At 41.6% G+C, this 144,179-nt stretch overlaps 1 protein-coding gene and 1 pseudogene across 3 annotated transcripts; one reads left to right on the top strand and one right to left on the bottom strand.

Moving 5' to 3' along the window:
- Positions 1-30,485: 30,485 nt before the first annotated feature.
- On the top strand, positions 30,486-32,104 carry LOC307113700 (E3 SUMO-protein ligase PIAS2-like; annotated as a pseudogene). The gene has a single exon. The product of its transcript is annotated as an E3 SUMO-protein ligase PIAS2-like (transcript).
- A 30,343-nt stretch (positions 32,105-62,447) lies between these two features.
- On the bottom strand, positions 62,448-143,970 carry RAD18 (RAD18 E3 ubiquitin protein ligase). 2 transcript variants are annotated; one of them, XM_079795551.1, is made up of 13 exons: positions 143,848-143,970; positions 139,460-139,541; positions 136,754-136,815; positions 135,494-135,564; positions 127,190-127,515; positions 125,605-125,704; positions 120,878-121,062; positions 112,726-112,802; positions 111,414-111,474; positions 98,605-98,754; positions 93,107-93,281; positions 72,788-72,850; positions 62,448-65,255 (listed from the first exon to the last, which is right to left on the bottom strand). In XM_079795551.1, exons 1-13 carry the CDS (start codon positions 143,896-143,898, stop codon positions 65,156-65,158), a joined length of 1,503 nt encoding a protein of 500 aa, XP_079651677.1. In that variant the 5' UTR covers positions 143,899-143,970; the 3' UTR covers positions 62,448-65,155. The 2 variants fall into 2 exon arrangements, with proteins under 2 accessions (XP_079651677.1, XP_079651678.1); XM_079795552.1 differs by lacking the exons at positions 139,460-139,541; positions 143,848-143,970 and having other exon boundaries at positions 135,517-135,564.
- Between the last annotated feature and the right edge of the window lie 209 nt (positions 143,971-144,179).

Raw genomic sequence — 144,179 nt, 5'->3', positions numbered from 1 at the left:
AGAGAAAGGACGATGCCTGGACTAGGGTACCACTGAAGAGAGAGGTCAAAAGCAGTTAGACCCGGGTATGAACTTCAACAAGTCAGTTCTTCCCTCCCAACCTTCACTTCCTTAACTATAAAATGGTGTTCTTAAGACAATTAAATGAGATAATGTACATAGAGTTTAACTCTAGTAAGCATTTGATCTATGAAGTCTGTTACTGGTATCTCTAAAGTGGGAATGATTTGGGGGAAAAAATTCATAGATTTCTAGTCAGGATCAAAGCAGCGGAGCAGAGGCTGGCACATGAAATATATTCCAGTTGTTCATCACTTACATTCTGTCAGCTTCCTAAAAGGCTCCAAGATTTACAGTAAAAGATGCATTTATATAAACACTATTAAAAGTAGGGTGAAAGATTAAGAGACTTATCTCTTTGACTTAGTCTTTGACTGATAAAGCCACTTGCAGAAAAGAATTTTAATCACTTTGTTCGATTACAGAAAGTGTTTTTGTTATTTCTAATGGAGCTAACCACTTCCCAGAGATCATTCTTGTTCTGCTACTGTTTGGCTGAATTGGAGGGAGGAGGGAGGAGGGAAGATGGAGTTGGAGGGGGTGCTTCTATATTAATTCAATTTAGATACTGTTTCATAGGTATTTACTTTGTTTGATTTTTTTCCTGCAGATTAAAAGTTGTCAGCTTTTAATCTGCAGGAAGAGATCGTAATCTAGCCAGATGATCTAAGGCAAGTTCTTAACCTCTATCTACCTCAGTTTCTTCATCTGTAAAATAGGTATATTAATAATACTATTACTTCCTTTGAGGATTAATTGAGTTCATAATATGCACTGGCACAGTTAGTGCTATGTAGTCTTTCATATTATTATTATTATTATTATTATTATTATTTAATACAAACTCACATGTTATTACTCAGAAAAGTTGAACACAACTTCACAAAGTCAGTTTGAGACAATCTTACTACTCGGGAAAGTCAAGATCTACATGTCTTCAGTAAACCTATGCTCTGCTCCAACCTCTAGAACAAGATACAGAATCTACATTTTTCTCTCTGATTGCTCTTCCTGATTTGACAACCATGGGTAATCCAGAAGGAAGCCAAGTCCTGCAACTTGCAAAACCCAGACTGGACATTTTCCTGCCCTCCCCCAGACCGTTCAGCTTGGCCAGGTTCAGTGCTCCTACAGCTGTCACTGGGAGACCATAAAGAACAGACATAAAGTCAGATCTGCAATGCTCAAACAAGGGTTAGCCTGACAAGTCACATTTCAAAGTACCTTCTTATAAAGCTAAGGAAATTGTGACTCAGAACATGAGTAACTTGCCCAAGGTCAAGCTGTGAGTGGAAGTACATTCTACCTGATCCCAACACTTGACTACAATGCCTTTACATCCTCTGCAACAAAGCTCCCTCCTTCAGGCTACATAGCTTCACTGTACTCCATCCACCCTCAGGACAGACCCTTCTCTTCCCAAATCATTCTGCCTTGCCCCTCAGAAAGCATAGACTAGAGATAAGGACATTACTCCACCTGATGTCTGCCCAGCCCAGAGGCTGGTGAACAGTCCTCTCCTTCACCCTAAATACCATACTTCCATTAAAGTAGCTGGGGAATAAACTGGCTTCCTTGAAAGTTCCCGTCATGGTGACTCACATGCCACTCACTAAACACTGAAACCCTCTGGCCCAATGCAGATGCGTTTGTTAAGCAACACCTCCCTCAACTCCATCTCACCTTTAGAACACCAGCATCTAGCTCATGGCCCACCCTGGGGGCTCAGAGCACCCTGGCATCTGGCTGCATTGACTTCTGAGAGGAAGGTATTTGGGTGTGGCAACCTAGAAAGAGGACTCCAAGGTGACCCAGCACCTACCAGGCAAAACCACTGTCAAATGCAGGATGGTCAGGCACTCTCCTGGGTAGACAAAAACCAGTCTTGGTGCCCCTGTTCTGCTTCCTTGGCACTTTCCTTATCTGTTCCAGGGACCCTCAAACAGCCCACCCCACCCATCCCCACCTGAGTCTGGCCACCTTGCAGCGTCAGATAGCTGCAGACTATCTTGCTCTGCAGTAAGGCAGAAAAGCAGACTGAAGAACGACATGGAGATAATGATGTGGCTTTTCTGCAAAAACAAAAAATATTTTGTGAATTATATTCATTCATGATCATAGAAAAGATAGCAAATTGTTAACAGTGCTTGGTCACCCCTGAGAGCTAGACTGGTGTTAGGTGGGGAACTACAGCTTTTTGCTTTATACATTTCAGCACTGTGGACATGTAGGTTAATGTTAAACATGTTCATGTTGAACATGTTAGTTAATGAAAGGATGTATGACTGGACAGATAGAAGGAAGGGAGGGCAGGAGGGAAATAGGGATGAGTGACCACAGCCAAAGCCACAGTGCCCAACCCCGGAGGCAAAAGAAGGCATGATACACTGGATCTGCTGGGCATCACTCCTGCGTCTCAAGGAAGGAGACAAACAAATGTTGGTGCAAAGGACAGAGGCCAGACAGCAAGGCTGCCCAAGGAAACTCACTGGACACCAATGGGCTCTGAATCACCAGGCACTGGTGACTCAAAGTCTCAGAGACATTAGCTAATTGCTAAAGTGATTACAGGCAAGCAGGGACCAGGATCTCCCAGGCCAGGCTGACATGGCACTCAGGACATCTCCACATGCCCAGGTGGGCACAGCCCTTTCCCTGTGCCACGGCTTAGTGGACAGTGCTGCAGTATGGAAAGCAGTAGGAAACTGAATTTGAGAAGTAGCTTTAGCTTTAAAACACAACTCACATGAAAAGCGAGACCCAAAAGACAGCCCTGAACAAGGTAACGCTATCAACTGAAAATACCTAGGAAGATACCTGAACAATGGATAAAACTTCTGAGTGTGCATTTTGCTTCCTGACAAAACAATTATGTTTATATGATCATTAAATATACCAGCGGGTAGAAACGTCTACATGCTTAAACCTGTGTTCTGTGGACCAGCTACATCAGCATCATCTGGGAGCTTGCTAGTAATGCGCAATCTCAGACCTCACCCCAGAATTCCCAGAATTATGGAATCAGAATCTGTACTTAACAAGATCCTTGGGTGATGTGTATGCACACTGAAGCATAAGAAGCACTGGCCTAATATGCACAATAATTTGCCTATTATTAAATATCAGAGTTATTTCTAATCAACATTCATCTATGAAACATCTACTAAAGGCCTATACACTTCAGTCTGTCAAGTCCCAAGAATGCAGCTGCAGATGAGAGACAAAAAATTCTGCAGTCACAGAAATTAACATCCTACTGAGGGTTGTCAGATAATAAACTCCATGGATAAGAAGTGCTAATAAGAAAAGAGACAGGGTGGTGATGTTTCAGAGTGATGAGCGTGTTCAGAGATTAAATAGCAAACCCAGGTGGGGCAAAATTAAAACCATTAGAACATAGGTAACAGAGGCAACATCAAACACCAAAGTTTACAATGGAGCTGGTATAATGTGGAATATATCAAACCCAGAACTTGATATAATATTATGTATCAATAAAAACTACTATGAAGTGTATATAACATCATAGAAAAAAGGTCTATGATGTGTCAAGTTAAAAAAAAATCACACTTCAAAATGAGATTTGCACTAAACAACTATACATAACTTAAGTACATGGGTACAAGAATTGCAAAGGACACATTAAACTGGAAAAACCAGATTTGTTGGGGAGCAGGATTCTGGATATACTTTTCCTTTAACATTACTCTTCACAGCAAATAATTCTAAAGGTAAGAAGTTCTCAGCTGCCAGCCACGTGAGTGAGCCATCTTGGCCATTCCAGCCCATTGATAACTGCAGCCAACACAACATGGAGTGGCTGACCCACTCAGCTGAGCCCAGTCAACCCAGAGAATTCTGAGAGACATTATATGGGTGCTGTTGTTGTTTTGGGTGGTTTGTGATGTGGTAATAAATAACAAAACACAGGGGGTGGAGCTTGGAGTGTGGAGTAAAGAAGGCCAGTGTAAGTGGAACAGAGTGTGTGTGGAGGGGAGGAGTGATGGGCAGCACCAGATCATGCAGGGTGTCATAGGCACGAAAGTTTTAGTTCATAGTGTAAATGTTTCATTTGCCTTCATTTTCTTCTTTCTGCTCCTACTTGTCTTTTTATCTTTAGCTTCAGGTTTATTGTCAAAGTGCTGTTTAGAATCAAGCTGAAGGAATTCAGCACTGCCAATACACAAGTATGAGCTACCTACCTCACCATCACTTCTACAGGTTGGATTTTTTAGTTCCAAGAGTCCAAGAAACATATGAGTGTAAAAATGTAAATTCCTTTCTCAAAAACTACAAGGTCTCCATCTATCATTTCCATGGATGCAGAAAAACTGAAGCTTTCCAACTTCGAGTATCCAAATCATTTCTGATCTCAAACTCAGTCTCTTCCAGAGAAATGCTCAGTTAACTTAGGATCATCCCCTTCTCCTTCTCCCTAGGGATTGTGCCAAGTTCCCAAATTCACGCCTAGGGATTGTGCCAAATTCCCAAATTCACGCCTAGGGATTGTGTCAAGTTCCCAAATTCACACCTAGGGATTGTGCCAAGTTCCCAAATTCATGCCTAGGGATTGTGCCAAGTTCCCAAGTTCACCCCTAGGGATTGTGCCAAATTCCCAAATTCACACCCTAGAGGAAGGGGATTGAGTCCCAGGCTCTCCTCTGTTCCTGCTTAGAGATTCTCTTCTCCTGAGTCTTAGAAAGTGGAATCCACTGTCCTGGGACATGACCATGTCCTTCTTGTCCAGAGCCCAAGTTCCTTGGTTCCACCTGCCCATCTGTCCTCCCATGACCCTCTTTGAAATGTTGTCTGGTTGTGACAATAACCTACAACTTATGGATGCCCAGTGACATAGATCTTTTCTTGGAGGAATCCTAAGTGACCCTCTTGGAGCCATGGATGTCTTGTCTGCTTGCTACACACCATACGGAGATATGGAGGATTCTGTGAAATGCTCCCGCGGCCACTTCATCACTCCATTGCTCAGGTAATCTGTTGGACAATGAAGCTTCTATACAAGCAATACAAGCTTCTGGGCTGTACCTGAGGAAGCCAGACAATGTGTCTTTCTGCTCTGATATATCCTTCAAATATATCTGGGAGTGTGGGGGGAGGGTCAGGCTTTCTGTCATCCCAGCCTTATCTTGAGGTTTGGCTTGTGAAAGGGATACTGGGAACTTAAAGGTATCTAAATCCTGAACACCTCCCCTTGATACCTTCCTTCTGGCCAGCTGGTCAAACTCTCATTTCCTTCAGAAAACTTCAGAGTCCTTCCAATCCTTGGTACTTAAAAAAAACAGGCTTTTAGAAGAAAACGTAATCCCTTTTCTGAAAAATTTGATTCTTACCATTGAAAAGCGTGGCTTTCAAGACTACCCTCTCTGCTATAGATTTTTAAGAATTTGACTCTACTCTCTATAGGGAAGTGCATATGGAAAACCACACTGTTGTCTGAATGGTATAAAGAACAGTCATTAGCCGAAACCGGTTTGGCTCAGAGGATAGAGCGTCGGCCTGCGGACTGAAAGGTCCGAGGTTCGATTCTGGTCAAGGGCATGTACCTTGGTTGCGGGCACATCCCCAGTAGGGGTTGTGCAAGAGGCAGCTAATCGATGTTTCTCTATCATTGATGTTTCTAACTCTCTATCCCTCTCTCTTCCTCTCTGTAAAAAAAAAAAATCAATAAAATACATTTAAAAAAATAAAAGAACAGTCATTAAAGGAGTGGTATAAAATAAAGTTTAGCAACATCATTCTATTCTAGTTCTCTCCATATTTGATGCAAGTATTAGGAGGGACCTAGAGATTATGTAGTATAATCCATCTCACCGATCCCATTCCCACCCACCAATTTAGAAGATGATTATGCTAAAACCCAGGGAGGTCAAGGTTGGGTTTGTACCCTCCATCTCTGAATGTGCATTTCAGGATACTAACACAAACTCTTCTCAGGTCATTTTACACAGTGTCTTCCAATTCATTCTCATTCTGCTTTGAAACAGATCTGTATCCATTGATCCTCTTTGAAATGTTGTCTGGTTGTGACAATAACCTATAACTTATGGATGCCCAGTGACACAAATCTTTTCTTGGAGGAATCCTAAGTGCTCAGTCAGGAAAAAAACAAAAACAACATCTTTGAGGTAAGCCCAGGAAAGCAAATATATTTAATCCTTTTGACCAAATCTAATTGATTTCCTGGTACATTGTGTTGAGAAGGATTGGAAGAACTCATTCAGCCTGTGCAGGAAAGAAAGCTGGGAGATTGATTAGCAATTTCTGTGTGGGTGTGTTGGGAAATGGGAGTAGAGAGGTGGAGTGCTAGAATGCATGCCTGATATTGATACTGCTGAGATCAAATGTGCGGTATTTATAGGAGATTCAGAGAAGGGAGTCATTAAAGGGTCTCTGAGGGGTTAAGAGCAGTAGCTCAAAAGAGGCCTTATCATGTACTGAAGAGGAGAATAAAATGAAGTTAAAATAAACACAACTCCACCCCCACCCAAAAATATCCCTTAACTGCTCCTACTTTATTCCTTGCAAAAATAAACAGACTAGCCCTAGCTGGTTTGGCTCAATGGATAGAGCATCGGCCTGTGGACTGAAGGGTCCCAGGTTCGATTTCAGCCAAGGGCACATGCCTGGGTTGCAGGCTTGATCCCCAGTAGAGGGCATGCAGGAGGCAGCCAATCAATGATTCTCTCTCATCACTGATGTTTCTCTCTCTCTCTCCCTCTTCCTTCCTCTATAAAATCAATCCTATCTAATAATAGAGTAACATGTAAATTACCATCACTCCGCTACGCCCGATTGGGTGGCGGGAGGCTGGGGGGCGGGACTCGGGGTGGCCTATCCGGCCATTGAGAGGCACGGATCCGCTGCCACTGAGGGGTGCTACCCTGCTGTTGAGAGGCGCAGGGGGCGGGACTCCCGCCCCCTGTGCCTCTCAACAGCCAGATCCGCGGCCGCTGAGGGGGCCTGCCGAGGACACCCAGCTGCGCCTCTCAACAGCAGGGTAGCCAGGTGTCCGCGGCAGCCCCCCTCAGCGGCCGTTGAGAGGCGCAGGGGGCGGGAGTCCCGCCCCCTGCGCCTCTCAACAGCAGGGTAGCCCCCCTCAGCGGCCGCGGACCATCAAAAGTGGGGGAGCTGGGTGCCTGTCTGCTCCGGCACCAGCGGACAGGCACCCAGCTCCACTGCGAAAAGCAAAAGCGTGTAGGGGACCCTACATGTGCATGATTCAATCATGCACTGGGCCTCTAGTAAAATATATTAAAAAACAAAACAAAAACAACAGGCTGGCCCAGCTGGTGTGACTCAGCAGTTGAGCATCGACTCAGGAACCAAGAGGTCACCAGTTCGAATCCTGGTAAGGGCACATGCCAGGGTTGTGGGCTCGATCCCCAGCAGGGGGAATGCAGGAGGCAGCCAATCGATGATGTTCCTCTCTCATAGATGTTTCTCTCTAACCCTCTCTCTTCCTTTCTCTTTAAAAATTGGTAAAAAAAAAATATATATATATATATACATATATATATATATATATATACACACACACATATACATACATATATATACACATATACATACATGTGTGTATATGTGTGTATATACATACATGTGTATGTATATGTGTGTGTATACATACCCCTCGGAGACCCTTTAATGACTCCCTTCTCTGAATCTCCTATAAATATATATATATATGTGTATATACATACATGTGTATGTATATGTGTGTGTATACATACCCCTCAGAGACCCTTTAATGACTCCCTTCTCTGAATCTCCTATAAATATATATATATATTTTGTAAATGAACAGGCTGGGTTCAGATGTAGAAAGACAGACACACACCCCCAAAATCATCACTTACCCTGGTTGGTGTGCTCAGTGGTTAGAACATTGGCCTGCATACCAAAGAGTTGAGGGTTTGATTCCCAGTCAAGGGCATGTACCTGGGTTTTGGGTTTGATCCCCAGCCCTGGTCGGAGCTCGTGCAGGAGGCAACCAATCAATGAGTCTCTCTCACATCGATGTTTTTCTCTCTCTTCCTCTCTCCCTCTCCCTCCCTTCCTTCCACTCTCTCTAAAATCAATGAAAAAAATATCCTTGGATGAGGATTAACAAATAAACAAAAATCACTAACAACCTTCCCTCCTCCAAAAAAAAACACAAACCCCCAGCTTTATAAGTTTTATAAACTCATCAGAGAACACAGACACAAAGAAATATAAATGAACTAAACTCCTGGAAGTAATGTGCCCTTCATAGAAGGAAATAAACTGTCCCGTACTTGGTGGGACTGTGGGAGAAAGGGTAATCCTCCATAGAGATGGGTAAAGAGAAACTAGCCGAATTTATATCAAACTTTTAACCATGGTATTGGGGCTGGCATGACTGATTAGAATCCTGAAGAGCCCAACCTACAGAGTGAGTCTGTCCCCACTCACCATGTCTTACTCTATGAGTCTTTGAAAAGCATGGGGAGGGGGGTACTACATTCAAAGCAGTGGAAGGGGCAAGCAAAGGAGAGCAGAGGGAAATCTGTGCTGAGGTGTATCAGCCTGGGACCTCTCCAAGTACAAGGTCCCCTCAGAAGGGCAGGAGAGGGAGGAGAAACCCTGTGGCATAATGGAGACTATATCTGGTCTTTGTCCCTGATTCCTGGCACAGGGCTTCAAAAACTCTTAGAATTCCCTAATAGGATATTTTCTTATGCTAAATAGGTGAATCATGGTGGGCCCTTGAGAGCTTCATGATGGGAACTAGTCATCAAAAAGACCAACCACATGATAATATGATTGGAACTTTGGGCCAGCCTGACCTTTGAAGAGGTGAGGGGGCTGAAGACTGAGTTCAATCACATAGCCAATAATTTAATTCCTGATGAAGGAAAGTACTGATCTTGCCTTAAAATAATTTGAAGCCAATGGTGAACTGAATCAAAGGAAATCTATAACAAAGTCCAAACATTGCTCAATTTCAGATCCATTTAAGTCAGCCTCCACTTTAGCAGCCTGACAGAAATAGTATTTATTTTTATTTCTATCATCTCTAATATAAAATGTTTAGCATAACCAAAGATAATACATCATATGAAAAAGCAAGAAATATGATCCATGGTCAACAGAGGAATTTGTCAATAGAAGAAAACCTAAACATGGCCCAGAAGTTGGAAAGATCAAACAAGAACACTAAAATCAAATAGATATGCTAGAAATAATATATACAAAATTAGAAATGAAGAATTCATTACATGGACTTAACAAAGTATTGGACACAGCACAGGGAATAATCAACAAACTTGAAGACAGATCAGTAGAACATATCCAACTGAAACAAACAAAAAACAAAGAAAGAAAAGAGTAGAGCAAATGGGATCTGAGGGAGAATATAAAAGTGTATAACATAATTATAATTGGAATGCAGAAGAGAGAAAGAATAGAGCATAAGAAATATGTGAAGAAATAATGGCCCTAAACTTTCTAAAATGATTAAAACATTAAAGGTCCTAGTTATCAATTGCAGGTTGTGTATGGTAGGGAGCTGGGGGGTGGGGGGGAGGCATTGCCACACACCAACTTGGTATCTTACAATTCAATACAATTCTGATACCATCAATTCTGACATTGTATCAGATAACATCAGATCCCACAGGTTAAGGGTTCAGTCCTATCTGCCCCTCCCCCACTCCAGACACCAATTGCAAACCAAGGTATCTGTACTTCTGACTGACTGACTATAGATTGGCGGTTCCAACAACCCCCTCCTTAGGATTACTTAATTTGCTAGAGTGGCTCACAGAAATCAGAGAAACGTACTTATTAGATCACTGGTTTATTATCCTACCTAATAAAAGAGTAATATGCAAATTAACCATCACTCTGCTATACCCACAAGCCACGCCCACCAGCCAATCAAAGTGAGTATGCAAATAAACCCAACCAAGATGGCTATAGCCACAGAGAGCAGGAGGGAGGCTTGGGTTTCCCAGGCAACGGAGGAAGACAAGCTTTCCGCCTGCCCTTGCCAGCCTAGGCCTCCACTCAAGGCTACAAAGTTTCAATTATAGAAGGTAAACAAATCCAAACAGAAATAGCGCAGCCACGGAGCTGGAAAGAGCGGGAGGCTAGGGTTGCCCCCGGCAATGGAGGAAGCAAAGCTTTTCTCACACCCTGGCCGGCCCAGGCCTCCGCTTAAGGCTACAAAGTTTCAATTATAGAAGGTACATAAACCCCTAAAGAAATGGCTGCCAGCCACGGAGCGAGCAGGAGGCTTGGCTCCGCTCCAGGCTACAAATTGTAGAAGGTAAATAAATTCCAGATACCAGGGCCTCCACTTGGGTCACCAGGGGGCGTGGCTGGCCTGCAAACCATCACAGGCCCCTCGCTCAGGCCGCCCCACACCCCAAGGGAACCCTCACCCTGATCCAGGACACCCTTCAGGGCAAACCAGCTGGCCCTCACCCATGCACCAGGCCTCTATCCTATCTAATAAAAGAGTAATATGCAGATTGACCATCACTCCAACACACAATATGGCTGGCCCCATGTGGTCAAAGATCCTGCCCCTATATGGACACAAGATGGCCACCACAAGATGGCCAGCAAGGGAGGGCAGTTGGGAGGCACCAGGCCTGCAAGGGAGGGCAGTTGAGAGGGACCAGGCCTGCAAGGGAGGGCAGTTGGAGGCGATCAACCCTGCAGGGGAGGGCAGTTAGGGGTGACCAGGCCGGCAGAGGAGGGAAGTTGGGGACAAACAGGCTGGCAGGGGATCAGTTAGACATCAATCAGACTGACATGGGAGTGGTTAGGGGGTGATCAGGCTGGCAGGCAGAAGCGGTTAGAGACAATCAGGAAGGCAGGCAGGCGAGCATTTGGGAGCCAGCAGTCCTGGATTGTGTGAGGGATGTCCGACTGCCCGTTTAGACCCGATCCGGGATCGGGTCTAAACGGGCAGTCGGACATCCCTCGAGGGGTCCCAGATTGGAGAGGGTGCAGGCTGGGCTGAGGGACACCCCCCCACATGCCCCCATGCACAAATTTCGTGCACTGGGCCTCTAGTTCTATATAATAAAAGGCCAATATGCAAATTGACTGAACGGCAGAACGACAGGTTGCTATGACATGCACTGACCACCAGGGGGCAGATGCTCAATGCAAGAGCTGCCCCCCTGGTGGTCAGTGTGCTCCCACATGGGGAGCGCCACTCAGCCAGAAGTCCCTGAGGGCTCCCAGACTGCAAGAGGGTGCAGGCCAGGCTGAGGGACCCCCCAAGTGCATGAATTTCATGCACTGGGTCTCTAGTAAAAGGATAAAACTCAGAAACAGCCAAATGGAAGAGATACTTAGGGCAAGTTATGGGGTAAGGGAGCTTCCGTGCCCTATCCAGGCATGCCACTCTCCCAGCACCTCCATGTGTTCACCATTCTGGAAGCTCTCTAAACCCTCTCCTTTGGGGTTTTTATGGAGGCTCCATTACATAGGCATGGCTCATTAAATCTTTGGCCATTGGTGATTAGCTCAACCTCCAGTCCCCTTTTCCTCCTCAGAAGTCAAGTTGTTGGCAGGTTCTGTGTCTTAACTCTTGACTGGGCTTGGAGGATCTGCTTCCAAGGTGGCTCATTCACAGGCCTGGCAAGTGAGTATTAATGATTGGAAGCATGACCTCATTCCTCATCATGTGGATCTCTTCTTAGAGCTCCTTGAGTATACTTACAACATGGCATCTACCTTCTCCCAGAGTGAGTGATCCTACAGAGAAAGAGCAAGGAGGATACCACAATACCTTTTATGCTAGTTTTTGAAACATCACAGTTATTTCCACCATCCTATATAATAAAAGGCTAATATGCAAATCGACTGAACAGTGAACGACCGGTCACTATGACGTGCACTGACCACCAGGGGGCAGATGCTCAATGCAGGAGCTGCCCCCCTGGTGGTCAGTGCACTCGGACAGGGTGAGCGCTGCTCAGCCAGAAGCCAGGCTCACGGCTGGTGAGTGCAGCAGTGGTGGCGGGAGCCTCTTCCACCTCTGAGGCAGCGCTAAGGAGCAGGGAGCGGGGCCTAAGCCGGCAGGCAGACATCCCCCGAGGGGTCCCAGATTGCGAGAGGGCGCAGGCTGGGCTGAGGAACCCCCCATCCCAGTGCACCAATGTCATGCACCAGGCCTCTAGTATTCTATGAATTAGAAGTAGTCACTAAGTCTAGTCCACACTCAAGGAGAGGGAACTTAAGTTCGAAATCTTAGGCTTTAACTAGAATTAAATAAAATGTGTTGCATCTGTACAGTAAAGTATTATTCAGCCATAAAAATGAATGATGCATACCATAACATTATGAACTTTAAAAAATATATACAGGGGTTGGCAAAAGTAGGTTTATATTTGTTCGTATGGAAAATATAATAATACAAGAATAAACTGTGTTTCATGTACTCACAACTGTAAATGAAAGAAGCCAGTCACAAAAGACCACATACTGCATCATTCCATGTATGTGAAATATTCAGAATAGGAAAATTCATATAGACAAAAAGTAGATTGATGGTTGTCTAGGCTTAGAGATGCAGTGGGAAGAGGATAAGGAGTTGACTGCCAATGGAGATGGTGTTTCTTTTGGGGGTGGTGAAAATGTTCTAAAACGGAATTGTGGGGATGGCTACACAGCTCTGTGAATATAATAAGACTTTACTTTATATGGGTGAACTGAGTGGATTATCTCAATAAAGCTGTTTTTAAAAACTCTATAGAGTCTATTTGAAAATTACTAGAGAGGAGAAGGCCGTGTGAAGGCGGATGAAGAGACTGGAGTGATGCAGCCACAAGCCAAGAACACCTGCAGCCACAGAAGCCAGAAGAGCAATGGGTTTTCCTCTAGAGCCTTCCCAGGGCATGCAGCTCTTCGGACACCTTGGTTCTGCTCCAGTGAAACAGATTTGGACTTCTGGCCTCCAGAACTGTGAGAGAACAATTTTTAGTTGTTTTAACCCATCAAGCCTGTAGCCATTGTTACTGCAGCCACAGGAAACTCATACAGGAAGCTAAAAAGTGGAGTCATTGGGTTTTAAACATAGTCAGTGCTCAGTAAATGTTACCTGGTATTATATTACTACTAGAGGCCCGGTGCATGAAATTCGTGCACTGGGGTGTGGGGGGGGGGTCCCTCAGCCCAGCCTGCACCCTCTCACAGTCTGGGAGCCCTCAGGGAATGTCCTACTGACGGCTTAGGCCTCCCTCTGTGGGAGGTGACAGGGCTGAGCAGGGGAAGGCGTCACCCCATCACCCCGCTGCTGCTGCCACTGCTGGCCACCACAGCCACCAAGGTGTTTTCATCAACACAGACTCCAGAGTCCCTTCACCACGAAAAAATGACAACTTTCTTTAAGCATTTTCAAAATGTGTCTTTCATAGGATATGACATTTCTTTCTTTTTTATCCTCACCTGAGGATATGTTTCCATTGATTTTTAGAGAGTGTGGAAGAGAGAGGGAAAGGCAGAGAAAAACATCAATGTGAGAGGGACACTTCGATCAGTTGCTTCCTGCATGAGCCCTGACCTGGGCCCCAGCCAGGAAGGAGCCTGCAAACTAGGTACATACCCTTGATCAGAATCGAATCTGGACCCTGCGGTCCGCAGGCCAAGGCTCTATCCACTGAGCCAAACTGGCTAGGGCAGGATATGACATTTCTTAGCCCCTCCAGCAGACCTTCATTTTTTCTTCCAGGAGTGAGGTGGAAAAACCCTAGATCACCTTCTTGGATTCTTATTTCCCAAGTTACCAAGAACACTGCGAGTGTTGGCGTACAGGGAGCTTAGCCAATGAGCAGCCAGAAAAGGTGTTTCCTCTGCAGCTGACGCACAGAGGCCCCCCTGTGTGTGTCCACTGGGGTGGGGGCATGCTCCAAGCCATGCCACGGCTGCTGGGAGCAGGCCCCCACCCCTATGTGTGTGCACTGGGGTGGCGCTGAGGTGGGGGCATGCTCCAAGCTGAGCCACACCACCACCACTGGGAGCAGAACCCCACTCCTGTGTGTCCCCGCTGGGGTGGGGGCGTGCTCCGAGCCGCATTCGTCATGACTATTAAGGCTTGGAGCCGGTTGTGACTGTAAAGGCATCCCGGACAAATTTGCATATTACCTCTTTATATATGTAGATTATATATATAAATGTTGCATATGGGGAGGCTCATGTAGAGGATGGTATGTCAAAAGGATCATGATCCTGGCCTTCTTTGTCCATTTCAGCAGACACTGCTGGGGAGATGCGGTCTGTGTAACAGGATTTGATGATTCAGTTTGGGAAGAAGCTATTAATAGTGGGAGGAGTTGGTTCAGAAAAATGACACAACTTTGTAGGGTAAACCCCTCACCCCACAGTGAGTCAGGTCCTGCAAATTTGAGAGGGGGCCTTGTAACTGATGGAGCAAGTGTGATGGCCCAACAATCCAAAAAAAAGAGATTGATTTTTTGCCGGGCAGTATTTTCCCCACAACATTTTATTTGTTTAATCCTTTGTCCTCTTTGGTCCAGAGTAAACACTCAATAAATATTAGTTGAGCCCTAGTTGATTTGGCTCAGTGTCAGCCTGGGTTCAATTCCAGTTAAGGGCACATGCCAGGGTGGCAGGCTTGATCCCCAGTAGGGGGCATGCAGGAGGTAGCCGATCGATGATTCTCTCTCATCACTGATGTTTCTATCTCTCCCTCTCCCTGCCTCTCTGAAATCAATAAAAATAATTTTAAAAAATAAAATAAAATTACTAGAACTAATAAGTGAATTTAGCAGTTTCAAGACACAAGGTCAATATATATAAATCAACTATATTTCAATATACTAGCAATAAGCAACTGGAAAGTAAAATTCCAAAAACAAATACCATTAACAACAGCATCAAAATACTAGCCAAAATAAAATACCCAATAATAAATCTAATGAAAGGTGCTTAAGAGCTATAAACTGAAAATTATAAAATACTGCTTTTCAAAGTTAAAGTACTCCTAGGCAAATATTTAGATATACAATGTTCATAAATTGGAACACTCAATTTTGTTTAAGATTTCCACCTTCCCTAAATTAATCTGCAGATCTGACATAATATATATCAAATGTAAGCAGTCTCTTTTGAAGAAATAGACTGATTCTAAAATTAATATTGGCCCACAAATTATCAAAAATAGCCAAAACAATTTTGAAAATTAAGAACAAAGTTGTAAGACTTTTGACTACCTGATTTCAAGACTCACTATAAAATTTCAGTAATCAAGATAGTGTGATGCTGGTGTAAGGACAGGCAAATAAATAAATAAATGGAACAGAATACCAAGTCAAAAAATAGACCCTTCACATATATGATTTTTTACAAGGTATCAAGTAAGTCCAATGAGGAAGTTAAAATTTTTTTGTTGTTGTTGTTTCTTTTTGAGAAAACAATTTTAATGAATCTTTTTATAAAGAATAGAATATATACCATATATTCTATATGTATATAGAATATATGTTGTCTTTGGTATATTTCATTGCTGTATAGTACTTAAAAGCTCTTAACTTACATATTTAGAAAAATAAGTCTTTGAAAACCTGGTATAACATGGTGATACATTCATAGCATGTCAACTTAATTACTTTATTATGATTGATCATTTTTAATTACTGAAAAATTATTTGATGCTCAGTATAAACAACCCTATATATTTCCTGAAGTAAAACATGCATGAATATCATACACTCACATTTTACAAACTGAAGAATTTGACTCAAGACAAATATGGGGTAGTCAAAATTTTATATTCCCCAAAATCATGAGTTTGTACTTTAAGAGCAGGTTATAAGATAAAAGTTTTTAAATTAAAGAGCTAGATAAGTCAGATGGAAAAAATTGAACCTTAACCCTCTTTTAAAAAAATATTTTTTTATTGATTTCAGAGAGGAAGGGAGAGGGAGAAAGAGATAGAAACATCAATGATGACAGAGAATCATTGATTGGCTGCCTCCTGCATGCCCCCTACTGGGGATCAAGCCCACAACCCAGGCATGTGCCCTTGACCAGAATCAAACCCGAGACCCTTCAGTCTACAGGCCGACGCTCTATCCACTGAGCCAAACCAGCTAGGGCCATAACCCCTTTCTTATCCTTACATAAAAGTTATCTTTTTTAAAAAGAAAATTTTAATTTTGGTAGAGTCCAATTTAACAATTTTTCTTTTATGGCCAGTGCTTTTTGTGTCAAATAAATCTTGGCTACTTCAAGGTTTTAAAGATATTCTATGTTTCTTCTAGAAGTTTGATGGTGCTAGGTTTTCAAACTAATGTTTTTAATCTTACATGTGATCTTATTTTCCAAAGTTTATTTTTAAAAGTTTCAAACAGTGAGCACACAGTGAGAAGGCAGATGTCCACAGACAGGGAAGTGGAGCCTCACCAGACACCAAATCTCTGGGCACCTTGATCTTGGCCTTCCCAGCTCCAGAACTGTGAGAAGCATCTGTTGTTTGAGCCACCCAGTCAGTGGCATTTTTGTTATAGCAGCCTAAGCTAACAGATAAAATAGTATAAAATAATAGTAATAGTAAATAAATAGTATAAAAATTTTCTTAAATGGAATTTACAAGTAGTAGAATTTATTCTTTTATAATTATTTTGTAAGCTGCAAATCTGAATTAGGGAAGGAAGTAGTATCTTTGACTTGCCAGACTTTTTTTTTTTTTTTAAGTTTCATCCTGGCAGGTGGCTTCAGTTAGTTGGAGCACTGTCCTGTGCACCAAAAGGCGATCTCCGGTTGGGGCATATATGGGAGGTGCCAATTGGTGTTCCTCTCTCCCATCAATGTTTTTCTCTCTCCTCTCTCTCTCTCTCTCTCTCTCTCTCTCTCTCTCTCTCTCTCTCTCTCTCTCCCCCTCCTTCCTGCCACCCCCTTCTCCCTCTTCCTCTCCCTCCCCCCACCTCATTCTCACTTCCCTCTCCTCTTCCTTCTCTCTAAAAATCAATGAAAACAATACCCTTGGGTGAGGATTTTAAAAAAAAAAAGTTTCAAGCATATACCAAACTGGAAAGAATTTACAATGAAAACCCCAATACTGCCCCCCTAGGGAGGAACCGTTTTATATAAACTAAAGCAGGTTGAGGAGAGAGATTTTGTGCAGTTTCTAAGGGGGATGTCTGGGACCTTTCAAGAAGGATCTTATTTCACTTGGAAATCACCACCTTCCTTTCCTTGATGAGTGTGTGTGCCCTGGAGATGCCTGACCATGATAACAACTGCTTTTAGGTCCAGAGTGAAGGAAAAATGAAGGATTTCCCTGTGGAAATCTGATGGCAGTTGGCAGAGTAAAAGGAAGGACAAGAGGGGTCAGCAGTAGGGGTCACCAGACCTTCCCTTTCTGTGTGGTGCTAAGGTGACGGACATACTCACTTCCTGGGCCCTGGGCCCTCCCTATAGGGCTCTGAGTACAAGAGATGTGAGAATGATGTAATGTCTACACACACACAGCTGGAAGAAAAAACATCATCTTAATCCAACTGACCAGTTAGAACTGCTTACCAACTAGTAGTATAATATATTCCACTATTTTTTCAATAGTTCACTGTTTAATAAACTGACTCTTATTTTGATCCCCCAGATGTTTTTGTGTTTTTTGTTGTTGTTAGTCCTCACCAAAGAGTATTTTTTCCATTGAATTTTAGAGAGAGTAGAAGGAAGGGAGAGAGAGGGAAAAAAAAATCATCGGTATGAGAAGCACATTGATTGGTTGCCTCCTGCACGTGCAGGGGGAGGGCACAGGATCAAACTTACAACCCAGGTATCTATAGGCCCGTGATGGAGAATCAAACCTTTGGTGCTCAGGCTGACACTCTAACCACATTGGCCAGGGCTGTGGGGCTTTTTTAGGCAAAGATACCATCTTAAAGCTCTTTAGCTGGGAGAATGAGGAGTCTCCCTCAATCTTTTTTTTACAAGAGGAGGAATGAAGTCCACTATGAGGTGATGACCACCTGTCAGGAGCGAGAGGTTGTAAAGGTTCAGGAAATTCAAGTGACATCATCTGAGTGGTGAGGACATTTGTCTTCTGCAGATGGAGCCACTCATCTCCCAGCCTAAAACAAGCAGGCTTCAGAGAGACTGAGTACCCTGTGTCATGGAACAGGCATCTCAGAGGTTCTAAAAGATCACCTGGACGACTTCATTCATGCTAGTTTGTCTTACCATATGTCAAGGACTGACTCACAGACAAGGTCACAGGAGAATGAAAAAGACCTAGTGTGACAAATACCAAATGGTCTATGGGGAAGCAGACAACCTATGACCCGACTTGAGCATCTTCAAATGGTGTTTCCAAAGCCCTGGGTTTTGCTTCATTATCAGTATAAGCCAGCTTCTTCCAGGGCCCGAGCTATTCCCAAGGCCCATATTAGGAAGCAGTAGCCGTTGCATTGATTCTTCCTAGTGTGAAGTTCCAGCTTTGCCTTGTACTAGTTCTATGACACTGTGCAAGTGGCTAAACTCACTGAACCACAGTTTCCTTGTTTTTAACATTGTAATGACAATAACACCTAGCTCAAATTGTATGAATTGAATCAGATTAGCATACAAAAATTAATGCATAAGAGAGATAAATGACCTTTCATGGGATAGATTACCTTTGACACTGTGAAAGTGACAAACATCTAGGAGATTTGGGCACCACCTTCTTGGACATAGAACTCAAAAAAAAAAAAAAGCTCAGACTAAAAATTCCATTGTTTCTGACTTATAGAGAAGAGATAACTATGGCAGATAAGATCACAGAATCATGGTCTATGCACTCAGAAAGGAACCTCGGAAAACCTAGCCTGACTCACTCTTTTATGGATGCATTCTCATCCACGAGAGAAAGGAAGTTACTCATCCATCAATGTTAAAATTAAAGACAGAGACCAACCTTTTTCTTAGTATTTGCACTCCCTGCCCTGCTCCCCTCCCCTTAGCACATGGCCTGGCCAAAGTTTATACTCAATAAACAGTCACTGAATTTTAACTTGTCCAAGGACACAGAACTCAAAAAAAAAGAAAAAGCTCAGACTAAAAATTCCACTTTTTTTCTGACTTATAGAGAAGGATCCCGTGCTGGATAAGAGTAATCTAGATGTTGGTTCAAAGCTCAGCTCTGCCTTAAAGTTATAAACCTCAGGCAATTTATTTAACTTCTCATTAGCAGAACAAGGATAATAGCATCCACACCTCAGTGCTATTATGAGAATTAAACAAGATACTGATCATGCACCTGGCTCTCTGTTACAAAAGACCAAATATTAACAACGACCCAGAGGAAAAACAAGTCGGTTAAAAATTTGGATATTCTATTGACACCACATGAAGCCTCTAGATGTAAGAACTAGCTAAGGGAACTGAATTTCCAAGTTTGCACTCATGTCTGTGTGTCATAAAAGGCGTCCTGGATAATACCATTATCACCTCTCCAGGGAAGTCACACCTGACACTTCACTCAGGCCTTCCTAGGCCTCCATGCCCTACCTGGGTGATCCACGCCATGGTGTGATGGCAATTGTGCTGGTCAGGGCTCAGGAAATGGGGGGTTCAGAAAGCCTCCATCATCTGGACCAATCACTTAAGCCCCCAAACCTCCATTTCCTCATTTGTGAGATGCCAACAATAATGCCTTCCGCACAGGGATATTAAAAAAGCTGGATAGGATGATGGTTTCAGAAAGTGCGCAACCCTTTAAAAACAAGAGGGAGGGGGTTTTCACGTGCCAACTGAAGTCAAGCTGTGGTCTAACTATAACACTGGCTGAAAATTCTTGGGAGATTCTGCAAATTAAAAGTCTATTTTGAGATTGAAGCCAAAAAAAAATCTCATTTAAAAAAATACTTAACTGTCTCCTCCCCCCCCCCCCCCTCCCAATCCATTGTGGGAGCCACTCTCAAAGAAAGATGCTCGGGTTATTGCAGGCAAGTGGAGATGAGAGTGGTTGACCCACCCAGTGGGGCTGCCAAGGGTGATTACAGCACACCTGGCAGGCTAGACTCCTTTCATCCTCCAGGGAGCCGAAGTGCTTTGGAAAGTCAATCACTCGGCAAGGCACGGAGAAGACAAACCAATGAGCAATTGGAATGACAGAGAAGCCTGAGTTCTAATGATCAGCACCAATCTGTAAAAGAAACCTTTCTCGTTGGCTGAAAAGATGGATGGCTCGTGCCTGCATTTCCCACATCAGAGGTGGCTCATCCACCACATCATTATATGAAGTAATGGCTGCACTCCCGTGGCTGCTCAGCTCACTGATTGCAACATTTAACTCCCTCCTTCTATTCTGGATGCAAAGGCAGTGCTGCAGGTCCTCTTCTACACGATGCCTTCCAGCCAGGCCTCAGCTGTGCTCAGGGTCACTTTAAAGCAGCCAATCTGACTCTGTGGACAAACTGACAGCCACACTTGTTTTGTTAGCCTAAAAAATAACCCATTAACCGTTGAGCACTTTTGAAATTTCCCAGTGATGTGTGTAAGAGGACCTTTGCCCCAAGCCTTGAGGCTCAATGAAATGAAGGATACAGTGGGGTCAGTTGGGTAACATTTGGTATTTGGGTTTGAATAAGGGAAGGATTGTTGTTTTTGCAGCTGGTGATAGATTTGGAGATGGGGTGAGGGATGAGATGTGGTCTGAAATGGGATGAGATTCAGTATTTGGGTGATGGATAGAGTTAGTATTAAGGCTAGGATAAGGCTCAGGAATTGGGTGAGAGACAGACCTGAAGTCAGGTGAAGGACGGGAGATGACACCAGACAGTGAGTTTCAGTCTTTGGCTGGGGGTAAGGAAAGAGTGCGTGTAAGCATCAGGCAGAGACTCGGGGTTTAGGTGAGGAATGGTCAGGCCCCAGCGAGGCTCAGAGATAGATGGTCTTGATAGAGGAGACTTATAATCTAATAGATAGAGCACCTGAATTAATCTGAAAAGCAATCATATTATTTTAAATATTAGAACATATATAGTTATGTAAATAGGGGGTTACGCTTCTTATGTATAAATAGGGGGTTAAGTTTTTCTTAAAGTTTCCTTTTCAAGGCTTGTGCAAAGCGACTGGGGAGGTGACTCAGCTGTGAATCCAGCAAGCAGAACCAATAAGCCACCAAGAGTCAAAACATCATCTCATCATCATCTCATCATCATCTCATCACCTGATCACTAAAGGACAGTAGCGGACATCTGCGGACCCCCAAGGCTGCACGTAGCCGCATCCTGTTCCCCAGTCCCACGCCCCTTTACTAGTATAATCCTGCCCCCTGCACCTTGCTGGAAGGTAGGCTTTGATGCTTGTAAGCGCCCTGTCTTCTTGGTTAGCTAGCCTTCTCAAAAAACGCTTCTCAATAATAAGATTCAACCCTGCCTTCGTTATTAGACACAGAGACAGGCAGCCCGAGCCCAACGGGGGTTTCCCAGTAACAGTCTGAGGCTCAGGGATGGACAGGACAGACCTCAGTGATGGGATGATGTCTGTTGTATGCATTACTTGATTTTTTTTTTAAGCTGAAAGCTTGAGAACTTATTCCTTAAGGTCAAGAAATGTGTCCTCAGCTGCATCAAAACACTCCATCAGAGGGCCCGGAGTCAGCCCCGAGAAAATGGGAAGTCATCTGTGCTGGTGTCTCCCCCTTCCTTCTGGGAGGCTTGTTTCTCTTTCTGAAAGGGCACCTGACAAGCACCCAGCAGATCTCAGCGACCTGTGGCTCGGGTACCACCAGATCAGCAAGCCCTGCCACCCTGAGATGGGAACAGCACTGGGAGGGGGAAGGACATGGGGTTTGAAAGCAAGGAGACCTGGGTTCTGCTCCTAAATCTTGGGCAAATCCCTGATCCTCTCCGACCCTGATTTCTCAATGATTAACAGGATTTTTCTTACTTCTATTACGGGTTTGGGAATTGAGCAAATAACAAATGTGAAGAGAACTTCCTAAGATGTAAATGGTATCTTATTACTGACAGTTGTGATCATCATCTTGGCACTGGAGCATGGACCCAGGGAAGACAGTGATGGCCAGGGGGACGGGCAGGGGTGGGGAGGGCTCTAATGGGGGATCTGCCCCTGCCCTTCTGAGAGGAAGAACTTCCACCCTCTGGGCCTCAGACTCCTCACCTAGGTATCGGCTCTAACAATCTGAGTCTCAGAATTTCTCAGGACGTGTGTGTGTGTGTGTGTGTGTGTGTGTGTGTGTGTGTGTGTGTGTAGGGAGAAGAAGGACAGAAGCAGGAAGTGGCTATGGGGGGACATTCACTTTACCAGGCCAAAAATACCAGCTCATTGAGAAGCACAGACGGCTCTCTCCTTGTCCGCGCTGCATCCCTGATTTCTACTCCAGCCATGCTGCTGGCACACAATGTATTTTAAGAATCAACGACAAAGGCAGCTGGCAGCTGGTTTCCTGGTGCTACCTAGGGCTTCCCAGGCTCCCAAACAGGAGCTCAGGTTATCACAGAGGCTGCAAACAGGCAGCAGCCAGGGGTGGGCCAGCAAAGAAGCATAGAGAGTATTTGTCTATGTGCACCCCAAATGTCCTCCCACAGAGTCCCCAAATTTCCCCATTAGAAAGCTATTCCTTTGGTGTTAGCACTATCCCATTCCCACTCACTCTTAAAATACAAAGATCCCAACCAAACACAGCATATTAAGCCCAAAGTCCTGGGACTTTTCCCACTTCTATAGCTGTACCTTTCAGTCTCCCATGAGAAGGCCTCTTTCTCGGTCCATCCCTTTGCACTCCCTGTCTCCTGGGGTGAACACATTCAGACCCGTCACTTCACCTGCTATCTACATGCTCAGGCATCTCAAACCTACATCTCCAGCCAAGATTCCTCTCCTTGCTTCCAGGCCCTTATAACCCACGGCTTCCCAGACACCTGAGTGACCCATAACCACTTCAAATCAAGGAGTCCATAAACAAATCTTCACCTGTCCCCGCCTTCCTCAGATGGTCCCTTTATCAATGACGCCAGAAACCTGGCGGTCTTGTTTTTCTCTCCAGTTGCTCTCATTCCCCCCATCCAATCATGCAGTCCTGTCACTTCTACCTTGTAAACAGCCTGCAGCACCATCCACTGTCATGATTCACTTGCCTAGTTCAGGTCTAATCATTTTCCCCCGGCACCACTGCAAAATCCTCCTAAATGGTTCCCGCGTCTCTAGCGGTCCCCCTGAAATCCATCTCCACAGTGCAGCCAGTACAACCCTGATGGCGTCACTCATGTGCTCAAACGCCTTTGAGGGCTCCCCATTAGCCATGGAATCTGGCCCACAGCTAAGGATCCTCATGATCTGGCCCTCGCCACCGCCCTCCAGCCTCTTCTCCCACCTCAGCTCCCTCCCCATGCTGGGAGCCTCAGTCCCTAAAACCCATTTGCAGTGCCCAGTGCTGTTTATGTACATGCTGTGTTTCTTTTTCTAATGTTCATCTGTATCTGCTTCATTTGGCTGACTCCTACTTCTCCTTATGGACTCTCATCAAGTGTCTCCTTTTCTCTTCACTCCTATGGTAGGCTAAATAATGACCCCAAAAATATATATATAGGTATTGATCCCTACAACATGTAAATATTATCTTAAAAGCCCAAAAGGACTGAGCAAGTGTGATTAAGTTAGGGATCTTATGATGGGGAGATAACTGGATTATCCAGGTGAACCTAAGTGCTATCACATGTGTCCCTATAATGAGGGAGACAGATGGAGAGTTGACCCAGACAGAGGAGGAGGAGGCAAGTGATCACAGAGGCAGAGACTGGAGTGATGTTGCCACAGCCAAGGAATGCAGGCAGCCATTCCAAAGCTGGAAGAGACACGGGATGGATCCTCCCCTAGAGCCTCTGGAGGGAACATGGTCCTGCTGACACCCTGGTTTTGGCCCAGTGAAACTGCTTTCAGATGCTGGCCTCCAGAATGGTAAGAGAATAAACTTGTTGCTTTATGCCACCAGGTTTGTGGTGATTTGGTCCAGCAGCTCCAGGAAACTAATCCACCCCAGGCCAAATGAGGTTCACTAGGACACCTGTTATGTCTTGTAATTTCTGTCCTCACGTCTGTTTCCCCAACATGCTATATTGTGACTCTGAGGATGGGCATTATTTTATCTGTATCTTTAGGGGTTATCACACATGAGGCTTTAATAAATGTTTGATGAGGAAAAGGAACAAATGAATGTCATTACCCACTGCCTGGCCTGACCCATGAGAATCCAAAATATTTGAGCTGTCATCATACTGGGCCCACCTCCCTCACCTCAGACCTCCAAATGCCAACCATTTGCTGAACTGTGATGCAGACTCTGCACCCTTGGACTTGGCCTGGTTATGTTTCTAGAGCCACTGTCTCCAGCAGCCATAGCTTCAGGCCAGTGTGCATGAGAATCATCTGAGGGCTTGTTGAACTTGCAGTTTCCTGGGCCCTAACCAAAGTTTCTCAGCCCAAGGGCTTATGAATCTGTAATTGGGAAGGCTCTCCTACTCAGCCCACCCCCAGCCAGGGTATTCCAATTCAGACGAGATAAATAAAGACTAAGCTTCGAGCAAAGTATGTCCCAGTGCTACCTCACCAATCTCGTCCCAAGCCCGGGCTCTCTGCTTCTCCCCTTCTGCCTGGGCTACGGAGAACTGACCTTCATGTCTTGCATCTGAATCTCAAAGCAAGTCACTACTCCTCAGAGTCAAAGATTAATTAAGAAGTTCCTCTGCAAGTCCGAAGAGGTCTAAGTTCAGGAATCTGGAGAGTTTCTATAGCTACAGCAACATGACATTGAACAGTGGACACTTCTGGTTCATCTGGCCACCGTTTTCCTCCATCCTCACAGAAGGCCAAATTTGTTCAGCTCTCTACCCACCCTCAACACCACTCCTGAATGACTAGAAGGAAAAGGGATTAATCTAAGCTCATGGTGAGAACCCTATTTCTCTTCTAGCCAGTGGAGTTCAAGGAAATGTTTCCTGTGGGGTTTCTGGGAGAGATTTCTTTCTCTTTAGAAGAGTCTTGGAAAGCAGTGTCCCTCTCCACAGGGTGCAGCCCCTGCTGCTACTGGCAGCTTCCTACAACCAGGAGTGAACCAGCCTTGGATGAAGCTGACTTTGGGATAATGGAAGGAATCAGGGTCTTGAAGATGTGGTTATGCTGCTAGAAGAGCCAATCCCAAAGCCTCACTGCCCCTCAACTTCCTCACATGTGGTTGCATGTCACTGAGGCATCCTGATGACCAACGACTCAGCTGGAAAGAGCCTCATCTTGGAGACCTGCTCCATGACTTAGACATTTGACCAGCCAAAGGACTAGACTCACAACTGAATAAAATCATGTGGCTTGACCTCTGCAAAATCAGAGATAGGGCTCACATCCCTGGCCCAGCCTCACTGCTCCTGGGATGTTTATTTCTAGAAGGACCTGGCGCAAACACACCTGTAATGGTGGGTGCCATCTATGCCCAGCTGGGTCTGCATGTCAGATCAGGATGGAGCAACAGCCTCTGCTTTTTGTCACTGTTAACAAATAAAGTAGAGAATGAGGTCTGTCATCACTTCTGGGCAGATATGGGACCAACAGAGCGTCTATTTACAATTTTAAGGGAATGGAAAGGAGACTCAGATTCAAGACTGTGATTGGAGCTATGGCTGGGCTGTACTTTCTCAGGACCATCTTGCTGGAGTAGCTTAAGCAAGTCACTTCAAAATAGCATCAATCCTTTGCTGGTGGAGCCTGGCAATGGGGTGGGGAGGGGTAGAAGCAGGCTTCATCTTTGCCTCGCCCACCTGCTGCCCCTCTGCAAAAAGAACTGCAAAGCAGCCGGTGACAAAGTGACTGGTCTTCTAGAGTCCGATGTGATGGATCAGATCACACCTGCACTGCAGGCAAGCTTCACCTCTTTGAGCTTTAGTTTCCTGGTCTAGGAGATAGTGGTGACAGTACCCATTTCAAGGCCGGATGTAAGGATTAAATGCCATGACCCCTGTCACTGAGGACACACAGGTACTAAATAAATGATGGCTCTTATTGTGATATTTTCTTATTATTATCTCCTCTTAATTTTAGAGGGGACGTTTTAAAAGCACAGAACATGGCAGGCACTTCCCAAGCATGTGGATGGAACCAAGAATGAGCCATGATTTTCTGGAACATCCAGGCCAACAGGTCACTGTACTAGGGGCTCAGTGATTTGCCAACTGTCAGGACTATGACTAAACACTTAAAAGAAAAGATGGCCTAGAGGTGGAACCCAATGAACTGAGGCAGGAACTGCACGGCTAGGCAGACAAGAAGGAATTCTAAGAGCTAGAAACTGGGCAGAGTCAGCCATCTGCCTTTCTGGGGCTGACAGACTCCCATGGAAAGCGTTGGTCATTTCATGAAGTCATTGAGTGGTCAGACAACTCTGCTCCCCACCCCCTCATTTTAGACCCCAGGAACCAGGGGTCCAGGAGAGGAGGGGACACACCAAAGACAGACAGGGGTTGAGGGTTATGCTGGGATTACAACCGAGGGCTCCTGATACCAAAGTCCATTGTTCTTATCCTTGAGGGAATTGTGACTAATGGTGTTGAGTTTGCTATGACAGGTCATATTTCTCCAGATTTATTTGTTTATTTGAACCAGAGTGTCCTTTATGCACTCACTGGGCAAAATTGTGGAGGAGGCACAGGACTGTCCTCCGCCTCCCTGCCCTCCTCCCCATTCTCTTCTCTCAGCAGACAACAGGGCTCCCCAGCTGCCTCAGCTCACCCCACTCACCTGTTTCCATCATGGGGTTATCACAATGTGTCATTATTTGATGGGTTATTTACTTATTTTCCATGTATCTGCCCCCACTGGGTTGTACACTCAAAAAAAGGCTATGTTCCCATGCCTAAAACAGTATTTGGTACACAGTATGTGCTCAATAAATATTTGTGCAAGGAACCAACTCACTTACACTGAGGCAGTAGAGCCTTGCCATGTTCCCTCCCATGGTGTAATATAAATTGTAAGAGAGGATCCTTAGGGAAAGCAGGCGTGGACTGGGAGGAGGGGACTAAGATGTGCTGAGCACTTTCTGAGGGCCAGGCCCTGAGCCAGGTTGATGCACATTATCCATGACAATGGCCATACATGGCTGATCCTCTTGACAGGCTAATGCTTAACCCACAGCAACAAGTCTCTGTGGAAGGAATTAAGGCATGGTAGAAATCAAAACATTTTTTTTAGTCTGAGAATGGAATCTTCCCGGTGCCTCTTTTAGCACACTTTATTGGCAATACTTACATTGTCTATCCGTAGAAGGAGCCTACTTTGAACACCATGACCATAGCAACTGTCGCTGTCATCTAGACAAAAGGAATCCTAGGAATTTTAAGGACATTGTCCCATGGCTGCCTGACAAGCCCCAAGTAGCTGCGAATAAATCTAAAAGAGTCATATCTCAAAAACAACTGTGGGTATGACTTTTGTCAAATGGATTGAGCAAAATCCTCCTATTCATAGGAAGCCCACACAGTTTTTAAGAGAACTCAATATGAGAAAGTGCTGCCTGCCTGGATTAAACGGAACTGGAATCTGAAATTGTTTAAATTTAGGTCCCCAATTTTCTATAGACAGGAAGCAGACTGAGAAAGCTACCTAGCTGCAAATGCAGGCCATTTCCTAGGAGTCTGAGAAGGTAGACCCAAGAGCCACATAAACAATAAACTGGGGAACTACTACTTCCAGGGAGCAGGACCTACACCTAATCAAGGAACAGTCCCTACTTTCCTGGTGGAGGACCTGTTAACAACAGACCAGCTGGATTTCAGCACTGCCATGAACCAGTGACTGGTATTTGCTCCCCATTCTTTCCCCTTTTGAATAAGCATGTCCATTACATTTATCTTTGCCTGTCTCACCAATGCATTTTATGTAGCTCCTCTGTTGCACTAGTCACATTGTAAGTGCTTCAACAGCCACATGTTGCTAGTAGCTACTGTATTGGACAGTGCAGATATAGAGCATTTTTATCATCATAGCAAGTTCTACTGCTTGGGCATGATCTAGAATATAGAAAGACTCCTAGGAATCAATAAGAAAAAAACTAGCCCAAACAAAACAAAGAGCAAGACACAGGAACAGGTATTTCAGAGAAAAGTAAAGGTATCTATAATAATAAAAGCATAATATGCAAATCGACTGAATGGCTGTCCAGACGTCCTTCTGGACGACCTTCTGGATGAAGCCGGGGCTGCAGCCGTGGGATCGAGGCAGCCACTGCAGCTGCGAGGACGGGATCAAGGCAGCCGCTGCAGCTGCGAAGATCTACTCTTGCACGAATTTCATGCATCAGGCCTCTAGTATGGTCCCATATGAAAAAATGTGGAAAAATACACTGTGTAACAATGGGAAACAATAGAGCAGAGAAAATAATCTTGGATAAATTTCTTTTTTTTAAATATATTTTTATTGATTTCAGAGAGGAAGGGAGAGGGAGAGACAGATAGAAATATCAATGATGAGAGAGAATCACTGACCAGCTGCCTCCTGCACGCCCCCACAGGGGATTGAGCCAGCAACCTGGGCATGTGCCTTTGACTAGAATCGAACCCAGGACCCTTTAGTCCACAGGCTGACGCTCTATACACTGAGCCAAGCCAGCTAGGGCTTGGATAATTTCAAAAACATAACCTTGAGCAAAAAAAGTGAGCAAACTAGCCGGTTGCTCAGTGGTTAGTGCGTCTACCCACAAACTGAAGGGTTGCAGGTGCGATTCCGGTCAACAACACGTGCCTTGGTTGCAGGCTCAATCTCCAGCCCCAGTAGGGGCACATGCAGGAGGCAACCAATTGATGTGTCTCTCTCGCATCAATGTTTCTCTATCTCTCTCCTTCCCTTCCACTCTCTCTAAAAATAAATGGGGGAGAAATATCCTTAGGTGAGAATTAATAACAACAACAAAAGTGAGACACCAAAAAATATCCTATATAATAAAGATGTAATATGCAAATGGTCGTTACGCCGAGAAGCGTAATGACCGACCCCTTAACAACCGGATCATGGATCGGCAGGAGGGTGGGGCAGCAAGCTACAAGCAGGCGGCAGAGAGCTACAGGAGGGGGCAGGGCAGTAAGCTATGAGGGGGGAACGGGGGGGGGGGGCAGAGGGAGCTACAGGAGGGCAGCAGCGAGCTAATGGCGAATGGATTCATGCACAGGGCTACTAGTATTTAATAAGATTCCATGTATATAATATTCAAACAGGCAACACTAAGCATTAAAATTGGGAATGCATACATAGATGCTAATACTAAAGAAAAGCAAGTAAAGGTTAACACAAAAATCAAGGTAGGGGTTAGTTATCACAGAGGGATAAAAGGATGTGATTGAGGGGGGACACACTGATAGTTTTATTTCTTTACCAACGTGGTGACCCATGGGTTGTTTTAACATAAATATGTTTTATCTTTCTATACTTAATATTTATTTTTCTCATTGAGCACATACAAACTTCTACTTCTGGTAATGACAGATTAGGTAATTCATATCAACCCTCCCAGTGTGAATAGCTACAAAAGCTGAATAAAATAATGATAACAATAATAAGTTTCTTTCGGGGATTAATAAAGCAGGAAAGAATGACCAGGTCATAATTTGGAAGAAAATATAATGCAGAAAGCTGAGTGTTTGGGGCTACTTTCTCCAGGGGAATTTTGCTAGTTCTGAAAGAGAGAGAGCTAAGAGGCTGAGAGTGTTAATAATACTCCAGAGCCCTAACTGGTTTGGCTCAGTGGATAGAGTGTCGGCCTGCAGACTCAAGGGTCCCAGGTTTGATTCCGGTAAAGGGCATGTACCTTGGTTGCGGGCACATAACCAGTAAGGAGTGTGCAGGAGGCAGCTGATCAATGTTTCTCTCTCATCAATGTTTCTAACTCTCTATCACTCTCCCTTTCTCTCTTTAAAAAAAAAATCAATAAAATATATTTTAAAAATAATAATAATACTCCAGACATTTTTGCCAGGGGAGTGGACCAAGGTTAAAGTTCAGGGACCACCACAGAGGAGCCCTGGTCACTCTCCTTGCCATGTGGACCTGGAAACCTGAATGGCTGCCTTAGGAGTAAGAATGAATAGAAAGTAGAGCAGCCCTGGAAGGCTCTGCAAACCAACTTTCAATCATCTCAGTGCCTAAAACTGGCTCAAGTTCATCCTGAACTTCTAAAGCCCCTGATGCCTTCCAAGAGCATACATAAAGGCTCCCTGGAAGAGGAAGGTAACATAATCCAAGGCCTATGTCATTGGGTTTATTCTAAGAATGCAAAGCTTGGACTGGGCCTGGCAGTGGTGTCTTCAGCAGCACCCAGTGCTAGATGTGCTGGAGGTGGCTGCCCTAGTGGTGGCAGAGTCATTGGTGGTTGTGGGATGGGGTGCTGTAGTGGCTGTGGTGCCCACGGGTGGTATGAAATGGCGGATTTCAAGGAGTTGAGGAATATGGTTTATGGGCTACAAGTGTTACTAGGCTTTGCTGGATGAAATAAAAGTAGGCGCAAGCATGACCTCCTGATGAGGGTGCTGCATTTATTGAAGGGCGGCTGCAGCCCTGCGGCTCAGACTGAAATCTGAGAATTGTACAGACACGGACACGCACGGACTTTTGAAGGACTTTCTAATGTATCCACAATCAAAGCATCAGTTTTCCATTTGGATGGTAGCCCATCACCTGTAGAGCCTGAGTAGGCTGTGGCTGGAATTCACACATTGCCTTCCACTTCAGTTACACCTCACTCACCATGCCCCTGTTTGTTCTGTGTTGTATCCAGATACCTACTAAGTGCACATTTGAGATGCAGCAGCCATCCCCCCAATGCCTCTTGTCCAGACTGTTGTGCAGTTAAAAACCTTGCCCTTTTATGAAGTTCTTGATGTTCTCATCAAGCCCATGAGTTCAAAGCAGTATTCAACAATTTCAAGAGAAGTTTTTATTTTTGGTCTGACATTTCAACTAGTTAGAGAGATAGCATATCCAGAGATATATATATATTTTTTTTTTTTTTGGCTAGGTGGTAGGAGAGATTATACAGTCCAAGTTCAGCAGAGACTTTGCTTGGCAGAAATAAGTTGTCCTCAGAAGGTAACTATCTCAACAGTCTATGTATAAAAGTAAATGGGAAGCTTTTTACTTTACCTGGCTACGCACCACCACCTAAAAATGAGATCGAACAGAGGCACCCTGGACGCCCTATGAACATTACATGTTTAGTTAGGTTATTTTCACCTGTGCCAAACCAGAGTTCCATTTCTTGGGCATCAGAAATTGGAAAGTTAAAGAAAAACTTACTGCAGATCCTAATAGTGAAACCGCCACAGCTAGCCTTCAGGTATTCTTGATGTGCCCTTTAGGGAACATGAAGCTGACAATCCCACACTGAGCAGTGGTTTGTACACACCTATAGTGTTTTGATGCTGCTCTTTATCTGCAAATGCATGAGAAGGAGCCCACCTGGATTTGTCTTGTGTGTGACAAAAAAAAAACAACTGCCTATGAACGTCTAATTTTAGATGGGCTTTTTATGGAAATTCTCAGTGACTGTTCTGATGTGGATGAGATCAAATTCCAAGAAGATGGCTCTTGGTGTCCAATGAGACAAAGAAAGAAACTATGAAAGTATCCAGCCAGCCGTGTACAAAAATAGAAAGTTCAAGTGTCCTCAGTAAGCTTGATCAGTGACTAGACAATGAGGCAGCAAGAAGAAAGCGGATGTTATTGACTGAACAACAGAAAGCTCTTCTGATGAAGAGGAAGACCCTCCTGCCAAAAGGAAGTGCATCTCTATGTCAGAAACACAAGGCAGCCCAACCAAAGGGGTTCTCATGTATGAGGGTGCCCAGTGTGACCGATTGATCCTGCTGCTATCCCACTTCCATGAACAGACTACACAGTACCATTCCACCACATGCAAATATCAAGCATGTCATCAGATTTGCCGGATTTGGATTTTCTTTCCCTTATTCCAGTTGATCCCCGGTCTCACCTCACCCTTCGCAGCAGGCAGTACGTCTGTCACCACCACCAGCCCCCATGAAAGCAGTCCTCGTGTAGTTCATGCAGCAGCAGGAGTGAGACAGGGTCATAGCCAGCAGTGGAAGGAACATTCCTGACATCGACTCACTCGATGGTGGGAATCATTCATCAAAACTGCTCTTTCTTAAATCTCTGGCCCGGGGAAGCTATTTTTTTTTTTTAACAATTACTTTGATATGGATTGAAATATCAAGTGGATACTTTTGCTTTCTGAGAGATGAACACAAACTGCAGCAAGGACCAAATGACACACAGGATTTGTCTTATTCATGCTGTATTCTGAGCATCGGATGTGTTCAGCCATAACTGTATCTTCTTGGGGGATGGATTTCAATTTCATGTTACTAGATGGATTCTACAAATCAGTTCAATAATTTTTGTTGTAATAAACAGCAATAAAATTATGTAAATATTCAATAAATGTTTTTCTATTTTAAAAAGATGTAATCAATGATTCTAAAATGATAGCAACTTTTATTTAACCTGATGTGATGGAAAAAATATATAGAAAGAAGCTATGTTTACCAAATGAGTCCTTTTCACAGAGATTTGTCCTATTTTGTTGAACTGATGAAGTCTTGATAAGTGGCCAAAGCTTGGGTTCCACTTTTCCTCCTGACCCCATCAAAGAAAAATGGCCTTTGTGTCACCCATTTTTCCCCTGGTTGTCATTTACACTTTGACAGTGTTTGCTCCCGAATGCAGAGAGAAGGCCTAGGGTCTGGCTGCTCTTTATTAGTGAGTATGTTGAAGAACACTATCCAGATTCTACCCTGACATAATGTGTGTTATTTTTGGTAATTGAATAGTCTCATTCTAGAGACTTCTACAGATTTCGGGCTTGCCTTCTCAAAAAAGAAATTCTATGCAGCCATTAAAGGAAATGTTTTTGGAGTAAGGTGGCTGGAATGTTTGTCAGAATTTTGTTCATACTGTCCAGAAATATTGAGAGCTTGGATATGGTGAAGCACAAATTTAGGGGAGGTGGGAATAACAAAGTTTAATTTGTTCTTAAGAACTTCTTTTGCTTGTTTACTTTAAAGAATAATATTGTTGAAACTTCTCAGATTTTAGTAACAGTTACCAAGAAAATATGTTTTAGATCTCTGATCATATTTAAAGAAAAAGCAAATAGCAAGAGATATGGAGGGCATCAGATTTCCTCTTTCATTTTTTTAAAAGGGAAATATTTCACTTTTTTAAAGGGCAATGTTTCCTGAAACCACAAAAGACAAAACAGAATTAGAAAATGTTTGAATTTAAGCAAGGAAGAGGTTAAGAAGAGGGACCTGACCCCCACTTTGAAAACCACTGTCTTATAGTGTGTGTTTGATTTTAAATCCCTCAGAAAACTGAGTTTTACCCTTAGAGAAACATTTTCATCCAAATTTTATATTTCCTTTCGCTTCATTTGGCTTCCTAAATACTTCTTGAGTTCTCAAGAGTTAATTCTTTCTCTCCCTAAGCTGTCTCTACTTTAAATAAAATACGTTTTTATTGATTTTAGAGAGAGAGGAAGGGAGAGGGAGAGAGAGAAACATTGATATGAGAGAAACATCAACATCAATTGGCTGCCTCCTATATGCTCCCTGCTGGGGATCCAACCCCAATCCTGGGCATGTGTCCTGATTGGAAATCAAACCGGTGTATGGCCAATGCTCAACCACTGAGCCACACCAGCTGGGCTGTCTCTATTTTAATCCCCTTTTTGTAAAATGACTAATCTGATTCTCAAGCTGAAGTGCCCAGATGAAGAGTGTAAGGACAGAAAAAAGGGCATTTCTTTTTCTTTGCTTCGGCCTTACCCAATTTATGAGAAGCACCTGGTAATTAAACTCCAAGATTGTTAGCTCCTCTGTTTCAAACAGCCAGCCTCTGTTTAAACTGCAAGACAAGGTACTCTCTTGCATACATACCCCTCCTCCCTGCTGGTTTGTTTGTTTGTTTGTTTGTTTGTTTGTTTACAACTGAGGGAAATTAGTAGAAAGTTCCTTGCCCTCATTCCCCTTCAAACAAGCCTCTTTTGAACTCTTCATAACTTTTGCTCCAAGAATGTTTTGCAGGCTTTGCAAAAATACTGATAAGACACCTCCCTAGGACATCTGCCAGGGCTGTCTCCTGAAGAACTAACAAACTTTTCAAAGATGATCCCCCTGATGTCTGTTCAATTTCAGCCCCCAAATCCTCCTCCCTTCCTTGTCACCTAGCCAAGGCTTTAAGGGGGGATGGGGGGGGGGGGAGGAACAGCTTTTGTTCTTGACCTTGGTCCCTTCCCTTTGGGGAAAGTAAAAATAAACTTTCTCTCTGTATCTATCTCTTCTTTCAGTTGTGAGTTCTTTCACAGCCCTTGTCACCAGCCAAACCCTACCAAAGAGCACCAATTTCAGTGAGAAACAGACACATTACTTCAGGGTTGGTGCACTCCAGGGAGCTGACGGGTCAGTACTTGGTTTTTACACCGCCTCAAGTTTTCATGGCCTCTGTGCACCTTTTGTACTGATTCAAGTTCATATGATTTTCTTTGTCGTCCCTTCTTTGGCTTCATCATCCCCTTCATGCATTATCCTTTTTGGAGAGATGCTTATTATTAAAACCACGGAAAATAAACTTCTTGCAATACTTGAGCCATTGTTGCCAGTTCTATCTTGTCATTAGATTTCCAATCCATGTTACAGTCCTTTGGTCCAGATACAGAATTTCTTCATAATAAAATTTTATGTTGCTGTTTGAAATGCAGATACAATGTCTGTTAACTTTGTAATCATATAGAAAAAGTAACCTGATTTGTGTGTATAATTTGTTAACAAAGAAATTATGTATATTTGCTATTATTTTATTACCTTTAAATTCTCAGAAATTCCCCTTCCAAATTTAACCAACAGAGTTTTATAAGGTAAATGAAACATTAATAGAAATTAGTCCATTTACATGGTTCTTATAATGGATACCTCTATGCTTTTATAGTTGTGATTTGTTTCTTTTTGATATTTTTTGTGTTCAGTTTTAATGTGCATTTTTGGTACTTTCCACGGAAATTACATATAAATTTTTAATTTATCTCACGTAAAAAAATAAAAATACAAAGTAAATAAAAATGCAAAGTTGGTTTAACAATGGAAAGATCAATTATGTGATGCAATTTTAACATAATTAAGGGAAATTTGTATTATCTACATCAGTGATGGGCAACCTTTTGAGCTTGGTGTGTCAAACTTCGCCAAAAAACTGAGCATAACTCGGGTAGTGTGTCACTTTGAGGAAAAAACATTATTTCGCGATATTTATAGTTTAAATAACATAAATGTATAATTGTTATATATAATTGTATTTAATAAACCTCAGCGGCCGCGTGTCATCAGAAATGGCTACGCGTGTCAGTGCTGACACGCGTGTCATAGGTTTGCCATCACTGATCTACATAGATACAAAATATGTATTTAATAAAAACATCAACAACCATTAATAATTTTTAAAACTCCTAATAACGTAAGGAAATAGGGAACTTTCTGAATCAGGTAACGGATATTCTCAATAAACCTACTATAAAAATTATACTAATGGTGAAATATTGAAAGTTTCCCCATGCTATCACCACTTCTATTCCACATTATACTTTAGGTTCAAGCCAGTACAACAAGGAAAGAAAAATAAATAAGAACTATAAAAGTTGTAAAGGAGGAAATAAAATCAAGTGAACAGAATATGAGGAAATAAATGAAATTTAACTCCTACTTCACATCATATTTTAAACCAGTGGTTTTCAAGTGAGGGTAATTTTGCCCCTCTATGGAACATTTAACAATTCTTGAGACACTGATTGTCACGACTGGAGAGGGGCTGTGCAATTAGCATCTAGGGAGTAGAGGCTAGGTACACTGCTAAATACCCAACATTGCTCAGGACAGCCCTTCAAAACAATGAGTTATCTGGTCTAAAATGCCCATAGCGCTGAGGTTGAAAACGCCTAAGTTAAATCAACTCTAGGTGTCTTGTAGATATAAAGGGGAAAAGTAAATTTGAAAATCTAAAAATAAATAAATAAATAAGAAAAGTAAAGCAAAAAAGCTTCTAGATAATTCAGGATAATATATCCTTGACCTTGAAATAGGTAAAGACTGATTAAACAGAAAACCCAAAGCATCCACAATGAAAGGAAATATTGGTAAAATAAACTACATTAAGAACTTCTGTTCAAAAGACACTATGAAGGAGTAAAGAGTAGAAGATATTTGCAATATACATAAAAATCCAAGGACTCTTAGCCAAAGTATATAAAGAACCTATACAAGTCATTAAAAAAAAACACCCATTGGCAATAGACTTGAACTTCATAAATGAAGATATATAATGACCAATAAGTTTATAAAAAGATGCTCAATCTCATTAGTAATTTTAAAAAGCAAATTAAAACTATAATGAGATACCACTATTCTACCACCAGAATGACTAAAATTAAAAAGACTGGCAATAGCCGAAACCGGTTTGGCTCAGTGGATAGAGCGTCGGTCTGCGGACTGAGGGGTCCCGGGTTCGATTCCGGTCAAGGGCATGTACATTGGTTGCGGGCACATCCCCGGTGGGGGGCGTGCAGGAGGCAGCTGGTCGATGTTTCTCTCTCATCGATGTTTCTAGCTCTCTGTCCCTCTCCTTTCCTCTCTGTAAAAAATCAATAAAATATATTTAAAAAAAAAAAAAAAGACTGGCAATACTATCTTGGCAAGGACATGGAAAAATGTGAACTGCATATACTGCTAGCAGGCAAATGTTCTTACAGCTCTATCCACTGAACAAAACTGGCTAGGGCTAAATTCTATTTCTTAAACAGGTTTGTTAATTTTGTGAAAATGCATTAACTGTATAATTTGTGCATTTTTCTTTATATACATTATACTATACTTCAATATATAAGTAGTAAAAAAAATTAAGTGCAAATAAAATAGAAAATAATAATAATAATAATAAGACCAGTACTTAATGAAATAGAAAACAAATGCACAACATAGAAAATTAGTTTGATCTTTGAATAAATCCTAGGATGAAAAATTAAGAAAAAGGGCAAAGGTATAAAGAATCAATTTGGGAAATATGAAAGAGATCATCAATACAGACCCACCAGAAACATGAAAAATCATAAGAGATATTATTAATAACTACTACAAACAAAATAGGACCAGAGGCATGGATACATTGAACAGACTGACAGATCTCAGAGGATGAGAAGAAATCACCAAAGAATATATACGTATATATGCATAACCCATGGACACAGACAATAAAGTGGTAAAGGCCTAAGGGTGGCGGCGACAGGGTGGATGGAGGCAAAGCGGAGGAGGGAGGAGGATATCTGTAATAGAGTCAACAATAAATGCCATAAAAATAATATACAATAGCTCTGAAAACTGTATTTTTTTAAAGAATGTCAATTCTTCCCAATTTAGTCTATTGCTTCAACTCAATTCCAAACTCCCAGCAAGTTATGCGGAGGTATCAACAAACTGATTCTAAAGTTCATATGAAAAGGTGAAAGACTCAGAATAGCCAACACAATATTTAAAAAGAACAAAATCAGAGGGCTGACACACTTCCAAACTTTAAGACTCACTATAGTTACAGTAGTCGAGACAGTGTGGTATCAGTAAAAGAATAGGCAAGTAGATCAATGGAACGGCATAGAGAGGTCAAAAGTGGACCCACACAAATAGTTAACAAACCTTTGACAAAGAAGGAATGACAATTCAATGCAGAAAGGATAGCTTTTCAACAAATGATGCTAAAATAACTGGACATCCACATGCAAAAAAGTAAATAAATCTAAATGCAGACCCATACCTTTCACAAAATTTAACTCAAAAGGAATCAGACCTAAATGTAAAATGCAAAACTATAAAATTTCTAGAAGATAACATGAGAAAATCTAGGTTTGGTGATGAGTTTTTAGATACAACACCAAAAGTTTGACATATCAAAGAAAAACTAGTAAATTGGGCTCCATTACAATGAAAATTTTCTGCTCTGTGAAAGACACTGTTAAAAGAATTAATAGACAAGCCACAGACTGGAAAAAAACGTATTTGCAAAACAATCTGATAAAGAACCAATATCCAAAATAAACAAAGAACTCTTAAACTCAATAAGAAAACAAACAAACCAATTTAAATACAGAGAAAGATCTGAACAGACAATTATCAGTGAAGATATACAGATGGCAAATAAGCATATGAAAAGATGTTCAAATTTATATGTCATTAGTGAATTGCAAATTAAAATGAGATACCACTACCCACATATTAGAATGTCTAAAATTCAAAAACTGACAATACTAAATGCTGATGAGGATGTGAAGTAACAGGAAGTCTCATTCATTGCTGATGGGAATGAAAAATAACCACTTTGGAAGACAGTTTGGTAGTTTCTTATAAAACTAAACATACTCTTACATAGCAGTCGTGCTTTTTGATGTTTATCCAAATTAATTGAAAACATATTTCTACACAAAAACCTGCATATAGATGTTTATAGACACTTTATGCTAAAACATGGAAGCAACCAACATGTTCTTCAATATGTGAATGGATAACTGTGGGTATTTTGGTTACTAATCCAAACAATGGAATATTATTCAGCAATAAAAAGAAATTTAGTTACCAAACCACAAAAAGACATGTAAGAATCCTAAATACAAATTCTAAGTGAAGAAGCCAATCTGAAAAGTCTACATACTGTATGATTCCAACTATATGACATTCTGAAAAAAGCAAAACAATAGAGACCATCAAAAGATAATGGTTGGCAGAGGTTTGAGAAAGTGAGTCAAGATGCGTGGATGGTGCACAGATATTTAGGGCAGTGAAATTATTCTGCATGATACTGTAATGGTGGATTCATGATATTATACATTTGCCAAAACCCACAGAATTATACTACACAAAGAGTGAACCTAAATATAAACTATGGACTTTAGTTAATAATAACGCATTAGTATTAATGCATTAGTTGTAACAAATATATCACACTATAATACAAAATGTTAATAATAGGGGAAACACTGTGTGTGTGTGTGTGTGTGTGTGTGTGTGTGTGTGTGTGTGTGTGTGGCAGAGGTGGTATATGGGAACTCTGCACTACCTGCTCAATATTTTTAAAAAATAAAAATTCTTTTTAAAATGTGCTCAACCTCATTGAGCATGATGGAAATGCAAATTAAGCTATAATGAGATACCACTAAAAATATGCCAGAAGGACTAATATAAAAAAGACATAATATCAGATGTTGGCCAAGATCCAGTCACATATTGAAACCAGAATCTCATGCAAGTAAAGGAGGAAATATAAATTTGTAAAAGCACTTTAATGAAGACAAACATATCTGTACTTTATGACCCAGCAATTCCATTCCCAGATATATACCTAACAGAATGTGTGTGCCAGAAAGACATATATACAAGAATGTTTACAGCAGCATTATTCACAAAAGCCTCTCTGAATCTAATTTACAAAATGAGAAAAATAATAACTCCCCTCAGGATAGTTGTAGGATTAAATATCATCTATATACAAAGTGCTTAGCACCCTGCCTGGCACCTGGCACCTTGGTCAATGGAAGCCATTGTTTATTATTATTTGTGGGTGGCATAGTCAGGCTTTCAGTTGCAAAAACACAAAAGTTTACTGTGGCCCTGGCTGGGTAACTCAGTTGGTTAGTGTCGTCCCAATACACCAAGGTTACAGGTTTGATCCCTGGTCAGGGCACATATAAGAATCAACCAATGAATGCTTATATAAGTGGAACAACAATTCATTCTCTCTCTCTCTCCCTTTCTCCCTCTCCCTCCCTCTCCTTCTCTCTCTCTCTCTCTCTCTCTCTCTCTCTCTCTCTCTCTCTCTCTCTCTCTCTCTCTCTCCCCCGCTCCCTTCCTCCCCTTCCTCACTTTCTATCAAATCAAATTTTTAAAAATTTATTCTGATTGACCAAAGCAAAAGAAGGAATTTACTGATGAAATATTGCACAGTTCTCTGAATCTAACACACACAAAAATGGAGAATCGAGCTCAAAAAATAGGCAGAAACCAGGAGGGCAGATGGCAAAAGGACAGCCCAGGTCAGGCCCCTGTATCACTTCCTCTGCACAGCTGCCACTAGAGACCAGCTGTGACTTCTGCTACGCTCTCAGCTTGTCCACTCCTCCTGTATGAATTATTTCTCGTGTTACCATTGTTATTGTGAGATTCCCTCAAGTTTCAAAGTTCAAGGTGGGAGCATCTAGTTGGCCAAGCCTCATTGGTCACATTTGCCCGAGAGGCCAGGGACTGGTCCCCTTAGAACTCTGAAAGGGAAATAGAACTATACCTATCACCAATGAAGGCTTCCCCCCAAATATGAATACAGATCCATTACAAGGGTCCAGCCCAAATCTATCTTGATTCTACACCTCCACTCAATTCCTTTAGTCCTGTAGAGGCAAAATCACATATAGTATCTGGAAACATAGCGCCCTTGAGGGATTATGGTCTAGACAGAAAAACAGACACATAAATTGTCTAACTCATACATCTTACAGTGGAATGGGTGAAGCAAGGCTGCAAGGTGAGTCCCAGGGAGTCAGCCAGGATGGCTACAGCAACCCAAGCCTCAAATCAAACCAGAAGAACTAAATGTCAATTAAATCCATTTTGGGGTGTTGCTCTGGATTGGAAGGTCTGTCTAAGTAAAAGACCTTCTGGAAGAGTTGAGATGCAGGGGCTGACAATATCAGATGAAAAACACCAAATGGAAAAGTACAAGAGCAAGGTAGTAAATGCAATAGAGCCAAAAGTCAGGCATTATACAGGAACCAGAGGGAAGTGGAAACAAGTTGGGAAAACAAGCAAGAAAAGTCTGGGGCAAGAATCAGTGGGTGGGAGTTCATAACTTGCTTTTGTGATCCACTGGTTGTCAAGGATTAGTGTGCCCAGTTAGTTTAAAGGATCAGAGTCAAGACAGATATAACCAGCATTCTGCATCCATGACCACGCCCCTTTGATTGGCCTGGTTGGATCACGGGTGTACACCTGATCCAAACTTGGTCAACCAGATTTTCCCTTCCAGAATCCAAAACTGGGATCCTGATAGATGGAATCAGGAACCTCAACTAAGACTGTAAATAATATGTATTTTCTACAAGAAGAATGGGGTGGCATCTTGTCAGGCACTTATCAGGATCACACCAGCCTAAGTCTCAGGAAACTATTCTTCTCTCCAAGCTGTATGATAACAAAATTATTTCCTAAGATCCAAACACCTGGATCCTTCCTAGCTCAAAATGTGACACCCATGGTAGGGATGTCAGGGAACAACAACCCTTACATTTCCACGACACACTATAATCTCCGGCGTTTGGCCCTCTCGGCAGCCCTGTGAAAGACATAGCTTTAGATCCCATTATAAAGGGTTAAGGGAAAGGAAGCCACTTCCCCAAAGGCACAGAGAGCAGAGTCTATGGTAGATTTCTTTTTTTATGGCAACAAATCCTTACCATTCCTGCATGCACACTGCCTTGCTATATGACTTTGCTGCTTTGCTTTAAGAGATGTCTATTCCTTTCCACCCTTTGAGGCTGAACTTGACCATGTGACATGCTCTGTCCAGTAGGACATTATCAAGTGTGACCAAGGCAGAAGTTTGAAAGTGTTTGCACACTGAAGTTTCCCTTCTCTTGCTGCAGGGAACACTGAGATCCCATGGGAGTAAGCCTGGGCTAACCTCCTGTAGGATGAGATATGTGTGTGTGTGTGTGTGTGTGTGTGTGTGTGTGTGTGTGTGTGAGAGAGAGAGAGAGAGAGAGAGAGAGAGAGGGGGGGGAGAGAGAGAGAGAGAGAGAGAGAGAGCTATCTCAGCTGCTATATGTTTTAAAATGTAGGTTTTATTATGATTCAGGTATGGTGAGGCCAGCTGCCATTACAAAGATCGTTTCTTACAATTCTCAAGAGGAGGGGTCACACCACACCACAGGAGACAGGAGGGCCACACGGGGAAGCACCAGGGTCAGTCAGGAGGCAGAGGGAGCCGGTGGGAAACATGGGCAGGAGCCACTGTGGTTTCCATGGGTAGGAATGGGAAGGTGGGGCATAGAGGCTGTCCCCGTTACCTGGTGCCTGCCCTGGGTGAGCAGGGCAGGGGGAGAGTGACCCAGAGTGCAAGAGCTCTTCAGGAAGCCTGGGCTGGTCAGTTTGCACATGAAAGGTATGCCCTCACAGGAGAGTGATTTCCTGTCTCTAGGAATCGGCCAACCCAGGTAGGGGCAGTCCCTCCAGGGTCTGCAAGGCCCCAATATGTCAAAGCATCAAAAATACAAAAAAGAAGAGTATGATGAAGATGGTGAGGAGGAGAATAAAGACGATAAATTGCTGCCATATATTGAAGACTTCTCTTTCAGGCATCATGCTTAGTCTCTAACATAAGGTGTTTCAATGAACCATCACAATAATCTTAGAAGGTGTTTTATTATTATTTCCATTTTACAGATGAGGAAACCAAATCTTAAGACAGGTTAGACAACTTTCCCAAAGTCACACAGATAATAAGTAGTAGAGCCAGAATTTGAACCAGGAGTGTCTGGTTTTAGAGCTCAAGGTTGATGGAAGATGTTTGTTCTAGTCCCACCCAGTATGAGGCCTGAGAAAGTAGCTGATAATGAGTCCTACCAGCATGGCCAGGGTGCCAGGATCAGGCAACACTCACAGGCTGCCAAGGAAATGTGGAGATTACGGGTATTTAAGAATTCCTGAGGTGCAAAGTGTCTTCCTTGGTTCCAATTCTGCCTTCCATACCTTTCTTTAACACCAGGTAGCTGCTGTTGTCTCCAGCCTTCTCATTGCCCAGTATGGGAACCAGCCGGGAGGGCAAAGCTGGCTGGGGCAGTGCCAGGGTGCAGTAGGAAGCAGGGCCCTGAGTCGCTGAGGGCTCAGCACACATTTGGCACAGATTCCAGGCTGCTACTCCAGGCTGCCCACATTTTTTCCTTTGGGTTGAGGTATGAAGGGACACGGAGGAAAAGTACTAAACAGAGATTGATGCTCTGAGCTCTCCACTGGAGAGGGCTGACTGTGGAGCACCTGAGGATGAGAGACATCTAAGTCACCCTCCAGTGGCCCTGTAGTACTGCTTAGGCCCGGCTGTGCACATGCTGAACAGACCCCAGCTGTTGACCACATGTGGCCCAGCAGGGCTAGGAAGACCTCCACCTAAAGTTGTCTCCCCTGTGTCTTGTAAGAACAGTGAAATCCCTCGGGTAGAGTCCAGTCTTGAGGTTTAAAAGCTTTTCAAATGCTCAGAGTCCTCTGAGAAAAAGAGGAGCAACACCTTTAGGCTTTCCAGTCATACTAGAGGCTTCCAAACATTCTAGGTTCACAATGTCCTTGGCGGGCACCGGCCTCTTTTCACAATGGCCCTAGGCTGAAAGAAATACCTAACAGTCCCTTTTATTGCATAGTTAGGTCCAAGCAACTGGACAAGTATTTATGTCCTAGCAACAAATAATCATACACAAAAATAAAAGAAAAAATAATCTCTTTTAATTTCATTCCTAAATAACATTAATGACTCCCTCAGGGACACATGCGCCTGTTGGACACTATACAGCATCTCAAACCTTGGATCCAACTGGCCGCCATTGCCTTCAAGTCCCATCCCACATGTATTTTCACTGGCACTCACTTTCCATCACGGCAAACACTGAAAACCCAACTTTGCAAAGATATGTCATCATCTAAAGAAAGGAATACAGCCCTAGTTGGTTTAGCTCAGTAGATATAGCATCGGCCTACGGACTGCAGGGTCAAGGGCACATGCCCGGGTTGCAGGCTTGATTCCCAGAAGGTGGCATGTAGGAGGCAGCCAATCAATGATTCTCTCTCATCATTGATCACTCTCCCTTCCTCTCTGAAATCATTAAAAATTTTTTTTAAAAAAGAAAGGAATGCAGAGTGATCCTTATCCCTTTCACATGGGGTCACATACTGTTATTTCCCTCAAAATTCCAGATACTGGCCAAATACCTTGGTGCAGTGTGGGAACTGCAGAGGTACACGTTGGCAGGTACCAGTCAGCAGCAGACAAATGCCAGGTCCTTTGATAATGCAATACAAGGCAGGGGCCTGGGGGATGCAGGGGACCAGGGAGCTATTTGGGGAGTGAGGGAGGGAATGAAGGGGTGATTGTGGCCAGAAGAGGCTAAATACCATAGAACCTCTCTGAGACTCTTTCCCGGTTGGTCAAAGAGATCTAATCCTAGCCACATCCCGCCTCCTTTAAGGATCGCCATGAGTTCAAATGAGACCACGAATTGAGAATGCTTCGCACACTGTAAAGCCTGGAACAAGTGCAGGGTATTGCAGTTCACACACTTCCCCCTCCTCAGAGAGGACTGGAGGGACCCTTTCCCACTAATTCATCACAGACTCCAAGCACCTTGGGGAAACATGGCAGGTTCCAAATGATGCTCATTTCCTTTCCTTTAGAAATCTATACACCCTGCTGGTTACTTCCCAAAGAGCAGTCGCTAGCTCAAAGGCAAGATTAGAGCAGATTTCAAAACTCAGAAAGGTCTTTGAGGGAAGGAAGTGTACAACCCTGAATGCAGGCAAAGCACCACCAGCCTCCGAAACCTCACACACAACATTACAATGACTGTGCTGGGCTTCCCTCTTGACTACACAGGCTTCCCATCAAATATGAATGAGGAGGAGGTTGACTATATTACAAAATTAATCATGTAGGGTGGTGGCTGCCAAAGCCATTCATAATGGTAATTGTTTTTGCGTGCGTTTTCTTGAAAGCAATTTCATGTTTGTCAAGAGCTAGGAATGACTCTCTTTCTTAGATACTTATATGGGCAGGAACAAAACAGGGCTGAACTTTGCTGCACACAATAAATGTGGCTCTGAAAATATGTGTTGAAAGTGTAAGAAACAGACTTATTTTGCCCAAGTTAAATGGGAAGACAATGTATTCTTTAATGAGGACAATCTCCCACTCTTTCACCCCATTTTTTAGTTTAGATTTTCACAGATGGTTGTTAAAAGGCAACCATTACGTAGATTTTCAAACTAAAGGCAAATACTATGTGATCCCTGAGGTCAATGTAAGTTTCTTGCAATTGCAAAGGTGCTGGAAAAGGGGTAAATGAGTGTAGTCTGAAGAAAGCGTATGCACATAGTTCCACCAAACTGCACTAAAATTCTGCTCATCACGTGTACAGGGTTCCAGGAGAGAGGACGGGTCTACAAGCCTTCCTTCGAAAGCACAAGAGGAGAGCATGAATGAACGTGTTTTCTTGTGAGCACAGGACCGAGTCTCCCAGTGTGGACTTCCGGAGCCACTTTTAAGAGACAATGAGAGCATCATCTGAGTTAAGGTACAGATGACCTCTCTGGTGCTCCTGATAATAGTTTAGGTAACAGAAGAAAAACCATGACCATCCACACCCAGAATCTGGAGGCAAGCATATCTGGGGTTCAAATCCCATGTGGCATTGAGCAAGCTGCTTCCTACCTTTGAATGTTTCCTCATCTGTAGAATGGAGGCAATACCAACTTATGGGGTGTGAAGGTCTAACATAGTGATGTAGGAGGTAGAGCTTCAAAGTCACAAAACCTACACAGAAATTTTTATTTTCCTTTCTGGCTCTGGAGCCAAGGAGTCGTGGATTTGTGAGCTGCCCCTGGGCCCCTATCATTCCACTCCCTCCCACTGGGACAAGCTCTGACCCCAGTGGTTTTCCAACTTGGGTGCATCTCAGAATCATCTGGGAGCCTGAGGATGTAGAGAGAGGCTTGGCCTGTGTGTGCTCACCAAGTTCTCCAGGTGAGCCTGACATTCTCCAAAGGTAGAGAACATTCCTGTACTTAAAGCCCAGGAACCCTTCAGCAAGAAAAACTTTACAGAGACTTATTATCTAAGTTAGTTCAGTGGTTCTCAAACTTGGCCTACATGTACTCACCCAAGGCGCTTACACTACTGAGGCCTAAGACCGCCGCCAGAGAATCTGATGTAACAGCTCTGAGGCAGAGCCAGCATCTGGGATTTCACACTTCAGAGGTGTTATAATGTGCAGCAAAGTTTGAGAAGCAATGCGTTAGACCCAAGTGGAGCACTCGGTGGCCTCTCCTTACCCCCTTTCACCTCTTCCCCTCTTTCCTTCTTCAAGGTGGCCCCTGAGGCATCGCCACCAGACCCCAAGAGAACAGTGGGCAAACCAAGTAATCCCAAGCCTGGCAGAAATGCCCTAGCGAGCTGGTGACTCAGCACATTATTTAGCTCTGGCCAAGTAGCATCCTCAGCAAGGAGGTGAGTACAGCAAGACTGTAACATATTTTGGGCAGCCTACCCCCAGCACTGCACCCCAGCCCCCTAGGGCCTAGTTGTCAGTTGTCCTCCTCCCACTGGAACATATACCCCAAGAGCTTAGGGGTTTTGCCTGTTTGTTCAGAATTGTATCCCCAGTCTATAGAACTGTACCTGGCACTTAGTAGATGCTCAGCAAATATTAGTGGAATAAGTGGATGTGATTGGGAATGGGTCATTTCTATGGGGCATTCTGGAAAGATTAAATCTTCCAAAGCCCCCAAGAGATGGAATTCCAGATTTAATAGGTGGCTGGTCAGGGAGATTCCTTGGGGTTAGGAACCTCAACAGAGCTCAATTCATACCAGGTATAGTGTATACACAGGACATTATCTACACTAGAAACGAACTAGAGTTTATCTAATTTGGGGGCTTCAAACTGTGCTCTGCAGAGACCTGTGGCTCTCACCAAGATCCTTAAGGGCCTCCCTGGAAAAGATGGGGTTGAATGGGCAGGACACCCTGCCCCCCAAACCAGCATCGACCAGGGGCACTCCATGGTTACCTGTTTTACATAATCAGCTCCAAGTAAGCGTCCATTGAAAGGATTTTGCTTTTTTTAAAAAATGTTGGAAACAACTTGACTTAGATTATTTTGCTAAACAAGAAAACCTTATACTTCCTTCATCAAGGCTGAGAGCTTATCTTTTAACTGGTGGGAAGGAGAGGCGCTGACACCAAGACACCATCCACAGGGACGCTTCTATTTAGGGCTACATGTCACTGAAGATTCTCTTGGTCCAAGAAGAAGGACCTGAGACCTCTCTCAGACGTTCCAGATTCCTACATCCTCATCAGTTCCTGCTCTTGTCAATCCAGATATGAGACTTTGGGAATAACAAACATGATGTCATCGCTCCTCAGCTCAAACTGACCAGAGGTTGGTCATGAAAAATATCATGGAAGAAATGCCCACATAGCCTTGCAGATAAGGTCCCAGCCCCTAGAGGTCATACCAGCCCGCAATGTTCTTGTTTGCCCGGCCATGGCAGCAATGGCAGGATCATGTAGCACGTGATAGAAAACCCTTACTTGAAATACAAATATATTGATCCTGGGTAGTAGTGATAATAACCAATATTTTACAGATAATTTTCTCCATTAGATTGTAAGCTTGTTAAGGACAAGAAATAATTCTTATTTGTCTTTTTATTTCTAAAGCCTGACACATAGTAGGTGACTCATAAATTACTGTTGTTTCACTCAATTTCATATATGTCACTTAATACTCCCAATAATTCTATGACAAAAATATTGCCATCAACTACATTTTGTAGTTATGGAAACTGAGAATCTGAAAGGGTAGATGATGAACCAAATTATAATTTGCCTACAGTGGAGCCAGGAATAAAATTAGACTCTTAACCCAAGTCTTCTTAATTAAATCCTATAATCTTGCAAAAGCCTAGGGGTGTGGACCCAGTCTAAACAGAGCATATCCAAAGGATCAGTCAACTAAAGAAGGACAGGATGCCAAGTCCGCAGCCCTGTCTCCAGTGAGGACCCCTCATCTGAGAAGACCCAAGGGAACTACAAGTATTTCCTACAGGCTCCTGGCCTTGAAGGACGATAGTCTTTCTAGGGCATCTTTAAGAGCCCAACATTTTGCCTCCCCCTACCCAGCTTTGAGTCACACTTGTCAGCTAGTTCCCCATGATCTGTTGGCTATTTGTGCCCTGACTCACTTGGGGAAACAGAAGAGAGAACTTGGCTGACCTAGTTTAGTCCCCAAACTTTCACATCAGTGAGAAGCAGGACGTTCATCACAAGACCCTGGAGAATGCCACAGAGGATACTGGCTAAGGTGAGAAATCTTACCATCCATGAAACACCCCCAGGTCTCTACACCTCAATGCCTAATAACAGGCTCCTAATAATAGCTTTCAGGGTTGCACCCTAAAGGAGGCTTTCACGTTTACCAGTGGGAGACAGAGGTTGAATCAGTGGGGTACATTTCCTGCTACACTTTCAGGAATGACATACAGATAAAACAGCACCCAATAGAAGGAAGGGACATCTCTTCCTGGGAAGTACACGTGCTAGAAGCTCCCCAGCACACATCCTTCTCATCCCTTCACAGAACAGCAACACATGCCGGTGCCTAAACCAGTGGGCCCCCATGACTGACTTAGACCAATCAGGATTTGCCCTTGGAGCTGAGCTTACTCATTCCGAATCCTCATCCCTGGGGGAGAGATGGACGAGGAGGAGGAGGAGGAGGAGGAGGAGGAGGAGGAGGGGGAGGGGGAGGGGGAGGGGGAGGGGGAGGGGGAGGGGAGGGGGAGGGGGAGGGGGAGGGGGAGGGGAAGGGGGAGGGGGAGGAACAACAGTTCCCTAAACTACCACCAGTGTCTCTTACAAAGTTATGTTATTCCACTACTTGCTGATCCAATTATGCAACCATTAAAATAATTTTAAAATGATATGGTGACATAGGCAAAATATTATAATTTAGTAAGATTTAAAAAATCAGGATTGTAGCATACAAATATGTCTGTATGTGGACAACACTGGAAAATCATGTTCCAGAATCAAATTAATTCAATGACATATTAGATGAATAGATTAATATTAACTTCATTTTTCAATTTCTCAAACATTCTGTAATATTAGAAAATATTAGTTAATAATTGTCATAATTTGAATAATTAATCAAACAAAAAAAGCCCATCAGCTGAACTTAAGTATGGTCAAGATATTGAAAAGCAAACAGAGTGAGAGTCTATTCTACCCTAGTCAGGGCTCAGAGAGATTCTTCTGAGAGCCAGGTGATGTGTTGAGAAAATGATTTCTCAAGGTGAAATTCTGAGCATCTGGCACCTCTCTAAATGAAATGTTTGTCTTTTGTTTTCATTAAAGCATGTAAAAAAGGAAAGCTTGATGAATTTAAACTATATGTGAAGGCTATGTTTTGGGTGGGCACACTGACATTAAATACAGGCACCCAGAAGGAACTGGAAGAGAGGTGTTTATCTTCCAGAGCAACTCAGACTGAGGCCTCTGTGCTACTCAATGAGAGAGACAAACAGCAGTTTTGAAAACCAACACGGAATCTAAATGAAGTCTCAAGGGGAGATACTTTGCTTGTAGGTGCTGGTTCTCACTTGGGTAATTCTGTGTAGCAAGACCTCACATTGAGCAGCAGTAGATATAAATTATATATAGTGATAGTTAATACTTCTCCTGGACAACTCCAGCTGGTCTTAGAACAAAAAGGGTTTTGTCTAAAACAGAATTGATTGCCCCCGTCTGGACACAGGCTTAGGAAAGGCTTGAAAGAAAGAAGAAGATGGCTGGCTGGTACTGGCAATAATAATCCATTCTTAGGAGAGACATCCACATTCAGGAAAGCCCTGGATTTGTGCCAGATGTGAGATCCATCAGAGTGCTGTCTCTCCTTCTTTCCTTTGTAGAATGCTATCAGCTGCCTATAATACACAATCCCATCTTAAAATGCCAATACTAAAGACATATATTACTTAGCAGAACAAGTCCAGAGCTAGGAGAGCTAATGCAGGTGCCCAATGACATCATCAAGGAGGTGGGTCTCCTCATCTTCCTGTTCCAGTTTTTAGCCTGGGCGTAGCAAGATGGTGGGCCCAGTGCAGCATCACATCCAGACACAATAACATCCAGAAGAAGAAAAGGAGACCTTCCGTTCCTGTGTCTCCTTTTGACAACAAGGAAGCCTTTCCCAGAAGACCTTACTACACTTTTTCTCACATTGTCTTGACCATAACTGCACCAAATGCTTACACCTAAACCAATTACCAGCAAGGGGAATGAGAAAGCCTAATGTAGTGAAGGTCATGGCCGTGTGAAGGGTAGATGCACCAATGGAAACAGAATTCTATTAGAAAGTGGGAGGAAGCCATATAAGGTATAAACCAAAGCATCACTATACCTCGGTACCCCATTCTCTTGACATTACTCCCTTCCCCTGCAACCAAAAACCACCTCCCTGGCTGCTACAGTCTCTTTTTCACAGGCCCGTTTTCTAATCTATCCAGCAACTAGAAATGCTCTTCCCAGATAGGTGTCACTTGGAGAACATCATGGCTTCTGTGGAGCTTGCTGGGAGCTCCACACTCAATCAAAACTCCTTCCTCCCTGTGTCCCACATCACTGTCCTCATAATCACCACGGTCAGTGTTCCATTTTAGTCAGTTATGCAACTTCTTTCTTCCCCAAACTAGACCATGAGCTCCCAGGGCACAGACACTATGCCTGGTGTATATCTCAATGTCCACGGTGTCCAGCTCTCCACCTGATGTTTTGCGTTTGTTCACGGGAAACACCAGAGCTTTGCATCAAGTAGCGGAGATCCAAGAACGCATCTAGCACATCTACATTCTGTTACTCAAGGCCAATGCCTAGGCTCCTAGTTAAAAACTGTCCAAGGAAATGTGAAACATGTGCAAGCTAGACAGGAGGCCGTGTCCTCCACTTGCTTGCTAATTTCAAATACATGTGGACAGAATGCATCCTTGAAATGTTATTGAGTAACAGGCAAAGTCACATGGGCCATAGCAAGCATCCCCTGCAGGTTCCCTTCTAGCCCCCAGGCAAAGAGGGCCAGTGTCACCCCCATAGGAAATGTCTCAGGAACACACTAAGCATGCAGGGAATGGCCAGTTCCTTAACATTGACTTCATCTTTAAAACTAAGTTCAAACCAGTTACTGTTCACTCTTATTTGGTGAGTGCTATCCTGCCAGTCCTCAAGGCTGCCAGATCCTTTGCTTCCTCTCCCTTCTTGCACACAGCAGCCTATGATGCAACCGAAGACAGGTCTCCTAGGCTGTGTCCTCCATTTGCAAGTCTCCTATCTCCCATCTCTGCCACTGAAGCTAAGGCCCAGAACTCCTTCATGGTTCTCCAGGTGACAATGGAGACTGGCTGGCCTCACTCATCCAAAAACACTCCAGCTTGTCAAGGTCCTCCAATACTCTAGTGATGGTGTGTAGCCAAAGCAGAAAAGAGGGGGACTTGCCCCTACACCTAATTAGGTGCTAAAGTAACCCCAAATTGCACTAATTATCCAAGCAACTACTTAAAAGGCTGTTTATGTTGAAGCTACCAGTTTGAAAAGAGCACCGACTTTGAAATCAGACAGAGATGGATTCAAGTCCCAGCTCAGTCACTCATCAGTTTGCTGTATGACCTGGAGCAGGTCAAATCACCTCCCTGAGCTTAGGTTCCCTCGTCTCTAAAATGGCAATCATGACATTGATCTCCTAGTGTTGATGTGGCGATTTAATTAAAAGAGAATGCAATCAAAGAACCAAGCATGGACTATGAGCTCAGTTAACGGAAGCCAGGACTCCCATTACCACATTAACCCCAAAGTTGCTTTTGCACATATTGCACCTCTGTCCTGTGCCCACAGCACTGGCGGCGATTCCCAGGTTCACAGAATGTCTGAGGTGGAAGTGCTCTCAGATACCAACTTAGCTCGGTGGTTCTCAACCCCGCCTGAATCATGTGGGGAGCTTTCAAAAAGTATCATTTCACAGGCCCAACCACAGACCAATTAAATCAGTACCTCTGGGGACAGAGTGTGGGCATCTGTGGCTTCTTAGTCTCCTTGCTTTACAGGGGAGAACACGAGGCCAGGAAAGGTGACGTGGTTCCCCACGGTCTTTTCCCATGTCACACGGCCACATCAGCCCAGTGCTTCAGACAGAACATCGTGGGGACGCTGGTTCTGTCGGCCACGGTCCCTTCCAGCTGCATGTGTGATTGGCTTGTCCTCCGGGCCCTCTCCCAGCCCTCTCCTGTGCAGGCAGGACAAGGCCTGGAAGGTCTGTGTGCGGGGCAGCGACGGGCAAGAAGGATGGGAACATTCTAGGTGGCAGGAACAGAGGGTCTACTTACCACTCCTGCGCGCCCGGGGCCTCCTCCTGCCAGGCGGCCCAGCTCCCCGACGCCCGGTGCCTGCTGCTGTCCCCGGAGTAAGTGCTTCTTCCGCCGGCTGTTTCCTACCGAACATCGCTGCGCTCCGGGGCCCGACGGCTGCCTCGGCCCAGCACCAGCCAGAGGCCCGGTGGACATTACAGAACCCAAGCGCTGCCCACTGCGCACCTACTCCGAGCCCGGACTATGCGGGTGGGAGACACAACAGCGAGGGGGACAGACTGGCACCTGCCCTCCTGGTACCATCATGTGCCCGCTGGCGGCTCTTCCTGCGGCGGGCCCTCTACCCTCCCGCACTCGGTCTCTCACACCAGAGGCCGCACTGTTTGCTCAGCGATGGAGAGCCGTCCTGTCGGCGCCCACTGCTGGCAGGAAAGGGTGCCGGGAGCGGAGTTCAGGGGCGCACGGACTCTCAGAAGTTGAAGAGTTTATGCCTGGACGTCGCCCACTTTGCTCCCTCATGGTTAGCAGCGTGGTCACTGGCGTGAGGGGGCATGGCATTGGAAGCTGTTGCTGATTGGCTGGCTATTAGTCACTGGAGTGACGCTGTTGCTGATTGGCTGGCTGTTAGTCACTGGAGTGAAGCTGTTGCTGATTGGCTGGCTGTTAGTCACTGGAGTGAAGCTGTTGCTGATTGGCTGACTTTAGCAACTTGGTCTGGGTGTGCAACTGGTGCCTGAGGCACCTAGTGTGTGGAAAGGGACTCTAGCCAAGGATTAGCTGGTCTTTTCTTTCTTGATGTTGTATGGGGAGGTCACCCCCAACCCCTGAACCCTTCTGGGTCCTTTTCAGCTAATTCTGGGTCCTGAAAGGGAGACACTCCAGTACCTAACGGCAGGAAGCTCACAGCCTTGTTAGTGGAACCCGTGGTGCAGGCATGGTGTTCCCAGAGCAAGCGTTCATGGTATGAGTCCCACCTGTGTTTTCGCCTATGTAGAAAGAAGCCTTGGGGGCCACACACCGCCCTAAGCTCAAGGCCAATGAAGGGCAAGAGCAAAATACCAAAATAATGTAAGGCCATTGGAACTGAAGCATCTCCAAATGAAAAGCTGACAGAAACCGTCTCATTGAAAGGGTAAGAAAACGTTGTTCCCAGGAGAGGTCACTGACATGCCCACGTTCCCATAGCATGTTACTTGACAAAGTGAGACCCAGGTATCCTCATTCCTTGTCTTTTACTGAAACCTACTGCCCCTGAACAAGAAGGAAGGAGCTAGCTGCTCTCGTTTAAAGTGATGGGGAGCCCTGGCCAGGTAGCTCAGTTGGTTAGAGCCAAGATTGTGGGTTTGATCTCTGGTCAGGGCACATACAAGAATCAATCAATGAATGCATCAATAAGTGGAAAAACAAATCGATGTTTCTCTCTAAAATCAATTTTTTAAAAATTAAAGTGATGGGGAATGCCTCATTGAGGTGAGCCTACAGCTGTGCTTTGGGGAAAGTGCATGAGCAAAGTTATGCATAGAGAACCCTCTTGGTCGTCCAGGTGCCCTAATTTCTTACACCAGCCCTGTTGTTTTTTCTTCCCTCTGCCCTGGTGCAATGCTTCCCCTTGTTGGAATATGTACAGCTGGAGCCCTGAATTCCAGAAGGCACCTCAGCTAGCATTTCTAAGCTGCATTTGCAGGTCTGTCCCATTGGGCCCCTCTGGAGGAAGGAGCAGAATGGAGGGCACAGCCTCTGCACCAGAGTTCAGCCAGATAATTGGGCAGGTACCCAGCACCTCCCCTTGCTTCTGAAGCAGCTCTTCCAGGAATGTTTGCAGATGCTCATGTGGAGCGGCATAAACACGTATGCATGAGTCCCAGTTGACACCTTGATGTTACCCCTGCAAGAGGCTGAGCAGAAAAGCCAGCTACACTGTGCCCAGACTTCTGACCTGTGGAAATAGGTGGTAACTCTCTAAGTGTGCAGTAATTTGCTATGCAGCAATAGAAAACTAATACAGGGTGATATTCAAAATATTTAAGAATTTGCAGGGCATGGGCACCAACCAATCAGAGTGGACACAGGCGGCAAGCAGGTGGTGTGGGCAGAATATTAGCTTTGGAAGTAAGTTTTGTAGTGCCCATTTTACAGATGTGGAAACTGACATTCAGTGGAAGAATTCTAGCTAACTAGCCCAAGACTTCATAGTTAGTAGAGGCAAAGCCAGATTCAGTCCAAGGTTTCCTGGCGAGCAGTTTAGGATAGAAGCCAAGAGCACAGGTTTTGGTGCTTTGAGAGCCATCCTTGGGTATCTGGATTTGATTTTCTGGATAATGGTGAACCACTGATAAATGCCAGTGAAATGTGAGGGTGGGATAGAACCTTGAGCATTTGGCAGGTATGTGTGATTTAGAAAAGGGTTCCATTGGAAAAGCAGAATTACAGCAAGTGGCAAGAATACAGAGTCTGATAACAGGACTGGGCCTTGCATAACTGTGACAGTGGGTTAAGACTATGCAAAGCTGTGCTCTTTGTTTATGGTGCTGGGCCTGGAGGCATGAGAGGTCAGCCAGCAGGTGGTCAGGAAGGAGAGCTGGGCGTGAAGTTAAGGGAGAACAAGGACTAATGGGAACCCAGGCAGCTGACCTGCAGCCCAAGAAGACAAACTGTGGCCAAACCCACATCAGATTCCTCAGATGTGGTGGCTGCAAAAATTGAAGTCAGGTAAACCCAGGTTCAGATCTAACCCCTGCCACTCCCAGCTCTGTGCCTTAGCTCTTCACCCAATCATTGTAGCATTCATTGGTGGATCTTGCCTGTGGGAATTAGCACTGTGGTCGATTAATGTTGATCTTCTATTTCCCTGTGCTTCAGTCTCCACATCTGTAAATGGCACCTGTGAGAATTTTTAAAGGAAAATGTAGCACCGTGCCCAGCACACAGTGTCCGGTAAATGCTAGCTTTTATTATTCAAAGATACCAATGTCCTGAAGAACATTCTCTTCTAGGTTAAACATCCCTGGTTCATGTCATGTTCTCGGGCCCCTCACCATCCTGGGTCCTGAAGAGACGTCCCCTGCCTACTGCCTGTCCTATCCTTGCCTATTCCTGCTGGCACCTCCACTTTTCAGGGCTAAGGAACACTGTGGATACTTAGGTACAGAAGCTGGGACAAGCTGTGCTTTCACATCTGGCAGGAACACGGAGGTGTCCAGGGAAGCTGAGAATAGCAGCCCTGGAAGTGAGCAGGGAAATGCACCAGCTGGCGAGGGGCAGCAGGGGGCGGGGATCCCCACCCACAGTACTGCAGACTGTGGATGACGCCTTGGCCCCTCCCTGACCCAGTGCTCACTGCACCCTGCTCACTTCAGATGGGCAGCAAGCAGCCACGAGAGAGGAGCCTTCAAAATTATAAATTCCCTACAAGTCACTGCTCCAGACCTCCTTGACCTAGAAAAACCAACCAGAAGAGAACTGCCATCCCATCTGGAGTTACGGAGCACCCGGGGAGAGCTCACTTTAGCTCTAAGGAACAGGGCAGAACAGGCAAGGCGCTGTTCACCTTAGAGCAGGCATGGGCTCCTCGGCTGTCCTAGCAGGGGCCTCTGAGGTCACTTTGCCTTTGCTGAGAAGACTGAGGCTGAGAGAAGGAAATGAGTTTCCCTGAATCATAGGCAAAGTGTAGCAGAGCCTGGCTTACAGCCCAGCTGTCTCCTATAATCACACCTTCCATATTTCTTCCTTACCCCACCCACAATATCTGTGTGTATACACACATACATATATTATACACATATACATATACACCTATATAAGATTTTCAATGAATGCATTAGAGACAATTTAGAAGATGTAGAAAAGAAGATTAAAATCATCCTAAATTCACAAATGATGTAATATTTTGGGGCATTTTCTTTTACTTCTTTTTTTAAAAATATATTTTCTTGATTTTTTTTACAGAGAGGAAGGGAGAGGGACAGAGAGCTAGAAACATCAATGAGAGAGAATCATTGATCATCTGCCTCCTGCACACTCCCCACTGGGAATGTGCCCGCAACCAAGGTACATGCCCTTGACCGGAATCGAACCCGGGACCCTTCAGTCCGCAGGCCGACGCTCTATCCACTGAGCCAAACCAGTTAGGGCTTCTTTTACTTCTTTATGCATACACATGACACATGAATACATAATAATACATTTTAAACCCTGGAATTTACTATAGGTTTGCAATCTCTTTATTACATTATCAAGTTATGTCTACAAGTATTCTTCCAAAACATTTAATAGCTTTAAAGTACATCACATGAATGTACCATTATTTATTTCCTTATGGGTGACCTTGAGATTATTTTTATTTTGCAATTTAAATAACATGGCAATGGGAAACTTCCACTTCCAGACAAAACAGGGATCAGATTTACTCCCCATGCCTGGGGGGAAAAAAAAAGGTTTTAAAACCAGCAGTTTTTAAGAAACTGGTCACCAGGCAATGAAGGACAGTGACCCCCAAGAGATGGAAACCACGAAGGACAGCGAGCCCTGGAACTGATCCCGCGTCCTGCCTTGGTTCCCAGGTCGGTCCCCGCGAGGGTGGGCACCAGGTGGAGCACGACGAGCTCCCTGAATTGAGCAGAAGGAGCTGGGAGTCCAGAGAGACCAGTCAGAGACACGGGGAGGTTTCTGCACAGAGCAAACCCTGGAGGCCCTCAGGTCTGCCTGAGTCTTCAGCAGAATACTGATTAGCACCTGTGAGGGAACTACTAGAACCTGGGACAGAACTATTTGAAACTAAACTACTCCTCTATATGTAACTCATGTCTCAAATTAGAAATCAAAAGGGAAATTAAAAAATATCTTGAATTCAATAAAAAGATACTCTAATTAAAAAATGGGCGAAGAAATGGAATAATCTTTTTTTTTTTTCAAAGAAGACACCGAAATGGCAGATACACACATAAAAAGATGCTCAGTAGAATGCAGTTTCTCATTTGCTGTGGACATGACCACAAAACATTTCCCCAATAGGTTTTTTTCCTGCTATGTTGGTAGCATAGCATTCAGCCTACTGGGAACACTTAACTAACATTAATTTACATTGCCTAGATCACTGTCCACTATAAATATAACACAAGCTCTATGAGATTTTTGTTAATAGCCGTTGGTAATCAGTGAGATTTTATGATAGCCTCATATATGTCTGGGGCCTCGATGGCCTTTGTCTAGCCATACAGTTTGGCCTCAGTTACCATACAGTTTGTGATCATGATTATTCCTATTATATAGGACTGACTGAAATGACATCAGGATTGAGCAAAAAAGGGAATAAGATGATTAAGACTCAAACTCAGGAGGAACTAAGGCAGTGGAGGAACTCAGAACATGTGAAATCCCTTAAATAATTTATTAACTTCAAAAAACTGTGCCTATGTTACAAATAATAAAAGCCCTTTATACTTTTTTGTAGAAAAATAAAATAAAATAAAAAGATGCTCAATATCATTAGCTGTTGGGGAAATGCAAATCAAAACCATGAGATACCACTTCACACCCACTAGCATTGCTCTAATAAACAGGGCAGATTAATCATAAGCATTGGGAAGGATGTGGAGACACAGGAACCCTGATACACTGCTAGTGGGAAGTTAAACTTGTGCAGCCGCTTTGGAAAAGTTTGGCAGTTCCTCAAAATATTAAACACACAGTTACCATATGATCTCCAAATGCCATTCCTATGTACATACCCAGGAGGGGTAAAAACACATGTTCACACAAAAACTTGTATGCAAGTGCTTAGGCACATTATTCAAAGTAGTCATAATGAATAGAAATAACCCAGATATCCATCAGCTGATGAATGGATAAACAAAACGTGGTCTATCCCATATAATGGGACATTACTCAGCACTAAAAGGAAGTGGTGTCATGTACAATATGAATGAGCCCCGAGAACATGATGCTGAGTGAAGAAAGCAGTCACAAAGGGCCACACATTCATGGTGCTATTGACATGAAATGCACAGAAAAAGGAAATACAGAAAGGAAAAGCAGATTGGTTGTATCCTAGGGCTGAAAAGGGTAAGAGAGTTGAGGAGGGAGGATAAAGGGTGCAGGGATAATGAAAATGTTCTAAAATTAATTGCAATGATGGTCACACAACTCTGAAATACTAAAAGCCATTGAACAGTATGTTTAAAATAGGTGAATCGTAGGTCGAGTGAATTCTATCTCCATGAAGCTGTTAAAACAAACAAGCAAAGTCACTGTGGTCTCCAGGGGTTCGGATGCCCAAGGACTGGTCCTGGTCCTCGTATGAGTCTCCATAGACGCCAAGGATGAGCCCCTGTTGGTTTCCTCCTCCTTCCAATCTTCCCATCCCTCCCGTCCCCTCCCCTGCAAGCCTCATAAGTCTAGGTACTAGTAACCCAACACCTGAGCCCTGAGGAGGCGATGGCAGCTTCACACCAGCCTTCAGTGAGAAGGAACTTGCACAGCGGCTGTTTCTGCACCCACAGCAGAGCCGGGTTCTCGGAGACTGGCCAAGGAAACACGTGCCCCTCCTTTCCCACGGCCAGTCGTCCGGAAGAGTTGTGCTGGCTCCAAGATTGCAGGGAAGGGTGCCTGCCCGTTCCACACCGGGGAGCCCATCTGCCCAGCCTGATCCATGGCTGCCTGCGATAGGAATTTAACGTCCTGGTGTCCTGAAGATTTGCAATTACTTTCATAGGACCATGAGTGGAGGCGGGGCAGGGGCGTTGTCCCCAACATGCCACACACCCAGAGAGAGGAGCCCACAGTACCCTTAGGAAATGCAGGGGCGGCAGCGAGGGCATTCTCCCTTCTCCTTCCTGCTAATACAAACTGTATCCCTTCTTAAAAGCTACTCCAAACAAAACCCATTCTCATAACAAGTTTTCACTAGCTGATGTGAAATGAAAAAAAAAAAAAAGCACATGGCTAATGTGTTATAATCATTGCTACATTTAATTAGCTTTGCTGGAAATTTCTCCTACCTTTTTACTTTCTGTGTGACCGTTTCTTGTAAACTGCATAAAGCTAGAGTTTTCATTTTCTAAAAATCACACATACTAAGTGTGTGTTCTTGGAATATGTATTTTTATCCGTTTCCTTATCTGGTGAAATTCTATAAAGCGGCAGTCGCCAACCTTTCAGACCTCACAGACTACCAGAGATCCACGGACCACCAGTTGGTGATGGCTGCTAGAAAGGGTTTCCAGCTATCCATCGCCTTCAGAGCTCCTAAATACAATAAAATTAAAACACCCAAGTACGTTTGGTCTTCGTTTGCTAATAACACTACAAATGTCTTTCTCAGTTTCCTTCAAATTTAGACTGTCGGCTTTGATAGTTAACAGAAGTAACAGCCATTATGAAAGCTTTTGCACTTGCTGTGAAATTCCCACTGAAGAGTTGCAATAAATTTCTTAATGACCATTATTTAAAAATCCAAGGAACAACTTCCATTTAGTTTAATATTCTGGTGTCCTCTATTTTGAAAACCTGCCCATATATTTTATTGCGATAATGTTCCAACAATTCAATTTCTGTGAATCTAACCTAAGAATGTAATTCTGTTATTTAAAACTGGAAGTAACCTAAATGTCCAAGAATGGGGACTTTGTGCTAATATGGTACAGAATCCGGAAGGATTGGTGGTGCTCATTAACGGGCACTGATAATGCTGTGAAAGTGCTATGTGATGAAATGCTGAAGGCACTGTGTGTATTTAGTGTGGATGGTCCAGATTGTCTGACATAGCTGTGAAGTTAGTGAACACATAGTCAGCTATTTGCATGAGCATTTTAATGTTTTGTCTTTTGGACCAAAAGAGGATACATGCACAGGTTCTTAAGGATGAGGGCCACAGAGGATATGGAGGGAATATGGCGATTAACCTTACCACCTTGGATTGATTTCCAAGTTCCCTAGAGAGAAAGGTCAAAAATGAAATCTCTTTCCTGCATGTTTTCATAGGGCCACATACCTCTGCTTTATTGCACTTACCACAACTGTAATTTGTGTAATTATGCGATTAATGTCCATCTCCTTTTCTGGTCTACAAGTTTCATTAGGGCAAGGCTTATCTTTGTTTTGCACACTACTTGACAGGAAGTCATGGGAGAGCAGGGAAGGGAGAGAGTAAAGGAAAGGTAAGGTAAAGGGATAAAAAGGGGAAAGGGATAAAAAGGAAGGAGAAAGAGGGAGAAGTAAATTTTTATGAGGGACATTGTAAACTGGGAAAGTAATCTCATTGTTTCCACACCGTAAGACTAAAACCAAAGGTTATCAAAATGATAATAAATTTAATGGCTGTGATATTTCCCCCTCTAATTTCATAATTAACTAGAGGCCCAGTGCACAGATTCGTGCACCGGTGGGATCCCTCAGCTTGGCCTGCACCCTCTCGCAATCCAGGACCCCTTGGGGGATGTCGCACTGCCAGTTTTGGCCCAATTACCACAGGCCAGGCCATGCGATATCCCCCAAGGGATGTAATAGTGCATGAAGAGGCAGGCGGCTGGGAAGGAGCCCAAGCCCGGGCTAGTGCCTCGCTGGTCCCGCTCATCCTGACCCTGCCTGCCGCCACCACTGCTCAGTAGTGGGGAGAGGCTTGTGTCGCCATAGCTGGCACCCATCAGTCAGCTGAGCGGTGTTCCCGCTGTGGGAGCGCACTGACCACCAGGGGGCAGCTCCTGTGTTGAGAATCTGCCCCCTGGTGGTCAGTGCATGTCATAGAGACCGGTCAAGTGATTGCTTAGGCGTTTATATATACTAGAGGACCAGTGCACGGATTCGTACACCAGTGGGGTCCCTCAGCGTAGCCTGCAGGGATCTGGCAGAAACCAGCAGTCCAACGCCGCCTGCCACTCCTGCAATGGCAGGAGACTTTGTGCTAATCCCGACCCCGTTGCACCTGCCGCCACCGCTCGGTAGGCTCTCTGCCGCTCTGCTACGGTCTCCAGGCTGCAGTGGCCAGCCATGAGCCCTGCATCTGGCGCCCACTGGTCAGCTGAGCAGCGCTCCCGCTGTGGGAGCGCACTGACCACCAGGGGGCAGCTCCTGCATTGTGTCTGCCCCCTGGTGGTCACTACGCATCATAGCGACTGGTTGTTTGGTCGCTTAGGCTTTTATATATATATATATATAGATTACTTTTATAACAAAAACATATAATAGGAAAAAATGTGCCTCATTTAAACAATTGTTATTTTTATCAGTGCTAAGGATTTTGTAATCTACTGTTTCTGCCTTTTCCCTGGCTCTAAGAAAACTCAGAGTGCAATTTCCTTTTCATCCACAGTCACTCTATCAGTGGAATGGGCTAGACAGCTGCTTTCTCTTCATTCTACAGGGCCAAGGGCCACAAGGAAAAAAGTCCTCTACTCACTATTTGTTTACCCCTGTTGACATGAATCTTTACCATACAAGTCAGTTTTTAAATCCATACCAGCCTCCCTATATAACCCACATTGCCCTATGTGTGTGAATTACTTTTTCAACTTGACCAGTGATTCTCAATGAGGGGTATAAAGAAGAGAAGGGGTTGGAGGATGAAAGGATGGGCTGACACTCAGAACCATCTAGACCTGTCCTTTCTAAATTACATACAGCAGCTTACCTGTGCCTTCAAACCATAAGTATCACTGTTGTGAGGTGACACACCCACAGTAGCTGTTATACCCTAAAGGGGAGTGAGGAGGTAAAAGTAAAAAACAAACTAGTGATTAGGATCGTATTTTCACTAAAAGGTGAAATCAGAAGCTTATCAGTTTTAATCCTGGATTTAACACTTACTTTAAATTCCTTATTCTCAAATAAATATAAAAATACCTTCCTTTCAATGTGTAAATGTTAAATGTATGCTAAGTGTTAACAACCAGAGCTCAGTAAATGCCCTTTAACCTTTATTTTTCAAGCAGACTTGCGAGGTTCTTGACATTGGGAGGTTTCTCAATCTCAGCACCAGACATTTTGAACCAGATAATTCTTTTTCTTTTTTTTTAACATTTTTTATTACAGTTGATAGTCAATATTATTTTATATTAGTTTCAGATATACAGCATACTGATTAGACAATTAAATAATTTACAAAATGATCCCCTCGATAATTCAAGTACCCACCTGGCACCATACAGTTAGTACAATATTATTGACTATATTCCCTATGGTGTACTTTACATCCCCATAACTATTTTGTAACTACCAACTTGTACTTCATCCCTTCACCTTTTTCACCTGGGTCCCTCTATCCCCTCTCCTCTGGCAACCATTAGTTTGTCCATTGCATCTGTTTTGTTTGTTCTTTTATTTAGTCATTTAGACTCTACATATAAGTAGAATCACATGGCATTTGTCTTTCTCTGACTTATTTCATTTAGCATAAAAGCTTCTAGGTCCATCCATATTATCGCAAATGGCTAAGATTTCATTCTTTTTTATGGAGGAGTAATTTTCCATTGTATTTATGCACCACGTTTTTATGAACTGGATAATTCTTTATTGTGGGCTAAGTTGTGGGTCCCTGCCCCCAATGCCACTCATATATTGAAGTCCTAACCCCCAGTCCCTCAGATGTGAATGTATGTGGAGATAGGGTCTTTAAAGTGGTAATTGGGATAAAAACAAGCTTATACAAATGGGCCCTGGTCCAGTATGACTGGTATCCTTAGAGGAGGAGATTAGGACACAGATGTGAGAACAAAAAAGAAAGATCATGTGAGGACCCAGTGAGAGCCAAGGGGAGAGCTCCCAGAAGAAACCAACCCTAATGACAACCTGGTCTTAGATTGCTACCCTCCAGAACTGTGAGGGGAAAAAGATTCTCTTGTTTCAGCCACACGGCCTGTGGCACTTGGTTAGGGCAGCCCAGCAAACACTCCATGGGGGTTGGCCTGTGTGTTTTAGGATATTTAGAAGCATTCCTGGCCTCTACCCAGGATACTAGTGGCAATTCCCCAAACCCAGATGTGACAGCCAAATATCTCTACACATTGCCCAATGTCCCCTGGGGAGCAAATTCGTCCTCCCTTCCCCACTGAGAAGAGTTTCAGAGGCCGCTGTCACCTCTGACTGCCAGTGCTCACTGCTACCTCACTGCGTAGATAAATATTACCCGAGTGAATTCACTTGCCTGCCTCCGTGTCTTGGCTCTCACTGCTTCCTTGCAAACTCACTTTTCTGCAAACAGTGTAGTAATTATTTCCAGTTTAATTTATAGCAGACTGTGTACTTTTTAATGATACAAACACTTTTCCTTTTAGCATAATTTCTGGCAACTCAGACGTAAATATCACATCAATGTTAAGCCCCGCGCTGTCTGACATTGCTCACACACTGCCCCTCGGATCCTTCGACGCATTCAGTGGGTGCTGCCGCCTTTAGTTTCCCTAGTGCACACTCGTGATTTTAGGTCAGGGGTGGGGAACTTTGTTTCTGCCAAGGGCCATTTGGATATTTATAACATCATTCTCGGGCCATATACAGTTATCAACTTAAAAATTAGCCTATTATTTGGGCAAACATTTAATTTACTCACCCCTAATGCCTTGGCAGGGTCGGACATTCCCCACCCCCATTTTAGATTAAATATTATGACAAATTATTATGCAATCACTTGAAGCTCAGGGAACTCATAAAGAAAACAAATGGTCATTTAAGTGTTAAAACGCTTAACTCTAAGTTATAATGAGACTCCACACATTACCCTGAAACCCGAGAGCATACCAAAATGCCAAAGTCCATGGAGACACTGTCTGGAAAGCGGAAGTCACAAACATCCTGGAACATTCATACTTTTGTTGTCAACACTGCCACATTCGCTAGCTTGTCACTGGAGAGCTGATGTATCTGGGCTGGGCGGTGGCGGAGGGTGAAGACTGACTGAGACGCCAGGGAGGCATGAGGGACTCTGGAAGCGACAGGGGCCTGGTGCACATTTCACACAGAGATCATTTCTGACCAACCCCTTCGATGATTTGTAGCTTATACTCAAGATACTGTTTCAAGCACATGATTTTAAATTGATGTAGAGTCTAGTCATTTACAAAATCCATTTATTGCAGCATTCTTTTTAATGGCTAGGATTCAAAGTGTTAAAAATTCCATTTACCCAAGTGAAAAGAAAGACTAACAATAACCATTTGTCATTGCCATTTCTGAAGACTGTGCCCAATGTTTTTAATTTATTGTTTGTGACCAACATCTGAATAACATGTAAGACATGGGTCTAACAACTGACTACCATAAACTCAGGCAACAAACATCACTAACTGCTGTAACGGGCATGATGGCATTCAGACTAACACGCACACGTGTGTACACACACACACACACACACACACACACGCACACCAAGGATGCTGACACCAAGGATGTGAGTTATGACATCCTGCCTTTCTAGAAATAGAGGCCTTAACTCCTCGACTGCTCCTGTAGTAAAAGGTTGAAGAATCCTTTCTGAAGTGGGCTTCTCCATGGAAGAGAAGGAGAATGGGTTAAGGGCATTCTGAAATTCAGAGACAAAGCCAAACAAAAAAAACCTTTGCAAAAAAAGCCTGTGTTCTATGCAAAACTGGTGAACATGTGAAGTCAGTATTTGAGAGAAATATATCCCAGCAAAAGGTAACTGACCAAGGGAGGATGTTTTGTAAACACCCCCCCCCCCTTGGCTGAAAAAGACAGAAAAGAATGAAAAGTTGGTTAAAAATATTTAGAATTTACACCCTTATGTGGGCATTATGAATATGAAATCTATATGGCAACAGAAAGTACCATATTCGGATCACTACCCTGGGAAAGTCACCAAAGCCACGCTAGTTCCTATTCCGCTTATTTCTCGGCTCCATCTCTGCGCTTTCTGGTCTTGTCCGACGATTCTGTGTTGGACTTGTTTCTGCGTCTTGAAGATCGTTTCTGAAAACAGTAAAATGGAATTGGCATCTTAGAAAATAATGACCGTTATTATTTATAGCAGTTTCTAGTTTACAAGTGCTTTCATAGACATCTTTTCATTTAAACCCCCAAACAGCCCTCTACTCCACTGACGAGTCTGTTAAAATAATTATTATAATAAATTATACTATAATTATAAATGTTATTATTCCCACTTTACAACTGAGAAAACAGTGATTACCAAAGATCACAAACATAAGTGACAGAGCCAGGAACGGAACCCCTTTCTTCTGAATCAAAATCTAACAGTTTAAGCTTCTACTTAATATGTTAGAAAGATACACACACACACACACACACACACACACACACACACACACACACACACACAAACTGCCCCATCCTAATAACAAACAAAGCCAGATAGTCCAAAATAATCATAACTTTTCTTGATCCTATCAGACAGCTGAGACTGTTAGGCAAGAAAACAAATTTCCAAAGAAAGATAAGCCCCTCCAAAGAGATGGGCCACGTGAATTCGCTCACTGATGGCAGAGCACTGAGAAAAAGGTGGCTGTCAGCTGACATATTTTCCTTTTTATTGAATTTATCTGGGTGACACTGGTTAACAAAAATATACAGGTTTCAGGTGCACAGTTGTACAACACATCATCTGACGCTGTATTGTGTGTTTACCACCCAGTCAAGTCTCCATCCGTCCATCACCATTTATCCCCTCCTCCACTGCCCTCCATTCCTGCCCCCTACCCGGCAGGCAATCACCACACTGTTGTCCCTGTCCATGAGTTTTTCTCAATCCCTCCACCCCACCCCTCTCCCCTGAGAGCTGTCAGCCTGCTCTCTGTCTAGGAGTCTGTCACTATTTTCTTGTTAGTTCATTTGAATGATTCTGAGATATGGGCTAGGGGGCCCTGCCACAGGGGGTCGACAGACACTTGCAGGCTCTCTTCCAGGCGCTTCCTCCAGGTGCTCAGGAGAAAGGTGGGGAGCAGGGCAGGAAGACGGAAGAGAACCCACAAAAAAGGCAAAAGATTCGAGGAGGCATTTCATCAAAAACCCAAGGATAAAATACCAGCCTCCATGATTTGGCATTCATGAAAGGAAGGAAATGCAAATTAAAATGACAATAAAATAATACTGTATATCTACTAGAATGGCTTAATAAAATAAAAAGTAAAACAATAACCAAGTACCGGCCAGGATATGAAGCAACTAGAACTCGCATACATGGCTGGTGAAACACAATTAGGCAGTTTCTTACAGGCTGAACTTACACTTGCTATACAAGCCTGTAATGAATGCCACTCCTAGGTCGATGATATTTCTCTCTCATTGATGTTTCTATCTCTCTATCCCTCTCCCTTCCTCTCTCTCTAAAAATCAATAAAAACGTATTTTAAAAAATTGAGTTGAATTATAGGACACCCAGCTGGCATTCTAGAATTGCTTTTTGGTTTGGGAAAACACCACCTCTCCCCCCTCCTCCCCAATCAGAACTGGTACTAGAACCATAGTATGGAAAGGTTTATTACTCACATAAAGAGGCTTTTCTGGGGAGAGCAGGGCAGGCTTCCCCAGTTGGTGTGAAAATGGAAACTGCCTTGGGTGGGTTAAGAGTGGGTTCCCATACACAGATAGGGACTTGCATGGTTTGCCAGGACCAAAGGAGGGAGCACCCAGGGTTTCCTATCAGCTTGTCCAGATGTGGGACAGAAGAGGAAGAGGAAGGGCTAAGACCTAAAAGCTGCCAGCAAACAACAAAATAAAGGAACCAGACTCCTTATGACAGGGTGTAGACTGATGAAGAACTCAGTCCAGAGAATTACCATGTAGTGCCAGCTCACAGCTGTAGACCAGTGGGAGAAGCACTAGACTTAGGCTTAGGAGATTCAAGACAATTCACCAACCTTCTGGGCTCAGATTGCTCACAAAACACAGTGAGTAAAGTTTCTTCTCTTCCGTGCAATCAGAGGGATTAAATAATAAAATGAAAATGAAAGTACCTAATATAATAAGTACCATTGTTATACTAGTTTATAACAATGTAGCACATATTAGGAATTTGAGAGATATTAATTAAATTATATTTATCTTCTCTAATACGCAGAAGTAATTCTTGCTGATTTTATTAGTATTTACTTCCTAGGAGATAATGGAACAAAGGAAAGAAAAACATATCGGCCAACATGCCAACTTCCTAGGGATAAACCAATTTCTGTCTCTGGATAAAGGTCTATTAAGAAGGATGGGTCTCTGGTTTTGTCACCAGATGACAGAAAACTCTTTGGTTTCTTTCTACTTAAATAGAAGGGCGACTCAATATGTGCTATGACAGAACTGGTATCCAAAAAGTTCTTCATAGACAAGAGGCATGAGCTGAATCTTAGAAGAGGAAAAGTAGGAAGGATAATAAGTGTGTCCAGAGATGATTTCCCAGATTCAGGACAGGAAGCCATTAATGGCAGTAGAGGGACACTAGGTTCAAAAGGAATGGACAGTGAAGGGTGGTCAATAAGCGAACAGATTAAACTTAAGATTCTGTGAAGTCAAATAAGCAAGACAAAACAATCAGAGTGATGACTCTGGATGAGTTCTGCACTGTAACCTTTACTGCATCCAGTTCTTGGCACAACACTTTAAAGGGAACATGAACAGACAGACTGGAGCCTGTATACATGCCTGAGACTTGCAGAGGCAGGAAGCTTCCCAGGTTCTTTTGTCTCAAGGAATCATCCTTCTTTCCATTATAGGCCAGGCCTCTGATGAATAAGATCATTGTCTGGAGGCAAGTCCACAGGCCCACTCTGCGTTTAGCTTGCCTGGCTCTACACCCACAAACAGGGAGGCCAGGCCCGTCAACAATACTTTTTTTTGATGGGCTTTTGCTCCTTGCTGCTCCTGGGTGGTTTTCCTTTCCATAGTTTTTCTCATCGAACTTGTAAGGGTTTCTTGGGATTTGTTTTTTTCATCTTTTTTTTTTTTTTGCTTTTTGGTATATACTGAGGTTTATGTATGCTTATAATTACTTTGTCTTCCTGATGGATTGATCATTTTGTCATTATAAAATATCTCTTTGTCTTTAGTTACATTTTTGTCTTAAGGTCTATTTTGTCAATTATTAATATAGCCATGGCAGCTTTCTTTCGGTTATTGTTGCATGGCATATCTTTTTCTATCCTTTTACTTTCAATTTATTTATCTTTGAATCTAAAGTGCATCTCATGTAGAAAGCATATAGTTGAATCATGTTTTTTCTTAAAAAAATCCACTCTGCCAATCTCTGCCTTTTTTAAAAATATACTTTACTGAATTTTTACAGAGGGAAAGAGAGGAATAGAGAGTTAGAAATATCCATGAGAGAGAAACATCGATCAGCTGCCTCCTGCACACCCCCTACTGGGGATGTGCCCGCAACCAAGGTACATGCCCTTGACCGGAATTGAACCTGGGACCCTTGAGTCTGCAGGCTGACGCTCTATCCACTGAGCCAAACCGGCTAGGGCGAATCTCTGCCTTTTAATAGAGCGTTTAATCCGTTTATGCTTAGTGTATTTACTGACAAAGCAGGATTTATGAATGTCATTTGCTATTTGTTTTCTATAGTGCTTATGTCAATTTTTTGGTTCCTCTATTCTCTGCCTTCTTTGGTGTTAAATATTTTCTAGTGTACCACTTTAATCCCACTGCATTTCTTTTATTCTATTTTAAATTTCTTAGTGGTTGCCCTGGTAAATATAATTAACATATTAATTTTTAACAAAATATGCCTAGAAGGATAACATAGATACTTATAGAACTGCTACATTTTGTTGAAAAGAAAAGCTATGGAGGCTTTTCCTGATTCTGCCTCTAAAGCTACATATGGAGCCCTGGCCAGGTACCTCAGTCAGTTAGAGCATCATCCCAAGGTTGCAGGTTCAATTCCAAGTCAGGGCACATACAAGAAGCAACCAATGAATGCATAAATAAATAGAACAACAAATCAATGTTTCTCTCTCCGATCCTCTAAAGAAAAAATCCAAAAAACAAATAAATAAAGCTACATTATAGCATAAGCTTATTTACACTATTGTACACTCAGCTGAAATCAAGAGTCCTGGATTCTGATCCTGGTAGTGCCACTAACTAGCTGTGGACCTTGACCTAGTCAGTTTACCTCTCTGGAACCCAGCTTCCTTCTCCACATAATGAGGGGACTGGACTAGAGGAGCACTTACATTTTTCCAGCTTTAACATTTATTATCAAGTGATGGGGTTTGTTTGCTAAGTGTTTTCTTACCAATAATGACTTTAAGAGGTCATCATTGTTAAAAATGGACTTGGGCTCAAGAATTCTGGGCTACAGCTTGTTGGTGTCAGGATGATTCCCAATAAAAGAGAACATGATTAGTGAAGGAGTGGCCTCCTCTCTCAGAATGCAAAGTTAAATAATGCTTAGCTGAAAGCAATGCAACCAAAATCTCAAACTTTCATGCAACACTAGTTTGAACCATCAAATATCTCATTAGTCTGATAAACCTACTCATGTTGTGTTCCTTGGATACACCACACTTTTCCATTTTCTAGTGACTCAGCTATGAAACTACAAAATGTCAATATCCTTTGGAAAGATAGTATAGCTCAGTGGTCGGCAAACTGCGGCTCGTGAGCCACATGCGGCTCTTTGGCCCCTTGAGTTTTTAGCAAAGGCCAGCTTAGGAGTACCCTAATTAAGTTAATAACAATGTACCTACCTCTATAGTTTAAGTTTAAAAAATCTGGCTCTCAAAAGAAATTTCAATTGTTATACTGTTGATATTTGGCTCTGTTGACTAATGAGTTTGCCGACCACTGGTATAGCTTAAAGGTTGAAAGTGTTGACTTGGACACATTAAGCTCCACTCAGCTCCATCACTCATCACTTACTGCTAAGTGACATTGGGCTGGAGACTTGCCTCTTTCAGCTTCAGTTACCTCATTATAAAAAGGAATAACCATACATCATAGTATTGTTATGCTATTTCAATGAGAGCAAACAAGCAAAGTATTTACTGTGGGTTGGAGCTGGGCTGACACTGGGGTTACAATGTTGAACCTGGTAGGGGAAATGGACAAATAGCCATAAGGACATGATCCAGAAGGTAAGGCCAGAGAAGACTTCCATGAGAAGCAGGTCTCGAGTTTAGGCCTGAAGGGTTAAGAGTAAACGAGAAGAAAGATGAGAAGAACATTCTGGGTAGAGACAAGCGTGTTCAAAGGCCCTGGGGTGAGCAGGCATGTGACATGAAGACGCCTGTATCAAAGGAGCAAAGAGAAAGCACAGGTGTGTGATAACACATAAGACTGGAGAAGACCAGATCATGCAGGACCTTTCAGGCATATTAAAGAGTCCCTTCTCAATCCTAAAAGGAATAAGAAGCTACTGCTATTTTTAAAGTAGAGAGATGAGTAACAGTGATCAGATTTTCATTTTACAAAGGTCACTCTAGCTGCAATATGGAGATTAGATTGTAAAGAAGCCAGAAAATAAGGAATAGACAAATTAAGACACAATTTATTGCCCAATCAAGCTACAATGGTAGCATGAACTAGGGTGATGAGAAGGGTAGAAATAAATGAATGAATTCCAGAGATATTTAAGAAGTAAAATCTATAAGAGTGATCATAGAGGCACCATAGAACAAGATGTCAAGAATGACAGATTTTGTTGGGGCGAGGGGAGGGCGTAAGAAATTGGCTGAAAAGGAACACCAGAAGAGGATCATGTTTTTATTTTGCTTTAAAAACTATTTTGGGGGGTGTAGGAGATTAGATAAGGTCAAGTGTTCAGCTTTGCACATGTTGATTTTAAAGAGTCTTAAAAATATCTAAGAAGAGACATCAAGTAGGTAGTTGATATTTATATCTGGGGCTCAGGAGAGGTACTGGCAGGAGAGATAAGTTTATTAGGAGATCAATTTAATCTTAACATCAACAACTAATGATCTAGGTTGAGCAAAAGGAAAACAGTTTACTGTGTCTCATAAGCGAAAGAAGAGAGGCTTTTAAGAAAGGCGAAGAAGCCCTAGCTGGTTTGGCTCTGTGGATAGAGAATCGGCCTGCGGACTGAAGGGTCCCAGGTTTGATTCCGGTCAAGGGCACATGCCCGGGGTTATGGGCTCGATCCCCAGTGGGGGACGTGCAGGAGGCAGCCGATCAATGATTCTCTCTCATCATTAATGTTTCTCTCTCTCTCTCCCTCTCCCTTCCTCTCTGAAATCAATAAAAATATATTTAAAAAAAAAGAAAGGTGAAGAAGTCAATAGTATCAAACACTGATAAGAAGTCAAGAGAGATAAGGTCTAAAAAATGTGCTCTGGATTTAGCAACATGGTGGTCTTCAATGGCCTGAGTGAAAGCTATGTCAGAATGATGGGACTGGCTGAGTATGTTGAAGAGCAAGTGAGTGGGAAATAAGGAAACGGAGACTGCAAGTAGAGATAATTTATTAGGAAAGGAAGGAGAGATACAATAGCAGCTGGAGGATGAGAATGAGTGAGATGAGAGGCTGAGTACGGTGTTTTTGTCTGCTGGCTGTGTGGTTGGCTGGTCTTAGGAGGGGAAAGATTTGAGCATGCAGGAAACCCAACAAAAAATTACAGTTGAGAAGGAAAGGTTGCCTTTGAGTGAAGGGACACAGCAAAGTTCCTGACAAGAGAGTAGGATGAAGGAGAAGGAATTAGCCTCCAATAGGTGTTAGGACATCCCTTTATTATAAGAAGAGGAAATGAGGATTAAATCTGTACAAATGCAGGCAGATTTATATGTTTGGAAAGATGAAGATCCCACTATAATGGCTTCGGTTTTCTCTATAAAGAACCAGGTCTTCAGCTGGGGGCGGGGCGGGGGGAGGTGTGGAGCCACTGAAAAAAGCTGAGTTTTCAAATAATCCTTGTGAAGAACAGGACAAAGAAGTGATCGCAGGCCCAGCAGAACTGCTGCTAGGCAATTCTAACGGCCTATGGGAGGTATGTGATCATGAAATTATCGTATATTTTCCCTGCTGTACTACAGGTCACTCCTGTAGGTGGAGATTAATGAAAATGTATTATTTTTTGGCACTGTTCCTTTCCTGCTTACCTACCAGTGGGAACTGGAATAGTCCCCCACCCCCACCCCAAAGTCTCATTTCCCAGACTGATTCATAAGTGGTATAGGAAAAGGAAAAGTGCATTTATTCTACACTAAACACATCTTATGGCTAGGAACATCCAGAAAAGGATTAGAAATTTCTAAAGACTCGAGCCAGTGCTTAAGGCCAAACTATAATCACCTATTGGAACAATTTGTCTTTAGAAAAACAACTCCTGACAAATATTCAGAGTTATTACACTGGGATTCCATTTATAAGCAGAAATATATAGAAACAATAAACTAGAAATCTTTACCTGGAGGTGTATGAATTATTACTTTCTTAAACCAGAGAGCACAAACATTCTTTTGTTTGAAAATCAACTGTACAGAATTACAATTTCTCAGGTCAAAATGGACACTTAATAATTACGAGAACTCACTTATGTGATGCTTCCCAGGCTTCCTCCTCTTCGAGAATATCTCGTATGATGTCCGAACTGGAACTAAAAGGATATATGTCAATATTGCCAGACAATAAAGACAGTATGGTTCTATTTATATAAAATTCTAAAAAAAAAAAAGGCAAACTAATCTATAGTGACAGAAAGCAAACCAGCAGACCAGTGGTTACCTGTAAGGGGCACAGGGTGGGCAAGGAGGGGTTACACGGGGGCAAAGGAAACTTTGGGAGTGAGGGGAAGGTTCACCATCCTGATTGTGGGGATGGTTTCATAGCTGTATACATACATATACATGTCAAAATTCATCCAATTATGTGCTTTAAATATTGAAGCTACTTTTTAAAGAAACCTTTATAAGTTAGCAATAATAATGAAAAACATACAAAAGCTTAAATAAATCTCTCAACATAAAACCTGGATTCAAATGGAATATAGTCAAAGGCCTTTTCAATTTCCTATGGCAACCCAAGATCAAATCATGATGGTTTTTGTTGTTGTTTTGAGAGAAAAACATCCATCAGTTGCCTCCTATATGCGACAGGGATAGGACCCAAAACCTAGGTACGGTCCCTGACCGGGATTGACCTGCAACCTTTTCGGTATATGGGATGATGCTTCAATCAACTAAGCCACCCAGCCAGGGCTCAAATTGTGTCTTAGAAACTGCACTCTAGTCATGAGATTCACAAGAAATACTAAGTTCTGACGTGGCTTTTACTCCCTCTGTAAACAAAGTAAAGTAAAATTAAATTAATTTTAATTGTGCTAATAATGGAATTTGTTATAATGTAACCTGGCTTAAAATACTATGTATTTCTGGCCTATCTGTGCAGGGCAAAGAAAATTATAGAGGGCATATATTATTTCTTTTTAAAAATATGTTTTTACTGATTTTAGAAAGGGAGGGAGAGAGAAACGATTGGCTGCCTCCTGCACGCCCCCTACTGCAGACTGAGCCCACAACCCAGGCATGTTCCCTGACCAGGAATCGAATCAGTGACCTTTGGTGCATGGGACGACGCCCAACCAACTGAGCCACACCAACCAGGGCTCATGTATTTATTTCGTTATAAGAAAAAACTGTTTAAGGCTTTAGCATCATGTTCTTACCCAAATAAATATGTTTTTTTAAAAAGGACATGTACAGCAATTATCTAAAAAGCATTTCTTTAGACACCCAAAGACATGGAATATCAGAGGCACTGTATGGGACAACTCAGAAGTAGTAGTCACTACCACAGGATGGAAAAGGCTAGAGTAAGAGGCTCATTCTCAGGTAGGAAACAACAGACTTGGAAATGTTAGTGTCAATCCTATTTCTAAAGACACTCTAGTAGACCAAAGAGTTTAGAAATTATGGATTTAAAGTTCCAATGAACCATTCTCAACCGCTTCTGACAATCACTTTGAAGCAAATACAGTTCTGTAGCAAATGTTTTACTCACGAGATTTCCGCCCAAATTCCCAAACTCTCAAGGAGCTCTCTGCAGGCCCCCCTCTGACTGTGGCCTATGTGGGGATTCCCATTGCACCTCAGGTCTGGTGACCCTCTGACAGAGCTAGCACCATAGTTCTCCGGCTTTTCAGAAAAAGGATTCTCATATGGTAGCAGCTTTTAGCATGGGTGGTTTGACAAAATAGGTAATAATAATGAAGCATTATATATTCAGTAATACTTTTTGTTTATATTTTATTCATTATATATGCCCCTGCACACCTTTTTAAATCAGTTGTGCATGCGTTTGTGAGGCACTCTTTACTATGGCTGTAAGTGATACTTGCTGGGCATGTGCTTCTGAGACCCAGTGCAGTCATTCCTTCAGGCCCCTGTGGGAACCAGGGGTCAGGCCTGTCAGAGTACCCAAGCCTCTCCAACTTTCTCACACTGAGGAGGCCCACTGCTCAAATGCAAGTGCCCCTGAAATAATAACACATTAATTTATCACCAGTCATTTTCACCTTCGTGAAAACTGGCTCATAACGAGCTTTTCCATTAAACAGCTAGCTAAATGGAGTTTTTATTAGCAGGAGGCTTTAAGGAGATCAAAGGCAGAGTTTACCAACTTTATTATTTTCCTGAGAGACAGACCCAGACAGCCAGCCACTCACTAGGGAGGGCTTAGATCCACTGCCACCCCATTCCCACTGAGGCCGCCTAACACCTTCTGATCCCAAGCTTTGTTATTCCTTACCGTGGTGATAATTACTCCAACTTAGTTCTTTTAATGTAACTATTTCGTTCCCTCTCTCTACTCAAGTTATATGGATGCCCTCATCCATTCTTTATCTAGATAGAGCAGTGATTTTCAGCCTGTGCCCCACAAAAATTGTTAAATTACGCAATACCTGACTATTTAGTCAGGGGCACTGACCTCTTTTCCCTTAGATTGCCAAACAAAAAAATGACAATAGCCAACATAACAATAGCTGTTCAATGTGAATGAATCAAAACTATACCTACTTTTTTGTCAGATTGGCAAAAGATATATTTTTTGGTGTGCTGCAGTTTTATTAATTAGTTTATGTGTGCCATGAGATGAAAAAGGTTGAAATCACTGGGCTAGAGCAACAGCAGTGCTTTTCAATTATTTTTCATTATTTCTCCCACCCAGCTTACCTTTTTAGACATTTTCCCTAATTACCACTCCATGGAATTTTAACGCCACAAATACAACGTATATCTACTTATGTACTGTGTATATACTGAGCTTTATACATAAAAGGAGTAAGATATTTGGGCCATCTCCAACTTCTACCCCCCGGGGACAAAACTGCTCCTGCTGAGAACCCATACCTCAGGAGAAGTGGGAGCAGGGGTGGTCCTGTGGCTCTCGGTCCTGGTAGGTGTCACACAGCTAGAGAAAGTCAAGTCCTCTCCTGGCTGATACCCCCAAACGCACACATGCACTTTTTTATTTTTTTTAAACAGGAAGGTTACAAAGCATCCCTACTATTCTAGCTAAGTAAGCAGAATGGCCAAGCCTGTCAACTAACTTAGTAATCTGTGACCAATTTGCCTAGCAGCTTTCAAATCTCCAGTACAAATCACTGGATTGTTAAAGGAAAATATTTGCGGTACATTAATGACATAAATCTAAGAGGTTTTTGCTATGCTACCTCAGTGAAAACAGATGGCACAGGAGGCTGACAAAAAGCACATCTCCCAAGTTGCCTGTAACCTCTCCTTCCTGAGACTTCAATGCCATTGACCCCCCAGACTACGCAGCCCCAGGACTGCCTCGCTTCTCATTACTATTCCTTCTCCTCCAGCTAGCCACTAACCTGACTGACAACCAAACCAAGAAAGTGAATGATAAAAGTCTGGGAAGTTTCAAGTTTACCGAAATTGAAGTTTCAGGATTATCTGCTGTATCTGCTGCTCCAATTCTAGTCACCGCTGAGAAATGAAGTGTTGATACTAATACAATTGAAATACCAAACAGAACTGTTGCGTCCTTTTTAAAGTTGTGTACTTATATTCTTTCTACTCAAAAGCTACATTCCTGAAATTAAACATAGAGTCTCACAAACAGGATTTTACAGAGACTTAGACTATGGGGCATAACAGTCAGTGGCACTAAAATTGTCACTCTCAGATCTCTGCCTTGTAAACAAAAGTAATTAATATTTTTGAAGCCTTAGTCATTTTAATATACATTAGAGATAGAACAATTCCTTTAATATACTTACAAGACATCTAAAAAGTCCTCCACAGGAGAAAATACTCACTCTGGTCAACCTAGGTCAGAGCACCACAAACCCACACAGCTGTAGCTTTTCATTCTTGGACAAGGAGTGTTTTCAGAGTATACTTAGCTTCTCTCTTTTGGTTTGGAACGTTCTGCAGACAGGATTTAAGAAGCTGGATGGACATGAGGTCTGGTACCTATGAAGGGTGTTCATATCGTGCTCCCTAGCTACAGTGGATATTATTATACAGATTAAATACATGTGGGAAAGACTCAACGGCAAAAAAAAAAAAAAAATGAATTCTGAAGTCTATAAAATTCCCAACCTCTGTTCAGGAAGTCTCCTAATTCCACCACACTTAATGTTTCATACCATTTGGACCTTATTTGCAGCTCAAGGTTTCAGAAGCATAAGCTACACTGGTTTTTGTTGGTTGGTTGACTGGTTGGTCTTTGGCCTCGTTGGTCTTCCTAAAATGTTTTACTTTTGCCATTCCGACCAAAAGTGTAGCACACCTTATCAGGCAAAGGAAGGAAAACACTTTTGTGGCATCTCATTTCATTCCACTAGTCAAGATTTTACCAACAAAGAGGAAAAGTTATATGCCAAATACCTCTGGCAAAGGTATGGCTGGTAAAACTATCCAGAGGGTGAAAGCAAAACTCTACTGTCAAAGTTAAGGTTTCAGCACTGTTCCTGTCACTTACTGAATAACCCTGGACAAGTTATTTCATCTTTAAAGTTTCAACAGCCTTACCTATAAAGTCAGGATAAGAGCCCATGTAGTTCACAGGGATGCTTTTAGGATTAGTCAATAGAACACATAGAATGTTCACGAAATAGCTCAGCACATAATAAGTGTTCAATAAATGTCAGCTCCGTTTTCAGAAAACCCATCTGTGTCTGAATTACCTGAATAACTGCCTCAGCACTAAGCTTCAATTTGGCCTAGGAAACCTGGTCACTAGTGAGCTCTATTTTAATCTTTGATTTCCACTGTTTCTATGGCACCAGGGTGCAAATTCATCAGAACTTGTTATTTATCCAGCATGGCAGGTACACAGGGTACTGTGGGGTAGGAAAAATGCAAACATCTGCTATAAAAATCCTGTGGATTAAAGATTACTTACAAGTGAAAATTTTCTGTTATCTAGTAGTTACTCCCCTCCCCTCCTGCTCCCCCCCCCCCCGCCCCCCGCCACTATTCTCGTAATTGTGGCATTAATTTGAACATGGTTGAGAATACTCAACTTAAAAAAAGCTCCTTTGGGACAGCTTCCTGGAGGCTTGGTGGGGTTCACATAATGTCCACCAGACAACGGTACTGAAATGCTGCTGGCTACCACGACTCCTTCCTCACCCCCCTTTTCAGTAATCTCTTCTGCAGGATAAGCAAAAGCTTGTATGCCAAAATTTTACTAGTAGGCTGACAATAACATACTAGGATAGTAAACATCCTAGGTTAAAAAAAAATCACTCACTGACGACAATGCCAGAAATGACCATTTTGTGAGCAACTACTTCCACAAACTGTGATATCAGCTTATGTGCTACCTTTACTTCATTTGAGGACCCTAGGTTCTAGCCCCACTTGACAGATCAACAAAGGCTTGGAGAAATTTAAGTAAAAAACAAACAAACAGGGAAGTGAATACAAAGCTCGTCTTCTTTCTATTATATCATGTTGCTTCAAGTAGTGGTAGCAGAAAATCCTATTAATCTGCAGAGTTAAGAGTACCACCTTCTCCTATGAATTCACCAGTGAGGTCTGTCAGACAACATCAACAAGGTTCATGAATAAAGCAAGGCTAAGGACTTCCCTGCTCTCCACTAGATCTAAGAAAAGATAAATGAAGAAATCTTCAAATATGAGAAAAATATCATATGAGAAAGAACTTATTTATCAAGTAATACATACTAAGTCCTCAAAAAGAGATGAAACCAGAAAACCAACTTAGTCTATATTCTATTCATTAACAATATATGATCATCTCATTTGCTTTTTAGACTCATCCTTATAGGAAAAAAACAAAAACAACACAAAACTATCGTTGTATTTTATCAATGAGGAAACTGTAGCTCAGGGAAATGAATTCCACAAACAAGCACAAAGCTATGCTGAGTTGAACTGGCACAGTGGAGCAAAGATGACTCGAGGTACTCGGATCTCGTGGACACAGACCATTTAATGGATTTGATGTCATAGTATCTTAGGTGAAGCTACATCCCCTCAGAACAATGTCCCATTCATCCAAAATACCACTTTAAAATAGCAAAAGATATGGAAAAACTATTCCATGTTCCCACATTTCTCTAAAAAATTTCAACCAACAAAATTTACCACCTGAAACAAGATGAACCATTTAGCTTTCAGAAGTAATTTGAAGTTCATAAATGTTCCCAGACAAAAGGTTATAATAAAATACAAAACAGGAGTGTGTATTAATAGAAAAAGGGTTTGTAGCAACATTAAATTCATTAAATGTCACATTCTTAACAGTTAAAAACCGAGTATAATTGTCAATCTTTGAAAAGCAATTATAAAGTTTTGTTTAAATTACAAAACCACACTAATATATTTGTCTCACCTTTCTGCCTGCATCAGCAAACATTATTAACCAATTTATAACAATGACATTGGTGAAGATAGTGATGATTTCTAAAACAGTTTAAAGCATCTCTTTTTTGTATAAAGTAGATTAATACATTTACATGGTTCAAAATCAAAATGACATAAAAAGATGTACACTGAGCCTGGCTGGTGTTGCTCAGTGGTTGAGCATCAACCTATGAAACAGGAGGTCACGGCTCCATTTCCAGTCAAGGCACATGCCCAAATTGCGGGCTCCATGGGGAGTGCGGGGGAGGAGGGGTGGGAATTGGGGGGTGTCAGTGTGCAGGAGGCAGTGGATCAATGATTCTCTCTCATCATTCTTTCTCTCTCCCTTCCTTTCTAAAATCAATAAAAATATATTTAAAAAGATATATACTGAGAACTTTCACTTCTTCAACCATTTCCCCCAGGCCTCCAACAAGTAATCACTTATGAATTTGCTTATTCTTCTGGTGTTTCTTTATGCAAAAGTAAACATATAAGTATATGTCATTCCTCCCCTTTTAGGAAAAAAAAAGATTATGCTATTCTGAGTTTTGCTCTTTTCATTTATAAGCAAACTAGAGGCCCGGTGCATGAAATTAGTTCACTCGGGGTAGGGGGGTAGGAGGAGAGGGGGGTTCCCTCAGCTCGGCCTGCGCCCTCTTGCAGTCCAGGAGCCCTCAGGGGATGTCTGACTGATGACTTAGGCCTGCTCCAAAGCTGGCAGTCGGACATCCTTAGCGCTGCCACGAAGGTGGGAGAGGCTCCCGCCACCACTGCTGCACTCACCAGCCATGAGCCTGGCTTCTGGCTGAGTGGCGCTCCCCCTGTGGGAGCGCACTGACCACCAGGGGGCAGCTTCTGCGTTGAGTCTCTGCCCCCTGGTGGTCAGTGCGCGTCATAGTGACCCGTCTTTCCGCTGTTTGGTCGATTTGCATATTAGCCTTTTATTATATACCTGGTAGGATGCTGAAAATCTCTCCATGTAAGTACATAGAAATTTTCCTCTTTTAATAATCGCATAGTATTCCATTGTGTTCATATACTGTAGTTTAATCAACCAGCCCCTGAACATGAAAACTTGAGTAGTTTCCATGCTTTTGCTGTTATAAATTCAGTGAACAGCCCAGGATATAGGTTATTTCTGTATGTGTGCAGCGCAGGTGTATCTGTACGACAAAATTCATCGGAATACTGGGTAAAAGACAAAACAATAGTACTTTCGGTTGATCTCATCGCATTGCCCTCCTTAGGGATTTATCATGTAACACTCCAACCAGCAATAAATGAGAGTGTTTCCACAGCTTTATGCTACAGCATATTAGCAAATGTTAAGGTTTTTGCTAATCTCAACAGGGGAAAAAAGGATTTAATTTGCATTTCTCTTTCATGACTTTTGCCCATTTTTCTTTTGGGTTTGGGGGTCCTTCCTTCTCAGTCTTTAGGTGCACAAAAATAATCTATTCTTGAATGTTTTTTAAAAGGTTCTATTAAGCCCTGACTGGTTTGGCTCGGTGGATAGAGCGTCGGCCCGTGGACTCAGGGTCCCAGGTTCAATTCTGGTCTGGGGCATGTACCTTGGTTGCAGGCACATCCCCACTGGGGAGTGTGCAGGAGGCAGCTGATCGATGTTTCTCTCTCATCGATGTTTCTAACTCTATCCCTCTCCCTTCCTCTCTGTAAAAAATAAATAAAAATATATTATTTTAAAAAAAGGTTCTATTAAACTGCTATAAAGGAGAAGAATGTATTAGTATGTCTTTTTTCATTGTCAAACATTTGTACTGTTATATCTAAAACTTAAACATTTTTTAAAGCTACATATTGAAAATTTTCTCAGTTGACAAAAAACAATTCCAAAGCAAGCATCTATTATATTTTAATTTTAATTCTGGCTGCAATCCAAAATCATATTTCTAGTACTCCTGTAATCAATGCAGGAACCCCAGCTAACCCCAATTAACTACCTATTCTGAGCTGTACACCAGCAACACACTGGGGAAAAACCCCAAGCATCTATCTGACTTCATCTACAGACTAATCTCATTTAAAATTCTTGATGGCAAATCTCAAACAGGCAACCCTCACAGATGATCCTTCAAGACTCATCTGGCATGTTCCGTTTTCCACTGTCAAAAAGACTTTCTCAAATTGCCTACTCTCAGCTGGTAATCAGGCCTTAACTACATTAAGAAAACAAAAGCAACGCGGCAGGAACAAGCCTACATTAGACCTCCCACCTGCACTCGTACTAACTCCTTTGTCTTCCTTGACATTACTAGGGATGAATCAAGCCTGCTCTTAGCAAAGGCCAATTCTTCCACTTGATACACTTGATGCCTCCTCAGGACTTCACTCATTCAATCAGCTCCCCATCCTAATCACTTTCCCCATCTAATTCCTCCCTTAGTTCTCCGAGTCCCTCCAGATATGAACCTAATCGCCACTATCCTTCACAGCAAAAGTTACCGAGAGTTGTCAGTAGTTAGTTTCTCCTTTCTCCCTTAACATTTCCCCCTCAACTGGCACTAGCCAGTCTTCTACCCAAAACCCACTCAGGACCACACCTGCTATGACCTGTTTATTGCTGAAATCTACAGTCCCTTCTCTAACCTTATCTTATTTGATCACTTCACCTGTTTTTTTTCTGTTAGCTTCCATGATATGGCAATGTCTTGTTTTCCCTCATTCTCCAGTAGTTTATTTCCTTTGCTCAGTCTGTTCTAAGTGTTGGAGGAAGAGAGGGTACAGTCCAGATGCCCTTCCCTCTTCTACACACCCATGCTACACGATCTCTGCCAGCACCATGCCTTTAATGAGTATCTCTGGCCCTACTTTCTCCCCTTACCTCCCCTCCACCTCCTTGTTTGACACCTCTACTTGGTTACCTCAGAGGCCCAAAACAAACCCTTGATTACCTATGCGACCCACCCCCAACCCCTGGCCAAACTTTCTAATGGCCTTCTCAAACTTCCCCATCTTACTCGTAAGCAGTACCACCATTCACCCAGTTGCTAAAGCCAAAGCTTTAGGACTTATCCTTGAAGTTGAGCTTTTCCTTGCACACCATAGCCAAACCATCTGCAAATTCTGCCAATCCTACTTCCAAAATATATCCTCAATCCCTTCCCCCTCACCCATTTCTCTATTCTCTATTATTATAACCCCTGGAATGGATCGCCACAAATCCTAACTGGCTTCCCTGGGCAGGCACCTCTGGCCTCCAGCATCATTTCTTTATGACACACAAATACTATCATTTTCTATGTGCCAAGGAAAAGGGTTGGGAAACACTGTATTAAAGAGAAGCATACCTTTTAGGTCAATCACTTTAAATTCTTATAAAAAGTGAAGAAAATGTATTGTGTGTTGTGTTTTGTTTTGTTTTTAAGAAAGAGAAATAAAAGGACACTAGGTGAACTCCAAACACTCGAGTATTGGTTCTCTGGAAAAATTCAATTTTGAGATATAATTAAACATTTATGTTTATGATTAACGGACACAAAACAAAAGAGGATTATCAACTCTGAGAGTGTAACATAAGGAAAAATTATTTTTAACTAGAGGTCTGATGCACAAAATTCATGTAAGGGGATCGGCCCTCACAGCCGTGGCGGCTTGCCTCAGCCCTCGCAGCCCCAGCTTTGGAAGGTCGTCCGGAAGGTCATTCAGCTGTCTGGTCTAATTAGCATATTACACTTTTATTATTATAGACTAGAGGCCCAGTGCACGAAATTCGTGCACGGGGGTGAGGGGGGGGGTGTGTATGTCCCTCAGCCCAGCCTGCACCCTCTCCAATCTGGGACATCCCTCTCACAATCCAGGACTGCTGGCTCCCAACCACTCGCCTGCCTCTGCTGGATTGCCCCTAACCGCTTCTGCCTGCCAGCCTGATCACCCCCTAACCACTCCCCTGCCAGCATGATTGATGCCTAACTGCTCCCCGGATGGCCCGATTGCCCCTAACTGTCCTCCCTTGCAGGCCTGGTTCCGCCCAACTGCCCTCCCCAGCTGGCCTGGTCACCCCTAACTGCCCTCCCCTTCTGGCCTGGTCACCCCTAACTGCCCTCCCCTGCAGGCCTGGCCCCCCCTCAACTGCCCTCCCCTGCAGGCCTGGGTCCCCCCCCTGCCCCCGCAACTGCCTCCACTTGCAGGCCTGGTTTCCCCCCAACTGCCCTCCCCTGCTGACCTGGTCTCCCCCAACTGCCCTCCGCTGCTGGCCCAGTCACCCCTAACTGCCCTCCCTGCTTGCCTGATTGCCCACAACTGCCCTACCCTGCAGGCCTGGTCCCCCCCCAACTGCCCTCCCCTGCAGGCCTGGGTCCCCCCCCAACTGCCCTCCCTTGCTGGCCATCTTGTGGTGGCCATCTTGTATCTTGGAGTGATGGTCAATTTGCATAAAGCCCTCCCCTGCAGGCCTGGGTCCCCCCCCAACTGCCCTCCCTTGCTGGCCATCTTGTGGTGGCCATCTTGTATCTTGGAGTGATGGTCAATTTGCATATTACTCTTTTATTAGATAGAAGGATAGCTGAATTGTCACAGCTAGAACTAGATACTGAATCAAGTTCTCAAGTTAAATGGGTGGGGGGACAAAATCATGATGCTTCATTTTGTTTTATTCTTTAGACTGTCAGCAGTACAAATGATTGGTACAAATAAAACCCAAATACTAAAAGATAACAAGATTCTATTAACAGGTTACAAACATGCAGCCCCATAATGAGAAACAAATTAAAAGACAAGAAACCTCTCCATGATGGAAATGTCCTGAACCACTTAAGAAGCTTTCATTTGATTATTGTTTTTCTTTGATATCAGGGATCGAGAAGCTAGGCATGAAGCTCATGATGAGCTTGGCATGTCTTCTGCACAGCCAGCCAACTTCTATATCATCTATGCAGTGCACATTCAGCTCTGCAAATGTGGTGCTGGCCACCAACCACAGAAACCCAATATCAAGTCAAAATTCAGACCACAAAACTCGGGTCTTACCATCTGTTCAAGAACTTTAAAACCACCTTATATTGCTGGATGTTAGGCAGTGGACACTGAGCCTCCCTGTGACTCAGTTTCCACAGTAATGAAGTTCTTCACTAAATGGTCTAGGATATGAAAATAATTATCCCTCCCAAACTATATTTACCCCAACTTTTCATGTTCTGATACATATTTTTAAGTTTTTATTTGTATTATTACCTACAAAGGTTACAAATGGCTAATAAAATGTAGTTGTCTAGAGCAACAGAAGCATACTTAAGCACACATTAATGAAATCTTAAAGGGTTCAACAATTGACTTCTACAAAATTACTTAAAAAAATAACAAGCCTCTGCATTTGAGGCCTATCATGCTTTAATACTTGAGTCTCTCTTAGGTACAAGAACAGTTTGCACTACGTTATGTGCTAAAATCAATAGAAGTAAGCAAAGTCGGTGATCTAATATGTACCCATGTTCCAGAATGTGACCATCTGTGTGGGAGTAAAGAGACCAAAGACGTGTAAACTAACACTGCTTGTCCTTCCAGCAAGGCAACCGTAAACTCTACCATCTAAACCCAGGCGCTCTGGAGAGGACCACAGGGAGCTGTGGCTAATGATGCCAAGACAAGAAATGGAAATCAGCCTACCTCAGGGAAACCAGAACATATGGCAATTCCATGTCTAATTGATATTTTGAGTAACTCCAGTGGGGTAGCGGGGGCCAATGGGGGGAAAAAGGGAGACATCTGTAATACTTTCAACAATAAAGATAAATTAAAAAAATAAAATGAAATGCTGCTAATAAAGGAAGCAATGGTGCCTGATACAAGCATTCTGATGTAGCTCACACTGCAATGGGGAAAGACCTGGACTGAAATGTATTGCTTTCAAACTGTATTCACTGAATGACACATCACCTCTCTATGCCTCCATTTCCTACCTGTGATATGAAGTTACTATATTTAGTGACTTCTTGAGGTACCTTACAACTTGAAAATGTTTATATCCTAACATCCTTTCTCAGGTTCTAAAGGTCTCCAAAGAGACCTCAGAACATCTGTTCCTCTGATTTAAAAGTAAAGGAGTACAAAGTGAGAAGGCAGAAAAAAAGCTCTGATTTTAACTTCCAAGGTAACTATAACAAAATATAAACTTGATCAACTGATTAAAAATACAAAATCCCAATAGCATGATATATCAATTATATGTCATTTCTATTCCATTCTCCTAAACAAAGTAAAAAGAATTCTGGTTTTGGCCTTTTAAAAAACTAGAGAAAGCTCTTAACTGGCTGCCCACATTTGGGGGTCTGGGAGTGTTGATACAAAATAATTATTGATTTTATGTCTAACATTTAGAAGGAACTGGTAGTTCCTTCAAGGTCTCATACTTACTCTTCTCAAAGCATTCTGAAAAATACACTCTTGCCTATTTCTTTTTTTTTTTTTAATTGAAGAATTGAATTCTGAACCAGTCAAGATTATATGTTTCATGAATCAAGCCAAATATATGCAGAAGCATATGGAACAAGAATTCCTATGTAGTTTACAAAGTGTCTGAAAACTAAAAAGGAAAAACATACTTTAAAAAACTCAACCTTAAGCAAGTATTACCATGTCATGCCAGTCAAAACTCTGAACATCACACCTTGGGTGACGATCAGACATGGCTATGAGCCATGACAAGAAGATATCATTCAGTAAGAGTGGACCCTGGAAGGAACTACTAAATTCTACAAAGCACTTTAGATACACAAGTAATAATCCACTGAAATTTTAAAACTCTTTTCTGATACAGAAAACTGAAGGGCTCAGAGTAATTGTACAGAGGATCTTTTACATCATAGCAGTTCATGAACTTGGTAAAACAAAAATATTTGCCACTAGGATTAACTCAGAGTAGAAAAACCAAGAATTATAAAACAATAACAAAAAGCTATTGTGAAGATAATTAGATTACCCAGCATACGGCACAATAAAAAAAACCCAAAGGTGCCAACAGGAACTGCCTACAAGTAAAAGAAAACCTTATTAACAGCAAATATCCTTTGGCAATGGGTTCTGGAGAAAAGATAAAACTATTTGTACTTTCACCTTATTCTTGGAGGATCACTTTTGCAAGTATAAATTCACTAATAAAAATATGCTAACTGACGGGGATGAGGCACATTGTAAACTGTCTCTTATGATGAAATGCAAAGGCTGGGTCACATCCTCTGAGGTGAAATCATTCTATAAAGCAAACACATTAGCAAAAAAAGCAAAACTGATTTAAAAGAAATAAGACAATAGGGAAGAAAACAGAATTCTTCCCTCATGCTACATTTGGGATTAAATTTTAATATAGATGATAATAGACTTTATAGAATGCATTAAAACAGGGTTTATTAATTAATCTATGTGACTAAATGTAACATCTAATATTAAGTGAAAGGAAAAAAAGAATATTTAGTAACTAAACTTACCACAACGCAGAAATAGTACCCAATTTACCACTTCAGAAATAACATTTTGATGACTTTGATTTTCCAACATTCTTTAAATATTTTCACAGTAATATCCCTCTTTATTTTGATGTTGTAATATATATTCTTTTTAAAATGAAGTTTTTATTTTGAAATAAAATAAAAATACATAGAAGTGGCAGATACTCCAGAAAGTACCCATATGCCCTGTACCCAGTTTCTTCCATTGTTAACATCCCACCCCAGACTAATGTCTGACACATTAGTCACAACCAGTGAAGCAACAGCAAGACATTATTATCAACAAAATGCCACACTTTATTTGTGCTTCTCCAGTCTCCTTAGAGCCTTCTTCTGTGCCAGGATCCCACCCAGGATACATTACATGTAGTCGTGGTGTCGCTGTGGTATCGCCTTAGGCTCCCCTAGACTGTGACAGTTTCTCAGACACGCCTTGTTTTTGATCACCCTGACAGTTTTGAGAAGTGCTGGTCAGGTATTTTGTAGAATGACCCTCATTGGAGTTTGATGTTTTTCTCACAATTTGACTGAAGTTACTGAGTTTGGGGGAGGAAGACCACAGCGGGAAAGTGTCATTCCCATCACAGCTCAGGACAACATGCATCAACACGGCACTGCTGTTGATGTTATCTCCTGGCTAAGGTAGAGGCTGTGGTGCTTTTGTTTTCTTTTTGTTCCTTTCCCTTTCCTTCCATTTCCTTATCCCTTCCCCCTCCCATCTCTGTCTCTCTTACTTTTTCTAGCACTTCCTTGCTTTCGGCCCAGCCATGGAATCAGCCTTTCTCCAAGAAGCCCTGGCTCCGTGTATTGGAGAAAGCTGACAGAGACCAACATCAGTGCCCCAGGTGTGCCCAGTGCAGCTGTGGCACTCTTGCTGCTTGGCCCTGGCAGCTGACAGGGTAAGGAACTACATACTGTGTGCATACTAGCTAACTTATACATACAGATCTATCAATATTCCCATACGTAGCCATCTGAATCTCTATTAAGCTGAACATCAGTTCATATGAAGGTCTTTCCAATCTAGTACCACACAGATAGTGTTCATCTTACTTGTCTGTAATCTCCCACTGCAACAGTGAGAAACCTGATTCTTATCTGCCAGACTGGACACATAACTAACATGACAGAAAAAATGATGCTAAACTACAGATGTGTAGGGATAGAGAAAAGTCATCTGAAATAAGTCAGTGAGAAACTTCAGCAAATATATATTAGAGAAATATTTAAGGTCCACACATCAGTACAAATCAAAGAGTATAGATAGATACTCTTCAAAACACTACTTTCTAATTCTTAAGCATAAGAAAGCAATTCTGTGTAAAAAAAACAACAACAACACACATTTAAAAATAATTACCCTTAGGTGCCAAATAGAAGGCTGGCTTTCTTTTTTTTTAAATCCTCACCTGAGGATATGTTTGGGGTTTTTTTAATTAATTTTAGAGAGAGAAACATTGATGTGAGAGAGAAACATCAATCGGTTGTCTCCCGAACGCCATGAACCCCAACCAGGGAGGAACTCACAACCAAGTTCTGTGCCCTGACCAGGAATCAAACCTGCAGCCTCTTGGAGTACAGGACAACTCTCCAACCAACCCAGCCACCCAGCCAGGACCGAGCTGGCCTTTTAAAAATTATGTCCAAGGAGGGTTAAAAGTCACCCATTAATAAGGTACTTAAGACTTTAAAAAACAAAACAAAACAAACAAACAAACAAAATCAGCAGGCCTATCTGCCATACCCAACAGAGTTACTCCAGAAGTGGGAGAGGATGTCCATATACACAAAGCCCATTAATAGTGCTCTTATCTCTGGGAAGGAGAAACAAAGCAGGATAATAAAAATACATTACTGACAACTAAAGAACTATGGGTAGTTCTATGCTTGTGACTTTCTGCCCAAGGCCAAGATATTTTCATTTAGTGTGTCGATAAACTTCAGTTTGATGATGAATTATTTCACACTTTGGTTTGTCGTCACACAAGACTTAAAACTAAATTGTTTTATTATCAACAAGCACATTTCCTTCCATCAGTTCTTGGAGCCATTTGCCTCAGAGCTTTCTGAGTAATCTGTCCTTTTCTCCTCTGCCCCATCCCCGACATTCGCTCAGCTATCACTTCTTCATCAGCCCTAGACATCCGTATCTTTTCCCTTCCTGGCAGGCACACAGAGGTGCAAGGAGCTCTGGAATGCCCGCACACATCCCTGCATTCTCTTGGGCTAGAGATACAGGCAAAAGCCTACAGCAACCCATTTGTATTAATAAAGCATATGCAAAACCAAAGCATTTTCCCATCTTCAGCTGGAATCTCTGCCGTGGCAGATCCTTTGGGTGCCCTGCTCCTACCCCAAGTCCTTACCCCTCAGTGTAGCAGGCCTGACTTCCAACTGTCAGTGCCTTTGTCTGAGCTGTCCTCTCGCTGCTAGTCGGCTCTGTTGCCAGCACGGGAGGCTGGAAGCAGCAGAGAGCAGCCCCAACCAAATAACTGACTCCTTTGCCCTTTGACCCTTCCGTGGGGTGATTCAGGTGTGTGTTAAACCAGCTCCCAGTTCCCAGGAGAATTAAACTCCAGTTGCTCTCAGTGACATCTGGTTTAAAAACATGGCCCCCTTAAATGCTATCTTCCTTTTCCTGTCTCACATCCCCACGCCCTAGAGTGGTTCCTTCACCTTCCAAATTAACCACGTCCACTCAATCCTTGTCTCAGGTCTGCTTCTAAGGAAACCAAACCATTTCAAGAACTGTATATTTCTACTCTTTCAAGAATGTTAAGAGCAAGGCAGGTTGGCCATAGCATCATTATCGGTCAAGAGAACAAACTTGGGCTCTGAGGTTCAAAATAGAACTAGACCTGGGTTCAAATCCTTGTATTGACACATACTATGCAACTTATTCAACTCCTCTGACCTTTTATTTCTACCTTTCCAAAGTGGGGTTTGCCTGTGGACTGAATGACATAATACATGGAGCACTCTTAGCACTCGAATAGCGTTTGTAGAAAACACACACCATGCTGTCTACAATAGCAAGACTTTACCATCCACTGTTTCATCAATGGAACTACTAATCCAGGACACTCTTGTCAGGAAGATAACTGTTAAGACAAAAGCTTCCTGAAAGACCCATCAGCTTTTCAAGAGAAAGCATCAAAGGACATACCCACAGGACTTTTTGAACCCCTCATCTCAAAATCCTCATCTTGCTGTATCCACCAATTCTGAACTACTAGGCTTACGCAATCCTAACCAAGACCTGCTCTAAAAGACCTGTCTGAAACCAAACTTCAAAATCGCAACAAATCTCAACTTTGCCCTCTGGCTCTCAGAGGCTACTCTGATGATAAAGGTAGTGTTTCCCGTTCCTTCAGAAATCGACAAATTCAGCTTGGTCTTAGAAGGCTGGTGGTACTAGTACCTCAATATTCCTTAGGTGAATGTAACAATGGCACTTTTTCTCTTAAGACTTCCCCATCATTCTTCAATTTTCTCAGAACTTAAGAAAGGCTAAAATTTAACTACTTAAATTTTCCAACGTATAGTAGTAAGATTTCTTCACATGTTTTTTGCTCTCTTGCTCTTAAGAATTCTGGATAGAGAGTGCTTCCGAAAATAATAAAAGTGAAGAAAAGATTGTACCAAAATATATCAAACACATGACCAATGGTTAATTCGCCTTTCTGTTAAAGTGTCTGATGTTCTGTGCCTGCTCCCATGTTGGACTTCCTACACAAAGTTGCTGCTACTAACTTAGCATCAGAGAAGAGGTGATTGTTTATGCCAGGAATTGTGAAGAGTCAAAATGCATTCATTCACACCTTATCTGGCTCAGGTTCTTTTATGACCAACACTTGGCATCTGCAAGAAGGGTTACGGTTACCAAGCAGTAGAATTATCTGTTCTTTGTGATTTCACTTCATGAGGCCATGTTCTCTAACACACCATAGCAGAGATAACTGTGTTGATCCTAAACTAATTGACTGAAATAAATGAGACCCATATTCACCACACCATGTACACCTCTGGCTACCACCTTTTTGGTCAATAAATCATAAGTGTAAATCTTTCTTTTAGAAAATCTCCTAGTATAAACAAATTCCTTTGATTATGGACAATGCCTCTCCAATATTTTTTAAAATTTTAATGTCAAATCTATAAAAAATTACTCTTACCATTCCCCCAGATTTTCATTCTCTCTCTCTCTGAATATATGTGTGTGGTATAGACACATATATAGAGAGAGTACCAGTACATACTCACACACGTTATACTCTTAACCAATTTTAGAGTTGGAAAAGATCTCAACAAACACACTAAGTGTAGTGCCCATCTCCCTGCCGTTGCATGCCTAAATATTATTAATAAGACGGACTAGATAAATAAAGATAACTTATCTCTGATATGCTGATTTGACCAACAGCATTTGGTTCCTTTTCACTTTGGATTCTCTTTCTGATTTCTATGTTAATTACTGCAATCAAGTGTGTACCTCTTTTGACTAGGTTTTAGAGTCACTAAATAACACTGGCACTAACATGGCTATACTTTGTGACAGGCTTCTGCTGGGTTAGCACCAACCAGTATTATAACCTACTTCAGGAACTTTTAACTAGGGGATAAAATTATGTTTGAAGTGAATCAGGGACTTTATATTCAGATGCTGCATGTCAAAAATCTACTCATGGGTATCTTTCTTTCTTATAAATCCCTTGATTGTTTTCTAAGAAACTATGGAATTGCGGTCATTCATCCAATGATGAATACTACTTTGCTAACATCAAACTTATGCCCTGCTGCACTCTCTGTGAATTTTTCATACATAGTAACTTTTTTGTTTCATTATTTTGTTGAAGACATTTTAAATGAAAAATTAACGTAATGCTAACAATACATGTAACTCAAATGAAATGAGGAGAGCCATGATGCACACACACAGGCAAGTACATCACAACAACAACCCTCTGAGACAACTACTTGACACATGGACTATAGTTGTGATTATACCTGTCTTATTTTTTATTATAAGACACATCACATCTCATATGTAACATGAGATGGAAAAGGTTGAAAATCACTTTTCTAGAGCACTGTCAACAATTTTTAAATATTAAACAAATATCAAAAATTACCTAGGGAGAGCTTTACCACAGCAGTGGGTATATAAGTAGAATATTAGGGAAAATGTAGATATCTAACTGAAATTGAAGAGTTTGGTCAATTACAGTACAGAAACACAAAACATTGCATCCATTGGAAAAAACAATGGTACACATAAAGTGAGATAGAAACATGAATAGTATTTATCATACAAAGTAAAATGCCAGAATATAAAATGGTGTGAACACACACACACACACACACACACACACACACACATTAACACTCTGTCCTCCTTTAAAAATTCATCTTTTATATGCATAACCCATGGACACAGACAATAGGGTGGTGAAAGCCGGGGGCAGGGGTGGAGGTGGGCTATAAGGGGTCAATGGGAGAAAAACGGGAACACATGTAACATTTTCAACAATAAAATAAAAAAACACCCAACCATTAAATGCATAAATAAGTAGAACAACAAATTCATCTTTTTAAAATAGCTTTTTTTTTTTTTATCCTCACCAGAGGATATTTTCCCATTGATTTTTAAAGAGAGTGGAAGAGAGAGGGAAAGATAGAAACATTGATGTGAGAGAAATACATCAATTGGTTGCCTCCTGCACACCCCCGACCAGAGCCCAGGCTGGGGAGGAAGCCTGCAACCAAGTTACGTGCCCTTGGCTGGAATCAAACCCGGGACCCTTTGGTCCTCAGGACGATGCTCTATCCACTAAGCCAAACCAGCTAGGGCTAATGATTTTAAAAATCATTTGGAAAATGACTTACCTCCAAATCTCTCATTTTTAAAGTTTCCCCATTGGTTCTACTTGCTCAATCTGTCCTCTTGGGGACAAATTCTTTTTTTGTTTTACTCTCTGTGCACTGTCCTTCTGGTCATCACTATTTTCTAGTGTAGTTATCTTTACCTCCTTCACTCATTGCCTTGACAAAAGTTTCATTTCCTATCATGCTCTCTTATCCAACTCCAGGAAAAATAGGGTTATAAAGGCTACAGAGTAGAAAACAAAGCCTCCCTAGGGTTGCTGCACATTCTCTCCCACGCACTGCCTCGCTGTCACTGTGAAAGTTACCACGCAGTAAAAGGCGACTGAGGAACTGCATTATGCCTCAAAGTTATTTTTTAATTATGTGTGCCTATCTTAGCATGCACAGGAAATAGACATTTAAAATAACGACTACGGCCGAAACTGGTTTGGCTCAGTGGATAGAGCGTCGGCCTGCGGACTCAAGGGTCCCAGGTTCGATTCCGGTCAAGGGCAAGTACCTTGGTTGCGGGCATATCCCCAGTAGGGGGTGTGCAAGAGGCAGCTGATCGATGTTTCTCTCTCATCGATGTTTCTAGCTCTCTATCCCTCTTTCTTCCTCTCTGTAAAAAATCAATAAAATATATTAAAAAAAATAAAATAACGACTACGAGTTTCTTACCTATTGAATGTATCTGATTCGGATGAAGAAAGAGCATCTTCTTGAATATCAGTACAGCTAGAAGAATCATCAGGTCCATCGGGCTCACATATCCCTAGGGAGTCCAGCTTTGGCTGAGGGAAGTGGTTTATTACTGTGGGCATATCTGGTAATTTCATTTTATTATCTTCCTGTTCTAAAATGAAAAAAGGAAACAGTTAAGAGTACCTTAAAATCTACAACCTCTGCATAGTTATTATTTCCACAAATTTAATATTGTTATTTGTACTTAGTAAAATAGAAGCTTATTTAAAACTGATTCCAAAACAGAGAATCAGAATCAACACTACAATGGTGCCATCTAATTATACTGTACACACCATGTATTACCAAATTAATTAATTTAAAAACAAAATTTGAACCAGGAGTGGGGAGAACCTTGTAATTCTAATGCAGCTTCTATTTACAGTATTACTAAAGAATTCCAGCATATTTACAGACCAGAAAATACTGAGAAACGTAAGAAGCATAACAAAAAAGGATTAAAGATTCAAGTACTAAAACAATCACAATATTTGTTACTGACTACTATAGGGTAGTGAATCTACCTGGACATTTAACTAAATCTGTTACAATGAATCTAATATTCACCATGGAAAAGAAAAACTATTCAGACATATCCAATATTTTTGTTTGATCCAATACTTTTGGATCAAAAAAAATATTTTGTCACATTTCTAAGCACCCCTTGTCATAATCTCAATTTCTGAGGTCTCTTATTGCAGATAGAGACACAAGGTTTGCAAAAATGTCACCAGTACATATACTAGAAACCAAATATCTACAAATGTGAGTGCAGAAAATAATGCCAGTGACGAATTCTTCAGTGCTCAGGACTCTCCCTCACAGCCTGTTTCAGAACTCCGCTGGGATTTCAACTGTGCCCTTTTAGATTCGGGACCTGAGGCAGCACTATACTTCAAGTTCAAGCCGTGAGTGAAACCCCTTTCATGAGTTTCACAGAGAGCAGAGCTTTCGCACATCACTCCTCCAGCGCGCTTTAGGGGCAAGCGGCCTTTCACAAAGGACACTAAAAAGAACTATCACGGTTTTATTAAAAGGTGAAAAATTATGGGAAAAGAATAAAACAAATTCTTCCCCAAAAAATCCCACAACCTTTCAAAGTCCATACAGACAGGATTTTTCCAGAAATTATTATATAAGTTTTTGTTATACTAGAGATCATATATCACAAGAGTACAGTTTCTAAAACTAAGCTCCTGATGTTGTCTGACCTTCAGTAAGTGTAATCATTACCCTCTAACATTTATCTGGGAAAAGGAAGAAAGAAGCTAACCAGGACAACCCCTTGTAAAGAGATACCCAAGATCAAGTTAAGAGGAATCAATACCCAGTAAACCCAGGCAATCCTGTCACTCAACTGGCCAGGAGAATGCAATCACATTGGCAAACGAGTGAACAGAATCCTATTCAACTTAAAATTATCTTTTCTTTTTGCACCTGTGTTACAATCTCCTCTTACTTCTTCCCCTGTTTAATAAGCTTCTATCAGATAAATTCCCTCTAGGGGACAAACATCATACAACAATTTGTGGGCTTTGAAAGTCAGTTATTCTTCTTATCTGACCATAGATGTCCGAAGAGGACTTCAAATTAGAGCTCCAAAATATGAGGCTCCAACATCTAACTTCCCCAAAGACACGCAACAAAATAAAGGAAGGGTTTACTTGACCAAACACACATCTTTTTAAATTATACTGGCGCGGCAATGAGCAAATTTATTCTAAAGAGCGAAAATTACACAGTACATGCAGTTGTGTGATGCCGTACAAAGCGCAGCGTTTCAGTCAGTCTGTGATTCTGTCTTCCTCTCTCTCTCACTCTCACTCCCCACTTCTCTCAGACCTGCGCATTCATGCATAGCAACCTACCAGTAGCACTCAGCTGTAAACCCAAGAGAGAGCAGTATTTAAGTGCAATACACATACAGGTAGGGCAAAGTAGGTTTACAGTTGTTGGTATAGAGCCGTGGTCTGCAAACTGTGGCTCACGAGCCACATGCAGCTCTTTGGCCCCTTGAGTGTGGCTCTTCCACAAAATACCACGGCCTAGAAGAGTCTATTTTGAAGAAGTAGCATTAGAAGAAGTTTAAAAAATTTGGCTCTCAAAAGAAATTTCAATCCTTGTACTGTTGATATTTGGCTCTGTTGACTAATGAGTTTGCCGACCACTGGTATAGAGAATACAATCCTCTCTAATAAAATGGTAATATGCAAATTAACCATCACTCCGCTACATAAACCACGCCCACCAGCCAAGCCACGCCCACCAGCCAATCAGGGCGAGTATGAACCCCAATCCAAGATGGCTACAGCCACAGAGAGCAAGGTTTCCCAGGTAACAGAGCAAGCCAAGCTTTCCATAGCAGTTGCAGGCCTAAGCCTCCACTCAAGCTACAAAGTTTCAATTATAGAAGGTAAACAAATTCAAACAAATGGCGGCAGAATGGAGCTTGAGAGAGCAGGCCAGGGTTGCCGGCGGCAACAGGGGAAGCAAAGCTTTCCGCACACCCTGGCCGGGCTCACCCGCTTAAGGCTACAAAGTTTCAATTGTAGAAGGTGAATTAACTGCCACAGAAATGGCTGCCGCCCCAGAAATGGCTGCCGCCCCAGGCTACAAAGTTTCAATTGTAGAAGGAAAATAAATTCCAGATACCAGGGCCTCCCCTTGGGTTGCCAGGGGGCGTGGCCAGCCTGCAAACCACCACAGGCCCCTTGCTCAGGCCGCCCCACACCCCAAGGGAACCCCCACCCTTATCTGTAACACCCTTCAGGGCAAACCAGCTGGCCCCCACCCGTGCACCAGGCCTCTATCCTATCTAATAAAAGAGTAACATACAGATTGATCATCACTGCTACACACACTATAGCTGCCCCCATGTGGTCAAAGATCCTGCCCCCATGTGGACACAAGATGGCCACTACAAGATGGCCAGCAGGAGAGGGCAGTTGGGAGGCATCCGGCCTGCAAGGGAGGGCAGTTGAGAGGGACCAGGCTTGCAAGGGAGGGCAGTTGAGAGGGACCAGGCTTGCAAGGGAGGGCAGTTGGAGGTGATCAACCCTGCAGGAGAGGGCAGTTAGGGGTGACCAGGCTGGCAGAGGAGGGAAGTTGGGGGCAAACAGGCTGGCAGGGGAGCAGTTAAGCATCAACCAGGCTGGCAGCGGAGTGGTTAGGGGGTCATCAGGCTGGCAGGCAGAAGCGGTTAGGGGCAATCAGGAAGGCAGGCAGGCAAGCAGTTTGGAGCCAGCAGTCCTGGATTGTGAGAGGGATGTCCAACTGCCCGTTTAGGCCCGATCCCACCAGGATTGGGCCTAAACGGGCAGTCGGACATCCCTCCAGGAGTCCCAGATTGGAGAGGGTACAGGCTGGGCTGAGGGACAACCCCCCGCCGTGCACGAATTTCGTGCACCGGGCTTCTAGTGAAGAAATAATACAAGAATAAATTTTTGCATACTTACTGTAAACCTACTTTTTCCCCACCCTGTATAATACATAACCCCTGAGTACAAGCAATCAATCACTTTCAAAGAGATTCAACCAATAAACAAAATTGTTCTCCAAATCTGAGAAAATAAGCCAGATTTTCTCAGGAGCTCAAGTACTTTCTAAGACTATCCTTAAACAACCACATGAACAAATCCAAGTTGTTCACCAAGACCATGAGGTATATACTCAGGCAGCAACCTATAAATGACACCAGAATTTAGGACAAATAAAATACTTACGAATAAATCTAACTAAGAAGGCAAAAGACTTGCATACTACAAACACAAAACATTGTTGAAAGAAATTAAGAAGAGATACATAAATGAAAGATTATCCTGCATTCATGATTGAAAGACAGTATTGTTAAGATGTCAAAACTAACCAAAGCCATCTCTAGATTCAATGTAAACCCGATAGCAATTTTTACAAACAGAAAAATCCAACCTAAAATTCACATGGAATCTCAAGGGACTCAAAATAACCTTGAAAAGGAATAAGAAAGCTGTAGGACCCATATCAATTTCAAAATTTATTACAAAGCTAATATAATTTAAAAAGTATACTACCAGCATAATGATAGACATATAGAAAACAGAATAGAGATTACAGAAATAAACCCTCACATATATGATCAACTGATTTTCAACAAGGATGTCAAGAGTATTCAATGGGAAAAGGACAGTATTTGGACAGTGTTTTTAACAAATGGGCTTTCGGAAGGCCTGGGGCACCTGCGGACAGCCAGCCCGCTGGTGCACCAGGTGCATGATTAAATCATGCACTGGGCCTCTAGTATATAATAAAGTATTAATATCCAGCATAAAGAACTCCTAAAACTCAAGAATGAGGAAAAAACCCCCACACCAAACAACCCAATTAAAAAATGGGCAAAGGACTTTAACAAACAAAAGGCCAATAACCATATTTAGATATTTTAGAGTGTGGAAGGGAGGGAGGGTAGAGAGGAGAGAGAGAAAAACATCCATGTGAGAGCTTGGTTGCCTCCCCCACTCGTCAGGACCAGGGCTAGGGATCGAATCTGCAACTCAGGTATGTGCCCTTGACCAGGAATCAAACACAAGACGCGTCAGTGCACAGGCCGATGCTCTAACCACTGAGCCACCAGCCAAGGCAAAGGAAGCTTTTAGAATCTGTATCTCAGATCATCCTACCAGTCATTTTTCCCAGAGTTATAAACCTAGTTGATATTCAACAACTGCTTTAAGTCTAAAAATACCTTTCCCCATTTCAAATATCTATTAAGTACAAAGTAAATTCCTTTGGTTTAATTTTTTTTTTATATTAAAACTAGAGGCCTGGTGCATGAAATTCATGCACGGGCGTGTATGTCCCTCAACCCAGCCTGCACCCTCTCCAATCTGGGACCCCTCGAGGGATGTCTGACTGCCCAATTAGGCCCGATCCTACAATCTCACAATCTAGGACTGCTGGCTCCCAACTGCTCGCCTGCCTGCCTTCCTGATTGCCCCTAACCGCTTCTGCCTGCCACCCTGATCACCTCCTAACCACTCCCCTGCCAGCCGGATTGATGCCTAACTGCTCCCCTGCCAGCCTGCTTGCCCCTAACTGCCCTCCCCTGCAGACCTGGTCACCCCTAACTGCCCTCCCCTGCAGGCATGGGTCCCCCGCAACTGCCCTTCCCTGCAGGCCTGGTCACCCCCAACTTCCCTCCTCTGCCGGCCTGGTCACCTCTAACTGCCCTCCCCCGCAGGCTTGATTGCCAACACCTGCCCTCCCTTGCAAGCCTGGTCCCTCCCAACAGCCCTCCCCTGATGGCCATCTTGTGTCCACAAGGGGGCAGCCATCTTTGACCACATGGGGGCAGCCATCTTGTGTGTTGGAGTGACTGTCAATTTGCATATTACTCTTTTATTAGATAGGATGAATAGTGAAACTCAACATTATTTCTGTTTTTAATTAAAGTCTCTTACCCAGGCATACAGGGAATAGCATTTTTGTAGATTCATCTTTTTGACATTTCAACAGTTTTCTTGTATCCTTTTTTGACATTTCAACAGTTTTCTTATATCCTTTTTTGGCCTGATCCACCAGAAGCTGAAATTCATTCTGATGTTTTTTACCTGAAATTAAAAAGATTTTCTCAGCAAAGCAAAGACTATAAAAGTTATACATCTATAACCATCAAGAAGTGTACAAGCTCACTCAAGAATAGCACCCCTGGGAATCACTTGCAATAAATGAAAAAGCTGGCAAGCACAAGAATACAAAGTGCTGGGCGATTGTGGAAGCCTTTCCTATCTCTCTCCTCCCCTCCTTAGCTACAAACATGGAAACATCACAGTCCTAGTTCGTTACTGTAGGTTTCTTCCCAAACCCCATACTCCAGAAAGGCTTCTGATAGAACATGAAAGATATTGCTTTCTTTTTTGTTGTTGTTCATCCTCACTGGAGGATATTTTTCCCTTTGATTTTTAAAGAGTGCATTGGAGGAAGGGAGAGGGGGAGTAGAGAGAAACATTGATTGGTTGCATCCCACACTAGCCCTGATGGGGGTCGGTGATCAAACCTGCAACCCAGGTGCATGTCCTTGAACAGGAATTGAATCCATGACCCTTAGGTCCGTGAGCTGATGCTCTAACCACCGATAAACACCAGCCAGAGCATGCTTTCTTAAATATATCCAAAAGGCACCTTCTAATTTCTAAGACACCATTCTAATTTCAAAGACACAAAAGAATACTAAGGTGAATATTAATTAAATATAAAACCAGAAGCCTCTAGGAAAGTTGGGTTATAAAAACAAAGAATACCCATTTCAAGTCCCTTTTCTTCCCCATTACACTTCTTGCCTATTTCCTATCAGAATCCCTTTAGCAATCTTAAGACATTTCCTCCACCAATCTACCTCATTACACCTCTGAAAATAATTTAAGCCTGACCTCTAGGTCACCATTAGTAATATGAGTTAATTTACTCAATAAAGAGTAGCCAGTCATTGTTAGAGCGTGACTTGAGGACATCTATTTGTGATCTGAACCGTGGTTCAAATAGCTGAGGTTGCACTTTACTTATCTAACATCTGTAAACACTGAAGCCATGATTCAAAATGTCATAAATCCTGAAAAAATTCATTTCAGAAATAATCATACTGCAAATGATTCTTTTAAAACAAAGTTTTGAAACTGTTTCATACAGTAACCTATATTTTCCCTCAAGCAAATACTAAGAATACCTGGGTGTAGGGGAAACTGCATTTCCTAGGGCTACCCTTCCCTGATTCCAGCCATTCACTGCCTTTGAGCTATGCTACGGCTCTGTAAATGTAGGTAACTGATGGCAATGGAAAATTCTTGTCTACACAAGTAAAATCCTGGTTGAGGAAGGCTCAAATTCCCTCCTGCACTGTAGAAGGAGCCAGGTTTATCTCCATTTGCACATTTATTTTAATATCCTGATCAATAAATGTACTGTTCTTTAGCCACTAGGAAGAGACTGCTCCTAATTTTAATACATTTATGTGTATGGTATCTGTATGAAAACTCTCACTAAAACCAAGGTGCCGGGTTATAAAGTGTCTGGTAAGTTTTAAATAAGATACTGGTTAAAATTTCAGCAAAAGAAATATAAGTTGGCCATAAAGGTTACTGGAAAGTTAGCTTTTTAGAAACAGGTGAGATCCTAAGATTACAAGATAAGTGATCTTTCAAGTCCTATTTAACTCTATGCATTTAAGGATAATTATTTTGTACTTCTTCACCTCCCCAGAATCAAAAATACAAATGGGCTCACACCATGGTAGTTTTTGTTAGGGAAACAGCACCATGGGGTCTCTGGGATTTATTTAGAACAGGTGTAGGCCGTTTTCCTGGTAAGGCCACTCCATTGTGTACCTGTGGATTGTGGATTTAAGAATTACACAAGAAACTTGCTAAAGTAATCTCATTAACAGCCAGGAGGCTTAATGACTTTATCTTCTGAAGCAATAAAATCTCAGGATTAAAAGAGATTTTCTTTTTTAAATCTAATTACTCTTACACCTAGGCTGGAAACCAAAAAGTAAATGGCAGCCACTGCTCTGGCTTTGGCCCAAGAAGTCCAATAATCACTGCTCAAAAAACAATTTCATAAGATATATAAATGTTGAATCACTAGGTTGTACATCTGAAACTAATATAATATTGTAATCAAAAAAGGGAAAAAAGAAAAATGCCAAGAGACTATCCTATGTAATAAAAGGCTAATATGCAAATTGACCAAATGGTGGAACGACCAGTCGCTATAATGCACACCAGAGGGCAGAGGCTTAACGCAGGAGCTGCCCCTGGTGATCAGTGCGCTCCCACAGGGGGAGCACCACTCAGCCAGAAGCCGGGATCACGGCTGGCCAGCGCAGTGGCGGTGGTGGGAGCATCCCGCCTCCACAGCAGCGCTAAGGATGTCTAACTGCCGAGGGGGCCTAAGCTGTCAGTCGGACATTCCCCGAGGGCTCCTGGACTGTAAGAGGGCTCAGGCTGGGCTGAGGGACACCCCCCCTCCCCCCGCCCAAGTACATGAACTTCGGGCACCGGGCCTCTAATGACTAATAAACCTGTTCAAACTCATCCTTCACCTCATTTTAGAAGTTCTGCCATTTGGCAAGGAGTACTTTATAGAGTTTAAAATCTCCATTCTGCTGGTTAGATGCCCTGCATTTACCTCTTAAAAGTCTTAAGTGGCTCAGATAGTTGTGGGAACTGATGAATAAGCCCACATTCAACCAAACCATATTCTTCAAGATTTTTAATACCTGAATCATACCACCCTTTCTGCCTCTTCAAGGTGAAATACCATAATCTTTCTAGTGCCAAGTCAAGCCCTTCACTCTCTGACCACCTTAATTACTCTTTTTCAGACCAGCTTTTACAGCCAGATGTTTCTGGGTCTGCCTGTAAACCCAGGGGTGTGTAAGAGCAAAACCAAGCGCTTCCAAGATTGGACAGGCTCACCCCCTCTCCAGTGACACCACTGAGATACTGCTGCATCCACCACTGTGAGCTTGCCAGCTAACCAATACTTTGCTGATGAGATGGGTAGTGATATTAAGGAATGCTATTTTAAAAATATGTTTTTAATTAATTTTTTAGAGAGAGAAAGGGAAAGGGAGAGAGAGAGAGAAACATCGATGAGAGAGAACATCGATTAGCTGCCTCTTGCACACCCCTCATGGGGGATTGAGCCTGGGCATGCGCCCTGACTGGGAATCGAAGCAGCAACCTTTTGGTGCATTAATCAATACTCAACCACTAAGCCACACCAGCTGGGCAAGGAATGCTATTTTTTAGTATTATAATATATAAATGAAATATGCAAACATTTGGACCTCAATAACCAATATTTTCCAAATAATCAACAAATGATGTTATAAAGTCAGATAAAAGGTCCATTCAAAGTGCCTGACAGAGGATTTTAATGTAATTAAAGTACAAAAGCTTCATTAGTATATTTTCAAGTTCTATTGTAATTAACCTTTCTGAAATAACACTGCCGTATTTTAGTGTAGTATCAAAGAATATCCATAATTATCTAAAACATTTATTGAAACACTCTTCCTCTTTTTTTAAAATATATTTTATTGATTTTTTTACAGAGAGGAAGGGAGAGGGATAGAGAGTTAGAAACATTGATGAGAAACATCAATCAGCTGCCTCCTGCACACCTCCCACTGGGGATGTGCCCACAACCAAGGTACATGCCCTTAACTGGAATCGAACCTGGGACCTTTTAGTCCACAGGCCGACGCTCTATCCACTGAGCCAAACCGGTTTCGGCACTCTTCCTCTTTTCAATAACCTATCTCACAGACTGGATATTTTTCATATACTTTAAGCGAAATAACACAGGGCGACAGTTTAAATGCAGAAGCTAGTATAAGAATTGAGATGTCTTTTATTAAGCAAGACATTAAGGAGATCTGCAAAAAATAGAAAAGAATGCCATTCTCATTAAATTTTTAAAATCAGATTTGAGAAATACTTTACACAAAAATTAATCAATTTTAAGTGAACACTGATGTGTTTTTTAAAAAATGTATGGTCATGTAACTACCAATACAATCACGAAACCAAAGATTTAAATCACCCAAAAGAGTTCTTCATGACCCTTTGTAATCAGTCCCCCCCTTTTTTCTCCACCCTCAGCCCCTGGCAGTACCAAACTGCTCTCTGTTCTATATTTTTGCCTTTTCTAGACTTTATATAAGTGGAATCATACAGTATTATCCATTTTAATTTGGTTTTCTCTTAGCATGTTTCTGAGATACATCCATGTATAAGGGGTTAATTATTTTATATGGATGTACCACAGTGTTTATGAATATATAGGTTGTTTTCACTTTAGGATAATATGAATAAACTGCTATAACATTTGTCTATAACACTCAAACTGTCCATTTACAACTGATAAAATTTTTTGTAAATTATATCTCAATAAAGCTGATTGTAAAAATCTGTATAGACATATGTTTTCATTTGTCTTGGGTAAATAGCTAGGAATAGAATGTATGGTAGGTGTATGTTTGACTTTATAACAAACTGCTAAACTGTTTACCTAAGTGAATGTATCAATTTGCATTATCACCAGCAATGTATGAGAGTTCCATATGCTATACATCCTGTCAGCACTTAGTATTGTCCTTTTTCAATTAAAATAAGTGTCTAGTATTATAGCATTATTTCATTGTCATTTTAATTTATATTTTCCTAAAAACTAATGACTAGTAAAACTAACCATATCTTCTTATGTGGTTATTTGGTGTTTGAGTATCTCCTTTGTAAGAGTCCTTTTTTAAAATATATTTTTACTGATTTCAGAGAGGAAGGGAGAAGGAGAGATAGAAACATCAATGATGAGAATCACTGATCGGCTGGCTGCCTTCTGCACACCCTCCAGTGGGGACTAAGCCCTCAACCTGCACATGTGCACTTGACCAGAATCAAACCCGGGACCCTTCAGTCCACAAGCCAACGCTCTATCCACTGAGCCAAACCAGCTAGGGCTGTAAGAGCTCTTTATACAGTCCTGGCCTGTGTGGTTCAGTGGTAGAGCATTAGCCTATGTATCAAAGGGTTGAGGGTTTAATTCCTGTGCAGGAGGCAACCAATCAATGTTTCTCTCTCTCTTTCTCTCTCTCTCCCCTCCCTCGCTTCCCCATCCTCCCTTCCACTCTCTCTAAAAAAAATCACTGGAGAAAATATCCTCCAGTGAGGATTAAAAATTAAAAAGAGTTCTTTATCCTACCTAATAAAATACTAATATGCAAATTGACCGCACCTTCGCTACGCCCAAGCCACGCCCACCAGCCAATCAGGGTGACTATGCAAATTACCCAACAAAGATGGCGGTTAATTTGCATGCGCTGAGGGAGGGAGGAGTGAAGACTGAAGACAACTTAGAAGGAAGAGGGAGGAAAAGCGGAAAGCAAGGTGGCCGCTAGAGGGAAAGCCCGGGTGGGGCGGAGCGCGGTGGGGTGGGGCGGGGCGGAGTGGGGCGGAGCGGGGCGGGTGGCAGCAGCACGGGGTGCAGGTGTGGTGGCTGCAATGGCGGCGGCGGCAGCAGCAGTGGGCTTGCAGGATTCTTCCTGCAAATGGGCTACTAGTATATTATAAATGCCAGAACTTGGTTAAATATAAATTTTACTATTTCTTGTAATCTGTGGCTTGCTTTTTCATTTTCATATTTGTCTTCTGAAAAGGTGTTTTTAACTTTAATAACATTTATATTTTCTTTCATCTTTTTCTTTTATGATTTATACTATTTGTAAAAGATAACCATATTGACTATGAATAAAAAGTTTTATTTCTTCCTTTAAAATCACATATTATTTTTCTTTCTTGCCTTATCACAGGCTAGAATTTATAGTACAATGCTGAATAAAGTGATAAGAATAAACATCTCTACTTTTTCCAAGTCAGAGGAAAACCATTTAATATTTCACCATTATATATGCTGTTAGGTGTAATTTTTTCATAAATATACTTTATCAGATTGAAGAAATTCTAGTTTAGTGAAAGTTTTATTATAAGTGGATGATCAATTTTATCAAATGCTTATTCTGCATCTACTTAGAGAATCACATACTGTTTTTTAGTATGTTAATAGAAATATATTATTTTTCTAACATTAAACCAATCTTGTATTCTTAGGATAAATCCCACTTGTTTATGATGTATTATCTTTTCTATGTACTGGTAGATTTCATTTACTAAAATTTTGTAAAGGATTTTTGCATCTATGTTCATGAGGAATATTGGCCAGAACTTTTATCATACTGTCTTCGTCTGGTTTTGTTTCATGGAAACTGGGCCTACTAAAATGAAGTAAAAAGTATTTCTTCCGTTTCAATTTTCTAGAAGAATTTGTGTAGAGTTGGTATTATTTCTTTCCTTATGTGTTTCATAGAATTCACCAGTGAAGCCATTTGGACCTGGAGTTTTCATTGGGAATGCAAATTCAATTTATTTAATAGATACAGGATATTGAACTAGTTAGCTTAACTATTTCTTCTTAAGTAAGATTTAGTAATTTGTGTCTTTCAAGGAATTCATCCATTTCTTGTGTTCTCATATTTAATGGTAAAAGTTATTAATAATATTCCCTTTATTATTCCTTTAATATCAGTAGGATACTTAGTAATCTCCCCTCTCTTATTCCAGATACTAGAGGCCCAGTGTATGAAATTTGTGCACTGGAAGGGGGGGGTCCCCTCAGCCCGGCCTGTGCCTTCTCACAGCCCGGGACCTCTTGGGGGATGCCCACCTGCCGGCTTAGGCCCGCTCTCCATGGGGAGCAGCAGACATCCCTCTTGTAGTCCGGGACCCCTCGCTCCTTACCACCCGCCTGCTCACTGCTCCTTACTTCTCAGCTCACTGCTCCTTAGGGCTGCTGTGGTCCCGTCACCACGCTGCGCTTGCCAGCCATAAGCCCACCTTCTGGCTGAGCGGCGTACCCCCTGTGGGAGCACACTGACCACGAGCGGGCAGCTCCTGTGTTGAGCGTCTGCCCCCTGGTGGTCAGTGCGCATCATAGTGACCAGTTGTTCTGGTCATTCCACCGTAATGGTCGCTTAGGCTTTTATTATATACACTAGAGGCCCGGTGCATGAAAATCCACGCACTGGAGCGGGGGGGGGGGGGGGAGTTCGCTCACCCCAGCTTGCCCCCTCTCACAGTCAGGGAACCCTCAGGGGTAGGAGGAGATCAGGGGGAGGCAACGCCCCCATCACACCTCTGCTGCCGCCACTGCTGGCAGCGCAAGCCTCGGCCAACCCTGGTTACCTGAGTCTCGGGCAGCTCTGGGCGGCTGGGCAGCCGCCATCCGAGGCTTGCCTGCACCTCGGGCGTCAGCTGGGCAGCCGCTATCTGAGACTTGCCTGTGCCTAGGGCCGGCCCTGGGCAGCTGGGAGGCTGAGGGGACTGGGGGACTTTGGAGGCAGGTGCGCAGAGTGGCCAGGCCAGCCTGGGGTCAGGCCCAGCCTTGCTGTGCGCCTGCTGCCCCAGCGGGGCTGAGGGGACTGGGTGCCGCCATCTTTGAGAGTGTGGCATTCAATTAGCATATTCCCTCCTTATTGGCTATGGGCACCGCCATCTTTGAGGGTGGGAAATTAGCATATTCCCTCCTTATTGGCTGTGGGTGCTGCCATCTTTGTGACAGCGTGAGGGTCAATTAGCATATTCCCTCTTTATTAGATAGGATTGGTAATTTCTATTTTCTGTTTTTGTCCTGAACAGGCTTGCTAGAAGTTTTTAATTTTATTAAGCTTTACAAAGAACCAGTTTTTGGTTTCACAGACTTTCTCAATCATTTTTCTATCTTCACTTTCATTGGTTTCTGTTCTTTCCTTTAATATTACCAGCGTTCTGTTTACTTTGGGTGGAATCTGCTCTTCTTTTCCTAGTTTCTTAAGGAGAAAGCATAGATATCTAATTTAAAATCTCTTCTCTTTCCTAATACAAGTATTTAATGTTATACATTTCCCTCTAAGCACTGCTTTAGCTGCATTCCACATTGATATGAAGTATTTTCATTCAGTTTTATACATATCTTAATCTGTTTTTACTTCATGTAGTGTATATTTTAATTCAGGGATATTTATCATAAAATGAATTCCATTTGAGTTTTTTTATATCATCCATTTCTCACCTCAGCAGGACCCCACTTAATTCTTCCTTCTTGACATATGGAACATATTTATACATGCTGTTTTAACATTTCTGTCAACTAGTCTCATCATCTGTCATTCCTGGATTTGGTTCTATTAATTAAAATTTCTCCTTTCCATGAATCTTATTTTTCTGCTTCTTTGAATTCCTGGTAATTTCAATAGGATACTAAATACTATTAATTTTATTCTCTTGGTTGCTAGATTTTGTTCTATCCTTAAATTGTATTATATTTTGTTCTGAAGAATATCAAGCTACTTGGAATCAACTGAGTCATTCCAAGGCTTGCTTTCAATATTTAATAGGGCAGATTATGAAGATAATAAGAAGAAAAGCCACAGACCAGGAAAAAAAATTTTGCAAAAGACATATCTGATAAAGGACTGTTATCCAAAACATACAAAGAACTTCCAAAAGTCAAGAAGAAAACGAATGGCCCAATTAAAAAAATAGGCCAAAGATCTGAACAGACACTTCCTGGAAAAAAATATACAGATGGCAAATAACCATATGAAAAAATGCTCAACATCATATATCAGTAGATAATTGTATTAGAATGGCAAAAATCCAAATCACTAACAACACATATGCAGGTAAGGATGAGAAGCAACAGTAACTCTTATTCTTTGCTAGTGGGAATGCAAAATGGTACAGAGATTTAAAACACAAGTTCTTACAAAACTAAAGATACCTTAGGATCTAGCACTCACATGCCTTAGTATTTATCCAAATATATTGAAACTTATGTTCACACAAAAACCTGCACAAGAACATAAGGAACTTTTTAAATAACTGCCAAAAGAAGCAGTAGGTAAGTTGATTATTAGGTATTAGGTAAATTGATAAACTATAGTACATCCAGAAAATGAAATATTGTTCAAGGCTAAAAAGAAATGAGCTATCAAGTCAGGAAAAGACAGAGGAACCTGAAATGCATATTACTGAGAAAGAAGACAATCTGAAAAGGCTATATACTGTATAGTTCCAATTACATGACATTCTGGAAAAGAAAAAACTATAAAGACAGTGAAAAGATAAGTGGTTGTCAGGGGCTAGGAAGAAAGGAGGGATCAATAAATAAAGCACAGTGAGTATACTGTTTGATAAGATAATGATAGATACATGTCATTATATATTTGTTAAAACCCATAGAATATATACCACCAAGAGTGAACCCTACCGTAAACTATGCACTTTGTGATAATGACGTGTCAGTATACCACTCTGGTGAGAGATGTTGATGGCAGGAGAGGTGTTGCATCTGTGCACCAGGGGAGATAGAGGAACTCGCTGCATTTCCCCCTCAATATTACGTTTTACTCTAAAACGTAAAGTCTATTTTTAAAATTTTTTTACAACCATTAGTGTAAAGAGGACAACAAATAACTGCCCAAAGGCCAAATCCAATCTATGGCATATTTTTGTATAGCTCTCTAGCTAAGAATGCTTTTTATCATTTTATAAAGATGTGTTAACAAATAGAACATTTGACAAAGGCCATATATAGCCTGCAAAGCCTAAAATATTTATTATCTGGCCCTAAGGTAGATTAGATTAGCCCAGCTGCTAAAGGAATAATACCTTTCTGAGGATTCTGTCTGATGTCCCCAAATATTGAGGTGTGTGCGTTGTAGTTTTTTTTTGTGCTGGGCTTGTGATGGATTCAAATTGTTCCAGACCGTAAGTAAGCTCCAGAAACTGTTCTGGAGCTAATCCTTTCAATTAGCCCTTCCGTAGCCTCAAGCCCTTTCCCCTCCTTCACGTGCAAATTGCTAGGCAGCCAAAAACCTAACAGGATCTTCTATGCATCATATAGAGCTCTCATCTCTCTGAGGTTCTCTCCTCTCTGGTAAGCTGTCCCACAAATTCTAGCCACCTTGGCCTCCCACAACTTTCATTTCTGGTTTACCTACTCAGTGATCCACCAGATTATTTTGGGGTTCTCCTTACCCAATGCCTAAAAACTGCTGCTAGGCAGTAAGCTCTGGAACTGGAGAGCTCTCTGATTTTTCCTTCCTTCAGGAATCACAATCCTGTGATACTTTTCCCCAGGATCTAAAAAACCACTGTTTCATACATTTAATCTGGTTTTCTAGTTTATTAATGAAGGCAAGTAAATATAGTCTCTGTTATGCTATCTGGGCTAGTAGAAAATTCCATTTATTTTGATTTTTTTGTTTTTGTTTTGGGAACATTATTTTCTATCAGGTTATGTTAATATGTAATGGATTTGTTATTTTTAAACGAGTTAATAAATAATTTTGAAATTTCTTGGTTTTAATTTTCCTTTGATCCATGAGTTATTTGGAAGTGTGTTGCTTAGTTTCCAAATATTTGGCAGATTTCCAGGAGGCTTTGTTACTGATTTCCAATTTAATTCTATTGTGGTCAGGTTACAGTAGTCAGTTTGTTAGACATTAACAAAAAGGAAGGGAGCGAACGGAACCAGACACCTGATTAAGCCAGATTAACTAGAAAAGGCAGTTTCACTCACTCCAGGCAGAAACTTTTCAGTCACCCCAGGAGCAACCTGCACCATTACAACTGATTGAGCAGGGAGGGAGAAAGAAGGGGGTGGGGGAGTCCTTTCACTGAGTGCATGAGCATTAGAAGCCAAAATGGCAACCATAAAGGGGGAGGGGACTAGCCTGGGGAAAGATCTAATAGGGGAAGGCCACAAAACCCCAGAAGATCCAGGAAAGAGATCGGATGGGGGAGGGCATGGCACTGCCTGGGAAAAAGTCAGGAAAGGGATTGAAGACTGAATAGTTAAAAAGAAAGACTGCTCTTTTCTGAACTCAAGGCAATACATAGAAGCTAGACAAAAAACCCAGCGCGCGCCCTCCTTGGAGCATGCTCATGCCCTTCTTTCGGGCACATACTTTTTGCCTTCTTTTCTCCTAAACTCTAAGGATCCCCACCAGACTTGCCACCAGGGGAGCAGCAAGCAGTGGCAGAGGACTCTCCTTTTGCCTCTGTCCACGAGGCCGCTACTATACCCAACCGGCTCTAGGCCTCTCCAAGGGTGTACGACCTCGCTCACTCTAATAAATCTTGCCGCTTAAATTCCTCCTATGTGCCAGTCTTAAATTCTTTTCCTGAAACACCTCAGAAGAATCCTATTTCCAGACCATGCCAGGGCAGACCCACTGGGTCCTGGTCCTTCTTCAGTAACAGTCAGAAAAATATACTTTGTATGCTGAATGAATACACAAGGTGAACCTTCTGCAGATTCCTAGGGTGCTCCCCCCCTGCCCCCGCAGCTCCTCTCTCCTTCTTCTTCTCTCTCTCCCTTCCTCCCTCTTTAAAATCAAAATTTTAAAAAAAACCTAATGCATGTAAAACATTAAAATGTTTAAAAGAAATCAATAGTATATTTAGAGCCCAACACTAAATCAAAATGTATGACTATATAATAAGAACTTAAGCTTTAGAAGAGCCTGAAAGTTGTGTGGTTTTGGGTTTTTTTAAGTATATACTGAGGTGTTTTAGGGCTAAACCAATTAGTTTAACATGACCTATTTAGTAAAGCTTTTTTTAGATATTTAATAGTGGGCAATAGATATTTGTATATTGTCTTGCCTGCATCTAATCCACTTCTTTCTTAGTGAGGCATATTTGTTAGATACCACTCTTTTAGTGATTTAAATTACTTTTTCTTCATGCAAATTTTGTTTTCCTTATTGTTACAGGCCTTAATTTTGCCAAGTCAGTGATCATTTGGTTATTTCTACCTCCTGTCTCAAGAAAAATCACTTTGGCTTCCCAAAAGTTGATTAAAAAAAAAAAATCACACCATACTTATCTTTCTAGCAACAGAGAAATGACTTGTTGTTCAGCACAGGCCATCACACCTACATCTAGTGCCTATGTACTACTGCATCCTCCCTCCCCAAATAGACCTCTGCTGAATCTGTCCCTTCAAAACTTAAGAACTGAAAAAAGAAGACAACATTCTCTTAGCACAACCAAAACATTGTATGTGTGGTACACTAATTCAACAAATATTTATTAACTATCTACTGCTTGCCAAGCACTTAAATTTAAGCTAAAAACAAACCAATCAAACAAAGGATAACAGCTTCCTAACAGATAAAACAGTAATGTGTTAGCCCTAGGAAAGATATATACAAAGGCCATTTAAGAAAAAGGAAGTGATAAAGTTAGGAAGTTGTTAATACCTAATAAAATGAAAACTCTTTTTGGCACAAATTTGCAAGCTATTAGTGCTGAAATTCTTTACAGTATTGTCATTGAGTGGCTTGAGGACAGAAAAGTCAGAAATGTTTCCATTTTAATCCTATTTTCTTCTCACAAGATGCTTTGAGAGCAACTAATTAATATGTGCAAAGTGCTTAGTGATAAGCTCAAAGTAGAATGCTAGTCACAAATGAAAAAGCAGGCACAATGACTTATAAAAAAAGTCCCTGTCTGAGTAAGCACAACTAAAATTCAGTCTCTTAAGTAATATTAACAAGATAAGTGTGTTCCAAACATTAATATAAAAAATTTATTTTAAAACTTTAAGATAAAAAACTGCAACCCAAATTCTTTGCAAATAAGGAAAACCTCCTACAACTTACGGTATTTACTGTGGATTTCGTCTATTTCCTTTTCTGTTTGGTCCTTCGTAAAAACCATTACCTAAAATAATATAAAAATTCCTCATTAAAAATTCATTAAATGACAAAAATAGAAATCAGTACTATAAACTTTAAAATCTCAAATGTGGATGTTTAAATAGAATAAAATAATTACTCATTTCTGTTTCACATAGACCTAGGAAAAGTAACTCCTGAGTATTTCCTTTGAATGTAATTAATTTATATTTTACTCATTACTTATTTCTCATTCATGTAGAAAATGCAACATGAATTCCATTAGAATACATAAAGTATTAATACAACAATTAACTTTCCTATTTTCAATAGTTAATTTTTTCACATTCATTAATACAACAAACTACAAAACACTTGAAACTACAAGACTGGAGACATTTAGCAGATCATTAATAAGGCAGATTTTCTTGTCTGCCTTCTATCTTTTCCAGCCTAACTTCCCCAAATCTATAAGAAATGTAATATATAGGAAAAATACAAAAAATGTTACATTTATAGTTCCACTTTTTCATATCTGAGACTTAAAAAAATCAAAAGTGTACTTACATGACTCACCACCGTCTCCATCTTACAGTTAGCACTCAGGTAGTAATAAAGTTAATGCAAATATCATTTTTTCCTACTACTGATTATAAGCTCACTCCCCGCTACAAACACATTATGGATGGTCTAGGGAAAAAAGTCTACTTGGGAGAGCCCAAAACACTGCCTACAGTGTCACAGGACACATGACTATTTTCTTCCTTGACATCCTTTCCTCAAGTTTTGGGCCATCATGCTAGAGGAAAGCAATAGTGAAACATTTTACGTTTCTGATTTCCTCAATAAGCTCAACAGATATTCTATAAACTCCTACAATTACTTAATTTCTCAATCAGGACAATCATGGAATTGTAGAATGCCAGAGCTAAAAGGGGATCTTAGAGATCATAGAGTTCAATCCTGAAATTTTACAGATACAGATGGTAAGGGCAGCAGAGGTTAAATAGTTTACCAAATACAACAAGCAGAGAAAGGGCCAATATAAAGGCTACCTGATATGTAGGCATATGCTTTTTCTAAGGACTATAACCCATTAATAAACTCTAGATTGCATTCTGTGCTAGAAGACTGATAAATATGATAGAATTTTGTGCTAAAAATGAGCTGCAGGTAAATCATAATACATTAAGTGGAAATGTGTTCTACTACATTCTGGCTTGCTTTAATTTTAGGAGAGTATTCAACTTTCCTTTCCTTTATTTCTACCCAGATACTGAAATAGACCATAACATACTCTTTCATTGAGTTTACTAGCTTCAAGACGCATCCTAGTCTTCTCCATATTTTCAAGTTCTTGAACTATTTCAGCAGCTGTTAAAATAAACACATATAGCCAATGTTAATTATGTCTCTGGCTCCCTCCCTCATTTTCATTCTCTCTAAATATCAATGAAAAAAAAAATACCCTCAAGTGAGCATTAACAACAACAAAATAATAACAATACACCAATAGTAAAAATAAGATGTAATAAAAATACTCAATCCAAAAGACAGCAAAAAAGGGTGAAACAAAAAGAATATAAAACAAACAAAACAATTGGCAATATGTTAAGGTTAAAACCGACTGTATATAATTACATTAAATGTAAATGTTCAAAAGCACCAATAAGAGACAGAGAATGAAGATCAGATAAAAAGAGAAAGGCCACACTATATGCTTTCAACAGAGAACCCATCCTACATAATAAAAGCCTAATATGCAAATCGACCGAACAGCGGAATGACCAGTCAGCGGGGGAGCAGGGCCAGTGAGTGGGAGGCACCAAGCCAGCCAAGGCAGGTGCCCGCGGGGGGGGGGGGGGGGGGGGGATGGCAATGGGGGGGCAGCGGTGGCCAGGGGTGGCAGAGGGGCGATCAGGGGATAGGGCCAGCCACTCGCCAGCCAGCCACACTGTTCCCTGATTGGCCCGCCAGTCACCTCCCGTAGAGGGAGGCCCATGGGGAGCGGGTCTAAGCTGTCAGCTGGACATCCCCCGAGGGCTCCCGGACTGTGAGGGGGTACAGGCCAGGCTGAGGGACACCCCCAAGTGCACAAATTTTCGTGCATCGGGCTTCTAGTTTTAAAAAAAAGGCATAGATAGGTCAAAATAAGGTATGGAAAGTGATGTATCATATAAATACAAATTTTAAAAAACTTGAAATAGCTAGATTAACATGAGGCACAAGAGACTTTAAAACAATGAATGTTAACAGGAATAAAGAGGGAAATTATATGAAGGGGTCAATTCACCATACATAATCTCCAATGTGTTTGCACCTGAAACAGAAATTTAATATATAAACAAGAACTTCTAGATTTAAACAAGATGGACTAGACTCACTCACTGCCTTCTCAGTTCTCATATTCTCCCCCATTATGCATAACCAAACATCCTAAATATAACACAGTAATAAGAAAACTCTGAAAAGTGGAAGGAGGAAAATGAACTAAGGATCTAATAATTTGAGGAACAACACCACTATAGGGTCTCCGATTTTTCTTTTATCTTCTATATATCTGAGACTATTCTTTGGTGAAGCATGCAACCCAAAACCACCAACAGGCACAAGGGTGGAAAAGCCCCAAGAAAACCTGGAGAAAAACATTCTTTAAACCTGCACAGGAAGTCCTGGACACACCCCTAACTAAAAGTCTAGAATATGGCAAAAGGTTTGAGAACTGAACCACAGTATGGAATTCCAGGTTTCAGAGTGGCCTCCAGGTAGCAATGACAGGATATTAACCAAAATAACACTACATGAGCTCTTGAAAACGAAATTGTCATTAGAATCACAGCCCACAAAAGTAGGCCAGGATCTGCATGCTAACCAAAAAAAGGGTGACTGCCTGCTAAAACAGAATATTTAAATAGGTTCTAGAATCTCATAACATTATACTCAAAATGTCCAGGATACAACATACTAAGAAGCAGGAAAATCACAACTTAAATGAGAAAAGACAATCAACAGATGACAACACTAAAGATGACTCAGAAGTTGAAATTATCTGACAAGAATTTTAAAGCTGTATCATAAAAATGCTTCAACAAGCAACTAGGAACACTCTTGAAACAAAAGCTGAAAAAACTATTATTGTATGTAATACTTTTATGACAGCCATAGGTATAGTATAAAAATACATCTTTTAAAAGTTACAGTTAAGTTATTAATTTCTTGTACTGAAAGGCAGGGAGGAGGGAAGAGGGAAGGCTGGATAGAGAGGAGTAAAAAAAAAATTATTAAAAAAAAAAATCTGGAATTCTTTCATATAGGTAAGTATGTTTTGCAGTTATGTAGTAGTACAGATGGAACAATTGTGAAAGTATTTTAGATGTATTATAGACTTGAATAATTAGTAAATGTCTTGATGCTCCTGGGAAGGAAGATTCTCCCTGTGGAAAAAGAGAAATATAAATATGGAAGAGAGAAAGTTAATGACGAATCCTGTGAGGTTGGATTCAAAGTAGAGGTATTAGTATGTCCTCTTGATTTCAAGTGGACTTAAATGTGTACATACACATGTATGCATATGTTTATGTATGAATATATTTCTGAGTTCCATATGTTGAAAGCACCTAGAAGCAAAGGCAACATATCTTGGTTTGCAAAAAAATAAGAAGCAAAGGTCCTCAGGGAAATGGCTGATACCATATATATATGTACACACTAAAGGCCCGATGCACAAATTTCATGCAAGAGTAGGCCTTCCTTTCTTCCTTTCCCCGGCTGGCACCAGCTTCCCTCTGACACCCAGGACCTGGGCTTCCCTCACAGCCCTGGCTTCATCCAGAAGGTCGCCTGGAAGGACGTCCGGTCTAATTATATATACGTATACACATACATACATACATACATACATACATACATATGTATACACACACACATATAAAATACATATATATAAAATAAAGAAGCTCCCACTAGCCAAATCTGGAAAAACATAAAACCAATATAAGGGTGACAGTAAGTTATAAATATGTGAATCTACATTGATTGTAGACAAAGAAAGAAAAACAAGAGGGCTCTTGTTTTCAGAATCATGGCAAGTGGCAACTGGCAAATGTGAAAGGAGAGCTGAAGTTAGAAAATCATCATTTTGCAACTATCATAGAGAAGATAAAATTACTAATGAATGCTAAATACTGTGGTAAAATTTTAATGATATATAGAATATTTATATGGTATTAAAATGTTTTTATACAGACTTATTAGTATCAAGGGGGAGACTATACAATGGAGAAACTGACAATGTGATCAACCTGCAATCACATTGAGGGGCACAAAGATGTTGAAAACCTCTGGCTATGAATGATGTTCTGAAAAGGACAGAACATTACTTATATCGTGTTCATAGAGTATTGAAACCAATCAAATACAGGAAGGAGTAGCCAGCAGTTCATCAACATTCAGGAATGTGCAACCTGAATGTTATTATAAGAAAATATTAGACAAAGTCAAAATGAGAAACATTTTATTTGAGGGAGGAAAAAAACCACACAAAGGCTATATTCTTTTAAAATGCCAATGTCATAAAAAAAGACAAAGAAAGGCTGAGGAATTGTTCCAAAGTGAAAAAGATTGAACAGATATTACAACTGAATGCAGTATGTGATCCAAAACTGGATCATGCACTTGAGGGAAAGAAAATCTACAAAGGCCATTTTTGGGTCCACTGCTGAAACCAGAATAGAAATAATAAAGTACTGTAACAAAGTTTGATTTACTGAGATTGATAACTATATAAGAGAGAATATCCTTTTCTTAGGAAACACACAATAAATATTTAGGGATAAAGAGTCAAGATTAGCCCTGGACGGTGGGTCCCAGTCAGTGGTTAGAGCATCCGCCGGAGCACCAAAGGGTCTCAGGTTCCATTCTCGGTCAAGGGCACGTACCTGGGTTGCAGGTTCAATACCAGCCCTGGTTGGGGCACATGCAGGAGGCAACCAATCAGTCAATGTTTCTCTCTCTCCACTTCTCCTCCCTTCCACTCTCTCTAAAACTCAACGGAAAAAATATTCTCAAGTAAGGATTAACAACAACAACAACAAAAGAGACAAGATTATACAACTTACTCTCAGACTACAACAAAAATATGTGTCCCAGCTGGTGTGCTCAGTGGTTGAGCGTCAACCTATGGAACCAGAAGGTCACAGTTCAATTCAATGAAATACGAAACAGACAAAAAATTAGAAAAAAAAAAATGAAATTGATAGTTGGTTCTTTGAAAAGATCAATGAAATTGCTAACCTATAAGTAATCCAATCAAGAAGAAGAAGAAAAAAAAAAACAAAAGAAACATTTCTAATATCAAAAATGAAAGACAGGACATTACCACAGATCCCACAGACATTATAAGGCTAATGAAGGAATATTTTTTTCTTAAAGTTGGTAAATTATAAGTTTATCAACTTAGATAAAATGGATAAATTACTTGCTAAAGATAAATGGTGTGCTTAATATTCAAAAATCAATGTAATGCAAATCAAAACCATAATTATATACCACTTCACACCCACTAGGATAGCTGTAATAGAAAAGACAGAATAACAAGTGGTAGCAACTATGTAAAGAAACTGGGACCCTTACCCACCACTAGTGGGATGTAAAATGTTGTAGCCACACTGGAAAACAGTCTGGCAATTCCTCAAAATGTTCAGAGAGTTACCAGCTGACACAGCAATTCCACTCCTAGGTACATATCCAAGAGAAATAAAAACATATGTCCACATAAAAGCATGTACAAGAATGTTCACAGCAGGATTAGTCATAACAGCCAAAATGTGGAAAAATCCCAGATGTCAATCAATTGATGAATGGGCAAAAAATGTGGCATATCCATACAATGAAATATTATTCAGCAATAAAAACAAATGAGGTACTGACCATGGATAAACCTTGAAAATATGTTAAGTGAAAGAAGTCAGTCACAGAAAGCCACCTATTTATGATTTCATTTAAATGAAATGAACTTCCAGTTTCCAGCTCTGCTTGTAAAAAGCCTGGAAGTTGCCACTCGGTCCTAAAAACAAGTTAAAGGCTGAAAAGAGCTAATGGACCTCTCACAGGAGACAAAATGATGTAGCCATTAAAAAACAGGCTGGCAAGTTCTTATATTTTTAAGTATACATAGCCCACGTGACGCAGCAATTCTACTCCTGGATATTTATCCCAGAGAAATGCAAAAATCTGTAAGCCCATGTTCATGACAGCTTTACCCATAACAGCCAAAAATTGGAGACAGTCTAGGCATCTATTAATACGCAATGCAGCCATACAATAAATGCAACAACAGGGACAAACCTCAAAAGCACTGTGCTGAGAGAAAGAAGCCAGATACAAAAAAACGATATGCTGTGCCATTTGTATTAATGCCATTTATCTGGCGTTTTAGAAAAGGCAAAACTTCAGGGACATAAAAGATTCAGTATTACCCTAATGGGTTTGGCTCAGTGGATAGAGTGTCGGCCTGCGACTCAAGGGTCCCAGATTTGATTCCAGTCAAGGGCATGTAGTTTGGTTGCAGGCACATACCCAGTAGGAGGTGTACAGGAGGCAGCTGATAGATGTTTCTCTCTCATCGATGTTTCTAACTCTCTATCCCTCTCCCTTACTCTATGTAAAAAATAAAAAATAAATAAAAAATTACTAGGGTAAGGGAGAGGAAATTTACTGCAAAGAGGCAGAAGAACTTTTGGGGGTGCATAATTTTAACTGAAGTGATGGCTAAATGACTATATGTACATTTGTCAAAATTTATTAACTATACACTTTAAAATGATTAATTACATCATAAGTAAATTATACCTCAATTTTTAAAATACACACATGAAGTCCTGGCCAGGTGGCTCAGTTGGTTGGAGATAAACTAAATTTGTGAATTGGAAGATACTGTATAGCTATCAACTTTACCCAAATTGATCTATAGACTCAATGTATTCCCAATCCAAGCAGGTTTTTTCTTGATGGAAATTTGCAAGCTTATTCTAAAATTTATATGGAAATGCAAAGGGCCAAGAAAAACTGAGGCAATCTCAATAAACAGCAAAGCTGGAGGAAGTACATTACCAGACAGCAAGATCTATTATAAATTAAAATTAAGACAGTACACTGCTGATAAATAAATGACTGAATAAACAATGTCCAGAGACACATATAGTTAGCTGATTGTCAACGAAGACATAATGACAATTCACTGGGGAAAGAATGGTTTTTCAATAAATGATGCTGTGTCAAATGGCTATCTATATGGAAAAAACACACACAAAAGAATCTTGCTCCATAATTCACAACATATGCTAAAATCAATTCAGATAAACTGTAGGTCAAAATGAAAAAGCAGTAACAATAAAACTTTTAGAAGAAAACAAGAGAAGATCCCCATGATCTTGTGGTAGGCAAGGATATAAAAAGCATACAGCAAAAAGAAAAATGCAACCAATTGGATTATATTGAAATTAAGAACTTCTCAACTAAAACCAATAACAGTGAAAAGGTGAAATGGAAGAAGGTATTTAATATATATATACATCCAGCAGGATTTGTATCCAGAAAATTTCATGTACTCCCACAAATAAATAAGAAAAAAATAGATCCACAGCATAGAAAAATTGGGCATAAGACCTAAATGGATATTTTACCAAAGAGGATATCCAGATGGCCAATGACCATATAAAAATGTGCTGAACATTATAAATCATTAGGGAAATGTGAATTAAAGCCATAATGAAAGATTCAAATGGATCCATTAGAAGAGCCAAAATGGAAAATTGACTATACTAATGTTATTAAGAATGTGGAAAAACTGGGACTCTCACATCCTCCTGATGAGAATGTACATTGGTACTGAGTTCTTGACTGTATCCACAAAAGCTGAACATCTGCAAAAACATACTATTCCATTCCTAGGTATATATATTCAAAAAATTTGTGTGCCTGAATATACAGAGATACACAGAGATTATTCATAGCAGCATAATTTTGATGAGCCAAAGAATGGAAAAATCCAAATGTCCATCAACCATTGAATGGATAGTGAGATACATTAGAATACTCGACAGCAACAACAAAATCACAAATATACACAAAAACATGGATGAAACTTATAAACATAATGTTGCACAAATATAGATTCAAATAATTTATATAAGCTATCTATTATTCCATTTATAAGGATAAATTATAGGCTAAAATAGGCAAAATGTATAGTGTTAGAGGTCAAGATAGTGGTCATCCGTGAGAACGAAGCTGACAGTTATTGGGAGGGGAGGATAGGGGCTTCTGGGATGCTGATGGTAATCTGAGTAGTGGTTACAAAGACATTTGCCCTTTGTGAAACTTATTTCATAATAATTCACCAAACAACACACTTATAATTTGTGTATTTTTCTGTTCGCATAGTATACTTTAATTTTTTTAAATTGACAATTCTATATATGCTCATAATTGAAGGAACTCTGAAATATGTGTGTGGTTAAGTGGAAGGAACAAATGATTAAATAGTGTGTACAGTCATGCACTGCTTAACAGGGATACACGGTGAGAAATGTGCCATTAGGCGATTTTGTTGTGCAAATATCACAGAGTGCACTTACACAAACCTAGATGGTAAAGCCTGCTGCACACCTAGGCTAAAGGGTACAGCCTATTGCTCCTAGGCTACAAGCCTGTACATGTTACTAGGCAACTGTAACATAATGGTAAGTATTTGTATAATGCATTACATTATTAGGATATGACGTTTCAACAACTACATCACTAGGCCATAGGAATTTTTCACCTCCATTACAATCTTAAGAAACCACTGTCCTATCTGCGACCCATCGTTAACCAAAATGTAATGTGGCGTTTTGACTATAAAATACTAACAATTTTATACAACAATAATGATCAAGAACATATGTTTACCTACAATTATCATAATGGTAACATTTACTGAACACTAAATACTTGCTAAGGCACTATGCTAGGCATTTTATATACATTTTTTTCATTAATTCCTCTCAAAAACACTATGAAGTAGGTAGTGTCATAACCCTTATTTTATGGATGGGAAAAGTGAGATAAGGAACTTAAGGCACTTGCCCAAAGTCACAGAGTCTTTGAGCTGCAAAGATGGGACTATAACCCAGGTTCTCTAGATCAACTCTATCCCACACTATCTCTGGAAAGACACATAAGACACTGGCAGCAGTAACTGCTTCTGAGAAGGAAATGGGGACTGAGACTGGCTGAGAGAAAGGCTGGCTATCACAGTATATCTAGTACCTTCTGAAGGAATACATTTGCATATCTTACCTATTTTCAAAAATGTATCTATTAAAAAGTTTTTTCTATGGTTTATAATCCCTGAGCTACACAAACGGCTTTATCCAGGACACGCATAACTCATTGTTTTATTGCTTTACCTGATTTAGGATGCAAAGCATCACACTGGGCATTATACATGTGAACAAATTCTTGGTGCCTTTTAATGAGCTGTTGTTTATTTCCTTGAATAGATAATCCATGCTGTTTTAGCTTTTTCTTTAAATCACGATCTGATAGCAAACTATATACAGTTTTGGGCAGCGGCTTCCTTTTGTGAACAGAACTAAAAAGGGGGAAAAAGAGATCACTAAAGGTTATTGTGAATCATCAAATGCTTTGCATGTAAAATAGTAATTTACCTTTTGACTCAATACCAGTTGACTTAGAGAACACAATCATTAAGATAAAAATGGGAAAAAGAAGGATGAAATTTACAAATAAAGTTAAAAGTGTTCAACATGACCGATCTGAGGTGCCAGTGGGACATTTAGATTGAGGGGTCTAGGTGACAGCAAACTTAGAGAAACTAGGTGTCAGAAAGAGGTCAGTCCTAAAGATGCAGACCTGGGCCTCACATAGAAGGCTTGTGAACTAAATGCTATGAGAACTTCACTGAGAACCACACTTACACAGACTTATCCAATTCTCTATCCCTTTATAGCATGCTTTTCCTAAAATGTGCCTATGGTTTCCACGCAAAATCTCTATAAAAGCCAGTTATATGAGATTATTAGGGTACAAATGCTATTGAGTATTAAGCTATGGATTTAACACTATTATCATGTACTAGAGGCCTGATGCACAAAATTCGTGCAAGCGGCTTGACCCCCACCACCGCAGCGGCTGCCTCTGCCTTGGCCTCCGCCCGCTGCAGCTTCCTCAGGAAGGACGTCTGGTCTAATTAGCATATAATGCTTTTATTATTATAGATAGCTTCTTTAGAAGAAGTTTTGATCCACAGGCAAAAGTGCCCCTCAAACTCAAGGCAATCATATTGCAAAAGCAGTAGATGAAATAAAAGAACACCTGTTGGGACGATTAGCTTTGCCCAAATCATTACCACCAATGAAAAGAGAATTCAGAAAATTGACAGGTAGATGATATTCTTGTGGTATCATCTTCAAAGAACACAACTGAAAATAACAGCAAAAAACACAACAGGGGTTTGTTCTCTTCAACTTAAATTAATTATACTAAACAAATACTGTATATAAGGTATTACAAGAAGTATATTAGCAAAATCACCACTTGGCTCTTCATTCTATTTTCATAATTAATATACTCATCAGCACTAAGATACAATTTTAAATATAACAAACCCTATTAAATGACTTTCTTTTACTCCCTCCAAAATACGTTAATAAACATTATTTGTTAAAATGGAACAGAATTCGCACCAAGTGTTTCCCCAGCTGGTCTGAAAGGTCCAGAAAAATAAATAAATAAATAAATAAATAAATAAATAAATAAATAAAATGGAACAGAATTCAAGCTACCTATGGATATCAATAACTGAGGCAATTTTATAAACACGAACAAGTTAATGAGTTTTAATCTGATTGTAATCTGTTTCTCCCAGTGCATCACCTGACTCAACACTATGGCATTTAGGTGCTTCATAAATATGTATTCAAGGCAGTCGGTACAAATCATTTTTAAACAAGACTATCAAAGGTTCAGGAAAAAATTAATAGGAAGTTGAAAGCAATAGGTTTATTTAAAAAAAAAAAAACCTACAAGATTATTCAAAGGACTTCCATATACCTATTAACAAAAGGTCATGCTACCCAAATTCGAGTGGATCTCACAGCGCCCCCGCCCCCCAAAGAGCTTATTTAGAATGCAGATTCTCAGTCACTTCTCCACATCACCCCAACTCACTTGGTCCTGAAGTGGAGCCGTAAATCTATATTAATAAGGTTTCACAGGGTAAAGCTGATCCAAATAGTAAAGAACATAGAGAGATATGGTACAGTGATATACAGACTGAAAATAGACATTTCTCTACTAAATTATTCCCTGGATAAATTATTTCTTTTATGTTCTAATAAAGTCTAAATGCCAGAGATAACTATTTAACTGCAGAAAGACCTGTAAAACCTCAACAGATTACATTTTTTTTCTGAGAATTGCACTTCTTATAATTGACAGCCTATTGAACTCAATGAGACTGATACAATTATGGCTAAATAAAATCTCAGTAGGTAGTCAGAGCTGAAACATTCTGTATGAGTTTATAAAGCACATTGTGAGGAACAATTCACTAAGTTTGTATATCTAAAAGATTTATTTTATCAAGGATAGATGATTAACTTATGACTATGAAATCTAATGAAAAACTGTACTGTTCGCTAGCATTTACAATGAAAAGCACCAGCAGAAATCAACAATTTCTACCAAGAATGTTAAATCTGAAGCCTGATAAATGTTTCCCAAAACATGAAAATGACACTGATCTTTCTTCCATGATTTAGTGAAACGGAATAATGCATTAAGAATCCTGAGAATCTGAAGACATCAAAAGAAAGAGCATTCTTTGAATCAACTCTGATACGAATCTACACAGAATGGGTAAGAGTGGTCATCCACACCGAGGAATGGCCTGTCAGGGTGTTGTGGAGAAAAATGTTTACATGTCAGAGACTCTTTCATGTGAACAGACCCCAGGGCCAAGATGTAACTTCTTTAGAAATGTGGCTCAATATTTCCCTAAGTGCATCTTCACAAGATATGAGTTATGAGGACAAATAGGTTTGGGAATGAAATAGATTTAGAAGTTACTGGATTAAAGAAAAATCCAACAATGACCTTTAATGTAGAACTTCTCAGAGCCTTCAATCACTAACTTGTATGGTCTTCCTGAGGGAGAGATTCGGTTTGCGGTGCTTCTCAGCTGCACAACAGAGCAACTGGCAGGACTATAGCATCCCATGGAGCAGGGTTGGAACAACTAGTGGAACTTGAACTTAATTATACATGGATGAGTATGTCTTTGGATTAATTGAGTTAAATGTGTTAGAAGAAATATGATGGATGCATCTAGTAAAACAGCAGTCTAAGCAAGGTATCAGTGTTGATTCCTAACTTTTCAAGGAGAAAATGCTCAGCCTCTATATTCCCAACTCTTTCTTTAGGAAGAAACATTTCTAAAGAGAAATGCAGATCATCAGATTCTCATGGCTTATGGGAAATAATCCTTGGGATGACACACCTTCATTTATTCCAAACCTCAACTAAGCAACCTGGAAAAAAAAACTAAATTTTATTCTCGTCAACAAATTTACCCACTAGGAGGGAGTACTGTGCACACAAGACTACGTAGGAATTTGTGGAGGCACCTGGGAGCCTAGAAGCCACCATGGATAAGAGGCAGGGACAACGGGGGAGGTCAGGTGAAGCAGTACAACCCAAGGCCCTCCATCTCTACTTTAATGCAGCACAGCCAGTTTTATCTATTTCATATGTTTTAGTTCACTGCAAGATTTCACTTGAAAAAAGTGCTATTAACTCTCAAACTAAAAACACTACAATAAGAACTATCAGTTAATGCCCCCACTGTAAATTAATAAAGCATTATCATGCTGCATATGCTACCTTTTGTAAGTTATAACAGCATGAGTTTGTCCCCTGGAACCTGAATTCACTCCATATTTATTCATAAAAATTGTGACACCATTTTATCTTTAATCACAAAAAATAGTAAACGGTCCTGCCTTATTAACATGGTTTTTGGAAAATACTCTTCCAAGTCCTTCAAAACAGACCAAACAGTAAGAGCCAATCATTCTCTTCACCCCACTCCAAGATACCATCAATTTCTTCAGTTCCCTCCTCTCCTTTTCCAAATCTCTCTGAATTATCACCTACTACCCCACCCCCACTTCAGAAGAAGGGTTCTTTCTATACATCAAGGACAACTTCATGACTGGACTCTTCATCTCTTATGCTCCCAACCTTGTTTCATCTATCATCTGTTCTCTCCCTGGAGACAGTGGAAAAAGAGATTGAAAGCTTAACCAATTTCTATTTTAAAAAATAAAATCTTCCTTGATCTTGATGTTTACTTCTTTCTCAGACTATCATCTCATCTCTCTTCTTTGCTTCATCGCCAGACTCCTCAAATTTGCAGCTTCTGCTTATTATCTTCATTAACCTCTGATTCCCTAACACCTTGCAATATATCTTTGACTAAAATTTCATTCCCAAACAATTTGTATGTATAATACATCAATAAATTACTGTGACTTTGATATTTAAAGGAGGCAAAACAGAAGTTTGGGTGCAAACAGTGAGTTGACTACTTACTACCTATGCCCCCTGGTGGTTGGGGGCTGGGGCAGGAGGACATTCCATTTCACACATACCCTTTTGTACCTTTTAATGTTATAGGTAGATAATTGCCTATTTGGAAAAAAACAATTTTTGTTTTTGAAACCCTTTTTTTTTTTAAATTACAAAATTTATGGGCATCCTAAGAACCAAAGAAAGATCTTATATGTTCTATATTCAGAGTCTAAACTTGCTTTCTTTGGCTAAGGGGCTTTATGGTAGTTCTAAGGGAAGAAAACAAGTTAAAATAAAATTTAATCCTAAATCACTAATTTCTTAAGTCAAATTTTATTAGCAGTTAAATTCAATAGTTAATCCTATTTGGCAAAGGGAATGGAAGCGTCAACTGACAGGAGTAAAGGAAAGAGCATGTGGGAGAGGGACTTGGATAACTGGTCACCAGGATACATTGAACATTGTATTTTCTGCCCCAAATTTATAAAGCACATGAAGCACCCAGCTAAAGCGGCTCAATGGTGATGCTTAACTTTCTTACCTTCTGAGGCTCTCCTTCTTCTCTTCACGGGATAAACAGCTGTCCAAGTGCTTATTGATGTGATCTTCTAGAATACTAACCCCGCAAACAGGACATTCCACTGTATTGTTTTTTAAAGAAAGAAAGAAAAACTTTATTGCTTGTAAAATGGGCAAAAATATTATAACATGAATCTTTCAGAGATTAAGATAATAAACAGAATTCCAACATTAACATGACTTAGAAAAACAGAAGAGAAAAAGATGACATCTCCGGCAAATGGGAGTGGGACAGACAGGTTACTGGGTAATGACTGAATTGGGGAAAGTCACATAATTCAAATCCTGGGCCTAGAAGAAGACACTGCAGAAAAGTGTGGAAATGTGTTTGTTAGAAAATGCTTTGGTTAGCCCTAACCGGTTTGGCTCAGTGGATAGAGAGTCGGCCTGCGGACTCAAGGGTCCCAGGTTCGATTCCGGTCAAGGGCATGTACCTTGGTTGCGGGCACATCCCCAGTTAGGGGGTGTGCCGGAGGCAGCTGATGGATGTTTCTCTCTCATCGATGTTTCTAACTCTCTCCCTCTTCCTTCCTCTCTGTAAAAAATCAATAAAATATATTAAAAAAAAAAAAAAAAAAAAGAAAATGCTTTGGTTAAATCTTTTCTACCAAGATGTGACCAAACTATAAAACTAAACTTAGGTTTTCCCAACGCTTAGGAGGCATTCCTGCATGTTAGCTCCGAAGCAATCATAATACCTGAGAAAAACACACTTGGCTGGGGGCAGGGTGAAGGGGTGATGGTGCAGCTAGATCAAAGCATTTACTGGTTTAAGCCAATTACTGCTCAATTTATCAATGGTTACAAATTGGTTAATTTAGCTCTCGCTTGTAAGTTAAAATTCGGAAAACGCAATCATTCTCCCACTGTTCCATGGGTTACGGTGATGTGGGCGGAGTCTGGGGCCTAGCCGCCACTCTGGGTAACAGGCAGGGACGAAGGGGAGGAGCAGGTGGAGCAGCACGTCTCTAAGGCAGCGGGGCCTATTGTATCTCTTCTATCTCTTTTTCAAATTATGGCTCCTTGTAAGGTTTCATTTGAAAAAATAATGTTGCTAAAGGAAAAAAAATAACTATCAAGCTATAAACACTACCATAAGAACTGTGAATTGATGGACTGAGCAAATATAAGGTATGCTAGGAAACGCAGGTAAAATTCACATACCCTTATGAACTTTAAATACTTGCATACTACTAAACTAATGCCAATCTAAATTTAATAACAACTAATAGCCTGCACTGTGTGTGCTATGAGTGTACCAAAGATGTCTAAGACCCAGCGTCCTCTAAACTTCACCGGCAAGAACAGACATGAAGCAATAGGTTAAACAAGCTGACCCACTCATCAAAAAGTTAAGCAAATTACACAAATAGTCCAGAAAACATGTGCTGTCACACTTTAGTGATATGAGCTATCAGTATTATCTAACAAAACCAGAGTGGTTAGGCTCTGGATAGAGTCTAAAATGCTGCTTATTTATTCATCTGGAATGTGGGATGAGAGGATTCCCACTGAGTAAGAAAATACACGTGAAAATCATTTCCTACCTTTAGTAACTTGTTTCAAAGTTGATGTAGAGGGTGCCTCAGGAACATTAGCACCCGCGATGCTTGAAGCTGTCCTTTCTAAAGAAGGTGTCTCTTTGGTCTTTGCAGAACTGCTCAAAAGACTGAATTTGTTTTCATTCTCATTTATCAACAACTCTGATGTAGAACCACTAGTTTCTCTGATCAAGAAATTCTCCATTAACCTGCTTCCTTGCTTTACAGACTGTTTGAAGGCTACAGGAGTGTGGGCTTTGGCAGCAAGATTCTTTGAAGAGGAAGCAGGAGAAATGGGTGGTGACTCTAAGGCAAACTGCAACAAATGATTCCTTTAAGCACAAAAAACACAACGGGTAATTAAGATACCAAGTAACGTGTAGTAAGTTAACTAACATAAGCTGTTTTCCCAATTAACACTTATTTCTATGAAAGATAGAACTTACTCCATAATGACAACCAAACCAAATTGTTTCTTCTAGAATAAAATAAATAAAAAATAATATATCTAACTTCAAAAATCAGTTACTCTATTAAAAAATGGAGGGACTTCACATTCTGATGATGGAGAACAGCTAGTCTGAGAATTAATGTCCAATCATAAATAACTTTAAAATCTGGATAAAATATATAAAACAACTGTTTGTAAGCATGGGTTATAATCAACATAAGGCTGGAATCCCTGCGAGAAGAGAAACATGAGGTATTTCCCCCAAGAATGTCCCCTGGAAGTTATGTATTAAACTGAGTCAAACACAGACCAGTGATCTCACTGGGTAGAGGGAACAGAGACCACAGTTCTAGGGAAAGGTGGCTAGGACTGGAGGGACAGGCTGGTAGATAGAGGTTAGCCATGGAAAGGGAACCCCAGAAGTCGGCTTAGAAAATGTTGTCAATTCCTGATCATCTCCAAGATTGCACAAGCATAAGAGGAAACCAGGAGACACTGTAGGAAACAGATGCCAGGAAGCTGAGGTTCCAAAGGTCAGTGGACACAGATGCTGGAAAGCTGAGATTCTAAAGTTCAGTGCTAGAAAATTGTTGGGAGTTGGAGCCCAGCCAAAGCTGAGAGACCTCAGTGTAAGATCTGACATTCAGTTGTAACCCCACGAAGGCCACACGTAGGAAGAAGGATCACATCCTAGAACTATAAGTAAAACTAAAATAGACCAAACCTAACAAAATACTAAACCAGGCCTAGACAGGATAAAAGTGAAGAGCTGGTAATTTAACTGCCTATCAGAACAAAAAATTTAACATCTTTCTAAGAAAAATAATTTATAGCCCCTATTATATTTTCACCCACAATGTTCAACATACAATTAAAAATTACTAGACATGCAAAGAAGCAAGAAAAGTAACTAATAATCAAGGGAAGCAGATCCAGAAGTCATTAAAAAAGTAACTATGTCATCAAAGTAACCATGATGAATATGTTCAAGAAAAAAGATGAGAACATAAGCAAATGGATAAAAAGATAGTGTCTTGTAAGAGAGAATTAAAATCCATCCCAGGAAGGAAAAAGGCATATCATAATCAAACCACTAGAAAATAAAAAGTAATGAGGAAATTTTGTAAGTAACCAGAAAAAAATAAGACACAGCTTCTCAATCTTGGCACTATTGACAATTTGAGTCAGACAATTTTTTGTTGTAAGGAACTGTTCTGTGCATTGTAGGAAGATTAGAAGCAACTACAGCACCCACCAAATGTCAGTAGCATATCTTCCTCCCAACCAGATTGAGACAACCAAAATGCAGGGTGTCCCCCAAAAAGGTACACAAACAATGTCTATAGATTCTATTACATTTTGAAAATGAAATGTATTTTAATAAATACTGCCTTTATAATTATTCAAATTGTGTATACATTTTTTGGGGACACCGTGAATATGCTTACATTACCAAATGTCCCCTGGGGAGGGGCTAAAAGGAAGGCAAAATCACTCTCAGTAAGAGCCATTCATCTAAATTGATATTTACATTACGATTCATAACAGTAGCAAAATTACAGTTATGAAGTAGCAACGAAAATAATTTTATGGTTGGGGGTCACCACAACATGAGGAACTGTATTAAAGGGTCACGGCATTAGAAAGGTTGAGAACCACTGATCTAAGGGAACAACAGGAAGAAATATCATTTACTTCTCAGTATAGAGTTACCTCAAAAAAATTAAAAATGGAACTGCCTTATCCACTGATTCTACTTCTGAGAATATATCCTAAGAAACCAAAAAGATGGAAAAAGATGTTCCATGCAAACACTAACCAAAAGAAAGCTGATGTGGCAGCATTAATAGCAGACAAAATAGACTTTAAGGCAAAAAGTATTATGAGAGAAATGCAAATTAAATGACAATGAGATATCTATAATCTCATAATACTTTTTGCATTAAAGTTTGTCTGCTATTAAAACCACAATGCTACCATTTCACACAACAGAATATTTACAACTAAAAGGACTAACAGTACAAAATACTAAACAGGATTTGGAGCAACTGAAACTCCATACACTATTGGTGGGTGTAGTCCAACCCAATTGGAGCACTGTTTGACAATTTCTTATAAAGTTCAATATCCATCTACCCTGTAAGCCAGCAATTTCATTCCTAGATATATAGCTAAAAGAAATGAAAAAAAAGATGCCTATACAAAGACTGCTCACAAATGTTCCTGACTACTTTTATCATACTAGCTATATAAACTGGTAACAATCCAAATTCATCAATAGATAATGAAACTGTGTATATTCACAATGAATATTATTCAGCAATAAAAAATAATGAATACTGATACAAGCAATTGAGATGAATTTTACTTTATGAATCTGCTAATTTCAATACTGCAATGATAAAATTATGGCCCATGCTAAAATTAAAATTCATTCATTTCTTTATGTGCCCGTCTCTAGACAGTGGAAATATAATTGATACCAAAGTAGTCTCTGACTTCATGAAGCTTACACTACAGTAAAGGGAGGGAGAATAGACACACCAAACATACGTGAAAAGTACTATGGGAAGAAAGTCTGATGAGCTTCAGACTCCAGGGATGGTCACAGAAGACCTCACCGAGAAGATGACCCGTGAAAAATAGAGTCCAAAGCAAGTGGAGGACTAAACCACATGGATATCTGGGAAAACTTTCACTTAGAAATACTTGTAAGTCAAAGTCTCTAGGGTCAGAGTATGAATAACATGTTTGAAAAACAGCAAGAAAACCAGTGTGACTGGAGCTGGAAAAAAGGGGGGGAGAGAAGTCAGAGATGAAGTCAGAGAGGGATCCTATTATGTAGGAAGCAGAAGACTACCATTGAGGACTCAGGCTTTCGCTTCCGATGAGATGGGAAGCCATCTCTGGATGGTACTGAGTGTGACCTGACTTTTTATTGAAAAGGGTCACCATGGTGCTGTCCTCAGAAGAATTGTAAAAGGGCAAAGAAGAAATCAGATCACTAGGAAGTGATCACAGTAATCTCAGCTGACACTGGCATGGACAGAATATTGGTAAGGTGATGAACAGCTGTCAGATTCTGCAAGTATTTTAAACATACAGCCAACAGGATTTACTGGTGGAATGACAGATAAATGTGAAAGAGAGAGGTCAAGGATGACTCCAAGGTTTTTGGCCTGGGCAAACGAAAGAATGGAGCTGCCATTTACTGAGATGAGGAAGATTGTGGGAGCAGCAGATGTGGAGTGGGGGTTGGGGAGTGACATAGGGAGTTTGGAGTTTAGTTTTGGCCATGCTGTCAAGAGCTGCTTTCAAGAGGACCAATGTGAGATGTGAGATGAGCAGCTGGATATATAAGGCTAAAGTTTTGGGAAGAGATCTAGCTGAAGATATAAATTTGGAAGCCATGTATGTACAAATGTTATTTAAAACCATGAGATTATTTATGGCAATTTACACAGCTTTAAAATGATGGAAGGAGACTGGACTTGGGGTAGTGAACACACAATGCAATATATAGATGATATGTTATAGAATGGTACACCTGAAACCTATATAACTTTATTAAATAATGTCTCCCCAATAAATTAAAAAAATAAAAGTTTTAAAAAACATCAATCCTATTCCAACTCTTCAAAAAAAAAAATAAGAGGAGGAGAACAATTTCTATAACACTCTATGGGGCCAGGAGCATCCTGATACCAAAGCCAGAGAAAGATTCCATAAGAAAACTATAGACCAATATTCCTTAAGAGTATAGATACAAAAATCCTCAACAAAATATGACTAAACCATATCTGATGGCACATTAATAAGTATTATACACTATGACCAAATGGGATTTACCTGAGAAATGCAAGGGTGTTTCAGTACAGGAAAATCAAAGTATACATACAGCACACTAATAGGACTAAGGAGAACCACCATATGATCATCTCCATAGATGCAGAAAAGCACCTGACAAAACTTCAACACCCCTCATGACAAAGACACTCGGCAAATTAAGAACGGAAGGGTAGCCTGGCCAGTGTGGCTCAATGGTTGAGTGTCGACCTATGGACCAGGAGATCCTGGTTCGATTCCAGGTGAGGGCACATGCCTAGGTTGTGGGCTCAGTTCCCAGTGTGGGGCATGCAGGAGGCGGCTGATCAATGATTCTCTCTCATCATTGATGTTTCTATCTCTCTCCCTCTCCCTTCCTCTCTGAAATAAATAAAAAAAAATAATAGAAGGATAGCCTTTTCAGCAAATGTTGCTAAAACAATTGGATATCTATATGCAAAAATTATCAACTTGAACCCATACCTTGTAATACATATAAAATTATGATATATGGTTCTACTTATATAAAAACCTAGAAAATGCAACTATAGTTAACAGGTTAGTGTTTGCTTGGGGAATAGAGCTGTGAGGGTCAGGAGAGAGGGATCACAAAGAGGCACATAGAAACTTTTGTGGGTGATGGATAGGTTCATTACTTTGGTTGTGATAGTTTCATAGGAACCAATGTCAAGACTTACCCAATTGCACATTTTAAATATGTACAGCTTATTGTATGTTAATTATATTTCAATAAAACTTTTAAAAATATTTTAAATGAGCTATGTAAAAATATTAATTCCAAAACTGTTATTTAGATTTAAATTGAATTGGTAATTTTTCCTATAATTTCCATCACTGTGATGAATACATATTAAAGTGAGTTGGTATTACAATGCCTAAAGGCATTCATTATAAACACACATTTTTTGGATGAATTATGGACTTTAGAATATTAAATCTTGCCCATTTGTTAACTACACAATAACCTTACCTCTTCAGAATGCAGCTAAGAAGAATCAAGAGTCAAAATAGGTCTTTGGGTGGACAGGGGCAATCCTGAAATCCATGCAATCAAGCCCATGGACTTCAGTAACTAGTGAAACTCCCTGCAAGTGCCTGTTCTGATCTGAAACATGCAAACAGCAATCTAGGACCAGTTAGTTAGATGGGCAGAGGCCCACCACAGCACAAATTCTTATTAGCACCTTAGGGCATAAACATGTAATAGGATAGCACTATATTAACAGAGGTACAATATATATGATAATAGGGATGTTTGTAGGTGCCTTTATTCCAAGTACTATCCTGGGTATCATTTTATATAACTCTTCATTTCTAATTCTTACAACAATCTCTCAAAGTATCAACAATATTGTTCCCACTTTGCAGATGTGAAACAGTGGTCAAAAAGGTTCAACATCTCGATCACATTCACATCAGAACTAGCAGGGCCAAGACTGGACTCTACTTCTACTTTAAATTTCACCATAAGAAAAGGTAAAATTATATTCTACATACTTTTGTGAGATGCTAAGGGAATTACCTATCACAGTTATAATCTAAAATGTTCAACTTCTTAAACGTGGAGTAAATACATGGAGAAAAATTCAGACCTCGATGGTGAATAAACCGAAGTATTAAATTATGTTCTACTCTCTCAATTCATAAACATAATGATATAGATGTAGACTGGCTGCTATGCAAAAATACAGAAACAGTATTTTCTTACTTAGGTCAAGAATGACATTCCACTAAGACAAACATATCTTAATTAAATTTTGTTCAACACACAGTTTCTTAAGGCCATTATTTTAAATAAAATTGAATTGAGAAAAAACAACAACACTGTTCTTAAAATAAAAGGCAACAGTTAGAAGAAAATGTAAGATGTGCATGTCAGCCTGTGTCTGAAAACCTCTAGAATTATTTCCAATACCCTTTTATTATCCCATTTAGAATATTAAAGTTTTAAAAATTATGTCATAAAATGGCTATGAAAAGACAGGAAGAAACAAAATCAACAAACAATATAAATATCTTACATTTTTGTCATAAAAGTAAACCTCTTCCCTTGTCAATCGTAAACAAGATTTTAAATAATAAAATTAGCTTGAATTTCATTCCTAATTTTGCAAATGAGATACCACAGTGCTTTAGACATGACAAATGTCAGAGGAATGTTCACCAAAAGGCAACTCCAAGGCTAACAAAAGAAGTATATGATAAAACCACCCCAAATCTACAGAGAATGCTTCCCACTCCACCACACCCACTGTAATGAATAATTAAATAATCTACTCCTTTTGGGAGGGAGGAAGGGGAGAGTACAGTCATTCCAAGGCCTCCCTTTAAGTTACCAAAAGGTCTGTGAACCCAAAGATACTGATCGCTTCTCTTCCATAACACTCCCTTTTTCTTAGCAGGGAGGTTGTTATGTTTTCAGTACCAGCTGAAGAGGGAAAAAATAAGCCTGAGATACAATTATACTGTCTCAAAATTCCTTTCCTAAGATATGACTCCATCTTTTCTCACAGGCTTCAACTGACTGAAAGACGTTAAAATTAAAAAAGCAGTAACTTTGATTATGAGAATCAGAGAATCTCAGAGTTTCTTCATCTAGGAAAGCTTACCACCTTTTTATGACTTTGCTTAGGGAAATAACTAACCAGCCAAATTCTAGAATGTCATATTTGTAAGAGCAGAATATTAAATTTGATCGTTTTTTTAGGATCAATCATTGTGCAATTCTACTGGAAGAAATCTCTTTACATTTTTAGATGCAATGTAATGTACATCCAAGAATGCTCCAAAAGCCTGAAAGTCATACGCTAAGTACATGGGCACCTACCATTAACTAAACAGTTTATTCTTAATAAAAATTCCTACTCGACTTGCATGATTTAAACTAAAAATAATTCAAGATGCCGTATGGTAAAACATGCCTTTTTATATCCCTTTAGGTGAACAAACTCACCTTCACCAACATGCATATCAGTTAAGAAGAAAAGCTACGTTTCTGACTTTAATAAAGTGGCTAGTACATATTTCACATGGCACATCATTTTATACATGCTAAGAAAATCAGATTAAGAATGAATGGATTAATATGTGATGGACACAGAAACAATTATAGATGTATGTGTATACATGGGTTAGTAAACACATAAATATACATGCACAAATATACATATAGTTGCCCAACTCTATCTATGGAGAGGGCCTAGAAGCAATGACACCCCAGTAACAATGAGCAGAGCCCACTCTAGATCCTGATTTCTAAACACCATCCTATATAATAAAAGGTAATATGCAAATTGACCCTAATGGCAGAAGACCGGTCGCTATGATGTGCACTGACCACCAGGGGGCAGACGCTCAACGCAGGAGCTGCCCCTGGTGGTCAGTGCACTCCCACAGGCAGAGCTCCACTCAGTCACAAGCCAGGCTGACAACTATGAGCGAAGAGGCAGTGGCAGGAGCCTCTCCCACCTCCTCGGCAGCGCTGGACATCCCCCAATGGCTCCTGGGCTGCCAGAGGGATGTCTAACTGCCAGCTTAGGCCCAATCCTCCGGGGAGTGGGCCTAAGCTGACAGGTAGACATCCCCCAAGGGGTCTCGGACTGCAAGAGGGCACAGGCTGGGCTTAGAGACCCCCCCCCTCCAGTGCACGAATTTTCATACGCCTATAGTCTCCAATAAAAGGAACCAGGGCTCCTTGGGAAATGGTTGACTCTAGGCCTAGGGCAGGAAAAATAAAAAATGAAACTGGAGTATCTTTATAGTACCCAAAAGTAAGTGCGTGCTCAAATCTGCATTTTAACTCTTGTTTTTCATAACAGGTGGATTTCTGTTAAGTAGAGGGAGAAAATCCCATTATAATTAAATTATCTATGCTTGATAAATAACTGTTGCTGCCTCCCTACTTTACCCCAAATACACAACCCTGATTTCTCTAATCCCCAAAAGTGCAGAGTAAAAAGGGGACACAATAAAGGCAAAAGTAGTTAGGGGTTAGTCACAAAATCAAATCATACCGTGCAAAATTCAAGCTTTTTACCAGTTCATCCAATGCGCGGTTATTTTTCAGGTCTGGCTCTGTGACTGTCTAAAAAAGAAAAACAACAGATGGAAAAAAGTCATAAGCAATAATTTACTTGTCATGATCTTGTTTTTTAAAATGTGTGACCCATCCTCCCGAGACTCCCCATCCCATTAAGTCTTCCAGGAAAGCCTAAAATAAAGTTTATTTATCTCATACTAATATGGTATTTAAAAACACTGAGTCAGTATCAGCCAACTGGAAGTCTGATAAAAGTTCTCTATTGCATATGGTAAAGTCATATATACTCTGTACTAAGGTAAAACTTAATATGAGTGAGGATGCCAACACTCAGCTTTACCAAACATTTCTCCCAAAGAACAGAAGAGATGCTCTCTTAAAAACAAGATTGGTTTTTAGGAATGCAAGATGAAAATGGTAAATCCAGTAGTTATTTAGCATAAATGATATACAGTTCATCTCCGTGATGATACCATCTTGACAAAGACACGATGCCTGATGTTGTAAGAGCTTAGACTCGAGAAACAAACTATCTTCTCTTACATAGGGTCTTTACTTAATAGCTCAGAGAAGTTCAATGGCATCCTCACACCATGAACCTAACAGAACGAGAACCCAAACCCTTTAACTAGTCCAAGTGTCCTTGCTGTTAGGCCTTACCGTCTCTTTTTCTTCTTTCTTTACTCCTATTAATGTCTACTTTCCCTTTTAACCTATCTTTTCATCTATTTTCACTACTTGAAAAGCTTCAGAAACCACTAACAAAACTAACAACAAATCTCCTAGTGTTGTCCCTGAAGGTCTGTTTTGGGAAAGAGGTAAGGGACCAGTTAGGCTGGGTTCACCCCAATGGCCATGAATCTTTGCCTTCTGCACAAATTCACCCATCACTTACAAAAAATAATCCTACCATCAGATTTCCTATCAATGTGAGAATAACAAGTGAAAAGCCATAAAAACATGGGTCTTAACATTTTATGAGTGCTACATTCTGGCCTTAAAATTAGTTTTTCCTCCTAAAATATATTTAGGTCATCAGAAGTCCCCATAAAAACTTGAACAAAGCACAGTTCTCCATATATGTTTGAGAGGTCCTTTCTCTCAAAATGTCTTTTATATAGCTCAATTCAATAATTACGTATCTTCCCTTGGGCTTCTGCATACACATGAAGCAGAAATATTTGCACCACTGAATTAAGTTTTTTTAAAAATAAAAAAGGAAAGAACAACTCACCACACAACAAGTTGGACACTGTGTTTTATAGGACAAAAATTTTCTTATACAGAGAGAACAGTCTGCAAAAACATAAATGCGACATAAATTAGTTAAGCTATATTAATAATACAGGAATCTGACTTCTAACAAAATCTGACTTAAGAGGTAGAGTATTTCCATCATCTAAGGCAGTGGTCGCCAGCTGGTGGTCCGCGGACCACTGGTGGTCCATGAGGTCTGAAAGTTTGGTGACTGCTGATAAGGTATCTATATATATGAAAGCCTAAGTGACCATTACGACCAAACGACCAGAACGACTGGTCGACCAGTCACTATGATGAGCATTGGCCACAAGGGGGCAGAGGCTCAACGCAGGAGCTGCCTCCTGGTGGTCAGTGCGCTCCCACAGCCAACCTCCCGTAGCCAACCAAACTCCCGCAGCCCTTCTCCCGGTCCCTCCCTCTGCCCAGCCAGCCCCCACAACACCCCAATGCCGGGGGGGAGGGGGGGAGGCGGCGGCCAGCCAAAGGGAGGGGCTGCGGGAGGTTGGTCGGCTGGCCCCTGATAGGCCTCGATCGCTGGCCAGGCTGAGGGACCCCCACCTGTGCACAAATTCCTGCACCGGGCCTCTAGTATCATTATAATATCAAAATTCTAGTACGTCTACCCTACCTATGCACAATTGCAAATGTGATTAAGTAGCATTTTTAGGAGAAAGAAGCATCTACACTAATAAAAGAGAAACATGCAAATTGACCGTACCTCTACTACGCCCACAAGCCACACCCACCAGCCAATCAGGAGTGAGTATGCAAATTAATCCAACCAAGGTGGCTGCGGCCATGGAGCGAGCAAAAGGCTTGGGTTTCCCCAGCAATGGAGGAAGCCAAGCTTCCCACCCGCTCTGGCCGGCGCTGGCCTCCGCTCAAGGCTACAAAGTTTCAATTATAGAAGATAAATAAATCCCAACAAAAATGGCTGCAGCCACAGAGCGAGCAGGAGGCTTGGGTTTCCCTGGCGATGGAGGAAGCCAGCTTCCTGGCCTGCCCTGGCCTCCACTCAAGGCTACAAAGTTTCAATTGTAGAAGATAGATAAATCCCAGATACCAGGGCCTCCACTTGGGTTGCCAGGGGGCGTGGCCGGCCTGCAAACCACCACAGGCTCTTCGCACAGGCCGCCCCACGCCCCAAGGGAACCCCCACCCTGATCCAGGACACCCTTCAGGGCAAACCAGCTGGCCCTCACCCGTGCACCAGACCTCTATACTATCTAATAAAAGAGTAATATGCAAATTGACCGTCACTCCAACACACAAGATGGCTGCCCCCATGTGGACACAAGATGGCCACCACAAGATGGGCAGCAGGGGAGGGCAGTTGGGAGGGACCAGGCCAGCAGGGGAGGGCAGTTGTGGGCGATCAGGCCAGCAGGGGAGGGCAGTTAGGAGGGACCAGGCCTGCAAGGGAGGGCAGTTGGGGGCGATCAAGCTTGCAAGGGAGGGCAGTCAGGGGTGACCAGGCCAGCAGAGGAGGGAAGTTGGGGGTGACCTGGCCTGCAGGGAAGGGCTGTTGGGGGGGACCCAGGCCTGAAGGGGAGAGCAGTTGGGAGGGGGACCAGGCCTGCAGGGGAGGGCTGTTGGGGGAGACCAGGCCTGCAGGGGAGAGCAGTTAGGGGTGACTAGGCCTGCAGGGGAGGGCAGTTAGGGGCAAGTAGGCTGGCAGGGGAGCAGTTAGGCATCAATCAGGCTGGCAGGGGAGTGGTTAGGGGGTGATCAGGCTGGCAGGCAGAAGTGGTTAGGGGCAATCAGGAAGGCAGGCAGGCGAGCAGTTGAGAGCCAGCAGTCCTGGATTGTGAGAGGGATCTCAGATTGGAGAGGGTGCAGGCTGGGCTGAGGGACATCCCTCCCCCATGCACAAATTTCATGCACCGGGCCTCTAGTAAATATTATAAAAGGCATAAAAATAACCAAGCGGGAAGTAATAGAAAACATAGGAGGTTTTGTAAAAACTTCAATATTCAAGAGGAAATGGTGGAAAAGACCTAAAAACTTCAAGATGGAGCTAAAAGTGAGAAATAAATGTATACATATCTTTGATGTTAAATTAATACTACTTGTAGGGACCCTATTCAGAGTATGCTGGATGTTCAAGGCCACTCTGAGCATGAGAATCTTAATCAGGGTATCCAAGGACTATACACAGGTGCGAGCAAGGCCACAGTAATCTGTATGTACACTGCACAAGTGTGCCCTTCTATAACCCAAAAGACTGAGGTCACTATTTGGAAAGAAGTAACAGAAAGGATGTCACTGACCAGCTCAGGTGGCTGCTTAGGAGGCTCAGCTTGGGTGAGGCTGCTTCCATGTAAGGCAGGCTGCTGCTATGTGGGGCTGCATTGCTGACCAGCAGGCTGCTGCTGTGGGTACAGAGGCTACTACTACTGTGTGGGAAAGATGTATTGTTACCTAGCCTGTGTGTGGTTACTGAATGGGACTTTGCTTTGAAGGAACAGTTTTGTCTAATGGCTCCTTGTTAGCAATGGCTACATGGCCACTGGCTTCTGCAATAAAGACTCTCTTATATACCCACAACTTTTCATGGCTTCTCCGTCTCTGAATACCCAGCATTCAAGAAGGTCCAGTCACTGGCAGAGAAGCTCAAACCCGACACTAATTTACATAAAAATCACATTTTTACTAATTAACAGAAACAGTATATACTTACAGTTATGTGAACACTGAGGAATCATCATTGCAATGTTGAAATATTCAAAGCAAATTCCACACCGCAGCAAATCATCTACTGTCTGAAATGCAAATAATACACATAATACATATATGTATCAGAAAGACACCCACTTATCCTGAAGTTTAATTTTTTTCTACTATATACACATACATTTATAACCTGTCAAAGCCAGAAATTTTTGTTATTGTTAAACCAGGGAAATAAACATTAAAATACCAAAACCTTTCATCATTTTATATGGTAAGCTACCATTGACTCAAAAAGCAAGAGGATTCGTTGAAAATCGATTAAGAGCAGAAGAGAACTGGAAGACAGAGCCTTGGCATCTAGTCTATTGTAATTTCTTCCATATAACCATCCGCTTCTGGTGGAGGAGTGGTTCTGACAGGTCTGCTGAGCAAGATCTGTGGAAGGTGACACCACATCAAACGAGCTGTTATATAACACTAGTGGCCTGGGGCATGAATTCTTGCACATAGGAATTCAGGAAAGGAAATTAATTAGAAGAAATATTTTTATAGGAATTCAGGAAAGGAAATTAATTAGAAGAAATATTTTTATATCACTATTTGCCCTTTCTCTATAATAGAAGTGTCAGAGATGAAAGAAAATTAGTAAAATGTACATTAATATATAAATTGATTAGTAAAAAACAATAACAACAAGATTTAACAACGAATATTTTCCATCAAATTTTTACTGTCAGAATCTTCGTTTATCACTAATTTTTTTAAATATGCCGGGTATTCTGAAAAATTTAAATCATTTGGACAAACTTTGCCTTTGCTACAACATCGAGTAAATTTTCCTTCAGATGGTTTTTCATTGGAGAAATTTAGGAATTGGCAAAATTGACATGTAACAGTTATTCCACCACAACTGTGTTCGATAACTGCATCCTCATTTACCTCATTTGCGCTATGAAGGCAGTTCCTACCAGTATTGGTAGTACTTGTCAATGACTGTTCTTCAGACATGTTCTGTGGATGACGTCGCTTTCTTTCGGCTTCAGAGGTATGTTGTGGCAACAGTTAGTCTTCGGACATATTCTGTCGACAATTTCAGCTTCAGAATGTCAACAAAAACGTGACGTCATTACCTGGCGCCCACAGCCACCGTTTGTGGGCTGGGCTGGGCTGTGGGCCGCATTTTGTGCCATGGCAGCATAGGCTGCGATTAGGTGGGCTGTCGCTTCGGAGTGGTGGCGGGGCCTGTGTCCCACTTGGGGGAAGCCGAGTGTTGCTTTGCCAGTGCCAGGTCCATGGTGCAGTTTCTGTGTGTGTGTCACGGCAGCTCCTGCATTGAGCGTCTGCCCCCTGGTGATCAGTGTGCGTCATAGCAACTGGTTGGACAGTGGGAAGGACACTTAGTATATTAGCCTTTTATATATATATAGGTTCTGGTATGAATTTCCGTCATGCCACTTCAAGAGAGTAACGTGCACACTGATGTGCCTCAACCCAAACAGATCAAGCGGATCCCTCGGATTTCTTTAACTTAGAGAAAGTGGAACGGGGAAGTAGAGAATGGGTGAAAAGACAATAATCAGAGCAAAGGTTCTTAAGTTTTTGGGGTCACAGATCCCTTCGAAAAATGGATTAAAACTGTGGACTCTATTCTCAGAAAAGCACACATACAGACAAAATTTTTTATAAATAATCCAGTTACTAAAGTCTTTCCATGGATCCTAGATTAGGAACCATGGATCTAGAGTAAGATTTCTATTCAATATAAGGAAGAACTTTAAACAGAGCTATTTCTGGGAGCAGCTAATTCTTTGTCCCTGGAAGAGTTCAAACAAAACCCAAGATGAGAAATTGGCAGAATACATAATAAAAAGGATTAAAATACTGAAGGGACTGGCTTCCCAACCTTAAGATTTCAGGATTCTAATATGGGCTCAATCGACTCTATCAATGAACACTCTCTGGTGGTGAACACTCAATTCAGTGCTGTGGTGAGATAGTAAAGCCACAGAAAACATGGAACCTGCCTCTAAAGACCACTGTAGAAATATACAAACTAGAGGCCCGGCGCACAAAATCGTGCGTGGGTACAGTCCCTATGTCTAGCCTGTGATCAGGGCCATCTTCCCCGGCTGCCGGCAGCTGGCCCTGCCCCGCCACCACCACCCACCCCAGTTCCCCATTTGCCATCCAGCGATGGGAACCTGATGGCCGGGGGAGGGACCGAGAGGTCGGCCGTTCCCGCCCTCTCACCGGCCCCACCCCTGCCGCAGGTCACCCCCTGTGTGGGGGGTGACCGGCGGGGCAGGGGCTTTGGCCTGGTGCCGCCCTCACCCCCCACCACCCACTCCGGTCCATTTGCCATCGGAGATTGGAGCCTGCCAGCCGGGGAAAGGGACCAGAGGTGGTCAGTGCACCTCATAGTGACTGGTCGAGCAGTTATTCTTGTCATTCTGCCGTTATGGTTGCTGGGCTTTTATTTTATTTTATTTTATTTTATTTTAAAAAAATATATATTTTTTAATTGATTTCAGAGAGGAAGGGAGAGGGAGAGATAGAAACATCAATGATGAGAGAGAATCATTGATCAGCTGCCTCCTACAAGCCCCCCACTGGGGATGGAGCCCACAACCTGGGCATGTGCCTTTGACCAGAATCAAACCTGGGACCTTTCAGTTCGCAGGCCAACGCTCTATCCACTGAGCCAAACCGGGGTAGGGCTGGGCTTTTATTATATAGGATATGCTTAAATTTACAAACAAAAGGTAGTTTTACAGGTTACAGAACTTTCACTTCCTTTATCCAATTAGATCTTCACAACAACAAATAAAAAGGGACTGAAAAGTTAACATACGTTAAGTGCTAATAATAAGATGCATCAATTGAATGTTTGACTTCCAGATACCTTCAATCAACTGGCAAATAATTTTTGAGCACCCACTATGTGCCACACATAAGTACAGTGAGAAAGTCAGACAGGATCACTATCACACACATCAACTCATTTAACCAACCCTATAGGCTGTTTATTTTAGCCTCCAGTTTATAGTTGAGGAAGTTCAGGCTCAGAGTTTTAGTAACTAACTCACGGTCACACAGTTAAATGAGAGGCCGAGATCAGACTTAACCCAGCACCACCATTTTTGCACCATGTCCAGTTAACCATGGCAATTCAAGTGTTTGTTTACGGTACTCTCCAAATTGATGACTAATTGCTTTCCACCTTAAAGATTTTTTTTCTAGTTGTTCTGCTTGCATTACAGAAATTGATCACCATGTAACATTTATAAAACTATTTCTTAGCACTTATGTTTGGGCTATGCTCTTGAGAATGGGCATAATTGCCTTAACTCAAATCTGTGCTCTTCTCCACGGTGCGTGAATACCAAAGCCACCATAACTGAAAAACCACAGCTTTCCTAGCTCCTTTCTACAATGTCAGCTTTCACCATGGGGCTAATCTCCATTCCCCAGGGGCTGTAGATGACACTGATGACGACAGGAAGAATGAGGTTCACACTTACTTTAACCTCCCACAAGTCCCTTCACTTAATCCTCAGATCCGCCTTCTGAGTCAGTGGGGCAGCTACCATAATCCTCAAGTAAACAAAACCGAGGAAGAGAATGAGAAAGTGATCTTGCCCGCCAGGAGAAAAACCAAGCAACTGATTCTTAGCACAGCAAAATGTATTTGCTCTTGACCAAATAGAGTAGGAATCCTGGGCTCACCACCACTGAAATGCCTTGCCAAAACCCAAATCCATGTTATTTAGGCGAAATAATTCCATTAAATGAAAGGCTGGCTAATGCTGAGCCTGAGTCCTGATCTCTTTGTTTAAAGGAGACACATGCACAACTGTTACGAGTTAGGACATGTTAGGAAGGAGTCAGGGCAAACCAGCACCAGGCTTCTTGAGGGTAATTAGAACAAATTAAAGAAAACGTAAAGGAGCCGACCTGCTTCACTCAGTGATTAAGTAAATGCTTTTTGGTGCAAATTCTACCCAAAATCATGTCCAGTGTCACTTCGGGAATTCTCAACTGAGGTACGGGGAGAGTTTACATCATGCTTCGCACGTAGTAAACCCTCCGAAAGGGTTAATAACCGCTGTCGTTTCCACTGTTTAGACTAACCGTTCTTTCTCGAGGTCACTGTTACTGCTGTGGCTGAACTGCAGAATACCCGGTTCCCGAAGACCGCCAACCTCAGCTCAGAAAAAGGAACCGAGGCCTGTCCCCGGGAAACTGAGGCCCAGAGCCACGCGGGCGGCCGGTGGGCAAGTGGCAGAGCAAAACCGGGTACCCTGGCCCAAGTCGGCCCCTCGCGCCGGGTCCTCTCCAGGCGGGCCTGGCCTCCCGCTGACACCCGCGCGCCCCCAACCTGGCCGCAGCACTCACCTTCATAACTTCCAGGCCCGGAGGCCACCGAGGCTCGCCCAGGCCATCCATGGCCTCCCCAAAGGCTGCTAGGGGTTCCACTGCCCACTGGTCTCCCGCGCTCCACTGCCACTCGAAATTCCCCGCGCTACCGCGCTACGACAGCAGTCCGCGACGCGCCGGCGGCGTGCCCGGAGCCTGCCGGGAGTTGTAGTACGTGGACGTAGCGCAGCCAAGATGCTATTACTGCGCATGCGCCAGATTCGCCTTTCCAGCCGAAAGTAAATGGTTCATGGGCCCGCATCAGCTTTTGTATTTTGAACCTTAATAAATAAATGTCTGTTGAATGTTGG

Source organism: Cnephaeus nilssonii (assembly GCF_951640355.1).
Source record: "Cnephaeus nilssonii genome assembly, chromosome: 17".
Classification (NCBI taxonomy): Eukaryota; Metazoa; Chordata; class Mammalia; order Chiroptera; family Vespertilionidae; genus Cnephaeus; species Cnephaeus nilssonii.
Note: the sequence above shows the minus strand (reverse complement) of the source record. Positions and strands in the feature narration are given on the sequence as shown.

What these genes read in the sequence shown, in the direction of transcription:
- RAD18 (XM_079795551.1), bottom strand. Translation starts at nt 143,898, where the DNA reads ATGGATGGCCTGGGCGAGCCTCGGTGGCCTCCGGGCCTGGAAGTTATG. An exon ending in AAAAGCTTGAATTTTGCACG is followed by an intron (nt 127,516 to 135,493) that starts GTATGATTTGAT and finishes TTGTGCTTAAAG; the next exon opens with GAATCATTTGTTGCAGTTTG. An exon ending in CTAGTAAACTCAATGAAAGA is followed by an intron (nt 111,475 to 112,725) that starts GTATGTTATGGT and finishes ATATTATTTTAG; the next exon opens with GTAATGGTTTTTACGAAGGA.